The sequence below is a fragment of the Artibeus jamaicensis genome, unplaced genomic scaffold, assembly GCF_021234435.1.
Source record: "Artibeus jamaicensis isolate MK-2021 breed Jamaican fruit bat unplaced genomic scaffold, CSHL_Jam_final scaffold_833, whole genome shotgun sequence".
Taxonomy (NCBI): domain Eukaryota; kingdom Metazoa; phylum Chordata; class Mammalia; order Chiroptera; family Phyllostomidae; genus Artibeus; species Artibeus jamaicensis.
The window spans coordinates 15,285,138-15,429,316 of record NW_026522056.1 but is presented as its reverse complement, the minus strand read 5'-3'; the positions used below and the strand labels follow the sequence as shown (position 1 = coordinate 15,429,316).

At 46.7% G+C, this 144,179-nt stretch overlaps 2 protein-coding genes across 3 annotated transcripts; both read right to left on the bottom strand.

The window, feature by feature from the left end:
• Positions 1–12,346: 12,346 nt before the first annotated feature.
• LOC119036908 (low-density lipoprotein receptor-related protein 4-like) lies at positions 12,347–21,242 on the bottom strand. Its single transcript, XM_053660083.1, has 6 exons — positions 20,831–21,242; positions 19,894–20,019; positions 18,323–18,547; positions 13,855–14,166; positions 12,967–13,107; positions 12,347–12,444 (listed from the first exon to the last, which is right to left on the bottom strand). The coding sequence occupies exons 1-6, from the start codon at positions 21,063–21,065 to the stop codon at positions 12,347–12,349; spliced, it is 1,137 nt and encodes a 378-aa protein (XP_053516058.1). The 5' UTR covers positions 21,066–21,242.
• Positions 21,243–61,804: 40,562 nt separating this feature from the next.
• MFHAS1 (multifunctional ROCO family signaling regulator 1) lies at positions 61,805–129,257 on the bottom strand. 2 transcript variants are annotated; one of them, XR_005080079.2, is made up of 4 exons: positions 125,678–129,257; positions 74,370–74,496; positions 68,877–68,987; positions 61,805–64,521 (listed from the first exon to the last, which is right to left on the bottom strand). XR_005080079.2 is itself a non-coding variant. In XM_037128809.2 (3 exons), the coding sequence occupies exons 1-3, from the start codon at positions 128,670–128,672 to the stop codon at positions 64,488–64,490; spliced, it is 3,156 nt and encodes a 1,051-aa protein (XP_036984704.2). In that variant the 5' UTR covers positions 128,673–129,257; the 3' UTR covers positions 61,805–64,487. The 2 variants fall into 2 exon arrangements, 1 of the variants encoding a protein (XP_036984704.2); XM_037128809.2 differs by lacking the exon at positions 68,877–68,987.
• Between the last annotated feature and the right edge of the window lie 14,922 nt (positions 129,258–144,179).

Sequence of the window (144,179 nt, the reverse complement as noted above, 5' to 3'; positions counted from 1 at the left end):
AAGCTATGTTGAGTCATTCATATATGTCCAGATATCTAAAGATAGGAAATTAGGATATATGAAACTTCAACCAGCCCATACAACTGATGGATAATAAATTTAAACATTGTTCTAGAACATTTCAAAAAAGGGCTTATTTGCAACAAGAGTCATTATAGGATCTTAAAATAGATGGCAAGTGTCTTCTGACATATCTAATAAATAAGAATCTCTGGGGTAGAATCTGACAACTCGTCTTTGAAATTCTGATGTGGCCAAGCCCAATAGGTCAATGGACCAGAATTTGAAAATATAAAGAGACAGGTTTATTTTAAACACATATGCTATACATTTTACTTTTTTAAAGCAAATCTAGGTTCTAGCCAGAAACAATATACTAGAGCAGCAATTTTCTACCACTGTGCCATGGCACACTGGTGCACCACAAGAACTTCTAAAACATGCAACACCTGACTATTTCATCAGGGGCACTGGCTTCTGTTCTCTTTGACTGTTAATTTTTTAAAAAATTATGACAATCAAAATAACCACAGCCATCTGGTGTGAATGAATCAAATTATACTTTTTTGTCAGACTGGCAAAAATATATTTTTTATGTGTCACAAAGTGTTAGTAATTGGTTTCTGTGCCATAACATGAAAAAGGTTGAAAATCACTGTACTAGATAGAGCACTGTGGTTTAGGACAATCTCTGAATATACTAGAAATACTCTGCAGGTTGAAAATGTTCCATAATTACCTAGTATTGTCATACTGTATTTAGTCAGCTGAAGCAGGTACTGCCTTCCTTCCACAGGTAAGGTGTTACAGCTCCTAGCTACTATTAACTGTCAGAGTAGTTGTACAACCTACTTTCAATTTCTGGTCCAGTTCTCTCTCTACTATGTCAGGTGTCCTCTGAAGCAGGGAGCCTTATATGAATGCCAGAAATCTCAGGCAGAAATGGACTACACAAAAAATAACCCAAGAAGTTAAAGCTCCCCCAGGTCACAGAATCACTGTTACACACACATGTTAGATTAGGAAAGTTGTTTAGTGATTCTTCCCATAGAAAGACACTGCCAAAGACCAGGGCTAAGCAGTAGCAGACTCTCTTTAGATACCCAGGAGCAAAGTCAGATCGCAAAGACAATCAGATATAGAATGGAGACCTACCGTCATCGACTGTTGTCCAGAACAGCATGCCTTGGCCATAAGCAAAGAGATTAAGGCCCTGGATTCCTCTGCGGTCTACTCTGTATCTGGAGCCGTCTTGTTGAATACTTTCTATGAGTCCTCTCCCTAGAGAGAGAGTGTCGGTTTACTTCACTTCGACCAAACAGCTGTGCTGGGCCCTGCCGCCCCTCCAGGAGGAGACGGTCTGCCCTACGTTCCCTGAAGGCCAGATCTTCTTCATTCACTCTCCCCTAACGATGCTGCACAAAGACTTGCCCGTGTGTATTTTAAGTTCTCCATGTTACACCTTCACAAAGGGGCTATTGCACAACTATGGGCTGATACATGCAACTCAGGATGGAGAATGATTTTATTTATTTGGAATGTGGTACAGAAAATATAAACTCCAACCTAAAAGCTATTTGAAATTACGGCTGAAGAGCAGAAAGCTGAATGTTTCTACTTCACTCTGGCCAAGGTCCCTCAGACTCACATTCAGGGTGTAGGTAATAATTACCAGTATCAGCCCAGTATACTCGAGCTCCTGAATCGGAAAAGGTCAGACCCACAGGGACCTGGGATTTCTGCCACAGCACCTTCCTCCTGCTGCCATCCATGAAGGCACAGTCGATGCTGGAGCCATGCCCACCATCACCCTGGGGACGCAGATCCACAAAACACATGACCACAGTAGGTGGGTGGACCGCAACACAGGTTGGGCGGTACAGGTCTTCGCCGAACACGACAGTGGAATACCGGCCTTCAGACGAAACCACGTTGATATGAGGATTCTCACTGTCGATCCAATATATGTTTCCACTCAACCAGTCCACGGCAAGGTCGATGACTGTCCCCGCCACAGACAGCATTCTCCTCCAAGAGAGCTTCCCAGATTCTTTGAGCCTCAGGAGCCTGATATCACCACTATCCAGCTCTGAAAGGTAGAGGGCCTTTTCCTGGACAACATAGTCCACTGAGGCCAGCTGGGTCGCACTGGTGAAGGGAAGTGTCCTGTGTTCTGGTGCAGTTGCTTGTCCCAGTAAAGCTTCTAGGTTTTTCAGATAAATCTACAGAAAAAAAGTTAGGTGGATGGTACCAGTTGAGTATAGTCTAATTCATTACCTTGATTTTGCATGAATGGTAAGATACTTAAGTTCAGGTTTTTATATGTTTTATCTTCTAAAAGCAGATAGCAGTTATTTCTCTCCTTTCCTGGAGCTTGAAGCACTTTAAATTTCTTGAATTCAGGTGTTTTGAAGATGTACCCTGCTGTGAAGGGCCCTCCCCTTTAAATGAACTTGTACTATTAACATCTTAAGGAAGCTAGTTTCTCCTCCAGCACAAAATTTGTTTTGTTTTTTTGTAAAATGCCAAGTCTTCTAGATGTTAGAAGTTAGGGGTGACGTGCTTGTCACTGCCTTTTGTCCCCCTGTGATTTAAGAAAAGTTCCCTCACAAAATGTACTTGCCCCCCACCCCCAGGCTAGAACGGACTCAAGATCTGGAAATCTTCTGCATAATTATCTCCATGCTTGGACAACTTAACAGAGTTGTCTAAACTGAACTAAACTGATTTCACTATGTTCGGATGTACTGAGCATTTCCTAACGGAATTTAAGTAGAAGTCATCCTTATTTCATAGCTACTTTATTTTGGACATGATAGCTCCTGGCACACAGTGAACACTAAAATTGAAGCTGTATTTGAAGAACACGCAAGGGAAAAAACCTCTACTAGGAATAACTGCCCATGAAGATCTCAGGTTCCTCAGCCTGAGAGAGAACACAGCCACACACAGACACACGAGGAAGGCAATAGGCAGTACCTGCGTGATAACCGTGGGCAACACAAGGAACAGAAACGCGGACTCCTTAACTGGGACACAGTTGACACTGTCATCTGCAAGCAGGAGTCCAACTGGGCAACGGCAGCTTCCCTTGGATCGTGGGCTCAGAAGGCACAAATGAGAACACCCAGTGTCCAGACAAGGGTTAGAGGACCTGGGCTGCAGGACTTCGTGCATCACCTGGAAGAAATATGAATCACGGAATCCTTAGAGACAGCTGATGAATACGTCACTTGAGTTTGCACTCCGGGCAGACTCACACATGTCCCTCTATCGGGGAGAATTAGGAGATATTTTGAAGAGTACGTTATAGACCTTGAGTCCATAAGGCTGTTCAAAACGCTTGATGAGGACGGCCCTGTTCTTGCCTGTCAGCTTCTGCATACGCTGCACTGTTCTCGTCTTTGTTTCAGACCAGAAGACTTCGTCTTCCAACACAGCAACGGAAAAAGGGCTCTTGATTTGTGTTAGCTGCAACATCTAAAATGAAGAAGGTGGCATCAGGACAACTGTCATGGCATAAACAACAAAATATTTAAAAATAAAATAAAACAAAATGGTGAAGGTGAGGTTTCTGGGATAAGCCTAACATCAAAACAGCACTTACACTAACACCAGTACCATCTAGATTGGCAGAGCCAATGCAGTGAAATTTGTCGTCAGACCAGAATATCTTCCAACTCAGCTGATCCAGAACTATGCTAGTTGGCCGGCCGAGTCCTTGGTTGATGAGCACTTTTCTGTTGCTTCCATCCATTCCAGCTTGTTCTATGCAGGACTCTCCTCCAATTTTTTCAGACCAGTACATTAACCTATGTGGACACAAGTCTACATTGGGATAAAGCATTATCTCACAGAAAATAACATCTATTCATCCTTTAAGACAGTGATTTGCAGCCCAATTAATTTTTCTTCAAATTAAAATGTAAAAAATGTAAAGTTGGTTTATTCCCTAAGCATAATTATGAGGAGGTAAGAGGCTTTCTTGATATTTTATACTGATTGTTTAGTCATCATTTGGGAGTAAAATACCACAAAAGTTGTGTACAAAGGCTAGAAATACATTCATGCCTAAGCCACAGAAAATATTCAGGGAACCTGACAATCGCTTCTGGGCTGGAAAGGATGCAGTTCCATGGGCAGTCACGTGCCTCAGACTTTGTTCTTGGCCACCAGCAGGAAATGTATCACACACACTGTCGATTTCCTGAGGGCCATGTTAACAGGCTCCTGGTTGAAGGTATTAAAAGGTGAGAAAAATAGAGGAAGGATAGCCAATCTGGTATCCCGAGTTTTATCTTTCTTTAAATTCTGAGTTTTGAATCCTGAGTTTTGCTCTTTTTTATTTTTTTCATTTGAGATTTACGTGGCCACCCCATTGAGGGCTTGTGGCCCTGCCGTGTGGCAAATGTCAACTCCAGGTTCCTGGGGGAAAGGGCTGTAGATGAAGAACCTGGGTTTAACTCCAAGACACAATTATTCTACCCACCCACCCCCAAGCACATTATTGTAAATTAAATACTATCCCTTGTTCCGTTCTTTTCCCTCCTGCAATTTGAAAGCCACAAAAATTCTCCATTCAGGGGTATTTTGTTTATTTTTTAAAAATAAACAAAAGAAAGTATAGGTGGGCCACCAAGTGAGTTACTTATACCTCACTTCAATGAAACAAATGACTCTTTCCAAAAGCTTTCAAAATGACTGTGGGTGGGTAACTTATATCACCATAAAATATAAAGTCAAGTCATATAAGGTTTCTCTTCACTTGTTCAATGTTAAGTGAATACAACCAAAGAAGGGCTGAGAAGGAATAACAAACTTCAAAGACCTGACCAGACCCTGTTAGTCCTGGACTCACCCATTTAGGGGGTCTAACGCCAAAGACCGTGGTTGATTCAAGCTGTCATTCAGGACCACTGTATACTCAGGTTTTCCTCTCCAAACAGCAGTCAGCTGAATTGCCATAATCTGGCCAGCTGTCCCATCTGTCCAGTAGAGATTCCTCCCAATCCAGTCGACCGCTATACAGTCTGACTTTATTCCTGAAGAGAGGAAACCATTTAACCTGTGCACTTAGGTTAAATTATAGCTCTTACTGGCTTTCAGCTCAGACTACGCAGCAAGCTAGGATGCCACGTCGATTCATTTTCAAACTGCTGTATGCATTTCCATCAAAGCAGTCTCTTTCAAATGCTCCAAGGTGCTATTTGTGGAGGAAGATGGCCATCGCTCCTATGGCCACTGGCTAACAGTTTGGCTAACTCCTGTGTCTACTGAGATGACCATGTATCAATATCTTTCCATTCCAACCAACCAGCAAGCCTGGATCCCTTTTAGTTAAGGAGATGCAGTTAAACCAATGTTTAGCATGTTAACGGCCAGTCATTTTCTTTTTCATGCCATGTGTATTGGTAAAGGCAAGGGACCTACCTTTTACTACAGTCCCTGTCTTCTTGGTGTCCATGCTCAGCCACTGAACACTTTCTGCACCGAGATCTGTCCAGAAGACTTTCTGATCCAGCAAGTCATAGTCAATGGAGAAAATAGTCAAGTTCTTGTCTGTAGTTGCCAGAACATCTTCTTTCAAGCTCCTCAATCCATAGAGGAGCAGGTTATACTGAATTGCCACGAGCAGGACTGGTTCAGTCCCTGTTGGATAAGAACTGCTTTCAGTACAGCCTTCGGGAGTTTATAAACAGTGAGTTTGAATCAGAGGACAAAGGAGTCCCTGCCTCCACGTGGCCAGGGCTGTGATGCCAGCCCTCTGGAAGCGAAGCCGCTCTTCCCTCGTGTGATGGTTAAGCTAATACCCACATCTGAGGATCCTTAGACTGAAGGCATAATCGGCTTAAATTGAAAATCACATTTCTAACTAAATATTTGGGGGGTGAGTGGGCAGGACAGAAGTGCTAGTTAGGACTCCAGACACTTTTCTAGCTCCAGGGAAGGCTGACCCATGGGTACAAAGGCCAGAGTTATGGTTTTGTTATAATACCACTTTATTAGTAGACCATTTCAAACTCAAATTCGGTCTGAAATATGAAGTATAAAAAGAGTGCTTTGGGATTCTGCTAATCTTGCTCTAAAGACAGACAAAGCAGACAGGAGCATGTAAGACCCGAGAAAGAGAGGTTTGCATTGGCATTCCTGGCCGAGTTAGCACCTTGGAGCTCGTGACCCAGCTTAGGAGACACTCCCAGCTCCAGTTAACCTGCTGCTTTACAGGTGTGGCCGTCGGGCTCCAGCAGGTAGCCAGGGTGACAGGTACAGTGGTAGGAGCCCTCGGTGTTGATGCAGTTCTGGCTGCAAGGCCGAGCCCCCGGCCCCTGGCACTCATCCACGTCCCAGCAGACTCGGCCACTGCCCCTCAGCTCAAAGCCTCGCTCGCAGGCACACATCTGAAAGAGGTTGGCGGAAACATTAATACTTTCTGAGGACAGTGCATCATTGATTTTTCTAAAAAGGCCTAGACCTGGCTATAGAAAGCATATGGCAATACACTTAATTTCAGCAACTCAAATGGTTCTTGGAATCAACTTCATTTTGAATACAGTCACCCTATTCTTCCTAGCAACCCCGCCACACACCTCACATCCTTGCCGCCGCCCTGGGCCTGAGTTGACAAAGGTGTCTGAGCTCAGCACAGGACACGTGGAACCCCAACACAATCAGTAAGTGAAGAGACACACAGACTTAACAGACCCGGCTGTCTGCCGATAGAGATGTGACCACAGTCAGACACGAGAACAGTTTTCTTCTACTCGCCCATCAGAATCAAGGTCACTATTATGTTCAGCCAACTGGGCTAGAGCATAGGCCGGTCTTAAAGTTAGGCCAGGTCACATTACATGTAACTCACATGGAAAGGACTTCCACCTGGGTAGGTATTCAATTTCCTGAGTTGCAACATGAAGGGAAGGTTATTTGGCTTTTGGGACAACCACAAAAAATTCTTGCTGAGCCCTAAGTGTGACCCAGAGCTCATGGCTGGGCTGGGAAGGACTCTGGTGGTTGATTTTCTGAAGGCTGGCTGATCAGGTTCCAGAAAGCATGAGACAGGAAAGGGACACGACAGGACTCTGGCATAGTACAGGCAGAGGGACATGGGTGCCTGGGTCAGGGCAGCTCTGCCACGTGCGGGTTAGAGCTCGAGGAGCAGCCAGTGGCAGCCTGCACGAGGAGGCCGCCCCCTGCAATGGGCCGGGTTGACAGCTGCTAGACACACTAGTAACAGACACACTCACAGGGCCTTGCGGGGACTGGTGGCAGGTGTGGGAACACCGTGCTTGGCTGCATGCTGACCACGAGCACTGTCCACCCTCGTCGGAGCCGTCGGCACAGTCCTCCTTCCCGTCACACACCAGGCTGAGGTTGAGGCAGGCAGAGGAGTGGCACTGGAACTCAGAGCTCTGGCACTTCTCGGGGGGGCCTGGAGAGGGTGACTTTGTACCTTTATAGGTACACAACCCCACAACCCCCCTGCCGGCACACCCAGGCTCCCCTTGTGTTCAAGATGCCTCCATTCTGGTGAAGAACAGGTTTCAGGTCGTGCAGTGTTTGTTGCTGAGCTGCTTTCTCACACCAAGCAGAAGCAAGTGGCAGGAGCCCCTTGAAGTCGTTTGCCTCCCCCACTCAGAGAAAGCTCCCCCAAACTTACACCCAGCCTCGTCGCTGCCGTCCCTGCAGTCCTGCTGCCCGTCACAGCGCCACGAGTCAGGCACGCACTGGTCCGCACGGGCACAGGGCCACTGGCTAGAGCCGCACTGAAGCCCCTGAGGGTCACAGTTCTGGGGAGACAATGGGCAACTCAATGACACCTGCATTCAGCACCCAGGAAGGGTTTTCGGAGGAAGACGCCTGTGTTTAGGTGACAATCCCCAAGACCCTTCTGCAGCAAGGCCGGGCACATCCTAGAAACTCAGAAGGGACAGGAATTATGAGAAATTCTTCTTGTAGCTGGAGTTTAGGCCAGGGGTTCTAGGTGATAGAAATACGAATGGGAAAAGGGAAGAAATGTCTTATTTTGTCAAATTAGAAAGTTAATTTAAGAGGCGTAAGCAGAAGGATCCGCTCTAGAAGCTCCTCTCTAGAATCCTTCCCACCTTGTCTAACACACACCCAGCACATTAATAGTGATTTTGCACCTAATCTGATTTGGAAACTCAGGTCTTGCGCAGGACGGACAAGAGGAAAGGAGGGAACATCATGCACCTGCGACAGCCCAGGCCCACTCTCAACCCTTCAGACACTACGAGGCACATCTTATGCCCATTTTACTAATGAGGAAATGGAACACGAGGGAGTAAGTACTTTCTTAAGGTCAAGTGCAAATAGCAGGATTCCAGTCCAAGCTGCCTTGCATACAATGTGGGGACATCGTTGTACTCCATGGTGACAGGCAAGCAGAGCTTCAAAGCACATCTCTGAGTGGGACATCTAAGTCATAGCTTAAGTCATGTTGAGGCCTAACACTTGCAAGTCTCCTACAATAAATAACCTCTTGGAAATCTGACTTTCACAGAGGGTGTTGGCACTTTGATACAGCTATGAGTGGCTTACCACCTGGTGATTATGGACGACCTTTCTGTGCTTGTGTTTTCCAAGTGTTCTACAGGGAAGCATGTGTTACTGTTGTGATTAGAAATCGACTCTCTTTTTCCGAAAGAACAGTGACTACCTTCTCATCGCTTCCATCTTTGCAGTCTAAGTCGTGGTCGCATATCCACTCAGCCAGCACACATTCTCCACTTCTCGGGCACTTCACCTCCCCCGGCGGGCACCGCAGGGGCCAGGCAACAGGACAGCCTTCCTCATCTGAGCGGTCCTGGCAGTCTCGGTTCCCATCACAACGCAGAGAATGTGATATGCATTGACCGTTGTCACATCTAAATTCCGACATACTGCATTTTTCACGGGCTGAAAAGTAAAGCTTTAGTTAAGAGGCTTTATTTATCAGCCAGATGTAGAAGTGATTGGGTGGCAAATAAAGTGGTTCAAAGGCTCCCTGGTCTTCCCTGGTATCTTGGGAACTAAGCCCCTGCAGGTGTTAGGGCAGAGAGGTGGTCCGAGTAGAGTGTTAGGTCAGACATTGCCTATGAAACTAGCCCAGAAAATCCTTCTGTCCTGGAGAATGAGGGCAGAGGGACAGGGGTGGAAGAACCCTGGGATATGACGGAAAGCAGGGTTCTCCTTTGGGACCTTAATGTCATCTGTGAAAAAAAGAAATTCCCCACAATAGCCAACACGCTCTGTAATTTCTTAGACTCAGAAATTTCTTAGACTCAATTTCTATAGACAGAAGTTGTTTGGTTTGGCTCAAGAAAAAGGGTGAGATCCTGGGCAAAACTATAAATATATATTGAAGAGTAAATTATACCTCGGGTACCTCCCTACTTCCTTCCTGAGTCTGTGTCCTCCTGATGTCCCCACAAGCCCCGGGCAGGCATGTCGTCTGGCTAACCAGCCACCTCTGCATCTAAACATACCATGGTGCCTTCCCACTCTCCACATTCTCTCCTCTACCCATATCCCATAACATGATTAAGGTCTTTGAAACGTCTCATTGGGAAAGAATAAAAATAAAGACTGTATATCCCATAAGAAATGAAGGGAAAGCAATGACACCTACAAATGGGACGGCCCATCTCACGAGAAGATGCAGGACCATGGTGAAAACCACTGGGGAGAGTGACTTTCTCTCACTGAGAAATAATACTTTATTTTGGTAGTAGCCTGGTTTTCCACTAACGGAAACCTCCTGGTCACGCAAGGAGGGAAGTTATAGCACGATCTTCAAGGTCCCTGCCACTCAGAAACTTGCATCTTCGTCTGCTAACTATGTAGCAGCTACAATCAATCTTTATTATATGGATTCAGTGTTTGTGTGTTTATCTTCTTGCTTAAATGTATTTGTGACCCCAAAAGTTGATACTGCTACAATCTCATGCTCATTTGCCAAGATACACAAAACAGGAAAAAAATGGAGTTGCCTCACACGTGTGTTCCCAGTCGAGGTTGAAGAAGGCAATGCTCTGCCTTCTGCTGTCACTTCTCAGACTGTGCCTATGTGTCCCCTTTGCAGTCTCTGTAGGGCCACGCTTTTCACATTGTTGTACTTCTTTGTGATTTTGCTCCTTAAAATGCCCCCCAGGTGAAGTGCTGAAGCACAGCCTAGGGTTCCTAAGTGCAAGAAGTCTATGATGGGCCTTATGGAGAAGCTACGTGTGTTAGAGCGGCTCTCCAGGCATGAGATGCAGTGCCGGTGGCTGTGACTTCAATGTTAATGAGACAATGATATATGTTAAGTTGTCTTTAAACAGAAGCATTTAAAATAATGTTGTATATTGATTGGTTCGAAACATGTGCCCAGAGACTTGCAGACACCTCACCCTGTATTTTTTCTAGGAGCAATGATTCCATAATCACTAATTCAGTGTTTATGGCAACTTCATAGGACTTCACTACCAGGAATCAGGAGAATCAACGGACGTAGCTTAAAGCACTCTAAGGAAATTTCACTGCACTTACCACATCCTTGTTCATCTTTTTTGTCAGAACAGTCCAGCTTGCCATCACATAGCCAGCTCTTAGGGATGCAGCGGGTCTTGTTGTCACAGCGCAGAGAACAGTCCTCAGTGGGCTTCCAGCAGTCCCACTCGTCCGACCCATCCAAGCACTGCTGAGCCCCGTCGCAGTGGTATTTCACCTCGATGCACTTGCTTCCATCCAGACACTGGAAGACCCCTGAAGCGGGAAGGGCCAAACACTAGCACCGAACACTCCCACTAAAGCTTCACAATTGAATGAACTCACCCTCTTTCTGGAGTTTGGGGTGTCCAGAGACTGCATCTTACTTGAGCTCTATTTCGCAACTGACCCATAGCAAGCTTTCATATAGCGTTCTGGCCAATGAAGTTAGCAAGCCAGCCCAGGCTGTTTAAATATGGCCTCCCATTTGTTGGGTTCTTTCAGTGACTTGTTAGAATACTACCAAGTGGTCCGTCTGGGTCACTCTGTGGCTCAGCCCAGGTGAAGGCAAATATTGGAGCATTTAAGCAAATGTGAGGAAGCAAAGAAGAAAGAAAGGCTCACAGAATCAGTATTCAGACAGACAGTTATCTACGGTGACTTACCTCGGGAAAGCAAGCATGAGTATGATAAGCACTCTAGCAATTCAAACCACACTTTTGCTCAGGGTACCTGGCACAAAAGCTGAGAAGAAGAGTTGGTGACAGACCTGGTCTGTTGCAGAAACGGGGACAGTTCTCTTCATCAGAGCCATCCTGACAGTCACGCGCCCCGTCACAGAGGTTCTCTCGAGAAATGCATCCTTTCCCGTCCCGACAGGGGACGGAGGATCTGGTGCAAAGCAGAGGGCGCAGTGGAGGAAGAGGAGGAGGGGCGATCGTGGCTGTTCCTTCAGTCTCAGGATCTAGAACAAGCAGTTGCTTCAGCAAGTCAGTCCATCAGCTGGGGGACTACAGCTCCCTCTCAGAGGAAGAGAAAGCGAAACTGACCCAAAGCCTAGATCTTTCTTTGCATTAAGTGTGGTACGTTCGCCCATCATCTATTGGCTTTGAATTTGGCAAATTGTTTTTTCCTTTTAGATCTGTTAACCTTATTTTTTCACCTTATTAATCTTATTTTTTCACCACCTAATGCTATATCCTGGGAATAAAAAATAAAGTAAGTTCTAAAGATAGAGACTCGCTCTCTTTGGTTCCCTGCTATAGGCTATGGTCCAGGACAGGGACCGGTATAACGTGAGCACTGACTTGTGGAGATGTGTAAGTTATGCTATGAAAAACAACCAGTTAATACTCTCTAGCAACTATCGTAGCAACCTAACAGATTTGTTAGTAGAATAACCAAAATTGGGTTTGTTACCAAGAAGTTGCCTGTTTACTGACACACTTTACCACCTGAGAAATATGTTCCTATGCCTAATGTTTCTTAACCTTTGATATCAGGTTAAACCAACCAGTGAATCCAAAAGTAAGACCATTTAGCCCTGGCTGGTGGGGCTCACTGGGTTGAGAGCCAGCCTGTGAGCCAAAAGGTCGCTGGTTCAATTCCCTGTCAGGACACATGCTGGGTTGCAGTGCAGGGCCCCCAGGTTGGGGGGTGTGAGAGAGGCAGCCAATAGAGGCTTCTATTGTACATTGATGTTTTTATCCCGCTCTTTCTCCCTTCCTTCTCCACTCCCCCCCCAAATAAAATCTTTTTCTTTCTCTTTTTTAAAGTAAGACACTTTAGACAGAAGAGGGATATGAGAGACCACTATGGGTTGGGTACATTAAAGAGAAAGGCTTCCGTCCCTCTTCACGTCCACTCTTCCTTCAGACTTCTAGCTGCTTCTGCTGACAAAGACCCCTGACTCCTGTGATAGGATTTCTTTTTCTGCCTCAAGGTCCAAGATCAGACTTTTGCGCTCTATGCCAAAGGCTTACATGGGGGAAAAATGTAAACCGGCCTTAGGCAGGTCCACCTGAATGACAAGGTGCAGCCTCTACAGAAAGCGAGAACTGCTGATCTCGGTCTCCTCAGCCCCAGAGCAGCTTCGCCTCGGGTCCTCCCCGAGATGTTACTGCTACGGAGAAAGGGGGTTCCTTAGTGAGATCAGTTTGGGAAACTGCTTTAGAGCAAATTCAGTGGATCTCCTCACTGCCAGACTGAGAGCTGTAATGTGCTAATGTGCAAGGCGATTGTCAGAAGGGACACAGCGTGCTGACCTCTCCTGAAGAGTGGCTCCAGGGCCTTTGTCACCTAGCAGTTTTGAAAACCAGGTTCGCGTCTTAATCTCCGGGAGTGTGGACAAGTTAAGGAAAAGGCCTGCTGAACTGTGGGTTTGGACAACAGCCACACAAGCATTAAGATGCCTAGGATGTCATCCTATCAAAACACACCGAGAAGAGCCAGGTAAGGTGGATCTCAGGGAATAAACTTCACAAAAAAACACTCACTCACCTGGGACTTCCTGGCTCTCAGCCAGAATGACCACTTTTCTCACGTGTGGCTCTTTGGACACCGAGAAGGACTCCAGCGTCTTCCTGTTCCAGAGCACAAGAGCTGCTCCACTCGTTGTCACCAGGTAGGGCTCATGGGCAGCTATTACGCCATCACTCCAGGTCTTGTTCAGAACATACGTTCTGTTTTTTAGGAGACTTAGACTTTGCAGCCCTGAGGAAGAGGCAAGCTCTTGCAAGTCGACACAGAACAAATAACCAGTGACAGTGGGGTACGATTTGTTTGAGGTACAGTGACCCCAAGTTGAAAATAAGCACAGATTCTCCCTATTAAGCTTTGTAGGTTTAGCTTTATAGTTAAAGATAGTCCAATAAAGTGTGGAAAGCTCTAGGAAAGGGACAGGCCGAGGTCTGCCATGTGGGCACATCAGATGTGACCTTATCGTCCTCCGTGTTTGCCCTAAAGCACCTGGTCATCGGCACGGAGCTGCTAGGCCTCAGGGCTGGTTTTTCAGTGAGGAGACTATCAAGTCGGGTTGCACCGTATAACTTGTACCTGTTACCAAGTTATAACCGAAGCACCTGTATTTCACTTGCAATGGGAGTTTGGTTTCATTATTTCTTCTATAGAGGCAGAAGCAAACTTTGAAAACTGCAAAAAGTTATTAAGTATATTACTTCTGGTGTTTTATCTTTTAAATAATAAATCTAGACATATACATAAGAACTGAGTTTGTTGTAAGTGACTCGTGTCCAGCCTTGAACTGTGAAAAACAGAATTTCAGCTTATATCTACCTAGCTCTAAGAACAACCAGCATCGTTATACTATAAGCAAGACTCTCACCATCCCCTCAAGCTCCTTCCATCTACTGGCTGCGTGGTGCTCACCTAGCCCTTTGGTGGTCCAGAGGATGCTGGATGAGCCGAGGTCTAAGGCCATGTGGGTGTCTGCTGTCCAGGTGCCTCTCCAGACTTCCCGTCTGTTTTTGCCATCAAGGGTCATACTTTGCAAGTGTTTCCCACTTTCCACCCAGTAGAGCACCCTCTTTGGCCAATTGAGAAGAAGATGAAGTATAATGCTGCTCGCTCTGTAGAGTGTATGTGTGTCTGGGCCAGTAATTCTAGTTCTCTGAATAACGCTTCGGTCACAGGCCACCCAGAACAAGTTCCCAGTTGCTATGTCCACGTTTGCTGAGCAGACTGTAAGGAGGAAAGTAAGTCCCATTAGAAAGGGCAAGCAAATGCGCTTTCTTAAGTTTTGGGTTAAGGGTAGAAGGAAGATCACTGGGGGATGTAAAGATCAGTCTCTAACAAAGACCAGGCCACACACCTTGTTTGCATGATTACTTCCCATTATGCCTTACTCTGGTACGAGCTCTGTGTCTGTCGTAGGAGCTCATGTAGTCCATATAACCAGCTGACAAGGTCAGACACTCACTGCATTTTATAAATTACACGTGTAAGTGGCAAGGCTTGCATCTGAATGCAGATCTGCAACTTCCGATTCACAGCCCTTCTTTGTTAGTCAATTGCAGGACAAGGGACCAGGACCGGCACTGCTATAGGAAAGCAGACACGGAGCTAAAGGGACACCACAGCAGTGGCATGAGAGGTTGTCAGCAGAATGGATGGACGGTGAGGAGACCTACAATTAGAAGGCACCAATAAGACAGGGACCAGGTACAGAAACGCTATGAAGTGTGGCTTTTTAGATGTGAATGAATAACAGGCGCTAACCTACAAAGCACTGCCCCTACTCCCATCCTGCCCAATGCAGCTAACTGTACAATTGGGTCTAAGCGAGACATCACCTACTATGGGGTGCAGGAGAGCGTGAAGGTTAGGACCAGGAGTAAGCTAGCAAGTTAAAATGCCTGTTTGAGACACCTCCTAAGTAAGGTGTCAGTTAGTTCCTGTGCCCCACTTTCCACTAATGTATTAATATGATAGAAACAGTGCTTCTCTCACAATGCTATTATGAGGGTTACAGTGAATGCATACAAAAAGCTTAGAATAATGTCCATTGTTTTGAAAGCAGTGAGCTGGGCTGGCTTGTACAAGCTCATAGCAGCCAACTAGTAAATTCAGCAATTCAGTAAGCTTGTCGTTCAATGCAACCATTATTAAAAAGTAAATTCTATCAAATTACATCACATTTGAAATAAAACTAAAATACCTAAACCACTGCTTAATTATTTTCTTACACCCAACTATTACCTATGCCCTTGGTTTTTGACCTTGACTGCATCTGTGCGGTGGAAACATTCCATGAAGGCCTGCTGCATACCTCCTCCCATCGCCACGTTTAGGGACGTTCCCTTCGTCGTGTGCAGCCTGGCATCGTGGGAGTTTCTACAGCACAGAACTTGGCAAAAGCTACAAGCCTAAAACATTTCCTCTCTGGCCTCTTACAGAAAGAGGTTGACAACTCCTGGTCTAGACTTAAGATGACAGAGAAATGTTACTATTTCAGATTAAATGTATATGTGCCGTTACATTTTAAATACCACAAAAAACAAGGAAATATGTTTTTCTAGTGTCTGAAAACGATTGTCCAGCTCTGCAATAAGTCACTTGTCCTTGATGAACTAACTCCAACTAGTCTCCATTGTCTCACTTTCATCTCACTCATTCATAGAAACACAAGTGTCAAACATTCACGTTAAGGCCACATCCATTCAGTAATGGCATCAGAAGTCCAGCATTTATCCATCGTTGGGTTTTGTTAAATCTTGACAGAATTGCAACTGCAGATTGGGCTAAGATCCAAGGGTTCAGAATAAGAAAGTGATTTGTGAAAATTAGTTGGCTGTATAGAAATTATGATAGAGAATGTCGTATATCTCATCATTTGTCAAGTGTACTACACACCCTTTGTAACGGTTAGCTTATTATAAACGTATGTGGGCATGCGTATGCACACTCCTCCCCCCAGAGAGCCAGTCGTTGAGTATATCCCAGCACACACTCAGTACGATATTAAGAATTCAAATGTGAACCACCGGGGAGGTGGACAGGCAGACAGGGCATGGCAGCGGGCGGTGGGTGACAGACTCGAGAAGCTGGTACACACGGGGTGCACTGCGCTGTAAATTCTTCCTACCTCCCGGGTCTCAGAGCGGGAGCAGGTCTTTATTACCCCTCGTGTTTTCATGGGGAGGGATTTGCCTAGAATTGTGCTTCTGAATTCTCCCCATAATCCTCATGTCACTATTGTCAAGGAAAGACATGACCCTAAGGGGGCACATTAGTAAGAACAGACTGGCCACACTCAGTTTGGCTTTTCTTTGTTGGGCGTTGGCATCTGCAGAGAACATGTGCTCTGTCTGGAGTTAGACTTAACCTTGGTTATACTCAGGTTCAAGGTCAGAAACCCAGGGTCAGGGTCACAGAATATGGCCTTTGAGCAGTTCTACATGGGTTCTTACAGACATGCACTCTTGTCTAAGACAGAATTTTGAAGCCCTCCCAATTTCATCTGTATTCTCCAGCCTCGTTTTCTATACGAGGACAAGATTAACACACCGAGAGAAAGCACCGTGGATGCACTTGCTGTGAGGATAAGCTGAAAGCTGGTGCTCTGTCGTTGACAGGAGGCCCTGAGCTCTGGACACAAGCCACGACAGCCGGGGATGAGCTGACTAACACCTCGACAAAGGCCTGCCTGGCAAAGTCAAGTGGTTCAGCCACCATGCAGGAAAAACACCCCTGCGTGTCTCCCTTACTCTCCCACAGTACTTCTGACATCACGCGTGTGGGGTCATGCCTCGGCGCCACACAATTCTGACACTCCACCGGGGGTCCCACATTCCATTCAGTTCTGACAGCATCTACCTGGAGGCAGCATCAGGTCTGACAGGTTGAGAGCTCAGTCCCATAAGACTGCCCCCACTTCAGAGGCCAGTGACAAGTCCCAGCTTGTCACCTGCACTCTGACCGACTGTCTGTAAATCACAGTTCCCACAACCCCCTCCTCGGGCTCAGTAATTTGATACACTGGCTCAGAGAACTCAGGAAAACACTTATTCACATTTGCTAGTTTATTATATGGAGACGTGTGAACAGCTTGATGAAGGGATGCACAGGTGAACCCCTGATGTCTCAGCTCAGAAACTTCTGTCCCCGTGGAGTTGGTGTCTGCCACCCTCCCAGCAGGGGCTCTTTGAACCTCAATTTGTATGGAGGCCTCATCACATTTGCATGACTGATTGTTAACTCCATTTCTAGCCCTTCTCCCTCTCTGGAGGATGGGGAGTGGGGCTGAAAGTTTCAAGCTTCTAAATATGGCTCAGGTGTGTGGCGACCAGTCCTCACCCAGGAGCCACCAAGAACTGCTCGTGGTAACAAAAGATCTCATCACCCAAGGAATTTCGGAGCTCTGTGTCAGATGTGCCAGGGGCTCAAGAAATTAGCAAAGGTCTTAGAAGCTCTGTTCCGGGAACCGGGGGCAGAGACATACACATACATAAATGATTCCCCAGCCGCCCGCCACAGGGAGTGAGCATTCAACACTAGAGGAAGCTCAAACGAAACCGTCAGCCTCTTACAGTTCCTTGGTATGATCGTTGTAACACAGCTGGGGGAAGGCAGCATTTTGATTAAGTAGAAGTCATTCACGATCAGGGGTTTCCTAACAGCCATCAGCTGTGTGACGGGCCACTGCCCATTCCCGTTTCTCCGGAAAGTTCTCCGGGTCCGGTCCCGGAGCTCCTAGGTGCAGGCGCTGGGCTGCCCGCAGGACTCTGGGCAGGGCCGGCTGCTCCGTGGTACCTCGGGCACCGTGCAGTGCTCCTTCCAGTGAAGCACGTCCTCCGCACTCGGGGCACACGGGGCACACCCAGCCAGAGATCAAATCCCTCACCCGCGAGTCCGGGTCTCAGTTTCAATAAAGGAGGTGTTTACATTTAGCCTGAGAACAGGGAGCGACGGGGTGGAGTGTGGTATTTAGGAGTGTGGGAAGGGAGAGAAAGTATATATTACCATAGTAAGAAAATATCTTGTGAGTCCTCTGAAATCTGCATTGCAAATTACTTCTAAATCAGTGTAAGAAAATCTGCAATGCAAAATTGAAGTATTTAAGGTCCATATCAATCCTATTCAGACTTAAGGCCAGAAAATAAATTTTTTTAAACCTTATTATTGACCCCAGGACTTCCCAAATTATGGTAGCCTTTTTACAGTCTGAGCACCTCTCATAAGAACGAGGGTAAATCAGAGACAGAATATTTCGATTAGTTAAAAACCACTGTTTGGCATTAAGTTTGATTCAGATCAGGAACAGGTAGGAGTTTTTGGCCTTTTTAAAATTTTGGTGCCGGAAAATAAAGGACAAATGCAGAACAGCCACCCGCCTTACCTGTCCGCTCTGTCCAAATCTCCTGCTTCTCTCCCGAGTAGCCGGTGGAGCAGAACAGATGCCCCTCAGCAGTGGTCCAGTAGACCAGGTTTCTCTTCCAGTCAACATCCAGAAAATAGATGTTCCTAAGATGCTCTTGAACTAGGGTTCTCTCTATCGCAGTTCCCATAAAACCAACTTTCAACAAGTAGAGACGTTTGCCAGAAGAAAACACTAGTTTTAAGTCTACCAGGGAAAAGGAGAGATTTTCTGTCGATCGTTCATTAGATAAGCCCCAATCTCCCGTCTTCAGTGACACTCCCTCTTTAGCTGAGGCACCCCTGAAAAGGGACCTTAATCACGTTCCCTCTGGAACCACACACACAGCAAGAATGCCCTTGCTTCCTCAGAGAAGGACTCATTTGGGCAAGAGAAGCTCAGCTTTCCCAAGGCACTGAGTCCTCTGAATTTCTGCTGTGAGGTGAACACAGAAACCCAAGCGTTACAACTGGGGGGCTGCTCCGCTTGATCGGGGGACACCATCGAGTCCCTGCTCATAGCATATAAGTCTCAGTACAAAGAACTGCAAACTCTATTGCCCACTGAAAGAAAAGTTACTTGAGTGGTGAACTGCATACACAATGTTCAAGCTACAGTCTAAGCCGAAGTCTCAGGTTTGGCACACCAGCTTGTCACAACATGGTTGCATCTCAGGGCTCCCCGTGAACTGTGCTGTTTAAAGGTAGAGCACGAGTGCATTTATGTCATTTCAGGTCATTTGGATAGAGAGGTTCAATGACTGTGTAGCCTTGAATACTGCAAAGACGGAGCAGCCACATGAAGGACTGTGTTCACAATATTGAAGTGGACACTCTGTTTTCAAACATAAATCAGAACACACCACAGTCAAGACTGTAGAGGGTTTCTTTCTTCTTCCAACTTAGTTGTTGTTTTTCATGCAAAACTGAGCAGTGGAAGCAATTTTTTTCCTGTTATAAAACTAATCAAACCCCAAAAGCTATTGATGGATAAATGAATAAACACAATACAGAATGTATGTGTATATATAACGGAATATAATTCAGCCTTAAAAAGAAAGAAAATTCATGTTACAGTGTAGATGAGCCTCAAAGACATTATGTTAAGTGAAATAAGCCAATCACAAAAGGAAAAATACCGTATGGCTCCACTTACCCCAAGTACTCAGAGCTGCCAATTCAGAAACAGAAACTAAGATGCTGGTGGCCAGGGAGGGGTTAGAGAAGGACAAATGGAAGTTATGGTATAGTGGGTGTAGAGTTTCAGTTTGGGGAGATGAAAAATTCTGGAAGTAGATGGTGAGGTGGCTACATGAAAATGTGATTGTACTTGGTGTCGGTGAACTGTCCACTTCAAATGGTTACAATTTTATGTTATGTATATGTTAGTCCCTCCCTGCAAAAAACCTAACTGAGGTCTTTTGATAGCAAACATTATCAAAATCAGTTGTCAATATAAACGTGCTTGAGCCAAAAACGGAAGCCATGTCATTTCCAGGACCACCACAGAGCATTGCCTGCGAGAGCCAGGCCCGTCTCACCCGGCGGACTTACCGCTGCATGTGCCAGAAGGTAGAAGGGACATGCCCTCTGGACAAACACACTTGTAGCCCTTGGGATGGACAGGGGACAGGAGACATAAGTGGCTACAAGAACCTGGAACACAGGCCGAGTATCTGCCTATTTTAAGACAGAAACAGATTAGATTCAATTTCAGATGCATTTATCCACACTAGTTCAAAGATGAATAATACTCAGGTGGAGGTTAGCCATTTTAACGACAGGAGGAATCCCAATATACTCGTTACCTTCTAGGTGAGGCAAGCTGACCTTCGAACACTCACGGTCTCCTGTCTCTCGTATAGTCAATAGTCAGCTTAGGCCAACAGAGGTTCAACAAACAACATCTTCTCTCTCAGAGTTAAGGCAAAATGACTTGCCTTATAGGAAGTCATTTTAGTTTGCTTAGAGGAAGACTCCCTTAGATGTGAACGGTGGTCTGGGATCCCCACTTTGGTAAGTTTCTTGGACCCAAATGAGAAACATTCTCCAGGTAGAGCCTGACATATAATTTCAGATTAACAAAGAGTTTTAACTCCTAGTCAACGAATCTTTGACATCCTTCTATAAGCAGAATGCTGGGCTTCGTCCATTTTCTGCTATTGGTTGTCATTGCCAGCGAATAAGCTATTCTAGCCCTTCTGTGAACAGCTTATGACCCTGTTCTGTGTACTTCAGACATTAAAAGCCTGGCACAGCACTAGGCAAGCCCAGGGTACCGGTCTGGGATGAGTTTCTCAGTCGATGTTTTTGTTCAATCCTTCTTCCTGAGGAGTCCTGTGTGAGTCTGGAATCATACCCAGAACATTGCCCCTGCCTCAAAAGAGCAAGTTCCAATGACAGACCATGATAGAAACTTAGGTACTTTCTATTTACTATTTAGGAGACATGCTGATTTATAAGCATTTCAAAAGCGAGCCCTTGGACTTACCCTTAGGCTGCTGGGCTTTGTGGAGCACCGAGAAAGCAGATACAGAAGCATTTAGCAGCACTGTTCTCTCCTTTGGGGTACGAGGTGAAGTATGAAAGAGCTGTGTGTTATTTGCCCAGAAAAAAGAGTTCTCAAATACAGCTAGTCCTGCTGGACCGTCATCCTCCGAGAAGATCTCAGGGAAGGTGTGCCTCCCGCTGCCATCCACGTTAACTGTCTCTATGGACTGAAGCATTGGAGAGTCTCGTGAGAGCAGGGAAGCATTAGCTGATGCTATTAGTGTACCTCAGTTTCTTGGACACTGATTAAATACCATGTTGAATATCACATGATATTCAACATGTTGGAGATGGACTCATCTGGGGGATTCATGGTGGCGAATGCCAAAGCCAGTGTATGGAACTGCTTCTTGTACAAATGTATGTTGTACAAGAAGCTACTATAACTTACTATTTGTATCCAGACATTGTACTACATCCCTTCCTGATAGTTTCCAACTGCCCTCTGAGGTCAGATCCTCTCTCTTTTCAGAGAGGGTAATGAAGAACCGTAAGTAGGCAAAATCACAGCCAGCAGTAATAGGCTTAAAAACATGACTCCCAGGCCCGTGCTTTAGCCACTGTGTCCTTCAGTGAAATGCTTCCAAAAGTACAATAACACGAACTATATTTAGAACTAGAAATACAAGTACAAGGCACTGAAGTACCTGAGTAACTGCATGCTTTCAAGAAGTGGTCTGCCATATTAAGAGGTTTGGTGTCCTAGGCACAACGTAGAACCTGACCTATACCACCAGGAAACTTCAGTGCTGCGTTTCACTGTAGGGCGTTTAAGACAACCCCACTATGACTCCCAGCCTATGTTGATCTAGTCTAGATCTGCACAAAAATCCTGGTCAATTATAACTTGCTCTTCTTTCTCACTTTTCACAGCCAGAAGATGCTTCACAGAGCTGACACGAGCCTTAAGAGAATTTTGTACTTACCTGTAGTCATTTCAAGCCCCAGCTAAAAGGGTTTACCTTTGCTTCCAGACCTCTCTATTGTACCTCTTTATATTTACTGATCCAGTACAGCCTGCCGGTCACGTGGTCAAGTGTCAGTCCCACAGGCTCCTCCAGGTTTACAAGCACCTTCCTATCGGAGCCATCCATCCCTGCAGTTTCGATGGTCCTCATGCCTCTCTGACCTCCATTTACCCAGTACAAGTACCTGGGAAAAGCCAAAGCGCAAGGCATTAGAGAACCCCGCAGGTGTGCATACGCTGTTCTGAGCAGCCAGGCCCCCTCAGCCGTCTCCTACAGGCCTCACGTCGCTGCCCTGCTAGGAATGCTAAAGATTTCTGCTCTTACACTTTGAAAAGTTTGGCTCCATATGTTCAATTTAGACTTCAAAACTGAGAATTATTTTTAGAGCAACTGAGACCTAGGTTGAAAAGGTTGAAGTGTTCTCTTATCAACTTAAATATCTAAGGTAAGCAATGATTTTGGATTCACTCCAAAAGAAACACTACTTACTTCTTCTCAGGAAACACGATGAGTTGCTCTGGCATGAGATCTTTTTCCAAGATCCTGACGTAGCCTCTGCCATCACTTAAACCAGCACAGATGACCCTTGCAAAGCTGCTGGCCCAGTACAACTGTCCCGTGTACCAGTCCAAAGAGACACTGTTCACTGTTTTAAGTTCTGGGGACACAGGAGACAGTGTTATGTTCCTGCACTCTTCTGTACCCATCTCAGCTTGAAAAATGAGACTCGGACAGGACTTTTCTACAGCTTCTGATTTCAAGCTATTCAGTGAGGCACAGAGGACACACAGGGAGTGACTGCAGGTTCTTCTCCTGCGCACCAGGCAGTAGGGAGAGAGAAGGACCTTAGCAGAAGCATAATCAAGGAACCCAAGAGAATGCGATTTCAGCTTGGGTTCTGTAATACTTATTACAGAAATCTTAGGTGAATTGTCACAAACTCTACCTCTTCATTGCTATCACAGGACTTCCACACGCCCAGGACTATGCTAAACACTTCTTCACATGCACTGTCTCGTTTAACCCCCACGCTGACACAGTGAGGCAAGTGCTATTGGCCTCATCTTATGAAGGTGGTTCACAGGGGTTAACAACTTACTCAGAGTCACAGACCAAGTGAATAGGGCTGAACCTAACCTTGGCCTGAGCCCATGTTCCAAAACTTCATTTAATTCTACAAAGCTCTTGTAGAGCATACAAACTACAAAGTCTTATCTTAAATTGGGATTTTAGGTACTGTCATGATTCATGATAAGTGAAACAGAGGAATGTATCCAGATGAATACATACATTTCTTACCCTATGTTTAAGTAGCTTTAAGAAATTAAGGCTCTTAACATCAAGAAATATACCTGGATAGAGAGGAACAAAGTTTGGTTTTCCAGGGACAAACACATTTAAGACTTCATCTACCCAAAAGTACATGCTTCGCTCAAGGTCATAGGCAACAGAAGTAGGCCTTGACTTTATAGGTATCAGAGTCTCATAGATGCCTGTTTTTTGATCTAGGACACCAACTTCTCGATCTGCTGCTATCAAAATTCTAATAGCACCATCTGCAGTAGAAGGAGAAGAGAAAAGGACATATTACCTTGACACTCTCTTTCATACCGTTCTCTTTAGCCAAAGATGCCCCATTTCCCAGGCCAACATCCACTTATCCCTGAGGTCTGGACTAAGGCGTATCCAGAGGAGGTCTCGTTGACCACTATATGTCTCAGCCCCTCCTCTGAACTCCAGCACACTAAAACAGACCTGTGGAACTTCCGCCTTATTTGATTTCAGATTTAGCCCTCTTCCACCCCTAGACAGAGGTCCACTCTAAGCTTTATACATAGCAGCCAAAGTAATTAAGGGTCCCATTGTTAAAGAAGCACAGGCCAAGGTAAGAGTGCACTGATTGGATTTTCGGAATGCCTAGGCGTACAGTAGATATAACAACTAAGTCATTTGAAAGATACTTAATAGCAATGGACACGCAGATTGGCCAAGGCATGTTATCATAGCCGCTTTCTTATGGGAAGCATAAAGTCATTTCTATCACTAGACCTTGAAGTGAACCATCTGTATCACTTTTACCTATAATTACTGCTAAGAATGGCGCAGAAGATAAGCTTTGCTTTGGGGACTGGAACTCACCTACAACTCGACAGTCGGTGCCATTGGAGAGCCAGTAACCTTGAGTACACCCACAGGAGTAAGAGCCTGGCGTATTATGACACAGCTGGTCACAGGGACTGTACGCCATAGAGCACTCATCTACATCTAGCGACAGAGAGCCAAAGGTCAGAGAAAGCCCCGAAACCCACTGGAGGATTCCTGTTCCTGTGGGCCATGTGTCAGAAGCTCACTGGGTATTCACCACGTGGAATCTCTGCCGTGTGCTGGAATAGGCAGCGCCTGCCTCCACAGAATCCCCATGCACGTGAAGATAGTTCAGCAGAAACCACAATACGGGGACCCGAGTGCAGAATGCTGATCTGTGTTACCCCGGCAACATTCTTGGGGATGTGTCACTTGTCAGGACAGCCAGAACCGAATTCAGAATGTCAAGTGTTAGGGCCTACTGTGCCATGGGACATCTGCATGATGATGAAAAAGGCTTACACCTCACAGGTGTAACTGGCAGGATTTAAATGAGGTGCTGCTACTTCCTCAAAGCCAGATGGCAGGAACCCTTAGCATATGAGTCATGGAACTAGAAGAGTGTTTTTCTTTTTTTTTTAAGCAGGAAGGAATAGAGTTCCCTGAAGGCATTGCCAGGAAAATGTTTTTCCTCCAAATCCACAGCAACCTAAAGTAAAAGTACGCCTTTCCTAGCCCAGAAGGAGAATAATCCAAACATGACTACAAGTCAAGCTCAGTGGCTGACCAATGACTACAACAAGCTGTAACCCAAGAGGGATGCTACAGGAGCCTGGGTGTGTGTGAAAAACCCAGACCCCCCCCCAAGGTCATGACTTGTCAGATCACTGACTCCATACCTCTAATGAAGAATTAATAATTTAGTTATGTTATCTAAAATGGGCTCATTGGAATTCCTGATGAATTCTTAATGTAAGAGTAATTGTTTAATGCAATGCTGATCCTATCTAATCAACTTGGGCTGCTCCTCTTATATTCTTTCTACCCAAGGGGCTAGGATTGCAGGTGGAACCCATGAAGAGAGAGGGAGCTACTGAACAGGGGTCAGGGTGATGGGATTTAAAAAGAAAAGGGATTTAACAAAGGAAAAATCTTACTCTTTAGGACAAAGCATCAAGACAATTAATGGCTACCCTCCTAATCACATTTTAGCCTAAAATACTGTCCTATATTTTGGGGGACAACTGCTATGAAGTAACCACTATAACCTTTTCAGATTATTACTGAGTTGTGAAGATAACATGACATTTATTTTATTCACTCTGGCATCATAATTCCATTCGAAAGGGGCAAAAATGACCCATGAAGGACTGACTAACTCAGATCAGCTGGAAGGAATAAGAAAGTATAAACACTAAATGGCTCTCACTTCGGAATCAGTCCTGACACAGAACCCAGGTGTGGCCGTGAACTGACAAGTATATTTACTCCATGCCAAAAACCCTTCAGCCCCACAAAAGGAGCATGCTAAATTTAATGTTTTCTCGTTAGTCAACTCCTGTAATTCCCCCCAAAAGAGGATAATAACAAGCATCAGCAAGGATAGAAAACTTGAGACCCCCTCATGCATTGCTGGCAGAAATGTCCCACGGCACAGTCACTGTGGGAAACGGTATGGCAGTCCCTCAGAAAGTTCGACTGAACACAGAATTTACCATATAACCCAGCAGTTCCTTTCCTGGTTTACCCCCATGAGATGCAAACTCAGATACTTGCATACCAGGGTTCACAGCAGCATCAGCCACAACAGCCAAAAGGTGAAAACAGCCCAGGAGTCCATGAAGATGAATGGGTAACGAAACGTGATGTATTCAAACAATGGGACATTATCTGGCCTTAAAAAGAAAGGAAGTTCTGGTACAGGTTACAACATGAGTGAACTTAAATACATACTAAGTGAAATAAGCAAGACACAATAGGACAAATAATGATTCTACTTATATTAGACAAATATTGATTCTCCTAGAATATAAGCAAATTCATAGAGGCAGGAAGTGGTCTATTGATGTAATCAGGGAATGGAGAAGGGGACCCTGAGGAGTTATTGGTTAATAAGTGCAGAGTTTCTTTTGGGGGTGATGAAAAAGCTCTGGATACTGGAGATGGTCACACAACATTATGAGTGTACAAGATGGCACTGAACTGTACCCTTAAAAATGATTAAAATGGTGAATCTTATGTTATGTGTATTTTATGCAATACAGACTTCATTACCTCCACAGCTCTGACCGTCGGGCTGTAGCTGCCACCCAGCTGTGCAAGAACACTGGACCCCCCAGCGGGTGTCTCTGCATGGCCCCTCACAACCCCCGTTGGCCAGAGAGCAGTGTTTACCTGGTAGAGAGGGGACAGCAGTCAGTACAGGGGAACGCAGCGACGATCAAAGATTTCATAAACCATATTGCGTCATAACCCTCTATACTCGTATGAGGAACAGAGACTAATTAAGAATAACTTCTGACCTTGACCTCTAAGCCAGGAATGTGGAGGTGTTGGGGGAAGACTATAAGAAAGGGAACATTAAGAATCATGAAGCAGGAGCAAGGACTTTCTTTCTAGTCTGACAGTCTGGACAACGTCCAGTGTTGGTAATTGTCCACCCATGGAGGGGCCAGTGACCTCTTCTCTATTTTCTCTAGAGTTTATAGGCAACTGGAACCCTTGACCTTGGGAAGGACAATGATCATTTACTAAGACCAATGAATTGTCTATGCAGGACCAGAAACCTGAAGTTTGTTTCATTGTTTATGTTCCTAGTAAGTCTTTGTTCCTTTGGTAAAAAGCTTCCATCACAGCCTTCAACAGTACTAAAGGGGCTTCATCATTCATGCCTGAGACAAAATCTCGGAGGACCGAGGGATATATGAGAAAAATGACAAAATGACAGAGGGACAGATACCCACTCTCCCGCTGCCCCAACTCGAAGCAGTGGTGATTTTTGCAGTGAGAACCACGTATTTAAAAGCCAGAGCCACTTGCCCAGTAGCCTCCTGACTTGGAAATGGTCTCCCTCAGTCTTTCCTTTGTTAAATCCTTACAGCATCTGCCATTTTGTCTTGGATAAATAATTTGCTTCTCAGTGGCTAAGTCTTTGTTCTTTATTCCAGAATTTTAGGAGCAACATACTTTGAGGTGTTTAGCTAGTCTTTTCCCCTAACGCTACACCATGAGAATAACTCCCAAAGTTTTACAGCTCAGGTGCCATTTGGTCACACGCAGGAGACCGAAGCCAACGGAGGAGCTTGTAAAATGTTAGGGACCCGTCACTGAAGGGTAGTTGCGTGTGTAGGAGTCCCAGGGTTCTCTCACAGAGTGGACCCCCGATGATAACTGAGGCTCCGAGTCTTTTAACCTCGCTCTCCCTTCTGCCTTGTCAAGCCAAGCCATTGGCTTCTCACCACAGGTACTGGGCTCATCGGTTCCATCTGCACAGTCCGCTTCCCCATCACACATCAGGGATTCCTGGATGCACTTTCCTTCGTCACATCTCACCGTGCCTTCTGGACAGGGAGCTGTGCGGGAAGGAAGCACTCGTGCTCACTCTTGTTTAAGTATGTGGGGAGTAGAAACAGAGAAATCTTAGCATGGGTGAGGGCACTACTTCTACAACCCTAAGCAGGTCTAGGTAGGAAAGAAAGTTTTATTTTTTTAAGCAAAGTTTATAGGAAATTGGGACTTAAGACTTAATAGCAAGGATGGTAAGAGCTCTAGACACTGATTGAAATGGTATCAAAACTGGTTGAACTAGTATTAAATAGATCTAATTAAAATCAGTCAACACTGGCCCTAAGACACATATATATTCTCTTATACTTTATTATAGAAATGTTAGAATCCGAACATAGTTGATATTGCAGAATTAACTCTAGAAAAGAAAGACTGGATGGGAGTGAGGTTCACCAAGAAGTTGGAGATTCCTCCATATTATGGATGTGGATGGTGGGAAGATGTACGACACTCGCCAAGTTCTTCAGGGGATTTTGTCTTTAATGAGGGATTCTCCCCTTCCACAATCTACCACACAGGATGGGAGGCATCTGTTAGGGGGCTCTGGGCACTGGCCATGACTGAGCCGTGGAAACATAGCAGGCACCACTCCAAGTGGCCATTGCAGGGTTACTATCCAAGCACTGCTTTATGTTTCCATGGGTAACTAGCTCTTGGCAATTGCTAGGAAACACCCTGTTTTTAGACATAGGTTGTTAGTCTCAGACATGGGAATTAAATAGCAACTTGCAGAAAGCAGCCCCCATGGAACAACTTTTCTTTTTTTTCCTTTTTTTTCTTTCTTGTTGTTCTATTACTGTTGCCCCAGTTCCCTCCCATCCCACTACTGCTCTCCCCTGCTCCATCCACACCCCCCCTCCCACAGTCAATCCCCATCCTGTTGTTCATGTCCATGGGTCATGTATACCTGTCTGTTGATTACACCCTTCCCCTTCTTTCCTCCCTTGTCTCCCTCCTCCCTCCCCTCTGGTTGCCATTAGTCTGGTCCTTGTTTCCATGCCTCTGGTTCTATTTTTGCTCATTGGTTTGATTTTTTCATTAAGTTCCTCTTATAGGTGAGATCATATGGTATGTGTCTTTCACTGCCTGGAGACCTTCACTTTGAATGAACAGGGGAGGGCGCGACTCACCGCAGAGGTCCTCGTCTGAGGAGTCACCACAGTCGTTGATGCCGTCGCACTTCGAGCTCTCCATGACACACATCTTGTTCTTGCACCGCCACTGCCCGGCGGGGCAATGGTGCTGGGGACAGTGTGCATGGTCCAGCCCATCCTCACAGTCCCCGCAGCTGTCACAGGGTTCCCAAGCATCGCAGCACTCGGAACTTCCTGGACACTGGACCTTTTTGACTGGACACGCTGTCGCTATCTCTAAGAGACAGGGGCTGGCTCAGTGAGACAAGAATGACATACTACATCCTTGCTTATTTGGGGGTTTATGGGTCACTCAAGGAGTTTGTCTACAGGAAGTCAGGCATTGGAACCAATGGTAGTCATTGGAAATACAGACCCAACTTTGTATACTGAAGTTTCGCCCCAAAGAAGTTAGAAAAAGAAGTCAATAAAACTAATAATCTTTTTTCATTTTAGGTAATTAAAAATAATGCACAAGTGGGTAAAAAAGTCACCTGTAACACCAGAGATAGTCGAACATCTGTGTTTCACACATACGACGGAAGGCTATTTAGTGACTCGCGTGTTTCGCCTAATGTGGTGGATACTAATCAATGGTCATAAAAAAGGAGAGTGTGACTAAAGATGAGCGTTGTACGTACCACAGTCAACCTCATCGGAGCCATCTGGGCAGTCGCCAGCACCGTCACAGAGCCAGCTAAGAGGAACGCACTTCCCGTCATCACACTGCCAGGCTCCCGGATGTCCCTGACACGCCTCCTCTGTTCGAGGACAGGCAGAAAGGAAGAAGTGCTCGTGAGGACACCAGCAGCTTTCCAATGTGGGCTTCATCTTGGCTACTTTCACCAGCTATGGAGGAATGAATTCCCGATTCGCCACAGGAGTCGACCCCGAACCGGCCTCTCTTTTCGTGTTTCCCCTGACGATACCACAGCACCCTTATCGTACCAAGGGACCGTCACCCTGCAGGTCAGTAAAGCTCATCCTGCCCCTCATTCCCTCAGAACCCTGTTGTGCAGCAAGACCTTCGGTGACCATGGAGGCGTTTTATAGCTGTGCCGTTCAACGTGGTGCCCGCTGGTCACACGTGGCTACTGAGCACTTGAAATGTGGCCAGGGTGACACAAGAGCCACATTTATATCATTTCATTTAGTTAAAGAAATTTAAAGCATCACATGAGGCTAGGGACCACTTTTAATAGGTTGATTTCTTTGACCCCTTTGATGTTCGGGATGATATTAGGATCTAAGACAATGTGGGAACTGTCAGTGTTTGGTTTAATTAGACCTTCAAATAGTTCCACCAAAGTATGCCTACTGGCCAAAGCTGGGATATAAATATAAATACATAGCATAAATATTAACTTGGGGAACTGGGGTGAGGTGTATGGGGAGCACAGCACAAGGCATTTCTTTAAGTAGGAACTTTTATTCTAACCTGAACTACTACTCATTTCAATATCAAAGGTTCTGTGTTAAATTTGTTACAGTAAATGACCCCCAGGAACACGTACATGGGGCACAGCAAAGGATCGTAACCCTCACCGAGCACTTTGGGGGTGTCCTCCTCTAACGAGGGGTTTTCTCCCTCCACGTTCACGGCACAGGCTGTGAGGCACCCGGCAGAAGGCTGCCCTTGTACCCCGGTGTGCACGTGCCCCTTCTGGGGCTCTCAGCACTTCCGGCACAGAAGTACTTCAGCCTTATTTCAGCAAGACATTTACCAAGTGACCCATGATGCTGCAGATTTCTTTGTAGGCATTTTGCAAAGTTGCTTTTTAGTGGTATAGAATGTCTAAGCATGTGAAAGTTGAACTAGTTCACTGTACATGACAGCAACTGTGTGCACAGGGACGGGCAAGGGTTTCCCATGAAGGAATGTCTGTGATATCCAGTGTGAGGAGCTGCCACAGACGTGTGAGCCTGAATTTAAGGTAAGGGGGCAGATTTTTGCTGGATTTTCCATCCCAACCAGCCTTCTAAATGTTTCTTTAACAGTGGTACCAACACATAAAGAGACAGTCCTGGCCTCACCTGCTGAATGCCAGCAACAACCCAGAACACCCACTATTTCTGCATTTCCTCAAGAGGCTAAAACCTCAAGAACTGACAGTGTCCCTGTCGGCCAAGTGCGTGGCAGTCAGGGTCAGACGTGGACGAGTCCCCGATGCGGTAGAGGAAGTGCTCACCACACTGCTCGTCGGTCCCATCCGGGCACTCTCGCTCCCCGTTGCAGAGCCAGGCCACCGGGATGCATCTGTCGCCACACACGGCTTGCCTCGTCCGGTTACACTGGGTTTCGTCTGCAGGGGGCGACCAAGAGCAGAGCGGTGAGAGCTCCTGGCTCGCTTGGGTACGTACAGCAAAGCACCTGTTCAGGATGCGTTGCAGTTGAAGGTCGTTTGGGAGGACCGTCCTTCAGCTAATACCCAGGGGAACAATAAGAAGGCTCAGCACCCTAAAACCCACGTGAGCCAGACAGTGTGGATCCTTGGGAACCGTGCTTTCTGGTGCTTTGATGTTGTCCCTGAGAACCGCCATTTGCCTCCATTTTCCTGTTAGAATGGGCAGGCTTACACTTCTGTTTGAAGAGACATACTTCTTCCAGCTCTCGTTCAGTCTTAAAGACTCCAAATATGAACAGTTGCAATTTTAGAGGTCTGAGTTCGAAGTACTTGACTCTAGCTTACGTTTAGACATGTGTAGATGAATCTTGAAGTGAGATTAGAGTTTTGGGTCCTACATACCATCTTTATAAGAATGTCTCTAATAGCCTCGTTACAGAATTTGTAAGTTTTCAGGTATCTGCATGGGATTGATTTACACTATCAGTTTTATTCAAGTTGTGAACTTATGTTTATCAACCTTGAATGATTAAAGGTATAAAAAAACTAGGCCTGTTATGGAATATGACCCTCTAAGGGAAGCCCCAGGAAAGCCTGACTATACATAATTTACTCCACTGTCCTTACTTTCAAAGAGGAAAAACAATCCTTGGCTCCTAGAAAACACAGGCCAGAGGCCCGCACTAGTAGAAGTCGCTGCAAGCCACAGGGAAGAGATGGCTGTCCTACTCCCAGGGCTAATTCGTGCGTATGGAATGGAAAGTTGTTTGCAAAGGCGTGTGGTGGAAATCGACAATGGGAGTCTATTATGTAGATATACTCTCTTGGGTAACAAGCCTGTATCCCTGTAAGATAGTGGTCTAAGTGTAATTACTCCACGTTTAACTTTTTAAGAAAGATTTTATTTATTCAATTCTAGAGAGAGGGGAAAGGAGGGAGAAAGATAGGAAGAAAAAACATGGATGTGTGAGAGAAATGTCAATAAGTTGCCTCTTGTATGTGCTCCAACTGGGGACCTGGCCCACAACCCAGGCATGTACCCTGACTGGGAATCAAACTGGAGAACTTTCAGTTCACAGGCAGGCATTTAAGACAGTGACTCACAGCAGTCAGGGCTCAATTTTTAACCTTTTAAAGGCTTATAAAAACATTCTAAATAAAATATTCAGGAAGTATTAGTTATTCATGGACAGGTAATAACTTTGCCATCTGCTCACATACCACCCAGGCAGTCTCGCTTAACATGACTAAAACCATTAAACTGAGAGCTGATGATCTTACCAACCACTAACATGGGGGCGCCGGCCCAGTTGCCAGGCCCCCCAGGTTGGGGGTCTGCTCAGACCACTTACGAACAGCATGGCCTTGGGTAAGTGCCTTCCTCTCTCTGGACCACGGTTTTCTTGTCTATAAAATGAGGCTGGTAAATGAATAATCCTAAAAGGAAGGCTCAGGGATTAAACGAGCACAAAGCCACCTGGCACAGTGTCCGCCACATAAATGCTCGCAAACCATTAACTGTGTTGCTTCCTTTTCCAGAAGATCCTTCCACGAGGATTGCAATCATCCCTCAAAGACTCACTCTGCAGGGAGCCACACCTCAAACAATATTTTGCCCTGGTGATTCTCAGTCCAGAGACCAAATGTGCATGTATATACATACATATATATATATATATTCTATACATTATCTGCAGGTGGATCTCAAATGCTACATCCGAATTTGTATATAAAGTTGCCTGTTTTGGGGAACTGTGGGTGTCGCAGCCATCCGGGGACTCCGGTTCGGGGCACTCCTCTGCTTTGGGTTCTGCCTAAACCTGGTAGGGATCAAGCGCCATGGGTGGGACGCGCCTTCCTAACCGCACTTTCCCCCACGGTCTTCCGGAGTGAGGCCCGCTTCCCGAGGTCCCCCGCCTCCAAGGGGCTCAGTGTGCTGCCTGGGAAACGCCAAGCGGCGAACCCATTGGAGACCAGGGGTAGGAAGCGAACCCCACTGGGCTTGGACATTGGGGACACGAAGAGCCCACGAGGGACGGTGCGCCCCCCACTCAGGTGCGGCGTGAGCGCCCTTGCCCACCCCTTGAGCACCGGAGGGGAGGGACGGAACTCCAGCACCCCAGCCTCCCGTCCGCGGGGCAGGCCTGCGAAGGAATCGACAGCTGAGAGACCGGCCGCGCGACTCACCTGGCGGCCACTCCGAAGGCCAGCCTCGCGCCCCCAGGTGAAAGGTCACAGCGGAGGGGGCGGGGGCACACACACAGCGAGGGTCCCCCAAGCTCTCCTTTGCCCCCGCCCCTGCCGCCCCCCGCAGCCCGCACCCCCTGCGCCCTGCAGAGAGGGGTGCGGCGCCTCCCCAGGGCGCCCCGGCGCGCAAGGTCTCCACTTACCTGCCCTGGAGCCCTCGAGGCCGCCCAGCACGGCCAGCAAGGGCGGCAGGAACAGAAGGAGCGCCCGGCGACCCATGGCCGGGGAGAGGACCGGACACCGGGGACCCTGCGCTGGGTGCCGGTGCCTCCGGGCAGGAGCCGAGCTCGCTGGAGGAAATCCCAGTCGGGGAGGAGCCCACGGGCACCGAGGCGGGCTTTATTACCGCTCCCGCTCCCGCCGCTCATTGGGGACCGCTGGGTGGGGGTGGCGGGCTGTCGGCGCCGCAGCTCCCGGGGGAGCGTCGCCCGGGAAGGAGCGGGGGCTGCAGGGACAGCGCTGTGCCTCCCGTCGGTCCCTCCCGGGCTCGGGATGATGAGGAGGGGCAGGGACGCCGGGCCCCTCCTGCAAGGGGACAGCAGACTCCCAGGTAATTCAGGGGCTGGCCCTTACCACAGTTAAGGGCAAGGTAGGGGTGGTCAGCAACCCTTACCTGAAGGCTTCTCAAACTTGTATGTGCCCCGGAATCACCCAGAAACCTTCATGCGCAGGCTGCGATCTGGGGCGGGGTCTGAGCACCTGACAACTTCCGAGGTGATGCCTTGGGTGCTGGTCCTCAGGCCTCACTGTGAAAAGCAAGGGCTCGGTTGCTCCCAAGCCCAGGGCATCCCTGTGTGTGCCTGCAGGTCGCCGGGGACCTCTGCCTCCAGCCCTCCCAGCAACCTAGGCAGAATTCGGCCTTCCAGATCCTGGGTCTGTAGGGACAGCTCCCGGACATCAGTCATCTTTGCTTGGTGATCAGCGAACTGTAACCACAATGGACAATGTTACCGAAGCCCTGAAAACACCTTCCCCCTTTCGGTCTGAATCATGGCCAGGTCTGGGCTGCTTGAATGAACAACTGGACCTGCAGGTGCCCGGAATCTGACTGGCCCAAACCGGAGTCAAACAAAACCCCTGTGGGGCTGCGGACTTCCAGGACCTGAAGAATGCAGAGGTCGTGTTATCCAAATGCTGCCATTTAGGGATGAGAGGATGGACCAAAACGAGCCTGTGACACATTTGCACAGGCGCAGTCCCCCCACCCCCACGCCCTGGCTTAGCTGAGCTGTGACATGCCTTCTGTCCCACATGCCAGGAGAAGGAAGTGTCAGATTCTTGGAGAGAACATGATGGAGTTAGAATTCAGAATGTAAATCTGGCAAGGAACATTTATAGTGTTTGGGAGTGAGCGGCAGCAATAGAACACCGGGGCAAACAGACACAGAGACATGAATTGCGAAGTGCCTTCTGAGACTGTATTTGCGACACAAGACTCCAACGGCTTCCTTTGAAACCATGCCTCCTCTCCGTGTTCGCCGCGGGCCCGTCTCACCACCCTGCGAAGGCAGCAGAAGGCCATATGTTCCGAAGCTGCCTCCAAATCCCGTCTGCTCTGTGCAAGCCAGAGAAGCCCTTATGCTTTTCACAACGCTCTCCTGGGAGAGCATATTGATTTCTGCTGAAATGATGTTGCTTCGGAACCATAATATTTCAGCTCTTCCGTGGTGTTCGCTGACACAAATCGAGCAATTTGCTGTTATAGGAACATAGACTAGTTTTCTTCAGGGGGAGGCACCGAAGTTAGTGGTACGTACCTGGGTCTGGGCTATGAGAGACCTGGGTTCAAATCTCAGCCCGGGGAGATTTTGTATAGACATACGGATGGCAGCTTTCTACTGTCACACACGGTTGACATCACTTTGCACGTGTCAGCTGGGACTCATCAGTTCGTATGTTAGATGTCTAGCCACAATGTCGCATCCTGGAACTAATACAATATCACACATCGGCTGCAACTGAAAACAAATTTTCTTCAACTGTCAGTGTCAGTTCTCAATGATTCACACCACCCGGAGAATCTACAGACACGAGTTACATAAACAATAACTAGTTTAAATAATGTTCTACCTTACTCTTTCTTAGTGACATGTGCTGTTCGTCCCTCCCCACATTTGACATGTCGTCTTTTAAATCGACTTTGTCGGCCTGTTGATAAGCAGGGTTCCCCCCCGAGAGTTCACATTCTAATTCCCGGAACCTGTGACGGTGTCCTTACAGGGCAAAAGGCACTTCGTGGGCACGAGTAAATTCAGAACCTTCTCCTGGGGACAGTCTGCTGGGTCGTCGAAGTGGACTGAATGCGACCACAGCATCCTTATGAAGGAAACTGGAAGGCAAGGGTCGGCGAAGAAACTGTCGTGATGGAAGCAGAGGTCGGAGTGACGCAGTTGCTGGCTGGAGGTCAAGAGCTGAAGACCGTGGGAGGCTTTTAGAAGCTGGGAAAAGCAGAGAAACAAATTCTCCCCTGCAGCCAGCCCCCAGAAGGGATAGAGGCTCCCAGACACCTGGATTTGGCCCCGCACTGCCTCTTTCAGACGTCTGATCTCCAGAACTGTCAGGGGATGAGTCTGCGTGATGAGTCTGTATTGTTTCAAGCCACTGCTTTGGTCCCTGTGCCAGCAGCAGCAGGGCACTACACAGACCCCCGTGACCTTCCTCGTGACCTTCTCCAAGGTTACTGTGCCTTCCTCTGTTCATCATGCCTGTCAGCAGCGGAAGGATCGTGGACATGTGTGGGTTTAGGGGACTGTCAAGAGGGAAAAAATCTGTTCGGAGTGCTTGTCCTGGTCCCCACACCTAACAGAGTCTCGTCCTCCTTACAAGGCCCGGCCCGTCTCGCCCCCTCCCTGGAGCCTCCTCCACAGGCCTTACCTGCGCTCCACATGCCGGCACTGAGACTTGACCTTGGAATCTGGGTGTAACAGAAATGGGTCTGCTCATTTCTTACCTGAGACTTCGTGAATGTGGCAAGTGTCATTTACCTCACATACCTCCTGTGTATTTCCTACATTCTCTTAGTCAGATGTCCTCATGCAGGTCCTTTAATGACAAGTGTAAAAATTCACTTCCTTTAATTCACTCAACAAGTCGTGGAACACGGGCTGTGTTCTAAGCACCGTTCCAGGCCCCGAGGAAACATCAGAGAACAAGACAGTCAATACCATGTACCTTCAGGGAGCTCACCTTCTAGTCACGGTAGTTGGGGAGAGTGTGGGGGAGACAGACGGTCAACGAAATAAGCTAGTACATCTCATACTTTGTAATAAAGTGTAACTAACTCTCATGAATCACTGGCTCACATGGAGGAAAATAAGACAGAAAAGAGAAACGTGGAGTGCTGGCGAGGGCAGGGGAAGAGTTACAGTTTCAGAGCGCTGTCATGAGTGAAGGTTTAAAGCAAAGAGAAAAACTCTGACCATAGTGGAATGACGGGGTTCGGAAACACCCACCCACCATAAACTGCCGGAAAGTTGCACGAAATGTGAGAAAGAACAAGTCAGTTCACAGGGAGAAGGGATCCAATGAGATGAGCCCTGTGATTGGCCAGACCTTCTGCCTGAAGGCAGTTTGCAGACTGGGGCCCACACAAAGGAGTGGGGGTGGGGGGAGAGAGAAAGAGAGAGGAAGAGAGAACAAAGTTCTGCTCCTATTGGAGTCACGAGTGGGGTCCTAGGATTTCTTGGGTGCTGCCTTTCTCGGTGACTTGAACACGTAAGAGTGGGAACTAAAGTGTGGGAAGGGAAAAGCAGGCATTGTGCAGGTCGGCCCGAGCTTTCTGAAGTGAGGACCTTCACGGGTGGGGCAGCCTAGCCCTTTATTTAGCCGTGTAGCTGGCAATGTGTCGTGTTTTTTTATTTTCTGTGTTAATGTCTTTGAAGTGGGTGTCTCAGCAACCAAAAGTTTCATGTCAGGCACTTACAATGAAAAAAAACGTTAATTATCAGGAATTTACAGTACAACCAAGCTTGCGTTCCTGAGATAAATGCATTCCACTTGGTCATAAACATAAATTTGTGCTAAAGAAACAGTGCGGCTAATGAAGTGCACAACTGACTCTCGCGAACATGACAGTGTAGGCAGCACAGTCCGTGCATCGGACAGCAATGAATTCCATGTGCGGGCAGAGGCTCAAAACTGTGCAGTTCAGGATAATATAGGCTGATAAACGATGGGGTAAATTGCTAGTAAGCTTTATGCCAGTGACAGAGACTAAAATTGTTTTTGGGTGTGATATGTATTTTATTTGCTAACTCTGTAACTCTGCTAAATTCCGCGTGTTTAAGCATCGTGAGTCTCCGTGAGTGAGCGGATTCACCAGCACCTGTTCTCTGTCGGGCGGAAGAGCAGAGGGCTGTGTGGGCGCCGTGTGCATTCTCTTCAGTGAGAGCTGAAGGGAATCGGTGCTGGATGGTGATGTGCCAAAAGATATACGCCGGGAAAGACTTCACAGAAGACATAAAATTTCAGCAGCAATTGGAAAGAAAAACGTTACAGAAGATCGTTTGCATAGCAAGTCAAGTCTGCGTTTCATTTTCCTCATGGTTGCTCTGACCACGTGGCAACCTAATCTGTTCCGAAGGACCCCTCTGTGTGGGTGGGAATTGCAGAGAGCCCCTTTCCTGGCCTCCCTTGCTGGTGTCCACCGGGGCCCCCTACTGCACAGACTGCTAATCGCATCTGGTGTGACAGGACACATTTTGAAAACTGCTGGGCTTGTCCCAGCCTAAGTGACATCCCACTTCATCACCAGTGACAGTAGCCATGTGTCTTGGGGAATCTCCACTTCATGGATTCATTTGTTTTTGCTCCTTGCTCAAATTTGTGTCACTTATGATTTCAGTTTAAAATATTTCACTTTCTATTTCTCCAGAGCCATTAAAATGAGTCATCCTAACTCCTTTTGGTGTGTTTCTCCAAAGAGTGTGTCCCAGGACCCAATCTGAGATTCGGAGTGAAAGATCTTGAAGTTGTAGAGCGGAAAAAACAATCTGACCCTTATTGGTGTTTCACGGTTAGTCTTTACTTTTAACAGAGCAGGGCAAAGGTCAGCATGAAATCATTACCAGCAGGGGTCACAGAAGGAGCCGATGGAGAAAGACACAGCCCAATGTCTGGGGACAGTGTCTGTCTCCGTGTGTTCTGTTTATTACCACTTGTTTAATCAGATGTTCACCTGTGATCCCACTTTCCACCTGCTTCCTCTCTCTTCCAGCGCCCCCTTCCGCTCTGCCCGCTGCCCACCGCCCCCAGCACCAGCCCCCGGGCCTCACACACCCGCCTCAGCAGTTGGAGCTCAGAACCAAAATGTTCCTGAGCCATGCGCTTCCCTGCAGCTGCCCTCTGATGTTGGACAAGTTGTCTCTTATTCCCTCACACCTAGTTAAGGATACCTCTTTGTTTACTCGGCAGTATTCTCTCTCTGCTTCTTTTAACCAAATGCTGCAAGATCGTGCCTAAGAAAAAGACAGAACTGTTTAATCTCACTAGACTTTTGAAAGCATGCTGGATAACTTATTTGCCAGATTTTTCCTTCCTTCATTCCCACTATCCTGCCCCCTTTCTTTTCTCCTTCTCTTTAATTTCTTTCTTTTGTGGTGGCCATTTTTGTTGTCTTGATTTGGTTCAGGTTTAGGTTTTTCCTGCTAATATTTGGGCATCTGTGTGCATTTATTTATAAAACAATAACAAAAATCACTACCCTGAGCAGCGAGAGCTCAGCAGTGAAGGAGAAGAATAAAGCAGAGTCTAGAAATGAGGAGACGTGGGTTGTTTTTCTTGCCTTCCTACTTATTAGCTCTATGACATTTATTAAGCTTTTTAATAAGCTTTTTTATTAAGTTCTCTTGACTTCACATATAAAACCAGAAGGTAGAAATGTGTCTTCTTTCAGATCTTTCAGGGAGAATTGAAAACAAATCCTGAACACTTTTAGCAGTTTTGCTTATTTTAGCAGCAGCGTAGACAGAGTAAATCTGAAATGATTTTGGATGTAGCAAAGCACTGAGCAAATAACTGAACAGGCTGATATGTTCTCAGCCACGGTCTCGCTGCGGAAGAAGGAACACGCAAATATGACTTTCGCTGTCAAGTCTGGGACAGTTTGAGCACCAACATCATTAGCTGAATTACAGTGCAGTACATTATGCTGAAGTGCAAACCACTGCAAACAGGGCTGAATGAGCCAACAGATTAATGATAGCTAGATAGATGGATGACAGATAGATATGGATGACCAGGGAGGGCTCTTGCTTACGAGAAAATGCCAAGAGCTGGGAAACTGCTATTCTGCAAACATCGTTAAGTAATGACTGGATCAGGGAAGAATCATCAATGGCTGATGTTGTACATCTGGGGGGAGGATAAGGAGCAGGACCATTGCTTGACAGGAAGGTGTGTCACTACGGACGCTTCTTAGCCGAAAGGGAGAAGAACAAAACCATCATCACACGGTGGAGAGCCCGACGGCGGCCTGGGCAGGGGATCGAAGTCAGCATCACCATCAGCTGCACACAGACATCACCTGAGGGCAGGGACAGTCTCCGGGGGCAGCAGGCTCAGTGGACAGCAATGAGCTGAGATGCAAGAGCTGAATCTGATCACAGCGGACTCGTCAGAAAACAGGAAATAAACAACGTTCTATTTTTTAAATGTCAGGGGCACTCTACTGCTCAAAAGATGTTAATGTCATAAAATACCAAGAAAGGCTGTGAGCATTCCAGACTAAAACAGGCTAAAGAAACGTGACTGTATGTGATACCCACCCCCAGACCACATCCTCCACAGGGGAGGGGTGGAGGATGCTGTAAAAGACAGTGAGTCAAGGACAAAACCCTGACAATGGACATCCATTACCTTGAAACGTTATAACAACATCCACTTGTTAAACATAACTATGCTGTGGATGTGTAAGAGAGCACCATTCTTCTTAGGAAACATAAAGTGTTTAGGGATCAGTAACTATAAGGGTATGTATGCAATTTATCTTCAAATTACATCTGTGTGTATGGGTGTATATAGAGAGAAAACAAATGATAGAAGGAATCGGGGTGAAATGTTAACAATATGTAAATCTGAGCAAAGGGCATTACAAATGTTCTGTGTACTATTTTTGTCTTTCTATTTGTCAAATTGTTTCCAGAATTTTTTTAAAGTCATGACTACAAATACTAATTTTATGAAGAAAATATAGGTATTAGGGATGGAAAATGAGTCAGTAAGAAAGCAAACACATCCCTAAGTCTCAGGGTGGCGGGAAGGAGGGTCAATGGTATTGCATGTTCAGCGAGTTAAGTGCTGTATGATCTTTACTAACACTGATTTCTAACTTTAAACATGAGTCAAAATATAAGAGCAATATAGTCCACTGGGTATGGCTTGAGAGGAAGGCAGGCAGGGAGAAGAAGTTTTAAACTCACCTGCTGATTAATTGGGAGCAACTGGGAAAGGGAAAAGGCATGCACACCAGCTGCTACAATAAACAGCAAACAGAAAGTAAGAGGGCAGGAAATCAGACCTAGCAGGAGAAACGTGACCCAGCGGCTCTCAGCCTCACATCGTGAGTTCTCTCAGATGGCGAGCTGCGTGCTCTCTACAAGACACGTATTTTTAAAATTTTCACGGCAAGTTTAAAAATGAAGGGACAGGTGAAATACATCAGGCCTGTGCAAACTGAATACTATCCGAGGAAATGAAAGGCAGAAGCCATGGTTTTGACGTCATCTCTAGGAGAGCCACGGGGTTCACAGGGAGGAGGAAGCCCTCCACAACTCCCGCTTCTGTTCCTCTCTAAGGAGCTGCCCTGTTTCCTTGGCAACACAGTCAAAAGGGGAGAATCTGTTCCAGAATAAATAACATTAATGACCGATGATGGCTGTCATAGGCTATAATTTCAAAGCTCTCTCTCATTAAGTGTTGATTAATAATAACGTCCTAATACCGAGAGAGACATTCTATTTTTGTATGTGTGTGTACGTAAAGAAACATGACTACATGATTCTTTTGAGTTTGTACTTGTGATGTCAGATGTCTTCGTGCTGGGGAAGAGGCAGGATGGTTTCGAATGGTGTGTGGAGCCCACTACCATCGTGGGTGCTGAAGTCTTCCAGGTCTCTCTGCAAGTCGCTGAAACCGAGGAGGAGACCCTAGCACCTGGTTCTGGAAGGATTGGCGGTTCTGCAGGAGGACGCGTGGGCGGGCTTTTCCTTCATTCCTGGGCTTCTGCTGCCACCTACAGTCTGGGTCTGGGAACAGCACTCTCCCACACCCCGGTTCCCTCCCTCGTTCACACCTGCACGGCAATGCAGGGCAGAGGCTGCGTGGACACTGGCGCCCCGAGGCTCGGCGGGATGCGTCATAGCTTAACACCGTTGGTCTGACGTCAGCTGCCGCCTTCACCAGATCTGTCTGATGTCTCCCTCAAACTGCAAAGAACGTATCAGTGATGATGCAGACTTTTCTTTTCATTGCTCCTTGTTTCAGAGTTGACATTTCCTTCTTTTTCCATCCACATTATATATAACTTCAGCTGTGTTCGTGTGATTGCGTCACATACACCGTTGAGGGACTTTTCCAGGCATTTTTCCTCCGTCTTCCCTTTGTTTGGCCTCACGCTGTCTATCTGCTCCTCCACGTCCTTGACAATAGCTCTACCTAATTACAAATGTTACGTTTTGCACCCCATGTTCTTATAATCACATGTGGATATGTACCTACATATGTAAACATCTTGGGGAGAAAAGCTTCTTTATGCGTGTGCCTATAGAAGTTTCAGGCTGCTGTTCGTTTCTACCTTCTGCATATTCAGCATCCACAGACTATTGGCTGGAAGGGCCCAGACCTGACCTGCTTTGACCCCTGCCCCTGGGCACGAGCTTGATAAAGCCTCTGGTGAGAGTTCTCTCCTCCTAAATACCGTCCTGAACGAAGACTTGGGGGCCGCCCCAGGCGGTCTAAAAAAAATGGTGTCTTGTCTGCTAGAACAGGTACAAAGATCTGTTCTTGTATCTACTTATCTCTCTCACTCCTTTTTAAACTCATTTTACAGAATAAATATTTATTGCATCCTCTGTTCTTAAACTCCTTAAAACTTATCTGAGAAAACAAAACCCGTCCTCAAGCAGAAAGTAATGTTAATTCCTCGGGGATTCAAGTGGTGGCCGCAGCCCAGGCTCTGAAGTCTCACCCCTCACTTTCCGATGCTGGCTCCACACTGGCCGGCTGTGTGGCTCTGGGCCAGCCGCCTCACCTCTCTGAGCCTCTGAGTCTACGTGACGGACTCTTTGTCCTAAGACGTGAGATAATATATGCAAGGCACTTAGCAAACGCCAGCCCCCTCCTCCCTGTCCCTCCCTCCTCTCCCTCTCCGCCGGAGTCTGGGCCGTTTCTGGTCTGCTGGCTCCCCGCCCACCCCCACTCACTCATCCTTCACGCATCCGCCCACCCCCGTAAGTCTCTTGCACATTGAATCCTAACTTGGTGTCTACCTCTCTCAGGCCCCCAACGGACAATAAGGGGACCAGAAAGGACATAGATGGCTCCAGGGAAACAGATGTCACTGGCCAGCCCGGGGGGGGGGGGGGCAGGAGTCCTGCAGACCCAGGCCGCCTTCAGAGCAGCTGTGGGTGGGGGCTCTGTACCATCCACGCAAGTCGACGGTCAGGCCGCAGAGCAGTCAAAGAGGCTGGGCCACCTGGGGCCTTTAGTGGGGGGCCCACTGGGGGGCTTGTGCCCCGGGAAGGGGGCGGGGTGAAGGAGTTGAGAAAGTTCCCTCTGCCGGCTTTATCTTCCACTGCGCCGTGCAAAACACTGTCTTCTATCAAGTGAATTCTAAGTTTTAGCAAGTGTTCCAGGAAGGATATGTCATCACCCATATGACAGAAGGCTGATCCCAGACACACGAGAGTGTGATTGCCGCACAGATACCCAGCGTAAAAACATAATCTGTAATGCAAAAAGCCCGTGAGGTCTAACTGGGGAGAGGAGCCCGATGCGTTCACCGCTCTGGGCCTTAGCGCGAGGGCGCGGAGCCGACAGGCCGGGAGGCCAGGCGCACACAGTGCGCTGCGCCGGGCCCCACGCACCCACGCTTCTCGGGGTTTCCGAAGTGGAGGCGGAGCTTCACACTCTCGTTTCACCCTCTCATTTCAATACCTGGGGCCGTTGGGCTAATTCTACTCGGCCAATTCTTGGCATCCCGTCACCAGAAAGGAGTTATGAACAAATTTGTCTTTCTTGTCCTATGAGCCTTTCCATTTCATCGGCTGTAAATAACTGCAGTTGACAGTTTATACCAAGGAGGATTTGCGCAGTTGTTGTAAGATGGGCGCTTTATTGATTTTTCTGCCCTGCACCTCATGACTAAAAGGCAGGCGCTCGGAGTATAAACCTGAAAGGCGCGGGAGCTCCCAGCTGCCTGGTGCGAGGCTGCAGCGTCGGGGACTTCCCGCGACGCGCCCACGCCCTGCGATGGCGAGGGGATGCCGGGCCGCGGCGCAGACAGGCTCAGGCTGGTATCTTAGGAAGTCTTGGGAAACCCTCAGAACAGCCGCCTGCTTCTTTAGAGAAGATTATCAAGATCCCCGCAACGGGTAGAATGAGGTGCCAGATCGAAAAATAAAAGGAAGTGAAAAATCCTCATATTAAACCGTGAAACACCTCACCCCGCCCCTTCCTCTGCCGGCTGTGTCCGTCTGCGGGCAGACTCACCTGCGCCCTCTGGCAGGAGACCGGAGACGAGCATCCTTGTCTGCGGGGCATTAACATCTAGGGGTCGCCAGTAAAGCAGCGAGGTCCCTTGTCAATCAAACTACAGTAAAGCCTGCCAGACACCAGCCTCCTGAGACATACGACTTACAATCAGTCGGCTCAGATATAGGCCTCGCTCCTAAGTGCCAGGCATGACTGGCCAGGTATTCGAGAAGCTCTAACTTAAAAGGAGAACAAAAGTAACCAAAATGAACACATGGTGCCGAAAATTCAGAAGAAACAGAGACTGTGCAGGGAGCAGAAGGAAAAGCGATGAACGTGCTGGAGAGATAAGCAAATATGGCTTCGCTGAAACAAGAACACGGTCTGTTAAAAAGAGAAAAAGCAAGGAGAACTTTAGAAATTAAAAGTCTGCCAGGCAATGTTTTTTATAAAAGTTAAAAATTTTTTCTCAGATTTTTTCCAAGACAACAGGAAGTGATAGATAAATAAATTTGAGGACCAAGGTACCAGGTGCAACAGCAAAATAGTGGTGGGGGGAGGGAGGGAGGAAAGAAGGAAGGAAAGACAAGGAAGGAAGGAAAGGACAAAAAGAAAGATTGTACAAAGAAAATTATCAACAACAGACAGAAGGAACTCCCCCAGACTAAAGACACAGTTCTCCAGATTCTGGGCCCACTGAGCCCCTATGTCAATAAAGACTCACAACACAACACATCCCCGTAAACTTCAGAACTGGGGATAAAAAGAAAAGCTAAATATTTCCAGAAGAACCAGGATAGGTCACTTAAAAAAAAAAAAAACAGAACAAAACAGGAATCCAAATGGTGTTAGACTTCTTAACCTCAGACCCTGGAAACAGGAAAACAATAGAACAACACCATTAAATTTCTGAATTAAGGTGACCTTTCACCTGAAATCAAGACCCAGCCAAACAATCAGTCAAGTGTAAGGCCAAGGGCAGTGCTGTGCCGCCTCGGGCTCCTACCAGTGAAAGCAGCAGAGAGGCCACACCTGCCCTGCCCCTCTCACTGGGCCCTTGTTACGGGGAAATGGAGCACAGCCCCCCCCACCCCCCGCCGCCGCCCTCCGCCCCCGCAGACCACGACTCCCTTACAAATCTCACAGACTCAGGGACGCTGTCTCAGCGTGACCCATTTCCAGACCCCCGGAGTCACCTGGGCCACTGCCTTCCACGTGGCAGATATCAATACATGGTTTTTGAATAAGTAAATAAGGTTTACAGAAAGACTTTCCAAATGTTGAGGTGTGGGGCACTTTATATATAATAATAATAATTTAGAACATGTGTATATTACATTAGAGAAAAGTAAAGTATAGCATAGCCAAGAAATAGAAACTTGTGTATTCATGAGACTAAGTGGCTACTTGTTCGGACATCAATATTCTGATTAACGTTTAGAAGCCAAACGTGGAACTCCTCCCCACTAGTCAGGAGTTGGGGTAGGGATCTCCGTGGAGGACAAAAACCTTGCTAACTTCTTAATCGAGTGCCCCTTGGCCCAATGCCTGGGAATTTATTCTCATGTGCCTTGGTACCACATGAGTTAAATTACCCACTGGAAGCCTAATTAGTGGCTGAAAATTCTAGTGGTTAAAGAATAATCCCCACCTGAGAAGAGCTCTTTAACTTGAGCGCAAACAGCTGCAGCGAATGTAGCTATTTCTAGCTGCAACCACTAGATGGCGGAGCAGACCGCAAAATTCTCAGCAGTAGCCAGCAAACCCCTTCCTTGGCTGTTCATTTCGAAGAGAAGTTTGGTAACTCCAGAAATTTGTCTGGAGGAGAGAGTTCAAAGTCTGACGCCACTGAGAGAGTAACCCGATACCTTAATCTCCCCCTTCTCTCAACTTTACACAAACACGTACTTTCGGGAAACGTATTATCTGAGAGAACTGGCTCTTGAGAGCCAATTGTTGTCTTTTCAGGAATTAAAACAAATTTTTAAAATTAGAATCAGATTATATAAATATATAATGACTCCTATTACATCTAAACCAAAGATAATAAATACTTGAAACTCATTTTATTACGTTTCATTATTCCCTGTGCTCTTGCGGTCACTTGTACTTCCTCTGTAGCCACACAATTCAAATCCTGCATCGTGGGTGCTACTGCCCATCACCCCCCATCTCCACATCCAGGGGCCTCCAGCTGAAAACCTGAAACTGGCCACTTTGAACCTGGCCATGGAAATTGGTAAATGCTACAAATCAGCTCTTTGAGGGCTGGTTGTTAAACGTTTATCAGATACCGGTGGGTGAGGAGAAGGGAAGCCACCCATAAATGGTGCTGGGGAGCAGGGGAAAGCAGTTTGGCCTGACAAGTTGCCTCCAATAGTAATTCAGACACAGCAGAAAGCCGATGCCAGAGCTCACAGGAGGCGAACACCAGGCCCGCGGGCCAAATCCGACCTTCCACCTTGTTTTAACCCTCCTGGCACCTTGTTTCCACCTTGTTTTAACCCTCCTGGCACCTTGTTTCCACCTGGCAGCAGTGTCTAGCTCTCACTTAACCCCTGAGGAGTAGTTATGCTTCTACAGTCCTAAAATTACATTCAGCCCTTTGAGGCGAGGCTGATGTGGCCCCCAGTGACAGTCAGTTTAATGCCCCCGCCGTAGCTGAAACATTTCCTCCGTGGTCAGAAAGAGGCTTTGGGTCTGTGCTGTGTCATTTCTGTGCTGTGGACCTTGGGCCACTGACTCTTGGTGCCTGTCTCTCTGTGAAAAGGATGTAGAAAGTACCACTTCATACAAGTCACCTTAAAAAGGGTTGGTTCTTAGGACCGTGAAAGCGATGGAAGTAACTCTGATGCAGACAGCACAAGCCTGCTTGGGCTCTAAGGTCTGAAAGCCACTCACCAATCAATCATGTTATATTTTTACATTTATGTCATTTCACATCATAATGTCAGTTTATTTTCTGGAATAAGATGAAGGGCAACACCAGATTTCAATACAGAATAATAAACGCTTGGTATCCTACTTTCTCTTTTTAATCGTTGGAAAGTACATTTAAAGTCTCCAAGGTTTCTGTTCTAAACGTTTTTGTCCTGCTTTCTTAAATATTTTGTAAACACCAGAAAATTGGTTGGGCTGGCCCAAAGAGTGTGCCATTTAGTACGAGTTTATTTTGCGCTGACTGGGTCACACAGAAAGGCAGCTCAGAAACTGGGTTACTAGACAGTTTTTGTCTCGTTCCTCTAAATGAGGGCTCAAGAATTCTTCTCCACAGTCGAGTGTGGCAGGCTTTGGGAGTAAATTCAGGGACTTCTCGCTCCCAGGGACCAAAGGGAATGAGAAGAATCTAGACTAAAGAAAACAAACACAAACCACGCACTCGGTTTTGTGCCAGGATGAGCCGGATCGGTGAATCAGGGTCACCAGCGACACAAAATTGGGGACATCCGCGGCCCGCAGTTGAGAAACCCCTTTGGAGCGCGTTGGAGCGCAGCTGAGAGCCCGCCCTGCTAACACTTCTGGTCTGGGGCCCGAGGGAAACTCAGAGACCCACGGAGGTCACGGCCGGGGACCGGAGTCTGCGAGGGGCCTCGGTTCGAGGCTGTCAAACCCGGGGCACATGCCAATCCTCAGAGCCCCGAGGGCGGGGCTTTCTATTCGCATGGCCCCTCCCACCTTTCTGATCCACTCTTTTTTTTATTAGCTTGTGAGACTGGTACTCACTGGCTCTATTACTGATGCCTGACACTGTGAGAAGTGCTGTTTCAAATTTTATCTTCAAGAACTATAACTGCATAGAAAAGAATACTTTTCCAAGGCACCCAAGAAGGCCCATGAATCTGCAGCGAATAATAGTTGCTTTAAAAATAATCGGTGACACTTGGACAATGCAGACAGACCCCCTCGGATTCATCGGCTGGAACGCTTACGCCCCTGGAAAACGACAGAGTTCCCCAGCCAGGGTTTGCTCATCGCCGGGTTTAGACTCCCATCTGTCCTGTGACGTCCTCCTCGCCCCGGGGAAACGAGTCCCACCCGAGGCCAGCGGGACTACAGCTGTCCTGCGGTCGCCGTCCCACTCGGGCCTATTCCGGCGGCGCCGCAGCTGCGGGTCCCGCCCCGAGGGTGGGACCCTGCCCAGGGAGCAGCGACAAGGCCCTGGCAGCTGGCCCTGGCTCTTAAGGTTTTAAATATACATGTATAATAAAAATAAATACGTGCTCATGCATGTGTGGAATATAAGAGCATAAAGATTGATTTTATTTTTAAGTTTTCCTCCCAGCCTGATAGAGATGTGATTGACGTTTAGCAACGTAGCGATTTGGTACAAGTGTCTGTTGTGCGATGTTCGCCAAACCGGGTTAGTTAACGTCCCCTTTGCCTCACACACATCCCTTCGCGGTGGTGGTGGTGGTGTTGAGAGCATCTACTGTCTCTTGTCCTGGCTACTTTCAAGGCCACAGCATCCGTTGGTCAGGGTCGCCCTGCTGCGCATCAGACCCCGGGAACTCAGACGCCTTCCATCTGAAATCCGTGCCTTTTCCACGAGCACCTTCCCACTCCCCGGCCCCCAGCCCCGGCAACCCTGCTCTCCTCTGTTTTCATGAGTTTCTTGTTTTAGATGCCACATCCCAGCGAGGACACTTTCTCTGGCTTATTTCCCCGTCTTATTTCACGTTGCTCTTTTAGATAATTAAGCAGAACAGTTCCAGCTTCGGATGCAGTCCACCCTCAGCTGTGGACTGGAGTCAGGCTGAACACCCTTGGCAGGTGCTCTGGAGAAGGGGGGCAGTGTCCGCAGGAGCCCACAACTTCTGACCTTAACTTTGACCAGTGACCAGCTGCTGAGAGTCCTGTCCAACAACATGCTCTGGTGTAAATGAGGCTGTTTACCCTTTGTGATTAAAATTGTCCTGTAGGGAGATCACGTGAATACTACGTAAATGTTCAATTAATTGTCCAATTTTTACCTATTATTTTAATCATCCTTGATGATGTTTACCTGAATTGATTATTATTATAATAATTCCAACCTGGTGATTTTCTAGTTCCATCATTCCTTGTGTATTAGTTTGCATTCTACTGTTTGGAAGTGTTTTGCCTCTTTTCCATCTATTTACTTACTTAGGTTGCTATTGATAACCATGGATTCTTGTTTTAGTTTGTTATAAGCTATTGGTCTCTCTCTCTCTCTCTCTCTCTTTTTTTTTATTCTCAAGTTGCCCCAGAATTGGTCAGTGGGAGCCCCACCAGTCTGGACCCCTATGTCTTTGGGGTGTGTCTTTAGCCTTTGAGCTCACCCTTACTCGTTTGCAAAGCAAGCTGCTCCAGCCCCTGAAATCAGCCAATTCTCCAAGGAACTCTATCTGTTTTTAGTAGAGGGCGATACTTAAAAACCCAGTTCACTGCTTCTGGGATATTATTGCTTTTAGTCACTCTCAGCAAACAGCTAGGAAGATATGTTTGTGTCCTGAGACTCACATTGATTTCCACATCTATATAGAAACCATGTGTTTATACTCACACTTCAAATTCCAATACAACTCCTTTTGCATATTTGGAATTCTCTTCTCTGATAGTTAAAAATATGAATCTTATCATTTACTCCATTTGAGAGTATCCATAAGGCAGTTTCAGAATTGCTCATGCATACCACTGTGGAAAAAACAAACTTAATAACTGCCATAATTGCCTATAGTTTTTGTTTGTAGCCTGAGGGTATAACCAAATTACTGTGTTCAGAAATTACATGATTGGGTCCCTATGCTTCCTGTCTCTGTGGTTGTTGTTTATTTAAACAGCGTTAGGATTATTTGCTTCTTTTCATTTATATTTGCAGTTTTTATGCCACATCCTCATTGATTCTACTTATTAATGCTCTTATTTATTCTTTGAGTATGTGAAACATAAACATGGTCTTAAAAGTCACTGCTTTTTTCCTTTAACAGTCAGTATATCTTAGAAATCACTCCACATAAGTTTATGCTAAGGCCTTCATTCTTTTTCATAGCTGCATAGTAGTCCATCATGTGGGTGTACCATCATTAATTCAGCCTCTCTCCTATTATAGACATTCAGGTTATCTCCAATATTTTAAAATTATAAGCAAGACTGCAATGAATACACTTGGATATAGGTATTTTTGTTTTTCTGGAGTTGTGTCTTCAGGGTAAATTCTTATAAGTGGAATTGCTGGGTCAAATGGTGGTTTTATACATAGAGAGGTAGCTAGTGTTTACTGGCAAAATCCCCTCCGAAGGTGTTTCACCTGTTCTGTCCCACCCAGCAAGGTGTGAGGATGCCTGCTTCCCACGAGTTCTCTAACAGAATGTGTTGCCACACTTCTTGATTTTCACCAGTTAGATAGGTGAGAAATGACAACTCAGTGAAGTCATAATTCTGCGTTTCCCTAATTTTGAGTGGGGTTGAATATTTTTCACATTTAGCCTTTTTAAGACTTTTTAATAAACTGTTTATTTGGACCTTTTCATCTCTTTTTGATCTAGTTTTTGATCTTTCTTCCCTTAATTTTTAAAAAGTTTTTATAGACTAGGTACGTTATCCCTTTATCTGTAATAAATGTTGCAAATATTTTCTCCCAGTTTGTCAGGTATAGTTTGATTTTGTTCTTTTTTTTGGCAAAGATTTTGTTATCTTTATCAACCTGTCTCTTTTTTTTTTTGCTTCTGTATGTTGAGTCTTAAAACAACCTTTCTTGTATGTTACATGTTACAATACATGTTACAATAGAATTTACCTCACCTTTCTTTTAGTACATAAATGATTTTATTTTTACAAAATTCAAATAAAATGAACTTTTGTCCCATTTTCTAAAAGCAACATTATATATGAAGGCTTCCCTGTATTAATAAAAATTCTTTAAAATATAGTTTTAAAATACTGCCTTTTCTTTGAGTGGATTGACTCTAATTTACAGGAATCCATATGAATAGCCTCTGATGTTTTGCTAATGTAAATAATGCTATAATGACACCTATACGCACAAATTTTTGAACAAATCTCTGACAGTTTCCTTAGAATACACGTCTAGAAGGTAGCAGGCATTTTCCTGCCTGTGACAGACAGAAGAATAAGGAAGTAAGCAATGCCACCCCTGACCAGGGAGCACCACTCAGACACACGGCAACATGGGTAAACCTCACAATAATTATGTTGGGTGAAAAAATAGAGACCCCCCCCCAAAAAAGAGAGAGAATATACTGTATGATTTAATTTACATAAAATTCTAAAAATAGAAATCAATCTATAGTAACGGAGAGCACAGCAGCGGTTACTTGGAGGGGGTGTGGGAAGATGAGTAGCTTACGAAGGGACACGAGAAAGCTTTGGGGGTCGTCCTCTTGATTGCGATGATGGCTTCATGGGTGTGCACATGTGTCAAACCTACCAAACTGTGTACTTCACATATGTGTAGCTCACTGGATGCCAATGATACCCCAATAAAACTGTAAGAACACAGTCAGAAGGTCAAGAGGACCTGGAGGAAAACAAAACCCAGGTGGATCCTTCATACCTGTTGCATTGCCCACCAGGCCAGCTGGACCACCTCACACTGTACGTAGTCCAGGTGCAGAGCCGGTTTTCCATGGTCATTGCTAGTTTGGTTTGCACAACCCTAAGACTGTTCTAACGTGCACTGTATGGACGATGCAGGCTGACGTTTTTGGTAGGTGTCCTTGCCACTTACATTTCTTCTTGTGTAAAGTATCCTCGTTCATTGACCATTTTGCTCAATTTAATTAACTTTTAAGATTTCTTTTTGTAGTAGGTCATCTCTTCATTTTTATATGTTGCAAATATTTCTTTAAATTTGACTTTCACTTTCTTATTTTGTCTGTAGTATTTTTAGATGGACAGAACATTTAAAAGATGCATATCATAAAATGTGGTGATCTCCTTTATGGCCCTTGTTAGAAAATCCAACCCAGTTCTGAAATCAAGTAAATATTCACTCTGTTTTCTTAGTGCTGGTTTAATTTCAATTTTTTACATTGAGTCTCCTTATTCCCCTCTGGAATTTATTTAAGTGTATGCTAAGAAAAAATCATCTAACTCCCCCCTCCACAAGTGGTAGAACATATTTCCATTTTGGTGATATTTCAAAAGAATAAATAGGCATTAAAAATAAGGCTTCCCATTTACGATGTCCTGGTTTTCCTATCTGTAAGCTAGGTATAAGGATTACCATCTCGTCACTGCATCAGACATAGAAAACATTAGCCCACGACCTACCAGGCTATTAGTCCTCACAGGCAAGCTGAGCATTTTAACAAAACCCTGATGCCCTGAATTCAGGTACCAACAAGGGCTTAAATCAACTGTATCTGCAATCCAACTGGAGTCAAACGAAGTTCTCTGGGGACAGTGTTCTCACTGGTGGCATTCTCCATGTTATTCCTGAGCATCTTGTTCTTCTCTTTTCCAGGCCCTGGATGGACCTCTCATCAAACACAGAGGAAGATAAATCTAGTCAGCTGCAAGACAAGGAGAGCACAAGAAGGAAGTGGGTCATAAAGTTCACCAGGTTAAAAAAGAAATCCACACAGACTTCCACCAAGATGGAGGCGTAGGTGGAAGCACTATACCTTCTCACACAACCAGGTTTAAAAACAACAAAGTTTTAGCAACAAAAACGCAGCCAAACCACATAAAATTGAACTACATGGAAGTCTGACAACAACGAACCCTTCAGCCAAACTGGTAAGAGGGGCAGAGCCAGCAGCAGAGTGAGGTCGGGCAGGAAAGATCCACCAGACTGACCATGGACTGACCTGGGCACACAACCCAGGTGCTCCGGCAGCGGTAGGCAGATCCCAGGTGTGGAGTAGGGGGCAGACCCACTGAGGGCACAAGGTGGTGGACTCACTGAGGGCTAACCAGGGTCACACAGTCGAGTACAGATAAACTGGTGAAGGAGTGAAGCAGTGAGACAGACCGTGCAGGCCCCAGTGGTGGAAAGTGGCAGAGGGGACCGCCATTGTCCCTCTCTGACCCCACCCCCACATACAGCATCACAAACCAGCGACCTGGGTGGCCCTGCCCTGGTAAACACCTCCTCATATGTAACAGGCACGAACAGATCAAAACATGGCTCAAGAACAACTCAGAGCCCCAGAGTCAATAAATCTAAGTGATGAAGAAATAGCCAAACTTTCAGATGCACAGTTCAAAACACTGGTGATCAGGATGCTCACAGAACTGGTTGATTATAGTCACAAATTAGAGGAACATATAAAGGCTAAACTAATTGAAATGAATGGAAATGCACAGGAAACCAATAGTAATGGAAAGGAAACTGGGACTCAAATCAAAGGAGTGGACCAGAAAGAGGAAAAAAATGACCAAACAGAAAGGGATGAAGAAACGAGAATTCAAAAAAATGAAGAGAGGCTTAGGAACCTCCAGGACATCTTTAAACATTCCAACATCTGAATTATAGGGGTACCAGAAGGGGAAGAGGAACAGCCACAAGTGGAACACTTATTTGAACAAATAATAAAGGAGAATTTTCCCAATCTGGCAAGGGAAATAGACTTCCAGGAAATCAAGGAAGCTCAGAGAGTCCCAAAGAAGTTGGACCCAAGAAGGAACACACCAGGGCACATCATAATTACATTAGCCAAGATTAAAATGAAAGAGAGAATTCTAGAAGCAGCAAGAGATAAGGGGACAGTCACCTACAAAGGAGTTCCCATCAGACTGTCAGTGGATTTCTCAAAAGAGACCTTACAGGCAAGAATGGGCTGGAAAGAAGTATTCCAAGTCATGAAAACCAAAGACCTACAACCAAGATTGCTCTATCCAGCAAAGCTTTCATTTAGAATAGAAGGACAGATAAAGTGCTTCTCAGATAAGATCAAATTCAAGGAGTTCATCATCACCAAGCCCTTATTATATGAAATGTTAAAGGGACTTACTTACCTAAGAAAAAAAAGATAAAAAAGATGGACAGTGGAAGGACAGCAAACTCACAGTTACTAAGAACCACACCTAAAACAAAAACAAACTAAGAGGGCAGCTAGATCAGGAGTGGAACCACAGAAATGAAGATCACATGGAGGGTTAGCAACAGGGGAGTAGGAGAAGGACAAGGGGGGAGAAGGTACAGAAAATAAGTAGCATAGATGGTAGGTATAAAATAGATAGGGGGGAGGGCAAGAATAGTATGGGAAATATAGAATCTAAAGAACTTGAGACATGTGGTCATAAACTAAAGGGGGAAATGGTGGGGGAGAGGGTGTGCAGGGTGGAGGGGAATGAAGGGGGAAATAGAACTGTAATGACATAATTAATAAAATATATATTTTTAAAAATCCACAAATGATTTTGTCTGCATGAATTTGACTCAGTTTCCCCTTCTGCCTGCTATTCTATTTATTCCTTAAATACACACATTTGTTTTTTAAAAAATGATGTAGTGATATACTGACCTTTACAGATTTATTAAATATTGCAGCTATAACCCCTAGCACCTAATATGCAAAATTTCAAGTTTATGTAAAATATAAATTAAAAAGTAAGTATACTACAGCAAAATTATCTACCCTATCTCTTTTCAAAGAGTTAGTTCTCCTGATACATTTAAACTCTGTCCCGGTCGACCAAATGCCATGTTCAAGGATGCAGATAATGATGTTCATGTCATTGTTTGGCTTTTAGTCTATACACAGTTGAACTTCTCCCCAGGGAACACTGTGATCATCTTTTTGACCTTCATCCAGAGAGCATGTGGTCCATGGCCTTATGCCTTAATAATATAGGAGCCCTTTATGACATTTTATGATCACAGGCTTGGAAAACCACTGGTTACACTGGGCCCTCATAAAATAGTCACAAACAGGGTCACTGCCCCTGTCACAAAGGCGCTACTCCCCATGACCAGCTTTATTGGCATGTCCAGCCCTGTGGCTACTGGTCCTCTTCCTCCTCCCACGCCCACACTTGGAAGGCTCCTCGGGGGCTGCTGATTGTGCTGATATTGTCAAATTTGCAATCGTCACAGCAGTGAATTCTGTGGCTTGGTTTTCTCATTTGCGGTGTGTTTGCAGAGAGAAATGACTGGGGGTAATAAGCAGGGGGACAAAGCCATCTCAAGTGAGAGAGGGGGGAATTATCTAAGGGACACTCGGTTTTCTTGTAATGACATTGTAATTTCAAAGTAAAGCTTACTGTAGGTAATTTGAAAAGCAGAGTGTGGTATGAAGGAGGAGGAAAAAGAGGTCACCCATCCTCTAAATCTAAAAAGTAGCCTCTGTTAGTATTTTGGATATTTATGGTATTAAGAACCAAACTAAAAACACGTTTAAATGAAGATTAAATATCTTACTGCTAATCTTGAAAAATCGCAGCCACAGGTCTGCATGGAGCAAGCAGATCCCACATCTGGGTGCTGTCTTTTCAGCCAAGTATTCATGCAGGAAACTTGCATTTGTCCTCCTACATAGAACATTTTTTTTCACGTGGAAGTTTTTACAGGGAGGCTGGGAACTTTGCGTTTGAGGATGCTGACCTGCCCTCTCATGGGGAGGGGCCTGCCCTCGGGCCGCCTCGCAGAGAGCTGTGTGATAGGGTCTGAGCCTCGGTCCTTGAGTGCGGGCTTCCCTGCCCTAGGCCTGCTCTCTGCAGAGCAGGGGCCAGGTGGCAGGAGGTGGGGTGGGGGGCTTCAGGGACGCTCTCATTCTGTGCGTGTGTCCTCACATGTGTTGAAAATACATTAGCTATAAACCTTGCAACTTTGTTTTTTACCTACAATTGTAACAAAGATTCCTGTATAGCATTACGAACCATTCTTCAGGAGCATTGTTTTAATGATGTTTCCTATCACAGGCTTATACTTTATGATTTTCTGATTGTCGCCTTATATTTTTATGAGGAACATCCTATCCCTGACCATAACTCAGTGACACTGGAATAGATGCCTGAGAGTGGGGTGAAATTTGGACACGCTGGCAGCTTATCGTGGCCATTCCTCGCTGGTCCCACCCTGGTGCCTCGGTGTCAGCACACGAGTGTGAAGGAGGCAAAAATTGGAGGGCGTGTTATCTGGGAAAGTTCTAGTGCAGGTGGCACAAGACGTCAAAAATAAGATGGTTCACTGACACGATCCCTTTTAATGTCCTGATCAATAAACCCAATTCCATCTGGGTTCCATCTGGAGAGTTCGGTCTCAGAGACGCCTCCCAGGCCGTGTTTAAAAACATGGGCTCCAAGAGCAGCACCCTAGGGAGTCAGCATCCGTCAGACCCTTGCACAGAAGATGCATCATCACCCAACCTGTCCACTTGAGAACTTGAACATTTAGTTCTTTTCCCTTGCCTTTAAAAAGAACACTGTGATGAAATCCTTGAAGGCCAGTGGTCCCACGAATCGGCTCATTAATTATCTGCAGGCCTTTTCGGCAAAGGAGACCACCCCTAGCGGTTCTTCCCAATTCATGTGTGAATAAGAGGAACGAGTGCCCCGTCCCTGGCCCAATCTCCTGTTACTGCATGACAGACAAGGTTAGTCCCAAGGAGAACCAGGTCAGAACATGAGTGTGGACCAGTACAATTAGAAAAACGACCCTAATGTTGACAGGTCAGCTCCAGTAATTTTGTAGATGTGGGACAATGGCCTCGCGAACTGACGTATATTCTATCACACTGCGGAAGGGACCTTGAGCCACCGCTGGGTACACAGAGGAGCAGTCTGTGGCCTAATGAAGTCCAGGGGCCTGGGCAAGATCCCATGGCTGGTCAGTGGCTACCTGAGTCTCTACCCAGGTCATCTGTTGGCAAGCTCAGCACTCTTGCAACTACTGCAGTAGCTGGGTCTCCAGCCCCTGTGCATGGAGACTTGGTAAGGTCAATGGCACTTGGCAGAACTGGTGGAGCGGGAGGCCTGGATGTGGGAGAAGACATCACTTTTAATTTATTATGTTGCTACCACCTGCATCTAAGTAGTGGTATTTTCTGGTGCAGCCCAGACAGGGAAGGTTATCTACTTGTCTTCATTCGCATCTCTCAAGAGGAAATAAAATTCATTTAAGAACTCATTTTTGCAGCCCCTTATTTATAGCAAGCCCCTTATGCATGGAGGAACCACTCCAAATCCAGATTCTTTCCCGATGAGATGCAAACCAGTCTGCAGTGAAACATGTAACCAGGGAACTGTAATTTCCTGACCTCAACATCATTAAACCTCATCAAACCACCCCATTAGCTGGTTTTCATGTAATTGTATAAACACAGTTTTGCCACTTCAAAGCACTTGGAAGTATTTCATTTTGCCTTCTTCCTAGCTGGACAACCTGGACCACATGCCAAGGCTGAAAAAACAACTAGCTTGTCCATCAACTAGTGATGTTTTGTAAGAAGGCAGCTGGACCAAAGCCTTTAGATATATGTCATCATTTCTATTTTACGCTAGGAGACAGGGTGATAATGGAAAACTCGTGCCCTTGGGCTGGAGTGTGGGAGCTGGGAATAAGGGAAAGGGGTGAGTGTCCTCATTTCTCCCTTTCTGGTTCCTCAGAGGGTGAATGCAGCTGAGCTTAACCAATATGCATTAAAGAGATGCCTCGTGGAAGGTATGCCAGAATGGCGAAGTGCACACTTGTACAGGAAAGAGAGAAATTTTGCTTGAGGGGGCCTACAAAGAGGAACATACTTAGCAGGTAAAGAGAATTCTGTGGAAAGGAACCACTCTGCACAGAGTGAGGGCCACACAGACAGTGCAAGTGCAGGGCATGGGCTGGGGGTGAGTAATTTCCCATGTGAGAGACGTGGTCTCCGGCCACGTCTGCCATATCTAGTACTGCACCTCCAGAGCTTAATGATTGAGGGAAGGAATTCCTAGGAAAGAGGCACTGCTTCAACGGGGTATTTTTGGTGCAAATGCAGGGATCCCTTCAGGTTCCCTCAAGCGATGGGGGGGTGGCTCAGGGGAGCTGAGTCATTTTAGGAAAGTATTTTTGGACTGAAACAATGGAGGCAACTCTAGCGACCTATTTCCCAACCCACTCACAGTGGGGTGGTCTCCAGGGTACTTTTTTGCACTGCCGAGTCCTCTGCTCCTCGCCAGCTTCCTCGGCTTTACCCAGGTTCCTGTCCATCTGAACTTTGGCCTGGAAGTGGCCCTAAGGACCACTCTGACCCCTCTCTGGGCATCACCACACTCTTCCTACTTCTGCTGTTGGCCTTTGCCATGTCTGTTCCTAGGAGCGGGAAGCTTGCTGCCGGGACAACTGTTGCACACCAGGCCACCCAGTGCCCACGCCTACTCTAGCCAGCGGTGCGGCACTGGCAGAGGGGCACGAGAGCTGGAGCGAGGGTGTTGCCCTTAGACTTGGGTGGGGGTGCACTCACAGTCTCAAGTACCCCTGTTCAGGGAGCAGACTTCAGTTAGATTTATGCCAAATGACCAAGGAATTGACCTGCATGCCAGAGGCACATTGTGACAGGCTTTTATTGGGGCTGCTGGTGCTACATCCTTTCATGTCCTCAGAGTCCCCCATGACATTGGCCAGCAGCCGAACACCTCATTGCCCCCAAATAGTCTTCTTTATTTTAGTTTTGTAATGAACAACTTGAGTCTTTTCACTTGAAAGACTCATCACTTCTTTCTCAGTTTGGCCGCATCACTCTGCCTTTGTTCTCTGAACAAAGAACAGAAGCTGTGCGCTCAGCTTCATAACGGCAGATGGGCCTCATCCAATCAGTTGAAGGCATGAACAGAACGAAAGGCTGACCTCTCCCCCATAGGAGAGAATTCACCTGTGAAACAGCCTTCAAACCGGGACATCAGCTCTGCAGATTCTGGACTTGCCAGCTTCCCCAGTCAATGAGCCAATTCCTACAACTCTCTCTCCAGTGCATGCTATTGGTTCTGTTTCTCTGCAGAGCCCAGCCCAACACACTCCCCTAAGAGAAACCCTGCGCCCACTAGCAGTCATTCCCAACCCTTCCCCTCCAGCCTCAGCAAGCGCTCTGTATTTGCTTACTCCGGAAATTTCATAGAAATGGAGCCATACACTGTGTGGTCTTCAGTGACTGGCTTCTTTTACCAAGAATAGTGGTTTTAAGACTTCTCCAAGTGATAGCAAGTATCACTACTTTATTTCTTTTTATTGCCAGATAACATTCCACTGTACGAACATACTGATATTTTAGTTCTCCATTCATGGTACATGCACATTTGGTGTGTTACCACTTTTTGGCCACTGTGCTGCTATAAATCTTCATTGACAAGTTGTTGAGATAAAATAATAAAGTTGTTGCCTTTATTTCTCTCGGATATGGGCTTGGAGCACAGGAGTAGAACGTTTAACATTTTGAAGAAGCAGCAAACTGTTTGCCAAAACATCTTTACCGTTTTAGCAGCAACATACAAGAGCTCCAATTTCTTTGCGTCCTTGTCAACACTTGCATTGTCCCTCTTTGCTTGTGATAGCAGCCATCCCAGTGAGTGCAAAGTGGCATTTCCCTGGAGATTTAATTGGCATTTCCCTCATATTTTCTAATCACCTTTTGTCTTCTTCTTTGACCCACGGGTGATTGAGTACTGTGGTGTTGAATCTTTACATTTTCGTGCATGTCCTAAACTCCCTGTTCTTCCTGATGGAATGCTCTTTTTTGTAATGAAGTGTCCCACTGTATCACGTCACATTATGATCGTGATGTCTACTTTGTGTAGGATTAGCACAGCCACTCCAGCTCCATTACAGTGGTTTTTGCCTGGCATGTCCCTGTCCAACCTGAGACTTTCCATCTCTGTGTTTTTAGGTTAAAATCTGCCTCCTTTAGGGAGCATTTTGAATCCAATCACATAGTCCCAGTCTTTTGGTTTTGTTTAACCCATTTACATTTTTTAAAACATTTTATTTATTTATTTTTAGAGAGAGGGGAAGGGTGGGAGAAAGAGAAGAGAAACATCTAGTATCTGCCTCCTACAGAAAGCCTCTTTTTTAATCCAGTCACACGGTCTCTTTTGATTGAGTTGTTTTACTCATTCACAGTTGATGTTATTAATGACCTGGTTATTGCAAACCCTGTGGGGTGCACTTTGGGAGTGCTGGTCTCAGACGACGTCCATAGACTACTCCTGGGAAAGAGGTCTCCCCACACTCAGACACACGTGGAAATGCTGTATCCCACCCCCCTTTGGACACTCACAAGTTATATCAGCATCTAAAAGGTGCTGAGGCCCGCAACAATGCTTACAAGCTTTATTTAGTGCAGCATTTCTCAGGCTTACTTGATCTTAGAACCCGTTTACAGAAGAATGAGGACTGGTATCTCAGGAGGCATAGATACTTCATGGAGCAGTTGGGGAATCAGTGCTCAGTGTTTAGAATGAAGTCCATGTGATTCAAAAATCTTCCCTGTATATCAAGATGAAGATCCTTTCTTTACTTGTACTTAAATATTCAAATAGGATTTCTGTTACCAGGTGAATTTTCTCATGCCCTCACATCAGATGATGTCAAAGGGTCATCCGTTTTCTAACACCTCTTCCAGGTCCTGTCCCTGCTCAGGGCACAGCGGCAGTGGCAGCAGCAGGTTCTAGCTGGGGGGTGTCGCTCTTGGCTCCTGGGACCAGGAGGTGACACAGGCAGGCACAGGCAAAAGCAACCCTGGACCTCTGGATTCAGCACCTGAGCGACCACCTGGGTACTCAAGCAAACCTGGAGTCCACTTCACAAAGCTCATGATTAAGTAGGAGAAACAGATTTGGGAGGGAGCAAATCAAGAACTTCTAATTGTCACTGCAGACACTTGGCGCCATATTTAGAGAACACCACAGGTTCCTGGTAAAGGAGAGCCAAGCCCGGGAAGAGATTCGGGGCTGAGCACTGGGCCCCACTCACCTGGACCTGCGGGTAAGCGGAGCGCCTCCTCTGCCTGCCACCTCACACTGTACATAGTTCAGGTGCAGAGCCGGTTTTCCATGGTCATTGCTACTTTGGTCTGCACAATCCTAAGACTGTTCTAACGTGCACTGTATGGATGATGCAGGCTGACGTTTTTGGTAGGTGTCCTTGCGACTTACATTTCTTCTTGTGTAAAGTATCCTTGTTCATTGACCATTTTTGCTCCATTTAATTAACTTTTAAGATTTCTTTTTGTAGTATGTCATCTCTTCATTTTTATATGTTGCAAATATTTCTTTAAATTTGACTTTTACTTTCCTATTTTGTCTGTGGTATTTTTAGATGGACAGAACGTTTAAAGGTGGCCTATGAGGTGGCACAGGTACATTTGGATTCAGGGCTCCCAGTGGCTGTACCTACCTTCTAAGGGGTCTCATGGTGAAGCCTCCTGGCCGAAGGGGCCCCTTCTTCCCTGTGCACCCCCATGCCCCAGCACCCCAGGGTGGGACTTTTCTGCTCTTTGTCCCTCCCTAAAGGTGTGGCTTCAGCAGGAAGCAGCCACTTCCTTTCTTTATCTTCTCAACCATCCTTCTCAAGCACACAGAGAATAGACCTCTGACCCTGGTACAGGCAGGTCAGTTCTCTCCGCCTCCCCGGGGTCATTACAAGGAGGATTTCTGCTAAGAGCCCAGAGAAAGGGAGTTTGTGAGCTTAACACACATTCGTAACTTTGATTTAGGAGTAATGCAGATCACTGAAAAAAAAGATCCATTTAAGAGATCAGAGCCGATATTCAGGAGTTGAAGCTCCAGCCTGGAAAGAGAGGGCAGAGTGTCAAACAGTTTTCCTCCTTCTGACTCAAACCCCAAGCAGCTGCTACCACCCACCTCCCACGGCTCACAAGTGCTTTGGCTAAACACATAAAAGGGTTGTTCCTTAACTGATAAAACTAAAACTAAAAGAAAGAAAGACAAAAAGAAACCCAGAAATAACTAAATTCTGGAACTGTAATCACTTAAACATTTATGTTTTTATTGAAGTTTTGATATTTTTTTAAAATTTCTGCCCAGTTATAACAATTAAATAGGAAGCTGCGATTACAATTCACAAACTGTGGCATGAAAAAGAACACACACCCCATCCCATCGGGGACGACACCAAACCCTTTTCACTTTATTCATTCAAAAGAGTCCACCGCACAAGTGTCAAATGTGAGCACTGTCCTTTTTTCATGGAAGGGGGAAAAACATTTATTCTGGCAGCATTCTCGTAATTCCAGGAAGTGGTTCTGATACCACAGGTTGCAGGAATAGAAACCATAACAAACTAGGAGGGCATTTTTTTTTTTTTTGCAGGCCAGGGACTGGTAAGATTGTAAGATTCCCCTTGTGCTTAGTGAACCGCCTGTCCGCCTCGCTGCCTGGGTCTTCCCGGGTGCGGAAAGAGGGCGGACGCTCCTGCCCAGACAGGGAAATTCCTGTGGAGCAGAGTGTTTTCTTATCTTCAACCCTCCCTGCAACCTGAAGCAAGGTCTCACGCTTTTCCAGAGCTGCTTTCGGTCACATGACCCTTTATTGCGATGACTTAACCACACGGGACACCGAGATTCCTCCTCACTCTGCCTGTCTAGGGTTCCGATGATAGCTCGTCACTTGTTGAAAAACGGCCGACACTAAGAACGTGGGCACTTACGATCATGACACCAGCACACACTGTGCAGGGTGCGTCACCCCCAGGACACTCATCTTTTCATTGAATAGGGTCTCTTGGAGAGAGCTAGCTCAGAGTCACACACATAAGCGTCTTTTCCAAAGACAGGTCGAAATCAGTTTATTTGACAGTTTAGGACCTGTCTCTGGCCAATGAAAAAATTCCATGCCCAACGATGCAATGGTCTGTAAAGCGATGAAATGCTACCATTTGGTTCACACTTACACACCTGCACTCTCACAAGCGCACACTAGAACTGTGACAAAAGGCCTAGTCCGATCAATTCTGTGACCACCGCTCCTAAGACAATGAAACTGCAAATCAGAGGTGTTGTCTTCAAGTATTTAAAAATGGAGAAATAATCTGATTCCCCTTGCTTTTCTGATCCTAAGACCTTGTACTTGTTGAACCGGAGGTTCTGGAGTTAGGAAAGTTACCTCCCGGGCACAAAATATTCTCCAAAAATTGCTTTGTGATGTTGTGCGGTGCAGCCGCTCACGTGCTTGTTACTTCTTGTAAAAAATCTTTTGAGGCTTCGTATGCCGTGGCACTCCAAGAGGCAATACTTTATAAAAGAACACTGCCAGCCGACTGGCTTCTCCTGTCTTACTCTGGTGAGAACCGGCCTCAGGCATTTTCAGCCACCGCGCAGAGGAGGCGGGGAGACAGTCCTTCACGTTCCTGCAGCCCACGCCGAGTGGCCCCCTTAGGGTTCCAAGACAAAGCAGTACTTTTGGTTTGCTTTTTGAGTTTTGCTTCGTGGAGAATTTAAAACAAGACTTTTACTAGTTCTTGGCAGTAGACTGACCAATCAGAGGTCCTATGTTTATAAATAACCAGTGGGGGACTGTGCTCTCCAATTAGGCTGTTTACCATCTTAAGGTCTGACAGCCCGATGTGGAGGGCTTTCCTTCCAGGTGCTCCGCTACATCTCACACTCTGTTTCTGGGGGCAGGGAAAAAGGAAGTACTCATTATCAGAGTTCTCTGCATGTTTCCGAATTGACTCCTGATTATTTGAAGCTATTGAAAGACTCAGGTTTTCCATGGGCTTGGCGACCCCCTTTGCTTTCCTCTGCTGAAGAATCTTTACACCAGCCCTCGATCTGAGAATCACTGAGGGACCAGGCACAGGCAGCAGGGAAGCCTGGAGCAAGGAACGCTCTGCTCAGAGACAGGAAGAGAAAAGGAAAAACCCCCGACCTTGCCCAACCTGCCCAGCGGTTTACAGGCAGGGTCCTTTCGTTCACAGAAGGAGAGGAGGCACTGCCTGAGGGGCACCTTGAAGATTCTTGCATGTGATTGGCAACCTCTAGGAACCAACACTTAACCCATAGGCAGAGATAAATCCTTTTTTTTAACCTGAAAAGGATTAAAAAATAAAGAATGAACAAACAGGTCTTATGCTAAAGTAAGAAATCAGCCCCATCTTGGCACAGTTCTCATGCGGAATATTGCACCCAGTGTTAACTAATGCTAGAAGCTTCAAACTGTATAAATTTAAATGTATTTGCATATTATAAAAATAAAGATAAACATATACATATTTTACACTTGTTACGGAACAGCAATGAATGGTCGGTCGATCCCTCTTTCACATTTAACAGAACTGAAATCTGCGTGCTCCGGACACTGCCACCTGTACTGGAACTATGGCTTATATGTGCACAGAAAACAAAATCCCTGAGAAGCCATTCGACTTTTTTTTTTTCCTTTTCTTCAAGTAGCGCTCTCCTTGGAGGATCACAGTTCTGAGGTTCGGGTTGTAAAACATTTGCTCCATGTTCTCTCCCTTCCTCCCCCCCGCCCCTCGTGACCTCGTCTGCAGGCCAGGTGCATTCCTTTTTCTGAGAGCACCTGGACACTGTGTGTTTTCAAGTTCATGGAACACACTCGGGCGCATGGCAGGTGTACCAGGAAGGAAAGGTGGTCCAGGTGAGTTCTGATGCTCTCTTTTCTCCACGGAAATTCCACAGCCAGAAAGGTCACTGGTGTCTGTGCTTTTCGCCAACATTCTTCCTGTGTGGGGAGGGGAGAGAAAAGCCCAGGAATGACCATAGGTAATGATTCTCACTTATAAGAACTGGGGGAGATATTCTGCATCTATTTTTTGCACATATTTTTCATTTCTATTTCTATAACTCCTTCTAAAATGGAAATGTCAGGCAACTAACATTCCTATAAAGGAAAGAGTCCTTCCACCGGGACCTGTCAAGCATTTCTGCTTGTGACATGAGGTTCAGACACACAGATGACACCAACTAGCCATAAGCACTCATTCCACTGTGATCTTACAGCATAACTAGATTTCTCATCGAGAGCCCCAAGGTCAAACACAGAGCTACGGCCCCTCCAGAGATGCAGGCAGACACCCAGGGACATGCCCTAGATTAGCCTCCGGGGGTGGGAACAGACGCTGAAAAGGATGGCTGGGTGTCTCTCTGGACCAAATGGCATGATTTCGCTCCCAGCGTTATGAGCAAGGCTGTCAAACTCAACCCTGGAGTTGAACGAATAAAAATGAAGAGCCTGCTGAGTCTTTGGCTAATTAAATGAAGTGACATTCAATTCAGACAAAATGATTCCAGGAACAAATGGCAAGTGTCCCCATCCCTTATTTCAGCTTTCCTATAACGAGAAGCAAAGCAACACCGTAAGAACTGTTTTAGCAACATTGAGTAAAACATACCAAGACACAAAGGCGTTACGATCTGCTTGCCTCACTCTCTGCCCTCCATCTCTCCTAAGGCTACTTGATTTTGGGGGAACTGATCATTTAGCATCGACCTAAGACATCTCTCCAGCCAATAGAAGAATGTGCCGAACATAACATTAATAACAATAGCACCGAATATACGCACCTCCCACTTACTAATGACTTACTACATGGAATAGCGCCATTCACCGTCCTGCATTATTTCCCAAGTCATCGGCTCCTCAGTCCCACCAGGCAAGTGCCACCTTCCTCTGCATTTTACCAAGAAGCAAACCAAGGTTCCAAGACGTGAAGTGAGCTCCCGGAGGGTGCACACCAGAAAGCGGCAGAGCCAGGCCTGCAATGGGGGTGGTCTGATTCCAAACCCTGTCGACAGGCAGGAATATTCTGGGCCCCAAGGACAGCGCCCCGCTTCTATGGCACTCAGCTAGGAGGACTCTTTGAAGACCTGTTAATATAGTAACTTCACAGTGGAGAAAGGTTTGAAGCCTGCCTCAAATTCAAGTAATAATATAATCCAAGTCACTGTGAAGAGGATGGCAGTGTGAAAACACATGGAGCAGCCAACCAGGTACCTTTGGTGGTGGGAGATGTGGGCTCGTGTGAGAGACGCGCTATGTAAATGCTTTTCTCACTGACTCTAGGAACCTTCTGAAACGTAGACAGCTTGTCTGGCTGTCTGCTCCCCTGAGCCCCACACAAGGCTGAGAAACACAGGACACCCCGATCCAGGGTACTTACAGGGAATATTCAGTGTTGAAGGGGGTAAAAGGAAAACCATTTTGAACATTCTTCCACATTAACACCACTTTTTACGTTTGGGCTCTTAGAGAAGAAAGATCCATCGAATCACCCCCTCTCACTGGGTCCCCATGTCAACACTTGTCCTCATCCATCAGACAAGATTCGCTCAAGTTCCTCAACCTTTCCCCAGTTCTGGCTGGTAGCATTCTTGTTCTCTCTCCTCTGTGCCTACAAGAGTTCAGTGACGCCCCTATCATAGCAGGTATCATGTTTTTGTTGTAATCACTCACAGGGTTGTCTGGCTCCATCTTCTGCCCTCACTCTCCCCAAGGAGGCTATTTGACCCCTGAGGGCAGGGTCTACTCAAGTTATTTCCGCATCCTCAACACCTGGCATGATGCCCAGGAGAGGGCAAATACTCAGCAAAGATCTGCCGAATGAATGATTAATAAGATGTCATGAAACAGTCATAGGTAAAAAACAGCCAAACTACTACGAGCTCATTAGTATAATGGAAATGTATATATAGGAAGTATTGAAGAGATGTGAAGAGTGACCAATTACAGTTAGAAGGGCTAGGGATGGCTTTTCAGAAGGTAGCACACGACCTTGGCCTTAGAAATATGGGCCTTCACTGGGTAGGCAAGAAGTGGTGGCAGCCAGCTGCGGACTGAGACCCAGCCAGGGGTGCAGTATGGCCGACCCCGCACACAGTAAGGGAATGTTGCGTGCATCAGCAAGGTGGCTGGGGTCTGATTGTGAGTCATGCCCACGATTTTGAACTTGAGACTAAACTCACTAGGACACCATTCAAGACTTAAATAGGGAGAAAAGGGATAGGGTCTGAGTTGAAAGATAATATTGGTTTGAAGGACAAAAAGAGTAGAGAACAGGAGGCCAGTTGAGAGCCAACCACAGGAATCGGCAGAGAGGTGGGAAGAGAGAACTCTGGAAACAGGTTCCTAGCTTTACAGATGGGGGCAAAGCACAGGCTGAGGAAGAGCTGGCGGGGGGGCGGGGGGGGACAGTAGTTCACACCTGTGAAGCCTACACGTCATCCTAGGGGGCTGCCGGGTAGGAAGCTGGAAAGACAGGCTTGGAGATGAAGGCAGAGGGCAGCGTGGGGGTCCTAGACCCAGATCCTCTCAGGCTACTGCTGAGCATGCGTTTCTGGGATGCAGCAGCAGAATTATCCAAGGTATTCCGAAGCTTAGGCTAACCCTGAAGCCATACCTTGATGTTTGACCGGTCCTTTTATTTCCTGCATTCTGAAGCTTTGGCACTGGGCCCTGCTGTCCCGGGAGGGTCTGCCCTCCCAGTGTTGGCCGGTTCCCAGAGAGAGTCAACACCTCCAGCGTGATCGCGCCTCTCAAATATTGTACCAACCAGTCCGGAGCCCACGCCCCAGCCACTTCCTTTATCAGCTCTCACACACCTGCCCTAATCACCCCAAGCGCCTGGTACCAGCAACCAGGGACGGTCCCTATGCCCCAGAGCCCGTAGCCCACTGAAACTATCCAGACTGGCTGGTCCTAAGCCTGATCCCCTGCCTTGTCCCTGCCTTCCCACAGAAACCACAGTGCAAGCTCTTGGCCACAGTTCCTCCCTCCTTCATGACGGGCCCGGTGTTCCCCATTAGCCCGCCCCACCCCCTACCCCCAACCATGGCACATTGGTCCTTTAAGGACACCTGAGTAATAAACTAGCTTTCAGCAACAGCCACTCCCGATCTGTCCGCCTTACTGTACCTCCAGCGTTCTAGTAATGTGCTGTGTGGGGAAGCAAACATGAAAGGAACCTGCTGCACAGACAGCACCGACCTGGGAGCCACGGCGTGGACCTCAGGCCCGGCTGTACGCTCAGGATCTGGGGCTGCAGGCACACGGCTCGGTCTGGGGCTCAGTGCTCCCTACCCTGGGACGTGTGGGGCTGCTGGGAGGAGCAAGTGAGTCGGGGGCCCCGCCTGAGTTTATCCAGGCACACAGTAGCCACGTGTGACTATAACATGACAGAAATGCTACCAGCTCCTCTTAGCTCATGAAGGCTGAGCTGGGAGCGGGTGTTCTCTGAGTGACAGCAGGTGGCCTTACCCACAGCCCTTCACGGGCTCTACGTGGACCCCTGCACGGTCGTGGGGGGCACGTACTTCAACACCCTCCCCTTCCTATCTATCACTCACATGCACCTTCCTTGGGCAGGCACCTCGGTAACAAGCTAAACACTGCTAGTAGTCAGACGGTGGCTTTTACTCAAGTGTCTCTATTTGCATTTTGAAATTTTGTTCTTCGTGATGACCTTTGTATGTTGTCTGCAGTGTACACCATTACACTGTTAATAATTCTGAGTAGAAATGACAGAGCCTGAATTTACTGAGCGCTGTCTACTCAGTGTAAGGAATGATGCTACGTGCTCTCCCTGCGAGAGTCTGTCTGATGGCCAACAGTGACCCCACGAGACCTGCACCTGGCAGGTGTCTACCCCACAGCGTAACAAGTCGGGAAGACCCCAGCTCGGGAAGTTAACTCCAGAGCCCATCGAAAGGCCTGGAGAAAATAAACACAGACTCCACTTTTGGAATGCTGTTTGCTGTGCTAATCAACTTGAGCTTTTCCTGCTGTTATCGTACTCTTGCATAATATCTGAGTAATTTTTCAGATGACTGCTTTTTTCCCACAGAGAGCTGATTACTGATACATGCAATATCATAGTAACTTGGGCAAAAGAATCAAGCGGTTCCCTTATCCTTAGTTCCCAAATGCATCTTGATTCTGGATAAGTAAAAGATTTGTCGTCTGTCCTGCTCTGTGGGATCTTTTCATCCCAAACCCTACCCCGCCCCCTTTTCCTAAACTCTCTCAGTCTGTAGGGAGCCCTTGTCTGTTTAAGAAACCCTCTCTGCTTCCCGGAGACTTACCCTGAAAAACTGGTGCTCCTAGAGTCACAGATCGGGCACAGTAAAAATGACGGCATAGGGGAAAGTAGCACTATCTTTTCCACTTAATTTTCCAAGAAAGTATGGAGATACCTAAGCAGAGAGGGAACAAAGTCCAGCATCAGTGTGGCTGATGGGGGACTGGACGATCAAAGAGACCCTCCTCCTCCTCCTCCTCCTCCTTCTCCTCCTCGCCTGTGAAAGCTGCAAGGCCACCAGCTGCCTCACTTTCTGCAAAGGACAAGCCAGTCAATGCAAATCAACAGGCTGCTCACCCCGCAGGGGGCAGCCTTCCCCGCCCTCCACGTTTCCAACATTCTGTGGTCAGCGGAAAAGCCTCCACTGTGATAAAGCCACAGTTCCCTCACTCTGTTGTTTTAAAATTTTCTTTTATCAAGTTCATGTTAATCTGAGTGCGTTTCAACATACTTTGCCTGTGTATTTGGCAAGATAAAGGCAACCAAGTCTTCATCCTACTTTTTATAAAAGGCTATTTCAATAGTATCCATATGTCACAACAATATAACTGCCAACATTCCTATGCAAAGTGACTGCTACATATCTGAGAATATGTAGAACTTGTCCTTTGGGGGACCCGGCCTGAGGGAGAATACCACTGCTTACACACAAGAACCCCAGGTGAAAAGGCAGTTTTGAAACTCGGGGTCTCAGCTTAGCCTTTTGTTATTAGCAGCACTTTCTGGGAAAGGAGAAAGCTTAGCCCGACAACGTTCAACCCAGTCCCCCCTTTTTTCCTAATTCTGTAACACACGACCTGCCAAAATCAGAACTAAGTTCCTCTTTCAGCCCCACTGCTCCACGTAAGATGGAGCCCAGACAAACGTGTACCAACAGCACGAGAGAAATGGCACCTGTCAGGAAATGAAAGTGACACAGTCCCCTTTCCTGAGCATTTGACGATCAAGCCATCGGGCAGCCACCTGGAAGACCGGGGGTGGCACTCCAGTGCGCTTCCAGGTAAAGCATTTTCATATGCTCTCCTGTTGCGTTCTGCCTTCTAAATGAGAATCAGCAGACACCTTGGTATCTAGCAGTTTTTCAGAATATATACTTCAGTTGGCAGGAGGCTGGCTTGTTCTACACCTCTCTGGAAGTGAGAGAGAGAAACATTCTACAGGGCACTAAAAACGAGACGCGTAAGCTGCCCTTTAACCGAAGCTGCCACCTTCCTTCTGAGTTGGAATTTTAAGTGGCTTGACCCACAGACCAACAGGAGGGAGGCAGGAATTCACACATAAACATTTTTCAACAAAACTTTAAAATCATCCTTCTGCTTTCTCCTCACTTTTCCCACTGAAAGCGTACGTTTGCCCCTTACGACTTTTAATGTCCAAGGCTCAGTGTCCCTCCCTCTAAAGGCTGGGGACCGGTGAGGCTGCCATTTGGGAGTCCTGAAGGACAAACACGGGGGGGGGGGATGGACGTGTTCATTCACCGGCTGGTAGAAATCCTTCCACGATGTACACATGTGTTAAATCACTGTGGCGTACACTTTAAATATCTTACAATGTTGCCTGTCAATTATTTACCTGATAAAAAAACCCCTCGGTGGTTGCTCAGGGTTAAGGGAGGGGGAATTAACACAGGAGCACAGAGGACTTTCAGGGCAATGAAAATCTTGTGGAAGACACTGTAATGTATGTGACATATGTCACTACATGGGTGTCCAACCTCTGGGAATGGACACCATGAAGAGGGAACGTGAACCACGGACTCTGGTGGTGGTGTGTCAGCACAGGTCCATCAGCTGTGACAAACGTCCCGCTCTGGTGGGGGTGTTGACAGTGGAGGAGGCTGTGCATGAGCAGAAACAAAGGGTATACGGGAGCTCCCTGGACCTTCCGCTCCATTTTGCTGTGAACTTGAACTACCCTAAAACCAAAGCCCATGTTTGAAACTGCTCTCCCTCCAAGCAGTTCTAACGCCCCTCTATTGTCCAGGAAAGAGGGGGCGGCCCGTGGGGGGTGCGAGTCACTTCATTGCCTTTAGACTAAACCGGGCCAGGATTAACAGTGTTCATAGGAATTTCTTTAAAACCACAACCCTTTTAATACCAGCACAACAGGCAGCAAAACCATTCCTGAAAGTGCTGCTGCAAGTGGGCATTGAGTGCAGGGAGCAAGTGACTACAAATGATGGGCGTTTCTCTCTGGAGTGATGAAAACGTTCTAAAATTAGATTGTGTCGACAACTGCAAATATATTAATAACCATGGAGTGGGCCAGTGTCTAACTCAATAGAGCGTTTAAGAACGTATCAAGGTCTGCCTGAGTGGCTCACTGGGTTGGAGCATCATCCCATACACCAAAAGGTTGCAGGTTCGAGCCCTGGTCCAGATGCGTACAAGCCCAGCCCAGGCATGTACAGGAGGCAATCGATCAATGCCTCTTTCTTCCTCCTTCTCTCTCTTTCTCCCTCTCCCCTCAAATCAATAAACATATCCTCGGGTGAGGATTTTTTTTAAAAAAAGCATTGGAGTCTATATCCTTAAGGAAGTCAACATTTTCTAGAGCAACCCAGCAAATCTGCTGCTAAATTTTCATCTCGTCTCCAGTGCAAATATCCTCGAGAGTCAGCCCAGGATGGCCAGAGTATGGAGATCACTTACAGCTCTATCTGATAACCAGCCAAGGGGACGAGAAGCCACTCAGCACCTAGGTTTCTCCCTAGAGGGTAAGGTGCCAGAGGGGAGACACTTCCTTTCATTCAGGAGATGTAACCTCTCCCCAGGGGAACGTCTATACAGACCCCAACCACCAGCCACTGAGACAAGTCATGAGAGTAAATCACATTCTCTAAAAAGTCACTACTTACTCTCTATTCTCTGTCACTGTTGACTGAGGAATAAGACACCTAGAACACTTTTTAAATGAACAATAGAGATGCTTAGAGTCCATAAGGAATATACGATTAAATAACAGCACCGTTACTGTGTTCATACTCAAAGGCAGGCACCTGAATGGCAAGCCTCTAACTTGGCCTACGGGGGAGAGTGAAAAACTGGTCAAAGAAGAGCTTGGAATGTTGTTTAAAAACCACCCTAAGACCTAGATCAACGACCTGAGAGCAGGGTGACTAATCTATGCACCCAGGACAGTTCTGGCTGATGCCTGTCGTCCTGGCATAAATAATAATTATGAACAGCTGGCCTGTCCCTCGCAGTCCTCCCCTGATTCGAACAACAAAGTATACGTTCAGCTCTCAAGGTGAACTGCAGGTAGGATGGGTTGTGCTGATCCTGGCTGTGGGATCGGCTTGGCTGGACGCTGCCAACTGGCTGTTGACCAGAGAAGCTCTACAAGGCCCACTGGCCAGGCAGCCCGCCCTTAGAGCCACCCACCTGCATGTTATGGGATGACATTAGCCAACGATCACTCTACAGTGACCTGCTCAAATTAACGTGGCTGGAGTCACAAGGCCGGGGCAATGGCTCCAGTCTCCCACTCTCTCGCGCCTGCCGGGACTTTGAGTCTAACTCTCAGGCTCAGACGTGTGGAGGTAAGACCACCTCCTGGAACAGTTTTGCTCATCAGTCTCCTAAATCTCCTGCTTCCAATATACTGTCATCTACTTGTAAGTTAGACCTCCCCTGGGTTTCCTTTATTTAGATTTGAGACCTGCACCCTAAACCTGCCATTCGTTGTATGACATTGTTTTTAAATCCATTTCAAAATAAAGCCATTCACACAGCCAGGTCGAAAGCAGTTGAGTCCTGAAGGCATTCCCTCCAGCGCTAGAGGTCCCAGGCCAGGTGGCCCTGATGACTCGGGACTTAAAGGCTTGTTCATTTAGGTAGAATAACATGTGTGTGTGTGTGAGGGGCTGACAGCATGTTTTCAGGCTGAGGTAAGGTGCCGGTGTCCTTGTGTGGCATTGCCACAAGGAGCCCATGGGGACACACCGATAACGCTGTGGCCCAGGGCCAAGCCACTGTGACTTCTGTGCAAGTGGATATGGTAAGCTCTAACCCTGTCTTGCCCAGTACATGCCACGTGTCTACGGCCAAACAGGTTAACGTCTCTCCTGTCTCAGGAAAGTCTACACCAGATGCAAAGTGTATTGAACGACTGTTTCTCCCCATTGCACACGCTGCTGTTCCCATAATGCCTCCTTGTTTTCACCCTGATGTATCTGGAAGAAAGAGACCAATTCAAAAAACAGCACCATTTCTGTCACTTGATATACTCAGGACAGCGCGTTTTCTGGTTGACATGAAGTTACTATGTAATCCTGCTTAGTATTTAAGAAGCACTTCAACACGTGACAATGTCTTTGGGTTGCCTTAGTGAGGAATTCTGCTATCTACATTCGCATTAGCTAAAATAGCGTTCTGGACATAATCGCATGAGATAAGAGTTTCCTTTGGGTGTCCATTGATATTTCCCAGAAAAGAGAGATTAGGGGTGTTTTGTCTAATGAGTCACCCAGTTTGGAGAAAAGGGACAGCAGTCTGCCATGGCAGTTGCTGAGGAAGGCCTCCCCCCACCCCCGCTCTGCAGAGAGCAGGCCGCGGCAGGGGCGCCAGCACTGTGGGCACAGGAGAGGCTGGGATGCTGCTATGCACAGCTCTCTGCGAGGCAGCCCGAGGGCAGGCCCCTCCCCATGAGAGGGCAGGTCAGCATCCTCAAACGCAAACTTCCCAGCCTCCCTGTAAAAACTTCCACGTGAAAAAAAATGTTCTATGTAGGAGGACAAACCCAAGTTTCCTGCATGAATACTTGGCTGAAAAGACAGCACCCAGATGTGAGATCTGCTTGCTCCGAGCAGACCTGTGGCTGCGATTTTTCAAGATTAGCAGTAAGGTATTTCATTTCAGTTTAAGTATGGTTTTAGTTTGGTTCGTAATAGTACAAAAAGAAACACCAGGAAGAGTTTTATCTATAATACTAAGCGAACGAAGTGTCCCAAAGTTTGTTCACACACCAACATCCTTGGTCATTTGGGGGAAGATGAGAGCAAACAGCATGGCCTCTGATTACCAAGGACCGAAACAGAATCAAAGACCCAGAGAAAAAATAATCCACCACAGATTTTCTGTGAGCTTGTTTTATTTACTGGACCCTCACTGTTCCTTGAAGTGGGGACCCACTTACTTCTGCAATGACCAAATTAAGACTATCCATAAAAAAATGCTCTTTTTTGGGGTTGTGTATGTCTGCCAATATACTAAGTGATGTATGGCATATAAATGGTATCTCAATAAAGCTGTTAAAAGTGCTTTGGCTTTTTTTCAGCAAAAGTTTTTAAAAATCACAAATAAGAAAAAAAAATAAAAGCTCCTTGTTTGCTAACACAAGCCATGGCAGTGTCTTCATCCAGATAAGTAGGTCCACCCCAGGTGGGGTGGGGGTGCTTTTCAAGGTCTGCTGAGATGTACTGTAACTCGGCTTTTTGTTATCACAGCTACTGAGGCAGGATCGGGAGTGAGGGACAGGCGCCACGGTGGGAACTCACTTGGAACAGGGGCTGATCACAGTCGGTGTAGGTGGGTAAACCAAGGCAACATTCACTCGCTCACTGCCGTTCTTGGGGCAAATGATCTCTGCCACTCCCTCCGGTCTGGGCTGACTCAGCAGCTCCCCTGCAGGAGGAGAGAGAAAAATGCATTAAGGAGATTTGCCTTCACAGTGGGACAAGATGACAGAGAAATACAGAGCTGGGGTTGAAGGAAGCAAGGGGAGGACAGGTAGTGAGGAAGCGCAGGGGCCACAGATGACGGGCCCAGAAACGAATGTGCAACCGGAACCGCAGCCTCGGCTTGGCTCCCACGCACACTGCGGCCACGCTCATCGGCATTACCATGGGAGCATCCTGGGGGCGTGGCAGGAAGCCCCCAGTTCCGGACAAAGACAACACCTGCCAATATTCTCCTCACCTTGCTTTTCACAGACTGACTCCGGACACCTTTATCTATATGTCAGGCAAGCGGAACCAGGGTCCCCTGGGTCCCAGGGTCCTGAGGAACACGGGCTGCCAAGGAGGTGCTCCTGATGAGGACTGGGCAGGTGGGACACAGGCCTTTCCACAGAGCCCTGCAGGCAGGACCTGGAGACGCAGCCACTAAGGTGTTACCCAGATAAATACCCACCTTCAGTGCAGCAAGAGGATTTCCTGGGGAGGTCTGTGTGCGGATTTGAAAAGACCAAACAATCCGATCCCATTGCCATGCGGTCTAGTAAAAACAGTTAACTAGCATAATGGGTTAACTACCAAAATGCTGCAAGGAAATCTGTGTGCCCTGCATGACCCAGATAGAATGTCTCTCCAACTAGATTGTTAAATCCCTAGGAGCAGCAATGACTTCCATTCTTCGTGTGTGTCCGCCCCCTTGCCCAGTGGCCCTTCCTCTGTGACCACGGCCAGCATGGTGCTCTCGCTCGAACAGAGCGCAGTAGCTTCTGGTTGATGCCAGTGCCCATTATTGCCTAAATTGGCCTCCTTAAGCACAGGAAGTGAATAAAGCAAACCAAGGACACACAATGCGTGCCTACAGGAGGGAGGCGCCACTGAAATCAAAGCCAAGTCCACGGTGGCCATCACTTGTACCGCCGATTAAAAACTCTAGGGGCCCAAAAGTTTATGCCAACATGTGGTGACACAGAAATACTCTGCCTCAAAACCCTGTGTCTCTGAACATCTCCCCTTCAGCTGAACACACACTGATGGACATTCTTTCACACCAGCACCGAACCAAGCAAGAGCTTGAAAGGTACGTCTCTTCTCATCTCGACAATGTCCCTGTGGGGTTCACCCCCACTTTACAGACACGAAGCTCAGGCACAGGCAGGCTATGTGGCCAGCGAGCGGCAGACCTGGTATGTGACCTTGGGGACCCATCTCACGGGTGTTCACCCTTCACTACCACCCTCTAATTCCTCCCCAAAGTGGGGGCTGCTGCTTGTTTATATCAGAGCACATCTTTCTTAGAAGAACAATCTAACAACACTATTTTTAAATAACGAACTCAGCATTGACATGTCTTTTATGAAAGACACTGATTTCCCAACTTGAACATTTTTTACACAGCTTTGCATAATAGGAATCAAATGTAATTTGAGTTCCTTCACCAAACTACTGCAAACACCAAAACTTGCTGCAAAATTTAATTTACCATGACTAGCTCATATCACAGGCATCTGAACTATATCAGAAGTATACTCCAATACCAGTTAAGATCCCGAAATGTAGAAATGCAAGTTAAAAATGTAAACAGTAAGTGTTATCTAAGTGGGAAAAAAAAGCCACAGTAACAGCAATGTTAGAGCTGGACTGGAACTTGGAAGTCATCCAGTCCAAACAGCACTTTACGAGTCAGAAGCTCTCTGGGTTAAACAGATTTGCTCCGAGGCCCAGAGAGAGCGGTGCGTCTTTACATCAGCCAACCCGCCATGAGCCACAGAGCTCGGCTTGCCACAGGAAGGTGCTCTGGGTGCCCCGGGCCTCTTAATAGCCCTGGTCCTGGACCGCCCTCCCCTGATGCCTCCCCGGATATTTTCAATTTGTACTTTCTGTCCCACGAGTGCCCACGTGGCCTGAACAGAGCCCGGCTGGACCTCTCTGGTTTCTCCCGAACTTTGTGTGCTGCCTGAGTGCCCAGGGTATATATGCAGATGTCAAGCCTGACCCCAAGCACCTTCCCGGGCACCAGCTGGCTCAGCAGGCTTCCTCGCTGGGCATGTTGTAGGTGCTGGCGAGCCAGATGCCAGAGAATTTAGAATAAGTTACAGTGGACTATTAGGCATTGGTTATTCATTTCTGTTACACCAGCAGCCTTACTGTCCCTCCCCGCACTGCCCAGGCCCCCAGCCAGTATCACGCAGTACCAGGCAGCTGGCTTGGTCTGGGTCCTATACCTCGGAGCATGGCCAGCCACCGAGACAGAGAACACTCGTCAAAGGCCCCAAGAAGTTTCATGTACGTGAGTAATTCACTTGACACTATGGAAAACTGAGCAGAACAGTTCACAATCTCTGGTACAACTGTGCACTCCAAAGGACTACAGCATGGTGACAGTAATCTGGGGATTTAAGAAACATGCCCAACCGCTCAATTAAGAAAATAACAGAAACGGCTTTTTCCTTTCCACACAAAACCTATCTTATCATGAATACAAAGCGTGGTTCATAGCACATAAAATAGAAGCTCATCGCCTCAAATTTCTTTACCAAAAATTTGATTTTAAACTACAGTACAGCTATGCACTGAGTATCTGCATAGGGAGCCCTTTCTGCGTGTGAGGCATTATTGAAGATGAGGGATACAGGAGTCCAGGGCAAGGTCTCAGACGTGCAGGGCCTCAGCCCTGGAAAGTCGGGTAAGGGGAAAAAAGCCCCCCAGTCCTGCACCATGGGTGCCCCCCAGGAACATTATATGAGATGCTAGAAAGGTGATGAGAAGGATGGGCTGGTACGAACTTGCAGGATTGGAAAAGACCTTGAAGAGTGAGGAATATTGACTCAGAAGACCCAGTAACACTCAGATCAGAACGGAAAATAATACGTGTGCTTTGCCCTAGGACCGTGATGTCACACAGACCAACCTGAAAAACACCAATTAACCTCAGAAGAAAAAAATAATCACAATAGTAGCTCATACTTATTGAACATTTATTACGTGTTTTTACCATTTACCATAAATGTATTATCTCAGTCCTCATCACAACCCTCTGAAGCAAGTGGAACATCATCCTCATTATAAACAGGAGAAGAGTGATATTCTGAGGGGTCACGTGTTCATTGGTGACGGTCACAAGGAGGGAGTGGCAGTGCCAGAATCTGAACCCAGGACCATGTGACTCCATTCTTATTCTCCGATGAGTCACTGTCCTGTACCTGGGAGAGTGTGATGACACATTAGATAACACGTGGAGATCTCAACATTGTATACAGCATCTAGTAAACTCTCCACACTATTATTATAGTGATCAGGTTTTATAAAAGCATACTGTTCCAAATATATAAAGAACTCCCATGAATATGTGATCAGCACCCAGATTCTTAATGGCAAAGCAATACACAAGGATTGCGCCATAAATTAAGTGCAAAACACCACCCCACCAGAAATTTTAAAACTTCACATGAAAAAAATTAGAGCTATTTACATGTGTCAGCAATAGCAAATAAAAAGGATAAATGCCTAAGTTACATTTACCAAAGAGAGACAGAGAGAAAGGAAGGAACGGCCATGTGACCTGGTATCGTTCCATTTTCAGGAACTTGCTCCGAGAAGTAGGCCTGGCTTTCTGACAACAATCATACAATGACGACTCAGAGCAACACTGTTTCTAAAACAGTGAAAACTTGGTAACCCTCCCAGATGTAACAATGGGGAAATGATTAAACTATGGCACATTAATCAGATGGAATGCTCTGTCATCATTAAAAATCGTAAGACTGACACTTCAATGTGCAAATGTAAACTTGGAAGCACATTCCAATCAGAAACATAAATGGACAGAGCAACACAAATGAATTTCGAGTGAAATGGGTCATTCCAGATGAGGAGGTCCTGAGACAGTCCGTTCACTTGTATGTTTGAGTGAATAATTAAGAAAGGCTGAAGTGTGCCAGTTTTAACTGCTGGCGCTTCCCCCTCTGCCGGAGATTTTCTGTTCGTGCGCAGCTACGATGTGATCCATCTTCCTGATGATGCGGGAATGTGGTCCGGGGAACAGACCACCGCATTAACTGAAGCTGTGTTAAGTCCCTACACGCTTTCCTGTGCCCGTTAAACTTAACAGAAAACTATTCTTAATTACTCTTGCTCAAGATTTCCAGCATAAAAAATGCTGGCAAACCCATCAAACTGTCCGGCCCCAACCTGTGAAAGAACTCCAAGTTTTACTATGATTTTTTTAAAAAAGCAACCAAAGATAAGTAGAACAAGTTCAACTTTCTCTGCTTATCATCAGAACTCTCAAATATTAGGCACACGTGAAAGTACTAAAGATTTTTTACACCGATGACCCAAACCACAATATTAAAAGCCCCAAAACTTTCTTCCCAGTGCAAAAAAACCCCACTTCCTACTCCAAAGATAATGATCTAGGTTATGACCACCCCTCCAAACAGCAACAGTAGTCTTGAAATTAAACCAGGTATATAGGTTCTATTACATAAGGTAGTAGGGTATCCAGGTGTTTTAAAGGCTTCTTTCAGCTCTAATATTCTAAAACTCATGCCCCTCCAGCCCTGGAGTGCAGTGCTGTCTGTTAATCGAGTGTGATTCTGGATGTGGCTCAGATGAGACGCCAAAAGCACACATCCCAGGCCTCCTCGGGGCGAGGGCCGCGTCCCGTGGATCAGGGGCAGGAAGGTCCCTGCAAGCCCAGCAGGTTTTCTGAGACAGGAAGCACAGCAGAACTCCTTGGTCACCTTTACACAGAACAGGAAAGCAGGGTTGAGATAAAAGGACGCTTTGTCTTCAGACAAAATGAAGTCCAGAAAGTCTGTACACACACAGCAGAAGGAAACATCTAAAAACGTGCCACTGCGTCCACTGAAGCGCACGAGCAAAGGAAGCAGGAACGATGTAATGACGTGAGACCTGATACAAGGAGACCTCTGGCTGCTGTGCAGAGAGGCAAGCTGAGGGCAGGGACGACACCCTTAGGAGGCTCACGCAGGAGCGCAGGCAGGAGAGGGTGGGGACCCGATCCGGAGAGGAGCCAGGGAGAGGGGGAGACTCATATGTTTTATGGACAGTCAGCAGGACTTGCCGATGAACTGGATGTGGGGGTCAGAGGCAGAGAAGGTCAAGGATGACTCCACACCTTTGGTTTGAGACACTGGCAGACGGTGGCACTATTCTCAAGACTGAAAGAAAAGGTGGTTTGTGGGAGACGTGGACACTGACTAGTAGACAGACACGGGAACAGATAATCACGTGTGCTATTCTGACTTCCCAGGAGAAGGTTAAAGCTGGAGGTTTTAGAGATTTGGGAGGGATCGGCCAGTTAGGGGACATTTAAAGGCCTAAGAGTAGATGGCATTGCCTAGAAAAGTGAGTAGACAAACAAGAGAAAGGAACCTCAGACAAAGCCCTGGGGGGTGCTGAAAATTCAGAGGCTGGGAAGAGGAACAGAGACCAGCCAGGAACTGCCAGGGGACAGAAGGAAAAGAAGAATGTGGCTTCACAAAAGGAAGAAAAAAGTAACCGGCTATACCAAATTCTGCTGAGCGGACAAGCAAACTAACAACAGAAAAGGGAGCCCGGGCCAGGAGGTCCCTGGAGCCTTTGGTGGAAGCAGCCTCAGTGGGGGGGGGGGGGGGTGAAGGTGTAACTGAAGAGTCCCTGCCTCAGTGAGGAGTGGGAAGTGGATGGAGACCACGACCAGAGACGCTGTGAATGGGCAGGGAGACAGAGGTGCGGGCGAATGAGCAAAGGGAAGGAGGAGGGAAAGATCCTGAGACTCAGGATTCAAAGGAGAAGAGGGACCCTGGCGGGAGATGACCGGACCGCCCACTCCTTTTCTGTGATGGGCTTTATGAGAAGAAAGCCATCTGCACAGTAGGCGACTCCGTTTTTAAAAATAGTGACAGTGAAATAACGACTGCTTGCTACTTAAATCAGGTTTTTACCAAAAATGGAAAAGCAAACGGAAACCCTTTAATCACACTAATCAAGTGGATGCACCTGCTGGTCCTCCAGAACCGGCAGGACGCAGTGGACTCTGGGCACAGTCGGCCTTAGTTCCTCTCCTGACCAGGTTTGTTGGCCGCACGGGTCAGTCAGGGTCTCACCATGAGACAGAAGGCACAGAGGGAGGCCTCATACAAACAATTAGAGACTTTTTCACAGGAATTTATTAGCAAGAGGAAAGAGCACTCTAAAGAACACCCTAAGGCTGAGGGGGACTACCTAAGGAAGAAAACCTTGGATGTGGGCCCCCTCTCCCCAGACCCGGTTGGACAAGGCATGGCACAGCCCCCTGGATGGCGGAGAGGTTGGCTGGGTGGCCCCAGGCCAGACTAGTCCACAGTCAGCTGACAGAGCTGGCAGGCACCTGTCCTCTGGGGAACGACAAAGTTCTCGGAAAGCTGGGTGGCCAACCCACAGATCCAACAGGAATCTTCCAGCTGGGCCACTGGGAAGTCAGCTGTCGGGCTCATAGGTGTGGTCCAGACCTCAGCCACATACACTCTAGGGAGTTCTGGGATTCGGGGAGTGGTCCCCCAAACTGCAGGATGCTGCATTCTCTCTGTGAGCAGAGTTTGCTGTTGGCTCAATTAGTTCCTCTTGGAAATGAGTCAAACTGATAGGACCTCTTCACTAGCCACATCCTACGGGATGAATTCCAAAGGCAGCTGCAAACACGTGCACCATCAGAAACCGTGAGCCTCTTCTGGAACTGCTCTTTAAGTTTCAACACACAGCCCTGCAGTTCTTGCAAAGGTCAAAATTCCGCGAGTTCTAGACAATTTACCAGTGTCCGGCCATTGGCAGAATTCTCCAGTCCAGTTTTGAATCTGAGTGCTGGGACATCTTTTTAAAAAACACTCAGAAATGCTCTTGTGTGCCATGATCTTTGGGGACAACTTGTAAAGTCTTATCAGTAAGACACTATAATCTATAAGCCAAACAAGCAGGCCAATGGGGTTCTTAAAGATATCCTTGAACGAGGGGCAGAACTCAGTATCTATCTTCTGTGAGTTCGCGTGGCCTGGTCATCAGCTACACAAAACAAACTAAACTGAAACACTTCGCTTCAACTTCTTCCCAACATCCTCCCAAACGGTGGTAGTGGTGACAGGCACGGGCAGAAGGAAAAATGCAGATCACACCCTCAACGACTTCTATGACTTACGATGATCCCCACCTGTGACGTCCTCGGACTCTCCTGATGGATAACGTAACTGAAGCCACACACAGGCCCCAGATGGGCACAAACGACAGCTTAAATTTTTCCTCTTACAGCATCTGCAGTGAAGAAGCTGAACTTTCCCTCGTTCAGCCCAGTTCCGGACAGAGACAACCGTCCTAATAGCAACATCTGCTTGTCATTACATACAGCTTTCTCGTTGTTGCTGGTCTGAGGGACAGGAGATGACCAGATGCCTCGGGTATGCTAAGCCAAGAAGAGTGGTGTCTGGTCCATGGGGCCCCTCCCCGATCAACAACCACTCAGGTCTCTTCTGGATCAAAACAGTTGCGACCTCGGGCACAGCACCTCTTCCACAGCATCCGACTAATGTTCAACCCAGGAAAAGAAATCCGTCTGAGCTCAGTCACGTCCTTCTTATGAGAAGCTGACATGCCGCTTTCCTATGTCTTTTTGTTTTTATTTGCACACGTCCAATTTTCTTCCCGACTGCTACCTCGTGCTGGGCTATTTGAAATTCCCTCTCCGACAGCCCCTCCCTCTCATTCCAACACCTGCAGCGGAACAAAAGCCTCCCCCAAGCTGTTCTGCCTAGACCCTCTCCACCTGCTGAAAAAGCCTCAGATCTCTGTATCTTTTGAGTTCCCCAGAAAAGTTTCCTTCCCCAAATCACAGCACTGGGATGAAGAGAAACTTAGGGAAGATTCCACTCTGACAAATGAGTATCCCTGGGACCGGAATAAACATCTGGCACAGCAGGGGAACCTGGCTCGTGTGGCATTTATTAGTATGTAGGAGAAATTTCTCCAGGGAAGTCACAGGGAGCTAAGGCGCCTTACCAGGAAGGGCTTTGCTTTTGGTTCTAAAAAAGGGAACAATAGCAAAATAAAAGGTTTTGGGATATCAAAGTTCTTCCTACTTCCTGTTCTCGGCATCTTCATCAGCTTCACATTAGACCGGATAATATACAAAATGCAATAATCCCCAAACAAGAGACCCTGTCTTTAGATTCTCTATGAGGTTTTTCTAGAAGGGCTAAAAATGACCCACCCTGTGTCCTAGAAATGTAAAACCATGAAGGCACCACTTGAAGCTTAAATGAGGTGGTTTTATGACAAGAAAGCCTTTGTATCAATGGCAAACACACTTTCAAAACCCACTGGCCAAGAGAGGTGGGAAGGGTTAGCCCTAAAAGGTACAGACAGATTCATGCAAGTAAATCAAGAGTGGGTCACATGGTGGGAGGGGAACGCTTCCTTCCAAGGCTGAGTCAGAGACAATATCTAAGGCCTCCTACAACGCTCTTCTCTTAGTGACGACTATGAAGGAATGAAGTGAATGAATCATTCACACACATACAGGGTGGGCCGAAAGTAGGCTGACAGTTGTTCGTACGAAAAACTATACAATAATGAACACAAGAGTGAACTCGGTGTTTCACAACTGTCAACCTACTTTTGCCCCACCCGGTCCACATATCTCACCGGAGGCCAGACCAGGAGTTAACGGCTGGGCTGTAGTGGTCCTGCACATAGGCACGACCCTCAGAAAGTGCATGGAGGTCCTCTACCACCCCCACCCCGCCGACCCCTGAAAGGTCAGGCATCATCTCACCCCAGTCCCGGCCGACTCAGGGCAGAGGGACAGACGGCCCTGCCTCTTCCTGCCACCCCTTCGCTCCTCTCGCCTCCCCTCAGATGTGTGTGCCTGCCACTTGGATCCATTTTCACTGCTAAGGGTTTATATAAATACAAATCCACCCAAGAAAGGAAAAATATTTCCCTTTTTCCTGCTCTGGATAAAGTTCCAGCAGACTTGGCCAAGGATTAGACATGCTTCACAGATCAAAGTGTGTTTGGGAGAGGGGGCGGGAGGGAGATCAGAGCCCAGGCCCAGCCTGGCCTTCCCTTTCTCGAAATGCAGGTCAGGATTAGGAAAAGCCCAGCGGCCGGAACGCCGTGCTTTCCGAAGGCCACTCTTTATTTGGATGGCCTGTCACCTACTTTTTACTGGAAGGGGTTCCAGGCCCTGAGACATTCATGCACACGGCATAAAAGCATCCAGACGAAAACTGTCTCCCTCCAACATTAGTTTTCTTTTCAACTGAAAATGGGAGGAACTTTTGTGACCTCAACTGAAATTCGAAACACTACCCGAGAGGCCTTATCAAAATCTGCCTGATTCTGAAATACCCAGGGAGCCACTGGAAGTCCTCAGAAATGATCAGAAACCGTTTATTTTTTTTCTGGTCTCCTACCAGGGAAGATGGCAAGATTTTCTGCAAAGTCATTTTCTCTGAGGAAGGGAAGGAGGAGGAAGAGAGGTAAATATCAGGCTGGGCAGAGGCAGATCAGAAGGGCCAGGCCGATGAGAGAAAATCTACAGAAGTGAGATCTGGACAGGACAGCATAGCCTCAAGGCTGGTGGGAATCTCGCGATGGTTCGGCTTCCCATTTTGCACGTGAACAACATCTCCCACATGTACAGCCCAGCAGCACAGGGGATGTGGTCCAGCTGGGTCCTCTCCCAACAGGAGGTTTTCTTCATCGACTCCCCCACCCAAGCTTCATTCCCAGAAGGTCCGGCCAGGACTGGAGGCCACTTTCAACAAGCAAAAAGCATCTGCAATGACCTGGAAAGCAGTAAATTGCATGGACAATCAACACTGAGCTCTCCTCAGCCTCTCCAGCCTCTTAAAGGTTGTAATTATGCACAAGAAAGAGTTCTTTGTATGTCCATTGTACCCCACCTGCAAGCCGGTGCGGCTTGGCTTCCAGACCAGAGCCTACACCTGGACAGACAAGGAGAAGGAAGGGCACAGTCACAGCAGCAACACAGCCCGTTACCAAGTATGCGATGGCCAAATAAGACCGGGTCGAAGGCAGGAGCAGTGCCAGAGGGGCCGCTTCTGGGGGCAGCTCAGCACACAGTGAAACCACCACCTCACGAGGCCACTGGCCTCGCCAAGGCCTCAGTTTACCTCCAGTCCTGAACTCTTGCCTGAGTATTAGACTGCGATCAAACACATCCACTAAACATCGCCACCTGGATGTTGATGTGGTTTGGTCCAAGTCAAACTCTTCGCGCCCGCTGGTCCTGCCCCCCAAAGTCAGTCCTTTCCCAGGATTCCCCGTACCTGAAAATGTCCGCTCCATCCTTCCAGTACCTTTGGACAAAAAACGCAGGCTCAGACTTCCCTCCGCCCTTCGCCCACATGCACACCAAATGCCTCAGCACATCCCATTACTCTGCCTTCGAACCCACACAGCACGTGACCCTTCACCAGCTCCCAAGTGCACACGCCATCCGTCCACCGGGCGTACATTGGTGGACGGTGTGTCTCTTCTAGAATGTGAACTCCATGAGCCCGGGGGTGTCTCTTGTTCACGGTTGTATCCCAAGCATCCGGGGCAGAGCCTGGCACACAGCAGGCCTTGGACAGACAGGGAATAATGGAACCGACCATTTCATGTCGAAACAGCCTAAGTGCCCGTTGGTAGATGAGTGGGTTAAAAAAACTGTGGTATGTTTACACAGTGGAATACAGTACGGCAGAAAGAAAGAACTCCTACCTTTTGCTATAGCGTGGATGGAACTAGAAACTATTGTGCTTAGTGAAATAAACCAGTTGGTGAAAGACAAATATGATATGACCTCACTTAGAAGAGGAATCTAATGAACAAAGTAAACTAATGAGCAAAATAGAACCAAAGACATGGAAACATCGAATAGACTGACAGCTGCCAGAGGGGAGGGGGCAGAGGGATAACGGTGGTAAGAAGGGAAAGGGATCAGTCAAAAAACATGTATGAATGACCCACGGACATGGACAATGGTGTGGGGGTGGGCTGTGGAGAGGCAGTAGGGGGAAGAGGGTAAAGGGGAAAAAATGGGACAACTGTAATAGAATAACAATAACAAAAACATTTTTTAAAAAATCGCCCTGGCTGGTGTGGCTCAGTGGATTGAGTGCCAGCCTGCAAACCAAAGGGTGACTGGTTCCATTCCCAGTCAGGGCTCGTGCCTGGGTTGCGGGCCAGGTTCCCAGTAGTGGGTACGTGAGAGGCAACCACACATTGATGTTTCCCTCCCTCTCTAAAAAATTAAAAATAAATTTAAAAAGAAAAAAATAAACAACCCACTAAAGAAAACTAGGCAAAGGTTTGAACAGATACTTCACCAAAGAAAAGACACCAATGACCAATAAGCACAGGAAGAGATACTCAACTTCATGCAGTATTGGGGAAGCACAGACAAACCCGCCACAAGACACCGCTCACACCTATGAGGACAGGAAACTGGAAGAGGCTGCCGGCACCCAATGTCAGAGTGTGTGGAGGGACTGGGACTCTCACACTGCTGGTGGCGCTTCTTAAAAAGTTGAAGTATACACCTACTGTGTGACACAGCTCTTTACTCCTGGATATTTACCCCAAGGAAAAGAAAGCATGAATACATCCTAAGACTTACACATGAATGTTCACAGCAGCTTCATATGAAGTGGCCAGAAACGAACAGGAACCTGAATGTCCATTGAGGTTGGCCGATAACGAATCGTGGTGCAGGGTGCAATGAACTACTGCTCAGCAACAAAAGGATGGACTATGGGTGAGTAGATCACAGTGCATCTGAAGATCCCTGTGCTGAGTGAATACAGCCAGACTGAAAAAGTGTCCATATGTACAACCCCATTACATGAAACTCTAGAAAATGCAAGGTAATCTACAGTGACAGAAGGCAGAATCAGTGGTTGCCTGGGGCAGAAGTTGGGGACAGAAAGGGACAGGGAGAGGAAAGAATAGGAGTGAGCGAGAGAAAACTGCTGAGGGAGATGGATGGTTCATTATCTTGATTGTGGTGACAGTGTTATGGGTACATAGAGATGTCTAAGCTTACTGAATTGTATACCTTCCAATTGTGCATTTCACTGTAGGCCATTGTATCTCGACTATGTCTCAACTCAAACCAGACAGAGCCTTACAGTTAACCAAGAACCTAAACCATCACTAAGAAACATCAGCTGGCGTCACGGCATGAGCACCCTTCCCAAGCAAACCAGAGGCCTGACGGACCTCAGGGAGGACAAATGCCATTACCATATCCAGTGAGTTGCAGGCTACAAACCTGGGAATCTCATAGGTCGAACCACAAAAGGCAGAACTACCACAGAACTACCACAGTTGTTTGCTCAGATACTTGTTTCAACTTATGATTATTTCACTTGTGCCTCACTGTGATATTCATAAAAGGAAAAATATATATTCTATTAGATGAAATTCAAGCTGAGGCTATACTCAATTGTGTAGAAAGTTGCAATATTAACAATACCAGATACTACCTAGTACCTAATAGTAATTGGTAGGCGGTGCTACCTGCTAACAGCTATTGGATTAGTAGGTCAGAGTGGGTACAGAAAAGTGGTGGCTATAAAAGCGGTGGCTATAAAAGTGGTGGCTATAAAAGTGGTGGTGCAACAACACGGAACTGTCCCAGTGACCGCCGCTGAAGGGCGTCCGTGTCAGACCTGACACGGACGGTGGGCGGGTCCAGGTACACGTACTCCCACCAGCTCCGATCAGCCAGAGACATGCCAGCATGGCTTCCTCCTCCTCCTCCCCCTCCTGCTCTCCCACTTCAGGAAATCACGCTCTGCCTATTGCAAGGTTGGCAGTGAGACTCGTAGTTCATCCAACCCCATCTCACCGAACATTCGGGTAAAGACAAGGGCACACACAAGGGCACTGGTCCCTTCGGTCTGGGAGCAAAAAGTAACCTAGTGACCAGCTGACAAGATTAGCTCAAAAGGGCACCATCTTCTCTCCGTCTAGCCTGGGAACAACACCACTTTTTGATAAAACAAACAGAAAAATGAAAAACGACCATAATGATCCCTATCATCTATGAAAAAATTTATCCTGGCTTTTACGGGAAAAAAAATCTCTTTATGCCTTGAGCTGAAAAACGACATCGAATTATATCCACGCTCTTTCTTTGAACCTCATGTGTATCAGGAGTTATTATTAGTTTAATAAAGCCACTTGAAACCAAAATAAAGGCAGCTGCCAACCAACATAGTTCTAACTTTTAAAAGTAGTAAGTGGCCCATTCCTCACACAGAGATGCCTGTCACTCCTAGGCAAGCCCCTGTCACCCTTTGTCCTGTGTTTTTGGTCCCAGCCACCAGCCTCACTGTAGCCGTGCCCCATGTAGTACAGCTAGTTACTCCCTGGTATTTACCAAGAGAATGTGGGTGCTCTCGCTGCTCCTGTTTTCCTCACCACTGAGGCCCTGGCCCTGTGGACCAAGCGCACCGAGAATTATGGCCACTGTCCTCTGTCAGAGCGTCATGGGTTATACGGGCCCCTGTGGTTCAGCCCAGAAGCAAACCTCAGAGCATCGCTGCTCCGGAGCTGTCTTCTCCCTTACAAGTCGACCAAAAAGAACTTTTGGAACACAGCCCTTTGTAGGTTAAGAACAAGCCTTATAATCCAACAGCAAACCTTTTCTTTAAACCCCGCAAATGTATTAAAGGGGACTTCTGAGGCACAAGCAATGTCAGCGTGTTGGGTCAACTATACGCCTAGTTCACTGCCCCGTGAAGCCCCAGGTTTTCTGCAATGCAAGAGCCACGGAGATTTCGAATTGAGGGAGAGGGAAAGAGAGAGAATGAATCAGAGTACAAGTTCTTTGAAAAGTCTGAAATCTGATTTTCCTCTCAGCATATCCACTATGTGACCTAGGGAAAGTTCCTCAGCCCCTCTGACTCCTGCTTGTCCTCTTTGAACTGTGGCTAAGTGTGTCTACACACGCACACACGCACACACACTTCTCAGGAGTGCTACAGGAAGTCAGTGATGACCTAAGCTGACCTAAGCTTAAGCCTGGTGCATAGTAGCATCTCACTAAATGTTTATTTCTTCTTCAGAAAGTTTTCATCTGAAACAGAACAACCAAGGTCCAGAGAAAAGTGACTATCAGAAGAGCAACAGGAAGGCCCTGATGTCCCTAACACCTTCTGAAAGTCCCCGTCATCCAAAGTAGCACTTCTTTCAAAAACATTGGTCCTTTCATTTACTTCGAAGGAAGTGCGCATTTTACCTCCCCTCTGGAGAGAAACTTGATGATTTCACTTCAAGCTATTTGTCCTATGGATATACCACACATCTCAAAGGATACAGTCACATGTATTTACTTCAGGACTGTATCTAAAGCAAAAGACCAAAAAACAACTCAGGTGCTCATCCACAGGAAGCTGGTTAAATAAAACCAGCTTATGCAACAGACTACTACAGAACTGACTAAAGAAATAATCAGACAGCTCTATGTATCACTATGACCAGTATAGAGTTTCAATCTTAAAAAAAGATACGAAACCGCGTTTCTGTCGTGTTACCATTTTTGGAGGGCTCTCTCTTCCCCATTGATACATACAAATATATATTTGTAAAAACATACAGCGTCTCTGCGATGACCCCACAAATCTGGCTGAACTGGCCGTGGAAGGGCAAGCGGACAGCTGTGAGTGGAGAAAAGACTTCCTTCTCCCCCCAGAGTGTTTTGTGCAGTCTGAATTCTGCAGCCTTGACACAGACCACCCCTTAAACAGAAAACAAACTAATCTATTCCAGTGTGAATTTCTATCTTTCCTGTTTTTCCTCCCTAAAATCGCTTTCTTGTTTTTTAAATCTTACATTACCTTTATTTATTCTTAATTGTAAAAGTCAGCATATGCACAGTTGGAGAAGTAAATTAATATAAAATGTGTAAAGCAGAGGTATAATCACTTCCACCCTTGGCAAGGATGCCGGGCGGAGCTGGCGGGTGTCCCTCCCTGCCTTCCTGCTGCTCAGACACTGAGGAAGCTCGTGCCCCAGGGAGGTTTTCCCTGCTTTCTCTGCTACCGGCCGACTCCTGCCGCAGACAGAAGTGCACAGTCTGTTCTTTCATCAGTGTGTCATCTGACAGCCATCTCAGAGTGAGAACTACCTTTCTTCCCAATCCCTTCACTCCTCGAATCTCAGCCTCTTTCTCTTCCCTGCGCCTCCTCTGCCCCCACACACAGACACAAACAATTTTATATACGTGGACTCACACCACATGTTAATTTTTTTAAATTTATTTATTTATCTTTAGAGGGGAAGAGAAGGAGAAAGGGAGAGAAACATCAATGTATGGTTGACCTTTGCGCATCCCCCGCAGGGAACCAGCCTGCAACCCAGGCATGTGCCCTGACTGGGAATCGAACTGCGATTGTCTGGTTCGCAGGCCCGAGCTCAATCCATTGAGCTACACCCGCCAAGACATGTTACTTTTTGAATAGGGCCCTTTCATCTGTTTGGCTTTTACTACCAACACCGCCATTTCTAAACGGCCTCGCGTCCCCTGGGAGGGGGAGTCTGGTGCCCACACCCCACCTGACCTGCTGGTCCTCTGCTGGGCCTGCTTCCTCCTCCGGGGGCGGCTGAGGGCCAGGGTCGCCCAGGGGCAAACTGTGGCCAGCTTGCCCATCAGGGAAACTGGGCTTGGGCCACATGGGAATTGGGGTTCCAAACTCACAGCCAGGAGCCCTTTGCATCATGGAATGAAAGCATCTAAAAGGAGAAGCCACGGAAGCTTTTCATAAACCAAAATCACACATCTGATTAAGAAAAAAATAGCACAAGCAACAGAGAAGAGTTCCTCGGCACTCAAAGCCTTCTAGTCTCGGCAACCCGCCCGACCCCTCTTTCTCAAAAAGCCAACGGGGACCAGAGTGCAACTGCGGACGGTACCTGGGTTCACAGACCTCCCTGCTGGCCACTCACTAGGGTCCAAGGCCACTCCCTGCCTGGCCTTGGCTGTCACTGGGAGCAGCTGCCGCGGAGCCAGAATGAACTGCCAGGGGATTAGCGGCTTCTGGGCAGAGTTTAGCTCCCTTCTTTGCAGGGAGGCCCCTGTATCAGGAGGTCAAAGGAGGGGGACCGGTGAGGAAATGAGAGCTCGCTGGCTTCTAAGCCCATTTCCACCCTGCATTTCTCGGTTCTTAGTTTTCATCACAGCAAATTTCACGGAACGCAAAAAGTACTTAAAATCTTTGTTTGCAAGCAAGATGGTGCAGAAATGATGACCTCCCTCCCGAACAGACTTCCCGTTCTTATGTCCGAACAGAGTCTACAGGGACGGGCACCCGGGTTATGAAAGATACAGGTCAGTCACCACTACGTAATCAAAGCTCGATTGATGCCGGAGCTTCATACTTTCTTTAAAAGGGGCGGAGGGGATATTTCAATACCAGCTAGCGAGGTTTCAGTGTGTAAACCTTACTTTAGTGTTTCTAAAGGACTTGACCTACGTCTAAGAAATCCTCTCAGACCCCCATGCGTGGGAAGCTGTTAACAGCTACCATGCAGGGCTTCAAACAAAGTTTTCGTAAGTCCTACTGATCTCAAGCCTAAACTGCTAGCTCAGGTGCCTTAATAGTCACTTCCACACATGTGCCAAAGACAGGTGGGCCTCCCAGCACCAGAGCGCCTGAGCTTGTCAGGAACACTTGATGCATCTCCTGAAAGCCCAGCGCTGGGACAACGGTGCAGTGCCCACTCCAGGGGCTGGCTCCCCGCGCCACCACCTCCAGGCAGCGGGACCCTGGCTGATGGCCCGAAGTGGGCGAGGCCCGAGCTCCCACATCCCCGAGGTCGTTGTAAGGACTGAACAAGACCCCATACAAGGGCATTTCGCACAAGACCGGCCGCCTCTCCCAGCACTCCTAGAGCCCCTGCACCCCTGCTCCCCACGAGACAGGACGGGCCACCTGGGCGTGGACAGCCTATTCCAAAATGTGGCAGGAACACGCCACGTGGTGAGAAAAGGTGAAGTAGGTGGACCAGCAGGCTGCCTGAGGAATTGGAAATGGGGTGAGAGACAGAATTAGCGTGTGGGAGTGGCCGAAGAGGAGAGGCTGGTCTGAAGGGATGATGAAAAATAGAGCAAGTCATCAGGGAGACACAGAAATGGCACTGAGAGGTGACCACACCTGAGGTGGAAGGACAGAAGAGGGGAGGGAGAGCAACTGGGAGATGGGGGACTGAGGTAGGTACCGGGGACAGAGAGAGAGGACCAGGACCAGGTCAGAAGGGTGGACCTGAGGGTCAGGGGGGAGGGACAAAGAGAAGGACAGACCAGACAGGAGGGGAGGCCCCCTGAGACAGGAGATCTGGGGCGGGAGATGCAGAGAGACCCTGGGAGAGCGGGGCAGAGTGACACAGACCAGTCCCAAGTTCCAGTTCATGTGAGGAAAACCTGCACTTTGCTTCCTTCCCTTGGACTCCGGGGACTACCCCACTCTTGACATAACCCTGCTTTTCCCCCTTTAAGTCTCTGACTAGACCATAATCATTAATAAATGGCTTTTTATTAAGCACGTCCACTTCTTCCATTAACTATAAATTATTATTTGCAATTGATTATTTTAATAATAATAATAAATTATTATTAAAAGCAACTCTTAAAACCTTGGCTTTAACAGTAACAGCGGATTTCTCCGTACCCAGGGAAACACGCTGCGGAGGCTGGGTGAGCATGTTTGCAGGGCGGGGAAGGGCGAGGAGCAGGTGTGAGTCTGGGTCCAAGTTCAGGGCCGCACCAGCTCCCTGCAAGGTCCAGATGAAGCACGACTTCCCTGGGGCTCAGCCCTTCAGCTGCAAAAGGAAGAAGCTGAACTGGTTTATCTCCAAGGTCTGTTCAGCTCAAAATAGTCTGTTCCGGCTTAACAGACTGTGAAAATGTATTTTCTACTGAATTTTCTAAGCTTCTCAAGTTAAACTCTTTGCAAATTTAGCATGATATAGAGCAATCTCTTAAATAGGCCACACAAATATGTTCTGGGCTATTCTCGGCCACCCTTCCGCCATTTCCCTGACTCCCCACCCAGACCTTGGAGCCAAGGGCTGCATCCCCACGGCACCCAGGCGAGGGTCACCCGACCCACTTCCTCTAGAGACGTTTGTTTTAAGTAAGGCACAAAAACTGTACTGTTGTACGTAAACTTAGATTTTGACAATTTTAACAGCGTGTAATACTTTAAATGTCTTAATTGAACCCTACATAACCATTACCACTAATAAAACACAGGGCACTTACAAAGCAAAGCTCCCTAACGAAGCTCATCAAACCAAATAGGTAACATCTCCTTAAGGATATTTGTCACAAGCACCAACGGCAGCTGCACGAAGATACTTCTTTTTGTCGTTTCGTGGGAACGAACTCACCACAGACAAAACACTCACTCACGCCCCTCGAGCACCAATGCGGGGGCAGTGGAAGCTCGCAAGGACCTTGTCAGGTAGCCAAGCTGAGAACCTTTATTGAGAAAAGGCGCAAAGGGTTTTCCGTAGCTCAGTCCAGGCTGCACGGACTGAACAGAAATAAGAGGCCCCTGGTCCCCCGTTTATTGCGGCTCCACCACGTCTCCCTGCCCCTGATGACTCCATATCACCTTGTATCCTCCCTGTGAGCAGGACAAAAGCCTTGATCTTGCTCCTCCGGCCCTAGACACGCCACCCCTGCCACTGCTCCACAGTACTGGGAAACATGCCATCCTACCGTGGCAACCCTATGTAAGATCTCCTGCGTTTGAAGAGAGAGGGGTGTGTGTTCTGTGTCAGTACTGGAAATGGAACCCCTCCTTCATCTCAGCAAGGCGTGCAGTTAAAAATAATCAAAGCCTAATTGTAGGATGAAAGAGGGAAATGAAGAGCGAAGCCGTGTGAAAGACGGGTGTAAGCAGGTACTTCTGTTTCAATGACTGATGCAAGGAGCAGGACAGATGGACGTCAGTTTAAACGGGCTGCCTGGGGAGAAGTACTGCCCACCCTCCCCACCTTCTGAGACTGTAATCTCGGAGATCAAGTTTGAGATACTAGCGCTTCCTCGGTACACAGTAAAGCATTCAACTTCAAAGTGACTTGGGAGGCCTGTGTCATTCCTACCACAAGCCCATCTCCTACACCTGCTAACCAGCATGGTCTCTACCAGCAGCACCGCAGCCCCTGGGACTCGCCCCAGACCCCCTGCAGCCGCAGCCATTGGAATAAGATGCCCAGGGGACTCCCGTGCACAGACCTGATTGGGGAGCAATGACATAATTCTGGTAACCACTTGCTTTTCACAAGGAAATCCCCCGATGCTGCCTCGTATGTACTCCCAACTCACGTTCTAGGACATAGGGACACTCAGGACATTCCCTGTTATCTCTCAACTCTCTCTGGCATTTTGGAAATTCTGATTTACAAATTAGGATGGTCTTAAACAATATAAAAACAAGAAAGCAGGCACATGGTTTGCCTGTAGGAACATGAGAGAGAAAGGGGGTATGTGTGAGCAAGAGAAATAAAAGGAACGAAAGGTGGGTAGGTGCAGATAGATGGGACAAGGCAGAGAAGGGGAAGAGGAGAGAGAAGGGAGGGTAGAGGTGTGGTCATTCCCCAGCCCTTGAACTTGAAGACTTCACCTAGTGCCCCTTCCCCGTAAACACTAGCAAAGTCATTCATATTTCATAGCCTGAAATGAAAGACTAGCATTCCTCTTGAATTTAGCTTGTACGCTAAGGTCAATGCTAATGAACCAAAACCAGAAGGGAATTCTCCCATTTTTTTAAATCATTATCTGAGGCAGAATTAAATTAAACAGCAGAAATCTATTTTATAGATGATTGCAGGATCAACTTACTACAAAAACCTGCTCTTCTCCGGAGTCTGCCTGCATGGATGGCATGCTGAAAGACATGGAGGCACAGATGCTAAGCATCCGGAAAGTGTGAGCACGGACAGGAAAGGAAGCCCGGAGTCAGAGAGGCCTGGGCTGCGGGGCCAGTGCCTGCTCACCAGCAGGGCAACCTTGGGCTCGGATCTCCCATCAGTCTCGGCTTTGTCATTCAAAGAAACGGAGAAGTCAGACCTGACCATTTCCAAAGGTCTCTCTATCTCAGCCCTAATAACCACATGACTCTAAGTCATATACTCCTTGTCCCAATATTACTACATCTCCTAACAATGGGGGAAATAACCCACAGATGTTTTTGCCAGAGGCAGGCTTCAAATGCGTTATTTGTTCAGTTTGGGAAACAGTACAGCCCTCTTTAAAACAGGACTCTATTCACCATGAACCAGATTTCTTTACAAAAATACAAATAAAACATGCACGGGCACGTACATCCCTCCTGTCACTGATTGAAATTAGCATGCCTCTTGCACCGGCTTCCAACTCAAAAGACCGAAAACGACACAACAAGGCGGCTTCCACCCACCTTCTCTATTATCACCCAGGAGGCTGGTGCAAGGTCAGATCTCAGCCTCGGTGCCCGCTGCACAGACAACCCCACGCGGTGCCCGTCGCTCTCCGCGCCCCGACTAGATTTCCTGGGCCACGGGGCTGCCACCCATCTCTCCAACATGTGCCTGTTTCTCTCTCGGTGCCCGGCACACAAAGGCTCTCCACAAACACCGCTCCACACGCACATTTAAGTTCCAACTGGTCACCTAGGAAGGCCCAGATACTGTCGGCATAACAAAGCACCTGTTGGGCAGAATTAAGAATAACAACCACCCCAAAAAATAAAGATGAAAAGAGAAAAAAAGAATTTCTTTGACTTGGAATAAGAGGAGGACTATAAGGACATCCAACAGAGACGTAGCTATAATCTCCCTCCGTATCGTGAATGAGGATACATTCGTTTTCCCTTAAAGCCAGGGACAGAGGTTTAAGCTGGCTGCTTTCATCCATATGCCGAGAAAATGACCTGGTGTTTGTTGTTGTTTTTTAACATTGTTTCAACTGCCTTTTCTTCTCAGGCGCAATCAGGTGAACAAATAAAGCTTTCTAGGCTAGTTTGTATGGAAGTCAGAAACAGCTCCATTAAAAAACACAGAGAGAATAGAAAAGCTTCGTTTACAGTGACTACCAATACTGGCACGACTACAGCTGATCTAGGACACATCCGAAAGCCATGTTCCTTTGTGGCAACATCAGCCTCACCACACGGCACGCCAGGTGGCCACGTCCAAACCCAGGTGCACACGCAGCCCGAGCCAGACACAGGAACTGGAGATCGTCCAAGACACCCGTGAGGCTGTCGGGGGAAAAGGTTCTCCATTAGAAACGGAGAGTTTAATTAAACTGCCTGGTGAAAGAGCGTCCTGCTGGGGCCCGCATCATAGTCCTGGGGTGGAGGGCGTCGCCTAACTATCCTTTTCTGGGCTTTGCCATGTGTTTTTCTTTCCACCCCTTCATGTGTCCATACCTACAGTTAGTTTCACCCGGAGATTTATTAATATAAGCACACTGATCCCTTCCTTTTGGCAAAGCATTGGGAAGACTAAATGAGACAATAAGAGTTTTTAAGAACTACCATAATAATTAAAAAAAACTAGACTGGTCCTACACTCAACTTTTGCTTTTCCCCTCAAAGTCCCCTCTCTCTGTCTCTCCCAGCTCAACAGACGGCAAGTCCATCATTTAGTGGCTCAGGCCAAAGACCTTGCGTCTTCCTTTACTTCTTTCTCTCCAATTCCAGAGCCAACCTGTCAACCCATGCTTTAGCTCTGTCTTCCGAACAGGTGTAGAATATGAGCACATCTTACCCACTCCGCTGCTAGTACAGTCAGTCTCGGGGCCGTGGGTCTACTCCTGGACTCCACGCCTGGACTCCACGCCTGGACTGCGGCACCTGCTCCCCTCCCCTCCCTGCTTTCTCCCTCGCCTACCCACCACACACCCTCCACGGCCTTTTAAAAATATTGAGAATTGCCCTGGCTGATGTAGCTCAGTGGATTGAGCGTGGGCTCTAAACCAAAGGGTCACCAGTTCGATTCCAAGTCAGGACACATGCCTGGGTTGTGGGCCAGGTCCCCAGTGGGGACATGACAGAGGCAACCACACACTGATGTTTCTCTCCCTCTCTTTCTCCTTCTCTTCCCCTCTCTCTAAAAATGAATAAATAAAATCTTTAAAAATAATAAAACAAAATATTTAACATTTTCTTAGCTCAGAAATCCCCACTGGCTTTCCAACTCTCAGAGGCTTGGTGAGAGTACAGGCAACTCTTAATTTTCTTCCTGATTTTGTTTTGTTATAAATGTATTACACTGTCCCTAGAAGAAAGAGCCACGGGCTCTTCCAATGAACTCCTTAGAAATGTCATGAGAGAAAAAGATTCTTGGGAGTAGATAATTTGCTTAAATTGTAGAGATAACACGTGGGCTAGAATAGGAATTCATTATCGATAAGACAGGTAGTGATTATACACTAAGAAATAAAAACAACCTATATTTAAAATTGCCGGGTATTAACCACCTGAATGAAGACTCCTTATCCCACAGGTATTGTACAGCCAATTTTGCAGTCAATTCCTTGCACATTCTAGACCTTCAGAAAACGTGCATTGACTAAACTTCTGTCCTCATAAATGGTAAAGAGGATATTTGCATTCTCAACCACTTCAAATAGCAGGTGTCAAGAGTCAAGTGAGGGCATATCCTGCTTGGTATAATAAGCATACTAAGGACAGCAATACTCGGTGTAGCCAGAGTAGCCGAATAACCTCGACTTCCCAGCACGTTCATGCATAAGAAAAAAGCTTGCAGACATTGAGGGGGTGGATATCGGGCATGGCACACACAGGTACATACAGAAGCCCATTCAGAGATCCCTTCCTACTTGGGGATATTCTCCCCCATCACGACGAAAGGTGAGAAGAGACAAAGGAAGCCCAGACACGGGTCTAAGTGGGCTGCCCAGAAATGCACCTGGGGGGCACTGTCGGCCACGCTGCCGGATGCCTTTGCCTGTCCGTGTCCCGGAGCTGGACGCAGGCAGAGGGTGTCCCACACGACACCGAAAGGCTGGAAACGGCCACTCGTGTCCTGCTGAACTCTTATCTTTAATCATTTCCAGCACGTTTATCACAACAGCACCCCTCCTCTGCTTCAAAGAAAGGATTATGACCCCAATTTACACACAGCCAAACCCGTTAGCCATTCTGAGGCAGTGACTCTGCTTTTCATTTCACGAAGAGCCGGTCGGGCTTGAAAATGAAAGAGAAGCACCCGTTCTCCTTCCCTTCACCATCTCAAGCAGAGGAACAACAGTGAAAGCCATTAATGTAAAGAGACACAAATATAACAGCAAATGGAACTCAAAATGTCCTCATTAAATCTGTGGAATTGAAATATTAAAATATTCATGAGATGAAAGAAGCCCTCTGACTAATAACAGAGCTGGATAATCATTTTGAAACAACAGTAAAATATTTAACAGAGAACTGAGGAAGCTTTTTTGTCCTTAGACCAGGTTTTTTTTTTTTTTAAGCAGACAAATGAAAAAACACAGACTGAGGTAGCAAGCCACCAGCCCACAGGCTACGTTCAGTATTTAACTTAGAAACAAACACACACAGCACTACTTTTATCAAATATATAACAGTGTCAGCTTCCACCCAGAGAAGTCGTTTTGGAAAAAAGTGCTTAAATCAAACCATCATTTTCTTGATGTGTGTGAGTGGTGGAGGGAGATTTACTTCTGGTTTCAAGTCACTGTCATCCTGACTTTCCCCTTTAAGTGCTGACTGATTTCACCACTTCCCCCAGGCACCACAGTGGAGGTGCGGCTGGAAAGACCCCAAAAGCCAGCAGCGTGGTGGCACTTCTCTCTGCACCCACCCACATGTGAATGCGTGTGTACATTCTGTCAGTACTAGTGATGACTACAATGGCATAGTGGTACAGTAAGCTAATGTATACTAGTAGATTTGGTTGTACTGATTGCTAAATAGTAGCATTATATATTTTGTCTATGTCAGGAAGAAGAACGTGGCTTTACTATAAAGACCCATATCCAGTCCCACATTTACACTTTCCCGGTGCCCTCAGAATTCAGCCCAAGTCTGGCACCGGAAGGGGCTCCCAGGAGCTGCAAACGCAGGGGTAGGGAAGCTGTGCTTTTCTATAAAAAGACTTTTCCTTTCCATAAACTGCAAACAGGTAGGTGTGGAGAAGCCTCACTTTCTAGCAAGAGCAGCTGTTATCCCTGCTCTCTTTCTCTCAAAGCCTGGTGCAGCTCAAAGTCCCCGCTGCCTGCCATGACCCACCCAAGGAGAATCGCCTTTTGGGAAAAAGTACTTCCCTTAAACACTCTGAGGCACAAAGCAGCAGATTTCTGAAGGAGCAGTGGACTTTCTCAGGACGGCAGAAACTTTTAGAAAAACAAAGCAAATTAGGTCTTAACCTACTAACAACAGAGTTTGAAATCCTCACCTTGAGAAACCCTGATAGCTAAAAAACTATGCCTGCGCTAATGAAGATAATTTTATATGAACCATCTATGCCTGAATAGGTTTCAGGCAACAAAAACTAAAAATCAGTTGTAAACTCTTAAATCTAGTGGCAATTACCAGCTATTAAACTTGTTAGCACTTACAAACTATTAATTTTTGGTTACACCTGTTCGTAAAGGTTCATAGTCACTTAAAGTTTTCTTTCATTTCCTGAAATGCAAACAGTTTAACACGGGTGTGACAATACTCACTAATAATTTCCCACTTTTTATAAAGGGCTAACAGCAACAGTAACTCTACCCTGGAAATGCTTCTCACATTAGGGAGGTAGATTGCGGTGCTAATGTTTTCCTAATGTATATGTCCAGATGGCAGCCGAGGTTTTGAATTGAAAGACACTCTACAGATCACTTAATTCAACCCCTCCCTTTAAAGATCAGGAGACAGGGCCAGAGAGTTTATTAGCAGAAATATCAAAAGACCCTGGAGTCCGAGGCCATCACACTCCACACCCATCTACTCAAGCCTGTACCAGTCAGGCAATTCCAACAGAAACTCTTTCTCGTCCGCCTCCAACTTGCCATTCCCTCTTCCAGAGGGTTCCATACACATCCCAACAGCCCCGTCAAGGCTGGCACCGCCCTTGGAACCGGTCACCTACAGCCGATCAGTTCTGCCTTAGAGAGAACTGCCCCTTCTTCATAATACAGGAGTCTTCCTTAAATTATGTATATATGTTTTCCTCCAGGGAATTTTAGCAGAAAATTCCAGAGCTAGATGCATTACTGAAAATGAGAAGTACAAAGTCTACTGTCCTATTTTTATGAAGCTTGGGTTGTTTTCATAAAACTCTTCCAAAAGGAGTCTGCACCTTTCACCTGTGCTAGGATTTAGACCTTTGTGTCTGATTCTCGGGAACTAGATTGTGTCATCCGAACCCAAATGTTGATATTTGGTTTTCTTCCAGTGCTTCATATTGGCATGGTTTCTGCCACTTAAATGAGTAGGACACAGGCCAGTGAGGAGGACACTGAGTCTCACGGGGACTTGTGACGTCAGCCAACAGCTGCTCCGCGGGTGCGAGAACAGGTGCTGGGAAACCTCCTGAGAGTGAGGTCTGGAGGCTCCGGAACAGCCTCTGCAAACTGCCCATCTGGGCTTTGCCATGGAAACAAGACACCTGAGCTGCTGGGCAGTGCAGCCAAATCCACTGCGTCACGTGGTACTGCAGAACGCGGTTTTACTGTGCTCTTAAAGGCCCAGAAAACAGAAAGTTTACAGTACTTATCTACTGTTGCAAAACAGATGGGAACAAAACTGTTCTCTAATATTACGCCCCTTCCCCTTGCCTTACTTTTCCCTTCCCATGCACGAAGGAACACTTTAACCAAAGCATGCACTTCAAATAAAAATGAATACAGGAAATTAATCTGAAGAAACCCTAGCAGTGATGTTAAGTTAACATAAATGGAAAATAGGAAGTTTTGATGCCTTCCATACAGCAAAGGTTTTCTGGCCTGCGAGACTTCAGGACTCTACATGGCTTCCTTTCTCAGTAAGTCTTCAGTGATGCCAAATAGTTTCTTTTATATTTTGTTTCATTTGTTTATTTTTATATGCATTTAAAAAATTATATTTTATTAATTATACTATTACAATTCTCCCAATTTTTCCCCTGTGCCCCCCTCCACCCAGCCCCCCTCACTCCCTCAGGCAATCCCCCCACCTTTGTTTATGTCCATGTGTCATGAGTGTAAATTCTTAGGCTACTTCAATTCCTATGCTGTACTTTACACCCTCAGGGCTATTCTGTAACTACCTATTTGTACTTCTTAATCCCTTCATCTCTTCACCCCTTCCCCCCACTCCCCACTCCCATTTGCAACCATCAAAATGCTCTCTGTAGCCATGATTCTGTCTCTGTTCTTTTTTTTCACTTAGTTTTTTAGATTCAGTTGTTGATAGATATATATTTTTTTGCCATTTTATTGTTCGTAGTTTTGATCTTTTTCCTAAATAAGTCCCTTTAACATTTCATATAATAATGGTTTGGTGATGATGTACTACTTTAGTTTTTTTCTTGACTGGGACGTTCTTTATCTGCCTTTCAATTCTAAATGATAGCTTTGCTGGGTAGAGCAATCTTGGCTGTAGGTCCCTGCTTTTAATAACTTTGAATATTTCTTCCCAATCCCTTCTAGCCTGCAAAGTTTCTTTTGAGAAATCAGCTGACAGTCTTATGGAAACTCCCCTGTAGGTAACTAATTTTTTTCTCTTGCTGCTTTTAAGCTTCTCTCTTTACCTTAAACTTTGGCATTTTAATTATGATGTGTATTGGAATGGGCCTCTTTGCATTCATCATGTTTGGGACTTTCTGGGCTTTCTGGACTTGCATGTCTATTTAGGAAGGTTTTCTTTCTTTCTTTCTTTAAAATAAACTTTCAATTTCTTGCTCTTTCTCTTCTCCTGCTGGCACTCCTATGATGCAAATGTTGGAATGCTTAAAGTTGTCCCAGAAGCTGCTTAAACTATCCTCATTTTGGGTGATTTTTTTTCTTCTTTTTGTTCTGATTGGTTGTTTTTTACTTCCTTATGTTCCAAATCATTGACTTGATTCTTGGCTTCATCCACTCTACTGTTGTTTCCCTGTGAATTGTTCTTTATTGCAATTAGTGAATCCTTTGTTTCTGACTGTATCTTTTTTATGTGCTCTTGAGGTCCTCACTAAGCTCCTTGAGTATCCTTATAACCAGTGTTTTGAACTCTTCATCTGATTGATTGCTTATCTCCATTTCGTTCTGTTCTTTTTCTGGAGTTTTCATCTGTTCTTTCATTTGGGCCACGTTTCTTTGTCTCCTCATTTTGGCTACCTCTCTGTGTTTGTTTCTATGTATTAGGTAGAGCTGCTATGACTCAGTGTCTTGGTAGCATGGCCTAATGCAGTAGGTGTCCTATAGGGTCCAGTGGTACAGCCCTTTGTGCGGACTGAGTTCACCCTCCCCCTGTAGTTGAGCCTCGATCACTGTTGGCAGGTCAGTGGGAGAGATTTATCCAGGCCAGTCAGCTGCAAAGACTGGCTGTGACCACTGACCACCAACCTCCACCCTCTGTGGAGGATCAGCTGTGCAGGGGCAGGGTGGTGGTGCTCCAACAAGGTCTCTAGCTGTCCACTGAGTGCAGTGGTTTCCTGAGTGGTGCAGGCCCAGGTCAGCCCCCACCTGTGTTTTGCCCAGGGCCACCCTGCCTGGGCTCTAAAGCAACCTGAGATGGCTGCTACTTGTGCTGAACTTGGAGCCAAGTCCAAGTGAAGCCAAGCTGCGAATCTAGGCTGGCTGCTGCCAAGGCTGGGCCTGGGGCCACTTAGTAAGAGGAATGAGGGCTGGGGGCTCACTGAGCAGCATATAGTTCCTCTGGGCACAGTTGAAACTTATGTGTGAATTGCAGGTCACCAAGAGCATCCCTACAAACACTGGAAGCTCCTCCAAAACCCCTGCAGAGCCCAGTTTCAGAGGTGCAGGGAGCAGCCGGGGTGGGGGGGCATCAGCTTCGTCTTGAGGAGAGCCAGCACCAGTGCCAGCACTATGCGAACTACCCCCCACCGGTCACCCTCTCCTCCTGGGAGCTGAGGTTCAGAACTGCCTGGCACCTTACACCTGTCATGAGCACGACCCCTTAAAACATACCACACAAGGTTTTATATCTGGCATCTGCTGGTTGCAAAGGCTTCAAAAACAATGGAAAAGTTTTGTTTCTTGTAAGTCCTGTGTTCTCCCTCTGCTAAGGCTGGGATTCCAACCCCCGTGGCCACTTGCCACCAATGCTCTTAATCACCACACATCGATTGGGTCCTGAAGTCTAGAGAACACGCTTTCTATTTTTGTTTATTAGGGAACGGGCAACAGAGCGCCCAACCCACCGTGCAAAGCTCCAATGTGACTGACATCAGAACAAAATCTGTTCACTGGTTTCTTACACTAGGCCCTTGTTTTTAGTCCTAATGAGACAAATTACATTCCGGAAAAGGGCATGGGTCCTCATTTCCCAAAACTTACTTTGTGGATGGGAAGATGACCTAAAAACACCCTGCACCGCAAAGGAGGGGAGGTCCTGAGACCACTCTCTGCAGCAGCGACTGCCTGCCTCAGCCTTTGGACCGGCATCCAGCCCCTGACCTCACCGCTACTGCTCCACTTTCTCCTGCTGTCAATATGGGTGTAGTACCACCCACTCGTGCTTATTCAGTTAGACTGTATAGATGCGCTGACCCGTGCACACACACCCACACACCCCATAAAAAACCAGAGACTTAAATACCCCATGCTGCCCTAGCTTGCTCCGAAGGTCTCTCCTTCTAACTCAGCAGACGACAGACCCCTGTCCTGCTTGCCCCTGCCCACCTTTTGGGAAGGGCAGGGAGCACTGGAGGGCTGTACACAGAGAATCGGAAACCAGAGTTCCATATCCCCAGACGACTCTGCTATCAGGTCACGTGTACGATGTCCCAAGATGGCTGGTCACTGCCGGATGAGGAGCGTCCGGTCCGGGGAGGGCAGACGCACTAGCAAACCCACGGATGGGGTTCTCGCTGCGTATTTCTATTTATTGTCCAGGCTACCCAGTCATTGTGGGTGGAATGGTCCGTCTTCACTGACACTGTTGGTGAAGGAGGTAATTACTCCTATTTACAATTCCCATCCCACATTCCATGGAAGAAACCAAGCCCAGTGAACACCTTCGTTTGCTTTAGTTGTGATTAAGTTATACAATTACACCATACGGTTCCCCCAAATAAGTTTCTAAGTAATGAAGTTTATATAGGGTTACCCGATTTAGCAAATATTGCAAAGATACAGAATGACTGATTAAACCTGAATATTGCATGAGATGTGTATATATTTACATTAAAAAGTTACTTGTGCCCTGGCTGGTATAGCTCAGTGGATTGAGCGCAGGCCTGTGACCCAGAGGATCACGGTTTGACTCCCAGTCAGGGCACACGCCTGGGTTGCAGGCCAGTTCCCAGCAAGAGACACACCAGAGGCAACCATACATTGATGTTTCTCTCCCTCTCTCCTTCCCTTCCCCACTAAAAATAAATAAAATATATTTTTTAAAGTTACTTGTTGCTTACCTTTTGTAAAATTCAAATTTTACAACATACGTATATACGGAACAAATTTAGAATAAAACCTAGTTGACGTTTATCTTAAGTTCAGATGTAACTGAGCACCGTCTATTTTACCTTGCAATCCTGCCACCGCAGCAGGACCTGGGAGCACAGAGTAACATGTGGCGTCTGACTCCTCTGTCTGGTGGGACCCAGACCCCAACAAGAACAGCATGGGCTCCGATGGAGGCTTAGAGGCACTTAGCAAGTGCTTTCAGGGACACAGGCAAGGGAGCCATCGAATCCAAATTCAGCATCCAAGTCCCTATTCTCAGAAAAGGAACATTATGGAATTTCTTACTCGAGAACTCTCTATATCCTACAGATTCTATAATCCCGATTCATGCATTCACAAAGTGTTCTACGTGCTCTTCCCTGGCAGGACATCACTCTCTTTGGGAGTAATGCCCACCACAAAAGCATTTTCTGAAACTTGGAGGGCTCTCTTCTTACCCCACAGCTGTGTTGTGTTGGTGACCCCACATGAGAACAAAGAGCTACAGGGTTTGCATGCAACAGGTCAGGGTCATCTAGGAAGGGTCACCTGGGTAAGAAAACTGAACCATACTAACGCTGAGCATCTTCACGTGTAACTGGGACAACTGTGAAGACCACTCATTACGCTTTCTGCCATTACGTCCATCTCAATCAACTGACTGCAGTCATCTGAAGGGAGTCAGACAATGCCAGCCACAGAGCAGCTCTGCAAAGACAGGTCAGACAATACACGGAGTTGTGTACACTGCCCCGTGGTCCTCCTCACTGGCGCGCCCTGAGAGCCAGCATGGCTGGAGGGCTGGTCTGCTCCGGAGCCAACGTAGAGGAAGTCCTCACCGTTTCTGCTGTGATGACGGATTCCCCGCATACTACTCACAGCATGAACGAACAGTTCTGAAAGTAAGATTGTTGGGCCCTTATTTGGAAAACTAACTTTCCTTTTATATCTGGTCCTCTTTTTTTGAGCCAGCAGCTAAGGGAGAGATGGGCAAGGCACACAGTTGACTGGTCAGGCGAGGTCCGGCAAGGACAGGGCCGGAGCGACCTGCCCCGGGCTCACATTATTCTCCCTTCGTGGTGCTCGGCCAGGCGTGATGTGCGGGGCTGGCGCAGGAACAGCTCTCGCCTGAAAATCACCCGAACCATCTCGTGAAGAGCGACCTCATTTCCCCAGGATTTCAAGATCACGGGAGAGAAAACAAAAGGGAGGCAGGGAAAAAAGGAAGCAAGGAAGCTAAGGAATAGGTGGTAGGGACCCATTCATTCTCTGCTAGGATTGCCAGAGACCACAGAAAAGAGGGCATGACCACTGCCAAGTGCATTCAGTAAGGCTTTGGGGCCCACAGTGAGAAACCTAGGATATATTTCATATCAAAGACAATAACTCAAAAACTTAAAATTGGATAATTAACTGCATATTACTTTACTTCTAAGGTCTCAGTGTGTCCATATTAAAAATACTAACACTTTCAGGGTCTGGCTGGTGTGGATCACTGGTTTGAGCACTGGCCTGAGAACCAAAGGGTCACTGGTTTGATTCCCAGTCAGAGCACATGCAGGCCAGGTCCCCATCTGGGGGGATGTAAGAGGCAACCATACACTGATGTTTCCCTCCCTTCCCCTCTCTCTAAAAATAAATAAATAAAATATTTAAACAGAAAATACTAACACTTTCAAAACTAAAATTGGCCTTCCATTCCTCTCCTATTTAAGTTTGCACCCTCAGCACTGAGCACCATCAGGGCACACAGCAGACACCCCCGTGATGTCTGGCCAACTGACGAGTTAGTGGATGGTGTCCGTGAACTTTCGACCCCATGAGCCTCATTCCCTACCATGGGCACTCATTGGTTTACTACTGCACATGAGAAACTTTGCAGCGTGTGGTTTTGTTTACACATTTTCCTAAGAGCCAAAGTGATTGTCTAGGTGATACAAAGAAATAAACATACTCAAATCCTCATCTTTCACAGCCCAACATTAAAACTTACTCAAAACAAGACACTTTTACAAGTCAGAAGAGTCGAAACACGTCCACAATATACCACCACCACCAACAACAAGGTTAACCTGGTTATAATTTTGTTCTGAGGGCAGTGCAGAGGAAAATATTTTGAAAGCACTGGCAAACTCTTTTTAAAAAATTGTAAAAGGCCCAAAACTAAAAATTGACTCCGTTAAACAAAGCATTAACAAACACACACACACAGAAAAAAACCCTGTTTCAATTCAAGGTGATAAATGTTTAGACAGAAAGTTCATAAAAGATTAACAAGTAACTTACAGACATAGCCCCACTGTTTAACTATTGAACAGTCAATCCAATACAGGACGGGTTTACTTCTAGTCTAATATCTCTATTACGTCTCTGACTTTACGGTGAGATTTTCCAAACCAAAATATGCCAACGATTTGTGCCTTGAAATAAATAGGTGAACTTTCTGTGTGTAGACACTTTCCTCCTCTTTCTATCCACCCACAAATGCTCCGGCCATCTCAGCCACATTGAAGAGTATACATGAGTAACATATACGTAAAAACACACATGTGTGTAGAGTAGCCCCCCACCCCCACCCACGGTTTCGCTTTCCATACTTTCAATCACCCACAGTCAATCATGGTCCAAAAATACTAAATGGAAAATTCTAGACATGAGTAATTTGTCAGTTTTAAATTGCACACCCTTCTGAGGGGTATGCCCCACAGTACCCCACGTGGGACATGAATCAGCCCTCTGTCCCGAGTATCCACACAGTGTACACTCCCCACCTAATGGCTACTCAACCGTGGTCTCCGTGGGGGCAGACCTTGTGTCCCAGGCACCCCCACTTTACTTAGCAATGGCCCCAAAGCGCAACAGTGGTGATGCTGACAATTCAGACGTGCCACAGAGAAGCTGTTAAGGGCTTCCTTTAAGTCAGGGGTGCCCCACCTTTTGGCACGTCAGGGCCACACTGGAAGAAGAAGCATTGTCTTGGGCCACACATTAAACACACCAACACTGATGAAAACCGATGAGCAAGAAAAGGTCCGTGCGTAATTTTCAACATCCACCACCACAGGCGAGCAAAATATCCTCACGTAATAACCCTACTGATGCAGCGGCCCTTTCGATAATCTTTTAAAATCATCAAGCAGGTCCCAAGTTTGTGATCACTGACATAGAAGATGTACATATCTGAGTAATCAAACTTCGTAATCTATGACGTTCTGTTGGGCGGCAGCCACAGCCACCCAGGACCACACGTGGCCCAGGGGCCAGGGTTGGACACCCCCACTGAAGTGAAAGAGTGAGGGTAGCATGTAAAATAAGACATTTTAAGAGAGGGGGTCCGCACTCACTTAAGTTTTATTTCAGTATATGTTGTAATTCTTCCATTCTATTATCAGTTGTTGTTAATCTCTTATGGTGCCTAATAGGCTAATGGTAATAAAAAAAATTATCAATTACTATACTTTTTTAGCTAACAGATTAAAAGCCCAGGGAATTGATGTTGGCCCCAGAAGGAAGAAGACCGTTTGTAACTTCCTGCACTCATGGCAGGCCTTTCTCACCACTATTAAATGGAACCCTAGTTCCTCCGAGACCCAGTTGGTTGGGAGGGGTCTCTCTCCCTCCTGAACTCCTGTGGCACCGTGTCTAGATCCACTGACAATGCACGGTGGCTGCACAGGAGCCCCATCACACTTTCCGGACCATGGACCTTGAGGACAGGCTCTGAGGGAGATTCCTGCTGAACCTCCCTTGGCACCCACGTCTGGCTGGAGGATGTCAGTAAATTCCTGCCAAACGAAGATAGGACTCAGCAAATAAACACCCTCATGCCTTCCCATGCATTGACTCTAAACGTTTTCTCATCTCTCTATATTGCTTGAGCACCGCGTGGTATCTTTTAGTTAATAATACTGACAAACTAAGTTAAACAAGTTTTCTGGCAAAGATTCCTTCTGTCCAGCTAGTATGAGCTAAAACCACATGAACCCCTGAGAAAGAGCACCCCAACATTTTCCAGCTGACTGTAGACGGGAACTCTGATGTGAGAAGCAGTTCTCAGCAGACTTGGACTGTCAAACAAAGGGAGCCCAGGCCTTGGATTCCCCTCAGTCCCAACTGCTGGGATCCTGACTGCTGATCATCTCACAAATGATCCTCTTAGGGAAGATGAAACAGCTTGCCAGCCCACAGCACAGTCCGTGGGAAGCCCTTCCTAATTAATCCAGATGGGCCAGGCGTGACATCTGCCCAGAAGGCGCGTCCCTCATAAAGCAGGTAGCTGTGATCACTACAGAAATAAGCAATGTTATAAATGACTAAAATAAAGTGATGTCACAAGTGGCTTCCGCAGAGAGTCATCATCACTTCACGTATGAGATTTAAACAGTACCTTTGACCTCCTACTCAGACCCTAAAGGAATCATTGAGGGAGGGGGAAAGGGGACAAAAAAGACACACTAATTCTCCGCTGCATCCCATGTTTTTAAATATCTCTAGTGGCAGCTAGAGTCCAGAGAAAATTAATGGGAGCAAACATCGTGAGCCTGTTCTTAATCACTTATTCCAATCTATTTTGTTTTATCGGGATTAGGTTAAAAAGTAGCTAAGGCTCAAATTGTTACTGTACAGATGGTATAAATACCTCCTTGGGTGTAGCGGAGAGGTGGAAGGGGGCAAGAAGAGAACTGCTTTAGAGCTGCTGGGGGCCAGGAGAAGGTGTGCCCACCTCATGCCAGGTCATTAGCCCAGCCCGCAGCTGGTGACACCCCAGGGGCTGCTCCTCCCACTAACCCCCATCCTGCCCACCCCCCATGGCAGACCAATCTGATAATGAATAAACAAAGCGCAAACAAAAGCCACTAACAGAATAGGATGGCAAAGAAGGACCGTCCTACACCAAACAGATTTCTTTAATGGATTTGCTTTGACCTCTGCTTTTACAAGCACCAGCACTGAAAATAAGCTAGAACAAAAGAGGACTCGATAAGCACAGCCATAAAGCACTCCAGGGTGCACGGCATGCATAATTCAGGAGGCAAGCAAGCCGCCATCAGCATCATGCACCTCTCAATATTTTAAAGTGGTGAAAGGTTACCAGATATTTATAAAGTCTCTTATTTCTTCTGCACGACCCTTCCGAATTTAAGAATGGGGGGATTTTATCATTCTGCAAACAACACTACTTACAAACGGGAGGCCATAAATCTGTTAGAATGCACTTGGAGTCCATCACAGGAGGGCGGCTAAGCAACCCTAACAAACCAATTAAGTCAGCAGGCAGTATATAGGTCAGCCCTGTTGAAATGAATCTTATCAAACCACTTCTCTTTCTGTTTTAAAAACAAAAGCCCCAGATTTCTTCCCACTGTGGTTAAAATCCATCCCACCCCATCCACGCATAGACAAGACTCTGAGGCCAGGAGAGGTTCCTTGGCATGTCCTTGACCTCACAGCCCAGCAGAGGGGCCGGGAGTGCCCCTCCTCAGCATCAGGCAGTGCCTCCTCCATCCCCCAGACCCGCCCCGAGCCTGGGTCACAGACTATGCAGATTATCTCACAGGGGCCCAACTACATCACGCCCTCCCAGCCCATCTTCCACGCTGCCGCCCTCAGTGACCTTACAACATGGAAATTGGACTTTTCCCCACTTAATCCTTCAATATTTCCTTCTCACCCAAGGAAAAAAAAATCAAATCAAATAAGAATATTTTAGCTTTATATAGAGCTGCCAAAAGGTCTGTTCTGGTGGGGGAAAAATGTTACCTGACAAGGTAGATAGGCTAAAAAATATTTACATGGAATGTACACTTACGAGGAAAATGGCTGATTCCCAGTGATTAGTCAGACCCTCTTCCCCGACCCCTCCTCCATCGCAGGTCGGTGGCCCTGGTGGTTTGCAGAAAGCCTGCTTAGCATCTGCTCGGCTTTGCTGGAGGCCTGCTCCTCTCCATCCAACCCCACCCACCCCACCCGCTCCAGAAGGCTCCTTCCTCGGGCCTGGCCTGGCCCCTGAAGATCTTTTTATCTCAGCGTTTATCACCCAGCCCAGTACGTGCAGGCAGCTGCTTGCTCCCTGCCCTAGACTGCAGCTTCCAGGGCCAGGGCCTATTCACCCCGACTCTCTCCGTGACCTGCTCCGGGCCTCCTCATTTCCAGTTAATGTCTACCCAGAGTTAAACACGTGCCTTTCACATACACTATTCTGTTTTTTATTCAACCGACCACCCCATTTTGACAGGTGAAATGCTATCATCTTCCTGAGAGGTATTATATACAGAGTGCAGGCTCTGGGGGAGGACGGCCCTCGCCCTGCCAGGAACCGTGAGCCCCGGGTCCAGTCACTCAGCCCTCCTGTGTGCCCCAGTGTTCCTCCCCTGTGGACGGCATCGTGGTGTTCAGAGCTACCATTTATCAAGCATATGGTAAGAACCACTCTGGACATGCGGCATCCATTCACTCATTTAACCCTCACAACATCAAAGGGGGCTTTGACAGCAGGAGCACGTGCTCAGGAACTGCCAGGATTCCTTCTCTTCTGTTCACAGATGAAGAAAGCAAGACCGAGGCTTCTCTGCTCCCTATTCCACTGCATTTAAGAGATCAAAGATGCAAGGCCTCTTTCTCTGAGGATCATTAAGCATCATGCAAGAAAGCGGCATGGCAGTATTCATCTGTAGCTGTCTAGAGGACATCTGTCCTCTGTCCCCCCCCACAGAAAACTATGTACACTCCTTGGGGTGCAGATCTGTCCTATCACAGAAACAAGCTGTGTTCCAGGAGGAGGAAGTGGGAAGCTATTCATATGGTAAGTAGTGCACACACCCAGATTCCAAGCACTTTATCAATTTATATGTGTAATTCCTGTCATTTGGGCACTTGTGTCCTCAGAAGGCCAGACTGTGCGTCTGTGCACGGCTCTGAACAAAGCCACCAACTCAAAGCCAGATTCTTTGAAGGCAAGTACTGGTCTACAACTAAAGACACAGGATTCCTTCCTAACAAAGAACAAGGCACGCTGTTTTCATTCCCGATTCTCCTCCCTGGTTTTGGGGGGCGGCTCCGACTTTAATGGAAATCCCCCCCATGAGTTAGAGTTAGCGTGCCCTGAGTCACAAATGGCATGATAAATCAGGAAATTTATGAACTGTGAAAAGGAACAGCGGGTGTATTCCTGCCTTCCTGGGAACACCTGAGGCCAGCTGCATAGCCCTTGCTCACTTCCTGGAAGCTGTACCTGTGTTTTTGGCTCAGTGACAGAATTTTAACAGCCGTGGTAAGAAACCAGATGCATTCCTCTCTGCTACTCAGGTAAGCTTTTCCTGCCACCCCCTGTTGCACACAGGGAGGCAGAAACAGTTCTCAAGAAGTGGCCAAGTGGTTCCTACAGCCCCAGGGAGCTCTGGCTGGCTGCAGTGAAGCCTGGCCCAAGGGCCTCAAATGCAAATTCCTGAAAGGACCACACAGAAACAAGTGAATGCCCCTCTGCCTGCACGGAGAAAAGAAGACGGAAATACCGCAGCAACCAGAAAGGATGCACTTCGCATCAGAGGGACCCGAGGGTGTGCAGGGGTGTATTTCTCAGGGAGAGGAAAAGGCATACAGTCACAGAAGCTTAATACAAGAGAAAATTCAAAAGAAAACACCTGCCCCAACTTAGAGGGCCGGCCACCTGGGAGTGAGCGGTGTCTGCAAGCGGATAGATGCCTCCTGCAGGGGCTCCGAACCCCAGGTTTTGTAACTGTACTTTGGGCACAGAATGACCCCCTCTCAGCAGACCACTGCGCTATTTTGGACATCACGGTGTTCTGGAAAACTCCCATTTCCCTCTCATTCTTCCCCATGCAATTCATGAGCAACAAGCCCCCTGATCAAAGGCACCACAGCTTCCCCATGCAGAAGTGTGGCCAGGGTGAACCAAGGGACGTCCAGCAAATACTTGTTTTTAATAACATGTTTGGAAGTGTGGCTTGCTCTCTCCTCCTTCCCGCCTGTCTTGATTTGGACGTGTTGTATGAGACGCAAGCTTCTGAAGGCAAACACTTCCACGAGCCCTGGGAAACATCTCTTTCTCCGAGAACCTCTTGGGTGAAATTGCTCACTTTAAACAACATAGGCCATTAAGTATCTTTTAAACACAAAAGCCACTCTAACAGGATTTAATCGTTTACTTTTTAACAGGCCAAACACAATTAAGCGTGCTGGGTTAGACCCACTCTTTACTCATTACACTCACAGAAGAGCAAACGGTGCAGATAATCCCTTAAATTTTGAGCCCCTACTGGTACCAGGATGCATCCAAGGCACATTTCCTGAGCCCAGCTCCCCAAGCTGCAGTGTGGGGCTCTGAAGGCTGGTCATAGGGCAGAAATAAAAACTGCCCCATGGGCCCAGGCGGGTTTTCCTTTACCAGACAGCTGGGGTAGAAAGGCAGAGAGGTAAGGTTTTGACTCAGTGAAACACAGCTCATTACCACTTGTTTTTCCTTAATTTCTCACATCGACACAACATTCATTATTCTATGCTCCTGTCTTATTTTAACCAGTGGTGTATTTATTGGTACACATGTAAGATTTGTAATTATCCCTATGTCTAAACATTACATCACATTATAATGGATGAATTAAGCTGTGAAGTGCATAATTATGCTCAAAAGGATGGTATTCAATACGCATCACAAGAGCCAATTACAAACGATTACTCTTATTTTAAATCACAAAGTTAAGCCTTTATAATTCCCAAGCCCCTGGTTAAGCCCCACTATTCTGACTCAGACATGTGTCTTTTTTCTAATTGCATCTCATCAGTGTTCTGAGCACAGAGAGGGATTGCCAACCCCAAAGAAAAGAAGACTGAGTATTTCTCCAAATTCTATGAGGCAGAGAACTTAGCTTAATGTCTGCAAAAGAATCTAGAAAGAATCAAAAGTCTGTTACTATAGAACTAACTAAGCAGTCCATCCATTGGTAAAATGCTGTAATGTGTATGTGTGTGTGTGTGTATATAATTACATACAGTTGTAATTGTTCATGCAGAAGCATCTTCAAAGTGCATCTTAAGTGACCAACAGCAAGACAGAACAATGACCACACATGATCTCTTCCTGGCTAAAATACATGCAAATGTGTTTTCTTTTTCTTAAAAGAAATTCACAAGAAATACGTTACAGAGAAGACAACCTGGGGAGGGGACAATGAAAGATAAGCTTTTGCTTCTGAATGGATATTATTTTTTTATTGCCAGTCCAGTTTACATGGGTAGAGAGATTATGGCACACCGTGCGATTCCTTTTGCTACATCTTTGGATTTAGAAAGATAATAATAATATTTTATTTACTCACAAAGGAAACCATTAATAAATTGTACTGATGAAATCTAAAACTTTAAAACATGTTTTTAAACATCAAGAAGGCAAATAAGCTGGAAAATATCTTAAATATGATAGACAAAAGGTTATCATCTTCAATGTATAACATGTGAACATAAACTGAACTCTGTGATTAGAGGAAATCACTGTGATTTTAAAAAGTGCCACTAAGATGATCGTGTCAAAAGACATGATCACACAGCTCACAAAAGAAGTGACAGTGAGGCAACATTCATAGAGGAAAACATTCACATTCACTAATTAAAATCCGAGCCATCTGTGAGATGCTGTTTTCCATTCATTGTGGGTGCATATTTTAAAGATTTTATTTATTTATTTTTAGAGAGGGGAAAGGAGGGAGAAAGAGAGAGAGAGAAACATCAGTATGTGGTTGCCTCTTGTGCGACCCCCAGCGGGGATCTCGCCCACAACCCAGGCATGTGCCCTCACTGGGAATCAAACTGGTGACCCTCTGGTTCATAGGCCTGTGCTCAATCCACTGAGCCACACCAGCCAGGGCTGTTAGTGGCCTATCTTTTAAGCTGGTACCCAACGCTGAGGAATGCAGTGAAATCAATCCTGTATGCCTTGCAGGTGGGCTTGTCATGAACGGCAACACCACCATGGACTGGACCTTACACAAGCTTTACCTTTGACTCAGTGACTCTGCTCCTGGGATTACTGTCCAAATAGGAAAGAGCTTTTATGGAGAAATACAGTCATCACAGCATCACTCATAACAACAAAAACTTGCAACAACCTAAGGGTCCAATGGTTGAATAAGCAAAGGTAAAAATCCCTTGATGCACTATTTTTTAAGCACGTATAATTACTGTGTAGTTACTAATAACATGAAACCACATTCATGAAGCTTAGGTTTAAAAAACAATATTTAACTTATTTAAACATTATTATTATTATAATTATATATTTTACTAAACCTAATCTTAAGGGTAAAAAATTGGAAAGAAATAAAGCTATATGTATAATCATGTTAGATACCAGGTACAAGTGTTTTTTTTCCTTATTCTTTTTCCTTTGCCCTCCAAATTTGTTTTAATGACCAAGGAAAAAGCATTTTAATGATATTTTAAATAGAAATCACACTGTACTATTCTGCTATGAAGAATCCTGATTTTTATCCATAAGTTTACCAGATTTTCAAATAGAGGGACAAAAGTAGGTTTACTGTTGTTTGGAAAATAATACAGTAATTAATAAATAACAAGAATTAACCCTGTGTTTCACATACTCACAACTGTAAACCTACTTATGCCCCACCTTGTATATGTTTAAACCTGAGCTTTCTGGAATAGCTGTAGGAACCGCAGCAGCTAAACGTCTCTTGGGCACCTGCCATGTGTCAAGCATTGTTCTAAGCCATTTGCGTGCGTTAACACCGTCTTCGTGACTTCCACCCAAGCTAGAAACTCTTGGGGTGCCCAAAGTCACGCAGCTAACAAGTGGTGGGACATGGATTTGAACCCAGAGGTCTCCCTCAAGAGCTTTTGCAACTAACCACCATAGGATGATGTTTCCATTTCGAAATGCAACACAAAATTCCAAAAGCTTCAAGTCAACATATAAAGTCAATATAAACAAAATATAAAGTAAAAATGTAAAGTATTTTACACTTCCTAGAGCTGCAATTACAATGTAATTAAGTATATTAATTGATAAACTTGAGGCAAGGGATACAAGAAAACACTCTCATACTGTGGTGAGTAGGGTCCAAGCTAATGAAATACATAAAAGATGGTGTTTCCACCAGTGCAAAATTAATTTAAAAAAACAAACAGTAATTTTAGTCAGTCTGCGGTATCACAAAAAAAATGCATGGGGTAAAGACAGTGAAACTCAGTCTACAATTAAATGCTAATTGTCTTGCAGCCAAATTCGCCTTAATTGCAGGATCAGTTATGGTTAAAGTGTAAAGGAAGGAAAATCGAGGTTCTGGGGAACATTCCCAGGGATTACAGAGGCATGCAGCCACCTGGCTGTTAGAATAACCAACACCCCTCTTCTCCCCGGATTCAGGCGCGGAGGAAGCTTCCAGCGGCACGCATGGACACGGAGCTCCAAGGCAGGTGCGCCCGCAGCCCGCCAATAACTTGAGTGTGAGTCTGAGCAAACCCTTACGTTCTTCCAGCTGTAATTCTCTTCTGTGGTCTCAAGAGAGCCCTGCCTGATGGGAGAGCACCAGGCCAGGACACTGCTTCCAAAACTGGTGTAGGCGCCGGCAGTGGTCACTGGCAAACTTTTACAGTCCATACACGTGACTTAAAGAAAGAAGCCTCTTCCTTATTACAATTGCTAAATGCTAAAATGCTTTCATGCACACGTGCCCACTCCCAGACAGAGCATGCTGAACTACCTGTAACCCTGTTCCCCCCACCTTTTAAAATGCCATTCTAATTTGAAACGTCTTTGGCACTCATCTGCTGAGTGGCCCTTTCAGAAACCCCTCTAAGACTCTACCTCTCCCCTGCACCTGACCATGACCTTCACTGACCTCCACATGGGCAGTTCCCATGCATTACCAGACCCAACATGCCCAGCAGGGACCACAACGCCCAGCACTTAGTGATACGGAACAGTGATAATTTCCTTAGTGATACATCTAGGAAAATGGGTGGCAGTGGTGGGGGGTTGTGTACATTGGAAAGAAGTAACAGGGTAGCACAGTGGGTAGAAGCAGAGGGTGTCCCAAGATGCCAAGATGCTCTGATTCTGGGGAATCCACTTTCTAACCCTCAATTCTCCACCTGAAAATGAGGACTATGCTAATCCCTAGCGCCTAGGTTTCTTGTGAGGATTGAGTGAGGTCGCCCATGAGAAGCACTTAGCGCTGTCTCTAGATCATGATGAGAACTCAGCAGTTACCGACGCTCGCTCCGACGCTCGCTCCGACGCTCATATTTTTCCCCAACCCTCGACTCTCAGCAAGACCGGTGTGATGATTAATGCACTAATAACCCTTCTGGCAGGAAAAATGGGAGTCTTACTAAAACAATAATGAAGTTGATAAGTCAAACGACAGTACCTAGGAGGAATGACCTTCTTCTGATTTTATCTCTTCCTCCTCCATTCCTTCCCTTTGTAACTCCCTCTCTTCAAAAAAAGAGAAAGGGAGGGAGGGAGGTTTGTTCTTCTACCCCAAATTTCACTAGCACAGTGTACTAACGTGATGTTAATTTATGGGCTTCATTTTAGCAGTGGGGAGGATCTAAGAAAATTAACCCTTTGATGCCCTCAACATGTAACACTCTAAGAAGGGAAAGGCACCTCAGCGACATGTCCGTCATCAAAGAAGTCTCTAAGTAGCAGTCACACAGTTTCATGATGACAGTGTCCAATTTAATTTGTATGGTCTTCAGAGTCAGCGCTCGCTCAGTCCTGAGGTTCGGGAATCACCGATGACCTCAACCTCTGCCCTCCAAACAAACACAAATCCATAAACAACTCTGAGAAGTAAATGCAAAGCCCCCTGAAAGAGGAGACATCCTTTCCATCAACATGCTGATTCGTTTTGGAAGTTTATAGACATCCTGAGAGGCAATGCATTCTCCTATTTTAGCATCCTGCCTTTTAAAGATCTGCCTGAGATTTCTCGCAAAGAAACAATCCAAACTGCAAATCGATTGAAAAGCATAACCCGGGCATGAGTTTCCGCCTAACTCACCTACGCCAAGCAAATTCAAAGCTGTGGCCAGGTTTTCTCAGTGTGATCGTGGGTTGTCTTTTTTCCCCCAGAGATTCAAAGCTTTTTCCCCCCAGAAATTACTCTAACATGCAAATGAATTTCTCTGTATATGGTCAGATTTCATATAGACAAGAATCAGCAGTTACATCAACCAAAGTCCCTACTCAGCTCCCCATGGCCAAGGCTGTGTGTTTTGTTTCATTCTTCTAAAACCCCCAGCTCAGAACAGACCTCTGTACACAGCAGGTGTTCGGAGGGAGAGATGACAGACTCCAGCTAACAAGTGTATGGCACACTGTGGTCTAATTTGGTACTGACCTCGTTTTGAATCAGTGCAACCTCCAGCCCCTCATCTCTCATGTCTGCCTGTGGCTTCACCAATCACTCGACAGCTGCACTCAACACTCAGGTGCAGAAAAGCACCCCGCAGGTGGCAGTGAATGCGCAGTCCTCGTGGGTGCTTCTCTCCTGTGGGCTCTGTAGGTGTCACACCACCATTAAAACCACGCGGGCCACAGAACAGACCAGAGGCTCCTCGCCCTACCTTCTGCCCTCTCACCGGCACTAAGGAAGAGGACTTCCCTTGCAGCCAGGTAAAAAGATGGTCAACGATGGGGCATCTCCAGGCCTAGTCTAAAAAGCCCTTCTCCCCTTAAGCCTTGCCCAACAGAGCCCTCCAACCTGCAGCCCGTGCGGCCGCATGTGGCCCGGATGGCTATGCATATGGACCACGTGCCCAACACAAAACTGTAAATTTACTTAAAACCTTCTTTTGTTAGTGTTAGTGCATTTAATGGCTGGTCCAAGGCAACTCTTCTTTTTCCAGTGTGGTCCAGAGACACCAGAAGTTTGGACACCCCTGCTTAGAAAGTTGTCACAAAAACTTTGCAGAAGAATTCCCAGTCAATTCGCCCCAGGCAGGAAGCCACCCACCTGGTTGGTTCCTAGCCACACAGGGGCTTGATTTAAAGGTGTGGTTGTACAGCCCCGTGAATGTACTAAAAGCCATGGAACTGTTTCCTTTGAAAAAGGTTGAGCTGACAGTATGTGAATCTCTATAAAAGGAGGAAGAAGAGGAAGAAGCAGCAGGAGCAGGAGCCCTTCCTCAGTAAGGCGCCCGTCCAGGAGCAGAAAGGCACACACAGACCAAACAGCAGTCTTGACCCAACAAGCCCAGTTTTCCCCTCCTTCTGGCCCTTCTCTCCAGTGTTCTTGGGCACAGGTTTGCAAAAGCAAAGGAAGCGGCTGGAACAAACAGCCTGGGTACCTGGGGCTGACTGTTACTTCCCGAGGCACAGCCTCCAGGCTGCCCATGCCCCGGGAGCCCACCCGCTCCCACCGCACCCCAGGCCTCTGACCTACTCCAATCGCTCACTCCAACTTCCCTTCTGCTTTTGTAGTCCTTGCCTTCTGTGAATCTACAGCTAAAGAAAAAAATGGTGATGGCATTTTTGGGTGGCATACGGCGGGGGAAGGGTTGTTTTGTTTTTACTAATTTACTCTTTAAGAAACAAAGCTAAGAAATTATGTTGAGGGAGGAAAATGAGGAACTGTTTTCAAGCATTCAGTGCCCAACATAAAAAGGAACGAAAAGTTTTCCCCTTGCCCCCTCCACAAATGAGTGGGCCCGTGTCTGGGGCTTGTCCTCCACAGAGCACGGCCCACAGGGAACCACCTCCGGTTCAGTCCAGGCAGCGACTCTGCCCGGGTCTTCCATGAGGTCGACCCAGCAACCTCCACCCGGTAAAGAGTTTCTAGAAAGCAATGGCACGTGGGAGAAGGGAAAACAGCTGGCACAGACCACGGAAAACACCTTTCCTGCACCATTGCCATCATACCTTCATCCTCTCCCCCATCTGCAGTTTCCCTCATTGAGAGGTCAATGTCAAGGACGAAGTGGGGTCAGGAAGAATGAGCCGACAGTCTGATGGGAACTCCTTTGTAGGTGACAGTCCCCTCATCTCTTGCTGCTTCTAGGATTCTCTCCTTTATTATAGGCAAGAAGGGGCTGGAAAGAAGTATTCCAAGTCATGAAGTCCAAAGACCTACATCCAAGATTGCTCTATCCAGCAAAGCTTTCATTTAGAATGGAAGGCCAGATAAAGTGCTTCTCAGATAAGGCCAAATTGAAGGAGTTCCTCATCACCAAGCCCTTATTATATGAAATGTTTAAGGGACTTACTAAGATAAGAAAGTAAGATATCCTCTTACTTTTTCTCCTAAGAAAAAGAAGATAAAAAAAGATGAACAGTGAAAGGACAGCAAACTCACAGTTATCAACCACCACACCTAAAACAAAAGCAAATTAAGAGGACAGCTAGATCAGGAGTGAACCATAGAAATGAAGATCACAGAGAGGATTAGCAACAGGGGAGTAGGAAAAGGAGAAGGGGGGAGAAGGTTCAGAAAATAAGTAGCATAGACAGTAGATAGAAAATAGGGAGAGGGTAAGAATAGTATGGGAAATACAGAATCTAAAGAACTTGAGGCACATGTTCATGAACTAAAGGGGGGAATGGTGGGGGAGGGGTGCACAGGGTGGAGGGGAACAGGGGGGGACAGAACAAATGTAATGACATAATCAATTAAAAATACAAAAAAAAAAGAATGAGCTACGGAACAGCAGGATTTGGGGAGGGGAGCACAAAGTATCTCCGTATTGGGGGCACTGAAGGCTTGAAAACATTTCATTTCCCTTTGTCCTCCTTGAGAGTCATCCCTGCCCACTTGTGCACCCACCGCCCAATTTCTGGAAGGGTTAGGAGTTGGATACAGAGGGCAGGACTATATGTACCAGAAAAATCATGTGGGAAAATTATATATGCCTACCTTAAAGTACACACTTTAAGACAAAGATCATAAACAATGCAAAAGGCACTTTGCCAAGGAACCAATTAAGAAACAGCAGAATGTCCTGAGTTCTTTAAAAAAAATAACCACTCCACTTGGAGCCCCTTCCTACCCACGGTGCCCTGCACCAGCCCCTGTCCGGGGGGCGTGAGTCCTGCCACCCCATCCGGCACAGATTCAGACAAGACGGCGTGCACCTGCAAAGCGGCAGCGCCACACCCCGCACGGCAGGGGACTCCTTCCCTCCCGTGCATGCCATCACGCGTGCTCCGTGGCTGCCTGGGATGCCTGTGGACCACTGCGGGGTCACAGACCAGAGGAGCCACAGGACTGGGGAACGCAGACCAAAATGGGGCCTCCTCACCCCTCACTCCTGGATGAAGTGGAGGAAGGCGGCCCCCAAAGCAAAGCGATCCTAACTGCCACCTGGCAGCTGAATGAGGGCGAATGGAGCCCTGGCTGGGCCTGCCCCGAGCAGACCCCACCGGAGTGCTTTCCACAGAGCCTAGAAACATGGAGCCACGCTCCTCTCCACCGCGGGCACGGGAGGACCAAGGATGCGGGAGGCACCGGAGGGCAAGAGACGAGCATGGCACCTGCCTCTTGGTAGTAAAATAAAAACTAGGTAAATAAAAATAAAGCACACTAACGGAGAAATGCTCAGGTCCTTAATCCTAACAGGTCCCCACAGAGAGAAGGAAGTCAGTGGGTGGATGGAGACAGCAATGGTCGCTGCAACGCCAGCCTCCACCCCCCACCCCCCACGTGATGGAGCAGACGGCCCTCACGTCCTTACAAACCCAAGGGGAGCAAACCGTTTTTCTCAACACATTCTCTCACCTAAATCCCTGCAACAACCCTGTGAAGTACACACTGTAAGTGTTTCAGGTGTTAAAATGAAGTCAGTGGGTAAGAACCAAAAGAGTGGGGTGAGGTTTACTGGGAAGTAAGACAGAGCCGGCAGCAAAGTAGGATGTAAAACCTCTGTTACCAAAAACTGCCTCCTCCAGGCAGCCCCGGCGACCTGCCCAGGGATGCACCTGCCATTCTACTCTGCAGTGTAAACAACAGGCACCTACTACTTAACATAATTTATTCTCCAAAGGCCTTTCTCAGCTTTGAATTCTATCGCACACAGTACTTCCTTCCCCTACTACATGACTAAGCTTTTGATTTTTACAGGAAACAAAGCCCAGGAGAGTTCAAAGAGGATTGTTCACAAAACTAAAAGCCAAGAGGCATCAATATTAATAAAACTAACCTAAAAAGATATTTAATAACTTCTGTGAAATTAAAAACAAGGACCAATTCCATCCAAACAACCAGTCCACGCTCGGTAACTCTAAAACTGAGCTACGATCAGGCAGGAATTTTGCTTTGTTCCTGTGGTCAAAACGAAGGGCCTATTCCAGAGAAAGAGCAGTAACACGGTGACAATGGGAGCACTTGGGCATTTGGGGGAAGGGCAGAAGGAATTTGGGGCACAGACAAAGCAAGGCCATCGCTACAGCAGCACCTGAGAATTTGACAGAACATGTGAATAACAAAGAAGAAAGACATTTCTCACAGAAGCCCAGTCCTTCGGCCAACATCTGGGAACCTTGAAGAAGCCACAAAGCCTCAGGCGTGTCTCTCGCTCAGAGGAAGCAAGTGAACGACCTAATCAAAGACAAACCCTGTCATACACTGACACCAGCAGAATAAGGCACAATGTGCCCAGTGCCTCAGAGGGGGACATAGTGTGCAAGACACCTTGGGCAAAAGATGTCGAGTTCATTAGCGAATGGAAGAAACCATCTACGGACCACATACCAATTCTGTGTCTAATGCTTTGGGATGCTTCCCAGTTATTCTTAAAAAGAACCTTTAACAGCCCTGGCTGGGTGGCTCAGTTGGCTGCAGCACCATCCTGTACACCAAAAGGTTGATTCCCAGTCAGGATACATACTTGGCTTGTGTTGCAGGTTTGATCCTGAGTCAAAGCACATGAGAGGCAACCAATCAATGTTTCTCTCTCACGTTGATGTTTCCTCTCTCTCCCTCAACCTTCCTTTCTCTCCCCCCAAAATCAATTAAAAAACCAAATAACATTAATCATTTGGAGAGTAGGATAATCAGTGGAAAAACTAGGCAGAACCCAAGTTCAACTCTCCAAGACGCACTCTCCCAATTTCAAAGCACACGGCATTCATTCAAATGCTCCGGTGGACGAGCAAAGTACTACAAACTCACTCTGGCAGGGGAGCCTCCACAGCTTACTCAGTAACCCACACGTCCAACCTCACGAGCACTGGGCTTTCTGGTTGCGAAGCTAATCTGGTGGGAATGAACAGAAGCATAAATAAATACCGCACCAAAAGAAACATACTCCAGAACACCCAAACAAGGCAGGTGGAGGGACACCTGGCTGTTGGGTGCCAGCAGTATGGTCAGTTCGGGCAGAAAGCCGGGGAAGTCTCACGACACCTGACCTCTAGGCTCATTACAGGCCTTGTCCGAGTTTCCAAACACATCTCCCGTCACTAAACCCATTTGTCTGGGATGAAACAAATTGACAATCTCTCTGACAACATAATCAGATCTTTTTTTTTTTTAACAAGAACTTTTAAAAACAAGTGGTCATCAACTGAGGATTTTCTAAAACATGGCATTTCTATCATTAATCAAAATCCAAAAGGAACATTCTAGCACCATACCACACTAGTGCGGCCCAGGCGAGGCTCGATGTCCTGTTGGCTGCCACAGGGCCACCACGGACCTCCCACCAAATAGGGTTTAAAGGTATGAGTTCCACTCTGCATTTCTTCTGCACAAAAATCAAGGGAGGCACTAATTTGCTTTTTACGCTCCATGTCCCAAAAGTGAAAGAGAATTTAAATTCCAGTTTTTCATATTGTATCAAAATTGTTAGTTAACAGGGAACTTGACACTTTAATAAAACAGAACTAAGTATCCAATTTTTGACGTTTCTAAAAAGTAACTTGTCTTCATAACTTCTTAAAAAGTTACCAATAGATCAAAGGTTTCTGCCAACTTAAAATATCCAGGGTCCAGCAGAAGTAACACCTGCTTGAGTGTGGTTGGTAGGGTAATAATATAAGTGTAATAATTTATAGTTTCAATTTGAACATGTCACCTAAAATGTCACATGGTGTGCTTGAGTGTGATATTGTTACATTGCAGAATTACATGCTTATGACTTTGTAATAAAAGATTTTGTAATAAAAAGGGGGCATTGTTTGTGCCAGACTATGTATTTTAATAATGTAGGGACTAGATGAACATATTTAAAGTGTATGCCCTAATTAATTGAATGCCCAAAATTCCTACATCACTTTCTAATTTTTTTAAAGATTTTATTTATTTATTTATTTTTAGAGGGGAAGGAGAGAGGGAGAGAAACATCAATGTATGGTTGCCTTTCGTGCATCCCTTGCTGGGAACTGGCCTGCAGGGAACTGGTCTGCAACCCACGCACGTGCCCTGACTGGGAATCGAACCACTATCCTTTGATTCGCAGGCCCGTGCTCTATCCACTGAGCTACACCAGCCAGGGGGACTTTCTAATTTTTTAATTTTTTTTAGCCGTTCCCAAGTCTTTCAGAAATGTGCAAATACTAGCAAATGATGGCTATCACTGAAAAATACGAACAAGGAAAATGCAGTCTTTTTCCCTTGTATCAATGTGATGAAGGTACTATTCACATATCTTTTTTCTACAGCTTTTGTGCTCTCTGCTACTTTTAGAATAAAATCCTAAACAAAGCAAGAAGATAACTTCTTTCTCTGACCACAAATAAAACAGAACTGTACAGTGTCTCTGTTATCGAAACACTTGATGCTTTATTCCTACTCAATATATAAGATAATTTCAGCATTGTCAACCATGTATGCGTTTGTTACGTTGAAAATAAGTCATCTCTTCCTTGGATGGAACCTGGACTGCAACCCAGGTGCGTTAACAGGGGAACCTCTGAGAGGCAAATACGCCCAATGAGAACCAGAGAATGGACTTGTTTGTGGAATGTATGACTATTTAAAAAAAATAAACAGCTGAGGTTAGGGAAAAATAATTCCAACCTCATTGTTTACTCTTCGAAGTTCTTGGCATTTCTCTGCACAGATCTTTACTTGTTTAATAACCCATGTTTTCCTCTTTGTTGTTAATAACATCAGCTTCATTAATGTTCCATCTGGATTAAGAATTGCCTTTAGGTAGCTCCTTCAATCAGCCACTCTGTGAATACGCAACTCTCAACCCCTTCATTCAATATAGTAACACAATAAAGAAGTGTCTGCTTTCGTGAAGGAAATACAATGGCAAATATAAAACGAACTGAAGCGCCTACCAAGTCCCAGCCTGTGACAAGGCCCCAGACCATCGTACAGAATGGACAGTCCAGTTGACTGGTAACTGAATACGGTGGCCTTTTTCAAGCCGAAGAATTAAACTCGGCCTAGATCTAGGGCAGCGGGAAGATGTTACCTTCGGAAATATGGGTGTCTGATTCCTTGCTGATACTGGGAGGAGCTGCATTCAGACTGGGACAAAGATCGCAGTGGTGCCCCGTCTTCCCTTTCTTTACCCCCACCTGCGGGTGGGGGACTGAGGGGGGACACTGGCAATGATAGCATCATCAGGCTTGTCCTCAGGACACTCGGAATGCTGTTCACTGAGCCAACTCCACAAATATGAGTTGTATGGAGAATTGCTCTGATGAATACCTTTCCACGTGGGACAGAGACACAGAACGGGGACTCAGGATTCCAGTGAACCAGGCTCAAAAGTCCCAGACAATGAGTCCTGGAGCTCACTAGCACCAAAACAACAAACCTTAAGACATCTGTGAGGCACCAAATTGCCTGGAAATACCCGAGGAAAGTCCCCTCAGAGATCTTGCTCATCACTCGTGCCCAAGAGTGTGGTGAGTAAAACAGTGATCCCAGAGCTTAGTCATGAGTGAGACGTGAAAGTTCTGTCTTTACTAATCCATCACTAACACCAGCAGCACTGTCTTCACTAATCCCAACCCGGTTACGAAACATTCTTCTCTGAAGTTTCTTAAGAAAAGTGAGCAAGAAGTTTTACTTTATGATATTATGAATTTAAACCAACAAACAAAAAAAGTACAACAGGCATGTCAAACTCAAAGCATCTCAAGCACTTTGAGATGGGTCTAATAAGCATTGTAGCCCAGGCTCAGCAAGAGACTAACATCACACACCACCTTCTGTTCAACTACCTGAAATTTCCTCCCACCAAAGATGGGCTAAATTGGGGGGGGAGGGGGCACAAGATCTGAATGTTTTGACTAGAACTCACTCTGGAAGACTGAATCTTCCTGTAGGAGAGTATGAGACGGGGCCTGTATTTCATATTGCTTGTGTGCTTACTGCCTTTGCTTGTTCCCAAACACCCGCTGTATTTTTACCTGGAGATGCCTTCCTGGGAAGCCAGTGAGGTTAAGCAAATGATCTTACAAATGAGAAACAAAAATCTTTTTTAAACAGGTGCCTCTCCAATCGCAGCACGGAAGAGCCAGCTCCTGCTCTGCACTTACCTGGGAAAGCGTGCGGATTGGGCGACCCTCTCTTAAGGCACTTAGAACAGAGGATGTGCACAGTGTAGTGCAGTCCAGGCCATTCTTGAAGGAGGACATTCAGTTCCTCCACCAAGGGGGTTATGGCTTGCCATGCCGTCCATATATTTGGTAATGATGCGTGGCTGGCGATGGACAGAGTATCTGGCTGCAGCACCCCCTTGGCAGGTCTGTAACTCACCACCACAGGGACCTTCCCTCTGTAGGCAAAGATCTGAAGTTTCCCGTCGGACCTGTGCACCACATGGCTGTTGATCTGGACGCTGTAGCGTGCAAACAACCCAGGTGGAAAGGTAAAGGGAAAACTGTATTCGATCTGCAATTGCTCAGCCACAAAAGACTGCCCCGCCAGGTTGGTCCCATTAATCCAGGCCTCTGCGTGGGGCACCTCGTTCTGCACGTAGCACGGGAACTTGTACCAGGCTGTGGACCCGTTCAAAGGCTTGCCCTTGGGTTTATTGAGGCAGTAGCAGAGTCCCATCTTCTCCAGCAGCTCCAGCAACAGCTGCAAGTCCTGCTGGGCCTGGACATGAGGCTTAAGCAGCAACCGAATGACATGGGCTGGCAAGAGCCCATGAAGCAGAAAGCCCTCCACGTAATGATGGAGCTGAGTGGCCCGCAGCAGGTCCTGGCTGGGTGTGGGCAGCGCCATCGGGAGGGAGTTCTCGCCCTCGCCCTCGCCCTCTCCGTTGGTCCCTAGGAGCAGCTTATGCAGCAACAAGGAAGGATCCCTCTGGAAAAAGACATTGAGGATGTCGATGAGGCGGGTGAGGTTGTGGAAGACGTGTTCCTTGAGGGCCGGGCTGTCCTCAAAGTAGAGTAGCTTGCCGCTCTCGTGCAGGTAGGACAGGGCGCTCTGCAGCCGGTCCTCCGTCAGCCCCGCCTGCAGGCCCAGGCGAGCCGAGTCCCACCAGCTGAGCCACAGCCGTTGGGCCTGAGGTGGCTGGAAATGCAGCTCCTCCAGCACCTGCCAGGACCGAGGCAGCACTCTGTGTAAGTTGGGGAAGATGTCCCGGTGCTCGGCTACCGACAGCAGCTTATCCCGCAGGCGTCGTAATTGGCGAGGGTCCCTGCAGCTCACAGGCAACACAGGGGAGAGGATCTGCAGCCTGTGGTTGAGCAGGTACTGGAAGTGGGCCTTGCGCCGCCGAAGGTTCTTGTCTGAAACACCATAGTAGGCTGCGTGGGGGCTGGCCGAGCGCAGCTCGAAGTCTCGGGCCAGAGCCTCGTCCACCACCTGGGCCAGACGGCTCAGCCCCTCAGCATCGTGCTTCTCCTGCAGGGCAATCTGGCGGTGGATGTCCAGACACTTCTCCTCCAGCTCACGCTCGCCACACAGGTCTGCATGCGTGCCCACAATGCACACCACCGCATGAGGCACCCGGGCCCCGACCCGGTGCAAGAAGGAGCCCACTGTGGTAGGAAATCGCAGGGGCTCATAGGTGGCCAAGTTCACAACCAACACATAAAGGGCCCCTGGAGAGAGGAAGAAGGGCTGGATCACCTCGTAACTTTCATCTCCAGCTAAGTCATACACGATGAACCGCAGGCCCCGGGAAGCATCAGCTGTCCAGCTGGTCACCTCTATGCCCTTGCTCACAGGAGGAGGTGAAGGTGGGTAGCTCTCGTCCTTGTCCCCTCCTTCACTTCCCTCCACCCTGTCCTCAGTGAGGCAGTGCCGGAGCAAGGTCTTCCCTGCGGCTTTGTGGCCCATCAGGAGCAGCTTGAGGCGGGGCTGCACTGCTGGCTGGGAATGGGCCAGCTCCTTCTGGTAGGCTGCGATATAGGGGATCCCCTTCATACAGACCTCGTAGGGGGGCTGGATCAGTGGGTTGTCCTTGATCTTCCACAGGCCCACCCGGGAGAGCTGGCCGAAGTTGTCGGGCAGCACGGCAATCTGGTTCCCCTGCAGCACCAGCTCCTCCAAGCCACTCAGCTCTACAATGGAGTCCGGCAGGTATCGGATCCGGTTGTTATCCAGCCACAGAGTGAGCAGCCGGCCCAGGCCTGAGATCAGGGAGGGCACTGCGGTGAGCTGGTTGCGACTAAGGTAGAGCTCCTCCAGACCAGCCAGGGGCAACAGAGCGGCAGGGAACTCCTCAAAGAGGTTGGAGGAGAGGTTGAGCATTTTGAGCCGCTGCAGACGGCTGAACTGGGCGGGCAGAGCCTGCAGCCCGTTGTTGTCCAGCATGAGGCTCTCCAGGCTGGCCAGCTCACAGAAGCCGTCGGGCAGGGTGCCAAGCTCGGCCCCACTCAGCCAGAGGATCTTCAGGGCACGCAGGGCACTGATATCCTCAGGTAGGCCCCGCAGCCGGTTGCTGGACACGTCCAGTTCCTCCAGCGCCGCCAACTGCAGCAGCTGGCCAGGAAAAGCAGTAAGCTGGTTGTGGTCCACGTCGAGAGTGCGCAGGCGACAGAGGCAGGAGAGAGAGTCGGGCAGGTGCGCCAGCCGGTTAAAGCTGACATCCAGCTCCTCCAGGGGGGCCAGAGCGCCCAGTTGGTCAGGCAGGGCGGGCAGCTGGTTGTGGCTGAGGTTGAGTTTGCGCAGCTCGCGCAAGCTGCTCACCACCTCGGCGCCCAGGGAGGTCAGCCGGTTGTGGCTCAAGTCCAGCTCCGTGAGGTGGTGGCCCAGCTCGGCCACCGCCGGGGGCAGCCGGGCAAAGCGGTTCCTACGCAGGACCAGGACGCGCAGGCTGCCCAGCGCCGACCCCAGCCCGTCCGGCACCTCCTCCAGGCCGTTGTTCCCCAGATTCAGCACCTCGATGTCTCCGATGTTAGCCGGCAGCACGAGCTGGGGGGCGTCAGGGCAGTCGATCTGGTCGGCCGCGTGCCCTGGGCAGCCCCCGGCCGCGCTGAGGGTGAGCTGGCGCAGGTTGCCCCGCAGCTTCCTGGCACGCAGGGCGGCGTCCCGCCAAAGCCTCACCGTCTTCAGGTTCCCACCGTCCTTCCCAGCCATGGCGGGGCCCCGGGCCGACACCCTCGCGCGGGCGCGGGAGCCCACGGCTACATGCCGCGCTGCGCCCAGGCGCGGGCCCGTCTCCCCGTCCCTCTCGCTCCTCCCTCCCCAGCACAGCTCGGCGACCGGCGGCTGTGGGTCCTAGCGCAGCCGGCGGCCGGGCGCCCGCAGCTGGGGAGCGGCGGCGACGCGAGCAGCTCCGGGGGGCGCCGAGTCCGCGGCGCGGGGGGTGGCGGCGGCGGCCGGCGGGGGGTGCCGATCGCATTCTCCTTCCTCCCGGGCCATGGGCGCGCCCGGACCGCACGGCTGCCGCCCGCCGAGCCGCGGAGGGTGCCTGCTGCTCCGCCTCCCGCTCCGCCCGCCTCGCGGCGCCTCCGTGCGGACTCGGGCCCGCTACCCCTGCAGCCCGGGCTCCGCGGCCCGCGGCGGCGTGGCCTCCGCCAGCTCCCGGAGGAGGGCGGCGCTCGGCGCGGCGGCCGGCATGTTGCGCGCCCCGGGCCGGGGTGCAGTCGGGAGGAGGGGGCGGCGGCGCCTCCTTGTCTCTGCGTCCGGGGGCCCGGGAGGGAGCGCGAGCGCCGCGTCCCCGGCTCTGGCAGGTCGCGATCTGGAAGCTGCAGCGCCGCCCGGCGGAGCGGCCCCCACGTGACCAGCGGAGGCCCCGCGTGTCGCCGGCGCCGCCCCGGGGGCGGACGCCGGGTGCCGGACTTGGGGCGACTCGCCGGGTGCGGGCCCGGGCGGTAGACGGCGATCGGCGGGAGGCGCGCGGGGAGTGGGCCCCAGGCCCCGGGGCTCTTGGGTTGGGCTCCTCTTTGTTGACCCTGCGCCTCTGGGGATTTCTTTTCTTTCCTGGGGTGCCAGCTTCGCTGTCTTCCCTTAATCCTTCTGCACCCCCTTCCCCTTCCTCTCACCCTACGTCCACTCCGCAGTGGAGCTGACAGAATTCGGGGGCCTGGGTTTCATTGTAGGAGCTAATAACTACACAAAAGGAGAAATGCAGGCAACCATTCATTCATTTGATAAATATTTATTGAGGCCCTATTCTGTGCCAGACCAGCTGAGACACGGTCTCGGCGCCCCCGGGGAAGGCTCTGAGCAGGCCTAATTAGGGGTGGAAGAGGGGTGGGTACAGTGTTCGATCCTCACTGCAACTCCGTGAAATATCGTCTCCCCAAACTGTGCAGGATTTGTTATGCTGTGGGCTCCAGAAAATGGCAGTTGTTTGAGGCAAAATTCACAGTCCGGTGCTCACTTTACAAGGTTGCTATTTTCCTCCTTGAGGTCACATCTACGCTAAGTAAATAATTTCTTCAGAATTTACCAGAGCCTTAAAACATATGTAATCTCCAGTTATCACCTCCATCACTGCCTGCAGATTACCTAATAGTGAAGCAGATACTTTCCAGAGATACAAAACTGTGTTAATTGCTTAAATCCACCACTTAACACATATGTGGCTAGCCCTCACACAGGACCCGTATCCTGCACAGTTATTTTGTAGTAATAGTTTGTCTCTGAAAAGAGAGCAACTGAACATGTGAGCTGGAAATCTACCCAGTGATGGTCATCAAGCCCGGCTCTACCTCCTTTAGCCGGAGCATGCGCCCTCCCGCAGGTGGGTCCTAGGGACCAAAGGTGTGTCTGACACCGAGAAGAGCTGAGCTGTGTTCACCGGAAGGACTTAGTGGGAGATCAAATTACCCTAGGGGGCTCGCTGGCCTTCCATCACAAGAAAAATCCTAGGTCATCTGTGCTGGCCCTTTTTGTTTCAGAGGAGGAAACAGGCCCAATACATTAAGCAACTTCCTAGCCAGGTAAAGAGTAGAGTCAGGTATGCCGATTCCCCATGTGGAGTTATTCCCCTGAACGCATCTCCTTTATCGTCAGACCCCAAACCTCCACCCTTCAGGTCCTTCTAACTCAAGTCCGAACCCAGCCTGTGGAAGAAGGCTGGAGAAGGCATCGGCTTCCTACCTTAAATGGCTGAATCGAAGTCCCAAAGTGGTTTGGATTAGATCTAAATAACCTGGACTAAACTGTTTCCCTGTGGAAGCCATCAGAAAATTACACTTCCATTTGAAATGTCTGGAAATTGCACTCTTCCTTTGCCAGGAGATAATGGGTAGTTTGCTTTATCTGATGAAGAGAGCTGGCTAGGACCACACAAAATCCTCTCTGAAGCGCCAAAGCCTGGTATGCATGAGTTTGCTCAGCAGAAACACTTTTTAAGCCCCTTGGCTTGCTGTGTGCTGTTGCAGCCAATATTGTGGGAAGTCTTGTTGTAACAAAGTGTTGTCCCAAGTTCTCTGAAAGTCAGATCAGGAGAATGCAATCATAAAATTAAAAATAAATCTCCAGGAGAACAAAATGTGTCCAGCATGGCTCTTCAACCCAGACAAGAAGGATCCTGTCCTGGGCACCCAACCCGGGCCTCCTCTTGCCTCACCCCACCCCTTGTGTTAAGGTTTCTGATGGGCCAGGGCACAATAAACAAGTCCCCTCGGCCTTGTAGAATATGCTTGATATTAAGGACACTGAAATCCCTGTACAAACAGCTTCAAGCCTGCTTGTGGAAGGTGGGGCAGTCTTTCATAGCCATTCAGGAGTGAAGTGCGCATTCCAGGCCTCTGGGGTGTGGGTGGAGTTTGACTGTCCCTCTGTGCCCACGGGCTCCTTACTGTTCTAGCTGGAGCCCAGTTAGGGTGAGAGGGGCCTGGGTGAACCACATTCATTAGCCTGAGGTAGCACATTTAAACATTTAAGCACACAGTGTATGGGCCTTCATTTGTAGCCTGGCACTGCGAATGTAGGGGTGGCCCTGCACCTGCCAGGGGTTCTGTAAAAACATACACATGTGTGCACATGCACACACACACAAATCATCTCAGTTTAGAGAAGAGGGACTCTGATTATTTGACATTTTCTTGCCTTGGATATTTATTCAATGCTATGGACCTAATCTGTACTCTTTCCCAAATCTTTCCATTTATCCTGCTTTTCTGACTCTGAGACCATTTTCATTTTAGTAACATCCCACACACACTGGCTTTCGCCTAAAGTGTAGACCCTCTGCTAGGGCACAAGTCTTCTAGGGGAGCGGGAGAACACATGTGAAGAGGTTGGGTCTTGAGCTAGGTCTTTAAAGATGTAGCGAGCTAGAGGGGAGGCTCCTGGGCATTCCGGGCAGGAGTCTTCCATTTAAATATCTGTCAGTAACAGCCTAGTGGCGGGGGTACTCAGCTCTCACCCCTTGGTAGACTAGCAACAAGCTCCAAGGACGCTTTCAGCCCTGATTGCTGTTCCTCCACTCTCCTCCATCCTGATGGATGCTTTTTCTTGACCTTGCTAACTCTTTAGCTTCCGTCTCATTGCCTTACTTCCTTTCTCTGCCAAATATGTTACATAAGTGGTCTGGGGCCAGTCTGGTTTGTCTCCATGGGTCCCCTCCTTGGGCCCAGTGATCTGGCTTCCACCCCCACTGTGCCAGTCCACTGCTCTCCAGAAGAAAGTCCACTCATCCTTTTTCCTTCCTTGACCTCCCATCATTGAAAATGTTAAGCAGCTTCCCTTGGAAACTTTCTCACCTCCGTGATTCTAAGCAGGCCACATCCTTTTTGGCTTGACTTTGTTGAAAATAAAAGTGGAGGAAATCAAGGGGAAGGAAGGTACAGCTTTTAAAAAGGTTTCAGGCTTGTTCCAAAGAAAAGGATTAGAAATAAAGCCTGAGTTGACATAGGACAGTTTGATGGCAGGGGATCTTCAAGGTCAGGTCGTCTAAACTCTTGACATTAGGAACGGCTGAGGTGTCTAAGAATAATCACCAGTAATAATAGCTAACATGTATTAAAGGTGTCCTATGCACTCAGGCATTGTACTATATGCTTTTCATCTCCACGACAGCCTTGAAGAGCAGTTTCCATTATTGTCCGCGTTTTAAAGATGGAGAAAAGTGAAGACAGAGCTACTGAGTGGCAGAATCCAGACTCAAAACAAGGCAGAGTCCAGAGCTCGTGTTTTAATCACTGTGCTATTTGTTGGGGGTGGGTGGGGGTGGAGGGGAATGGGTCTAAGTTCAGGGTCAGCTGACTGTGTATGTGAAGCTGTAGAGAGGTGGTACCAGCTGGAGAGCCAGGATGATGGCGCCTTCAGCAGCAAGTGAACTTTGCTCTTGAAATAGACATTGAAGAATGTCATATCGGACAACCCAAAGCTCTAAATAAATAGTATCTCCAAACTACAAGAACCGAGTTTAACATCTGTTATTAAATGTTACAGCAGGAAACAGCATTTCTCTGCCGTCTGTAGATAAATTGTGCTTGATTTGTTTCTTCGCGTGCTTGTTTTAAAGAGAAAAGATTAAATACAAGTGTCCATAAAAAATCTGTATTTCCATTAGAGGGCATTTCAGATCCTGTCTTTTGAGAAGAACATTTAAAAAAAGAGCAGATGAAAGACTAAAATATCTGGCTAAGATTAGGTACAAATAATACATCTTTTGTGTAGGGGGTGGGGAGGGAAAGCTTTCCCCATCCTTCCTCCCTGAAGTTGAATACATCTGCCTTGAACTCACAGTCTGATCTGAATGAGAGCCAGCCCCTATCCGCGTTGGCTATGAAGCCTGAGAGTGGTCACTTAACTAACAACAGGGAGTATAAAAAATGTGTTTGGGATGCTGCCCACCCCACCCCCCCAGAGCAGAGGCAAAATTGTACCAATATGTCTGTTGTGTTTTTTTTTTTCTTTCTCTTGCTGCACGGAAAACAAATTTATCTTGGAACAGGCAGCGTTGAATTTCACATTGGATCTCTTTGTGTTTCCAGGTCAAGTGGGAGTGCACATGCTCCCCACTGAGGAAAATAAACTGCAATGTATTTTCAGCATCTGTTAGAAGTACTTTCAGCTGAAGCTACACAGGATCCGGCCTATGTCTCTGATTGGCTGCAGTGTCACCTAGAATTCCAGAACTTGCCCCCCCCCACACACGCACACCTTACCCCTGACCAATCACCACCCTAATCCTGGTGCAAACATTTTTTCCCCCTGAGAAAAAGAAGGAAAATCATTGCAGTGAAAGAGAAATGAGAAACATCTGGGAAATAGTTATGACAAACGGAGCTAACTATAGCACACTGGGCATTCCGAGATGACGCAAGTTCAGAAGGAGGGACTAGAGAGGATGGAGCAGAGAGGGTGCCCTCCCTCCCGCTTTGCGCCTAATGCTGGAGACAAGCCATGGACAGGGAGCCGCCACCCCGTGGTGTGTCTCTGTGAAAGGCAGAGCAGGCACTGAGCCGCAGTGCTGTGGTTCAGGTGGTCCTGCCCTCCAAGGGTGGTGTGTGCCATTTAAACTGCGCTATGCTGGCCGTGGAGTTTCGGTCTCTTGTCTGAGATGCTGTGTTTGCTCATGAGATTTGGGGACGGTCGCATAAATGATTTAAGACCTTCCTTATGTCTGCATGGTCTTGAAAAATATATCCCATTTTTCTAAAACAAATTTAGGTGACCGTGGGCTTTTTTAAAAAGTTTTTAATTTTTATTGTATTTTTTCCATTACCATTTAACCCCCAACACCTCCTACCCCCAGCAACCACCATACCCTGGTCCCTGTCCATGAGTCCTTTTTCCTTTTTGCTAGATCCCTCCGACCGCTAACCGCTCCCCCATAATGATCAGCTTGCTGAGTCCCCCTCTGTTTTGCTTGTTAGTTCAGTTTGTTCATTAGATACCACATTTGAGTGAAATCATATGGTATTTGTCTTCCTCTGACTGGCTTATTTCACTTAGCAAAATGCTCTCCAGGTCTATCCATGCTGTTGCAATGGGTAAAATTTTCTTTTTCACAACCGAGTAGTATTCTAGTGTGTACATCTCCCATAGTTGTTTCATCCACTCATCTACTGATAGACGCTTGGGCTGCTTCCATAGCTTGGCGATTGTAAATAAAACTGCAATGAACATAGGGGTGCTTCTTTTCTTTCAAATTAGTGTTTTTTGGTTTTTTGGATAAATTCCCAGAAGTGGGATCACTGGGTCAAAAAGTAGTAACTATGAGCTTTTAAATAAGTGGTCCAGGGTTACTGTATCTTTTCTAAAATAAAAACAAAACCTTGAATAATTTCTAAAACAAAAAAAGTCTTTGCTGACATCATGTAACACTTATCACAAAGCACAGCATAGCATCAAAAAAAATGTGAATTCCTCCCAAGGAAGTATAATTTTGATTATTGTTCTTATAATAAAGCCATACATTTATTAAAAGACAGGAAAGCCCAAGTGACCGTTTATGTTCTTCCTGATATTTATTACTCTTGTGCCAAAAAAGAAAAGTTTCTGTTAGTTTTTCTGTAGAATAGAACAATAAAACCTGATTCCCTACCTCACTCCATCCTATAGTGAGACAGCTTGAGATGGTCAGGGGCCATGAGGTGCTCTTATCTAAGGGTCACGGTTGGTCCCGACTTCATTATAAACTCATCTAATGTTTATGAAAGGCCCTGTGTTGGGTGCCTGAATACGAGACTACTTGAGAAAGCTTTTGACTCTGTTCTCATCATCAGTGCTTTATGTAAAAAAAAAAAAAGGCAGTAGTCTGATATTCATGATGACAGTATTCAAAAGCTATGATCCTCTCATAAGCTAGAAAAATTCTATTTCAAAATTCTGACACATGAAAGAAGACATTCTCAGGGCGAACTTACTAGCTGTCCAGAGGAAACAGCTAGCAGGCTCCTCGGCTTGCTCCTTTGTCCCCCCACTACAGCGGCTCTTCAGGTGTTAAAAACAATTTGAGGAAGCCCTTCCCTTCCCTTCCTCTGTAAGGTACCACTGTTCCATGGGTGTGGTTGTTCTTGAATTCAATTACATTAGCACTTAATTTACATGTTTAAAACGAAAAATATCATGTTTATATATTAGGAGTGTGGGTGTTGTTCCAGGACAGGATATCAAATTTATTACTCTTTTCCTTTCTTTTGGCCCTTTAAATACATTTAGAAAAAAAACAAGTTTAACATGATGTACAAATTAAATGAAAATATGTCCCAAAGTAAACTGGAAAAATTATGAGTCTTCCACTTGGAATTTAGGTTTGTAGGAGAGGAAAAATGATTTTCTCTTTACCCTTCTGAATTCTTGGCTAAGACCTCTGTAATGAAAGACAGATCAGCAACAGAAAAACAAAGAGAAGTTTATTAATGCATATAACTCCTATACCCAGGGAAAAGTGACTAATTCCCCAAGGTGACTTAGAAGTCAGGTTAAATATCCTCTCTCTAGAGGCAGGGTGGAGAGCACGAGGGCCTCTTGCAGGAGAGTGAATGATCTTTGAGCAGATGAATGGGTCCTGATAAGAATACCTGGGCACTGGGACAGTGGCAGTTTGTGACAAGGTGTGTCTGGGTGTGGCATCAATTTCTAGTCCTTCTCCTGACATGACTCAGTCCTCCCTGGCTGATGACACTCCTGGGGAGGGGACCTGTGACAATGGTGTTTCTTTTGCTGAATCTTCAGGCAGATAAGGAGAGTTGAGAGAAAGTGTCTTCCTGCATTTGCTGTTTTTTAAGTGCCTGTAGTTCAAAGCAATCAACATGCCGAAGCAGCATATTTTGAAGAGGCCGGTCTTGAACTCCTACAGTCATGACGTGGGTAGCATTCTGCTGCTCTCAGGTCCTGTGTCGTGTCTGCCACGGTCATCTACCCCTACTGCTTGTCGTCATTATGTCAAAGGCTTCGCCTCTGCAAACCAGCTGAATTTCACTGGGCCTAAACCCTCAGGAGTTTTTTTCCCCTTAAATTTCAGTATTTTCTTTCTTTTTTAAAAAATTAATTTATTTTTTATTGATTATGCCATTATAGTTGTTCTATTCCCCCCCCTTCATTCCCCTCCACCCTACCCCCCTGTCCCCACCATTACCCCCCCCTTTAGTTTATGACCATGTGTCGCAAATTCTTTAGATTCTATATTTCCCATACTATTCTTGCCCCCCCATCTATTTTCTACCTACTGTCTATGCTACTTATTTTCTGTACCTTCTCCCCCCTTCTCCTCCTCCCACCCCCCTGTTGCTAACCCTCCTTGAGATCTTCATTTCTATTTTTCCACTCCTGATCTAGCTGTCCTCTTAATTTGCTTTTGTTTAGGTGTGGTTGTTGATAACTGTGAGTTTGCTGTCCTTTCACTGTTCATGTTTTTTTAACTTCTTTTTCTTAGGTAAGTCCCTTTAACATTTCATATAATGAGGGCTTGGTGATGATGAACTCCTTGAATTTGATCTTATCTGAGAAGCACTTTATCTGTCCTTCCATTCTAAATGAAAGTTTTGCTGGATAGAGCAATCTTGGTTGTAGGTCTTTGGATTTTATGACTTGGAATACCTCTTTCCAGCCCCTTCTTGCCTGTAAGGTCTCTTTTGAGAAACCCGCTGACAGTCTGATGGGATCAGTATTTCCTTTCTTGCAGATGATATTCTTCAAATGTATAGTTTTAGGTTATTTTTAAATTTTCTGATCTATAGTACTAAATCTGTGATAGAAGTTATAGGGCATGATTCGTAAAAATACAATGATTATGATGCCTGATTTGTTTGTATCCGTACAAATTCACAACAGCCTCTTTAACTGCCTCCTGTCCTCTGCCACAGTGGGCTCCGGACAGCCATTTGCACAATGGGACCCCACATTCTTAACTCTCAGTTCATTAGACCAATGCGGGCACTTAATGAAACTGGGCCAAAGTTCCTATCTTCAAATTTTAGATTTGGGATGATAGGGAAAGAATAATTGCACTCTAACCTTCTGAGTTCTTGGCTGGCTAAGATTCCTGTAAGAAAAGATAGATTCACAAGAGAAAAACAAAGAGAGGTTTATTAACACCCATACCTCCAGTATACCTGAGAGATAACCAGGGAAAAATGAATGATTATAACTCTGACTTACATAGCAATTTCAGCTGACAAGCTAAGAAATGGGTAGGGGAGGTCAGTCATGCGGCACTGGAGGGAGTGTTATGTACATTTAAGTTACTACTTTCTCCATTGATAAGAGTCTGAAACTCTCTCCAGGGATTAAATTTTGTCTTTCCTGGTAGAGAAGGCAGTAAAGACACCTTTGAAAATTTGTGTCCTGCTTTTAGGCAAATAAGGGGAAAGCAGGGTGTTTTTCTTATATCTGCTTCCCCTTAATTGCCCTTAGGCTCAGAATAATCCTTATGCCAGAGAGGCATATTCCGTTACACTTCAGGACTGAGACTAAGAACGTCAGTCTTTCTACAGGCTTCATAGGTTAAATTCAAAACCGAGAGCAGCTATCTCCAGATTATCACAGGAACTTGGGAGCAGAGAAAGCCCAGTTCACGGAGGGGGGACGGGGGAGGGCAGGTATGAAATGATAGCAGATATGAGAGTCGGAGCATGGTTCTTGGGTTTCCAACAACATTTTGGTTTCTTGCCTGGTATTCTTGAGTCTTAGCTACATTCCCTGCCCCGAAGATTTATAATAAATCCTCTGCTTTTGCTAGAGCACTCTTGAATTGGTTTCTCTTCTTTGAAATTAAAGAAAAAATCTTAGCATAGAAATTTTATCTGGAAGTGAGTTCGCAAGGACCTTCAAAGAAACTGGGTATGTCAAAGCAGATGGGGCGAGAAGTGGGTGGTCCTGGAAACAAAGGAGAGTATGTTAAAGTACGTTCAGTTTTGCAGCCTTTCACGGGAGTGCAATGAGGTCAAGGAAGAGAGGCTTCAGGCCGAGACTGCCTAGCCAAAAGCAGATAGAGAAGCAGAGTTAGAATGCAGTTATGTACCAGAAGCCTTTCTGATTATAGCCAGCCACCTAAGTATGTTCAAAGTCAGTCTAAAAGGCATCTAAAAAGACACAAACAAATATAACCAGAATCTGTATTACAACCATTTTGAAACTCAAATTGTTGTATTCAGTCTCAGCATTTAGAACGGGACCATCTGGCAGTCACTGATGGTCCTGAAACCAGAGGTGTTCGGCTCCAGAACTTCAGCCTTAACACCCAGAGCCCTCCCTAAGTGCCCCCTCCGCTGACCCCACCAGACGAGGGTGCTGAGGCCTGCCCCACTGTGAAGCCGATCAGCTCACATGGCACAAGCAGCATTTCATGATATATTAGGGGCGAAAGTGCCATCAGAAGTGAAAGAAAATTACAAGGGAAATATTTTCAATACATACAACATAGGGTGTATACTTCCAAGGAATTCCTACAAATCAGTGTGCAAATGATAAGTACCACAATAAAAAAAAAAAGCAAGGAAAACAATTTACAATAGAAGAAATACAGATAGACAACAAATACATAAAAATAGTCTAATCTCAAGAGAAATCAAAGTAATGCACATTAAAACAGGATACTACATTAGCCCATCACACTGGCATAGATTTTCTCATATAACTACCAAATTTTATTTTTTCCATTTATATTCAGATATAATTGACATATATCTCTATGTAAGTTTAACGTGTCCAGCATAATGGTTTGGCTTCATAAATTGTGAATCACTGCAAAAAGTTTAGTTGGCATCTGTAACCTAACGTAGTTACAATAAAAAGAAAAAGAAAAAAATTTTCAACGTACAGTGTCAACAGGAGAAGGGAGAGGGTACTCCCAGGTATTAAGCAGGGATGTGTTGGCACACCTCTGTGTAGGGCATTTAATGATAAGCAACAAAATCCTAAACAAACTAGCTACTCCCGGGGGACGGTGCTAACGAAATAGAGACCCACACAGAAGGGTATCTGGGGCGGACAACTGAAAACACCCTGGATTCCTAGGAGCAGAGTGATGGTCCGTAAATGCTGGTGTGCACGTATCATAGAATCTGTAACTGTTAGAAATCGTTTTCCAAGAAAATCTAATAACTTAAAAAAAAACACCTATGCGGGCCTACAAACCAAACAACCACAGTTCGATTCCCAGTCAGGGCACATGCCTGGGTTGCAGACCAATTCCCAGCAAGGGATGCACGAGAGGCAACAACACATTGATGTTTCCCTCCTTTTCTCCTTCCCTTCACCTCTAAACATAAATAAAATCTTTAAAAAAAGAGTGTCATTAAAAAAAACCACCTATGTTGTAACATTTGTTGAAAACATTAAGATACAGTTTTTTCATATGATACCTGACCTTCTTCTACTCTAAATAGATACATACATAAGGATGTGTATATATGTGTATGTGTTTAAATGTATATTCATAGAAAAAAACCTGAAAAATATATGCCTCAAATTGTCAGTGGTTGTCACCTTTCTTTGCTGGAATTACAATTTTCCCCCTGTTTTCCAGATTTTCTATGGTAAGTTTTATCTTTATCATTAGAATACATTATATTTCAAAAGAAATTCATGTATAAAAGTACATATATTTTGTTCAAACTATCACAAAAGGCACTTACTGTATTTAATGCTATATTTCTGTATTGTAATTGTCGATTTGTTTGGGAGTAAATATGCCCATGAGAAAATCCCTGTCTTTCCTGGAATATCAATCCAAGCTTCCTCTTGGCCTCAACACAACCTTTCTCCAAGGTAAGTGCACGGGACTCATGTGATTGAGGACTTTTACATTCACTCCCACGATGCTGAGATTATAGTTGCCCAGCATTACAATGTAGAACATTTCCAGAGCTCTCACTTCAGGCTGCAATAGTACTTGAACCAGATGAACTTCTGAAAATGCTGCCCCTGCTGAACTTGTCTTGCTGGAGAGAGCTTTCTGCCCCATCCTCCTTTTTTAACACCAGATTTCTCTAACCCCTCCTCACTATTCCGCTGAGCTCCTCTCAGAAAAGTAGGCAAATGCATAAATGCATCAGGGTCAACAGCAGGTAAGGAGGCCCAGAGTCCCAAAGGAGAACTCCCGAAGAAAGAATTGGGGCTATGACCTATATCATGCTCCAGTTTGCCTTTACCTGGCGTTTGCATGGAGGACGGTGATCTGTTCCCATTAACACAGATACGCTACCAGAACATATCACGTGTGAGAATTTAAGGCATTGTGAGACACTGGGTAAGGAGATGCATTTAGGCCAAGAGAGCCTCTCACATTAATGATCTCACTTAGGTGAGCTCTTCTTTAGAAGTTTCGTAAAGTGATAGTAAAAATCATTTTGCAGCTAGAGTGAACTCTCTCCCTTCCCGCACTCTGTGGCTATGGGTGTGTTACATAGCCACCACGATTCTCAATTCCATCAACCATAAAAGGAAGGAGTTGAATTACATGTGATGTCTAATTTGAAATCTACAACAGGCTTCAGAAAGTCCATGAACATGTGAAATTATATGCAAAATTACCTATATGCGTTATTTTTTCTAGAAGGAAGATCCTAGCTTTCACCTGGTTCTTAAACTATGAATTCAAAGAAATTATGGCCTCCTGAAATATATAATCTTTAAATATCATTCAACATTAATATTCTGATTTATGCATATTTTGGACAGTGTTTTTACCTTATTAAAGGACTTTATAAGGTTAGGTTTACTCAGACTTCAAATTGGTAGAACCAGACTCCCATTGGTAAGGCCAGAGAAATGAATATTATTATTTCCTTTCTCATTTACAAGGAGTTTTGCAGAGGGTTGCATATGTATGCATGCACAAAATGCAGAAAACAGTAAAGTAGTTAACCATCTGGTATACTTCATGGCAGTGATGGAAATTATGCCATTATGTGAAATTAGAGACGATGTACTAGTTTAGTTGATCTAATTAAAATATTTAAAAGTTAATGTATGTTGAGAATGATTGTACACGATATTACCATCATATGATCCTGATTCTGACTTTATATTTTTAAAGAGTAGGTAGAAAAGAAGGTGGGAAAAGTCATAGAACTATAATTTCAAGACTCCAACCCCATCAATATCCTATTAACTACAATAAATTCCAATTCTTCAGATTTTTATTTCCTGCTTGATGTCAATAATCAAATTGTCTGTTCACATCAATCCTTCTGAAATTTGCTCACTCTTTCCAGAGACTGCACTGAAGTGATGTGATAATGACACACAGCTTCTTGTTCCCCCGCAAGCTGACTTTGGGTGCTTCGGGGAATTCTGTCTGGGAACCGGCCCCAGCAGCGTCTTTGCCAGGGGCACTGAAGCAGCGTGCCAGGGCGCTGTCCTCTTCCTGACCCATCAATCTGGGCACCCAGAGCCAGCCTCGCTGGTTCTGGGCCCTCGGCAATGACGTCCTGCCCTGAGACACACTATCTCTACTAACAAAAACACAGCTTGGCCCTGTAACTGTGAAGAGCGGTTTGTTTTTATTTTTAAAGTGGTTAGCTTTGAATTAGTAGAGCTCCTATAAAGGTCTTACAAAGGGCTCAAATCCTGTCATTTGATTCTTACATTTCTCATCTCTTTGGGTTTTGAAAAATATCATTACCATGTGTTTTAGGTGCAGCTTTGCCTCCAAAGAATTAAGTGGATTTTTGAATAAAGACTGAAATGAAAAAAGGTAAAAAGAATTGTGAAACAACTGGATAAACAAAACATGGTGTATACATAAATGAATTATTGTTCGGCCTTGAGAAGAAACGAAGTGCGGATAGATGCTGCAACGGGGATAAACCTTGAAGACATCGTGCTGTGCAAAGCCAGCCCGTCCCCAAAAGGCAGACACTACAGGAGTCAGCTTCCACCAGGTCCCTGGAGCAGGCACTTCCAGACAGGCCGAAACTCAAGTGCTGGTTTTCATACTTCCTCAGTGCGGAAGCGGGAAGAATTCAGAGTTAACAGGTACGAAGCTTCAGTTTGGGAAGATGAAAAACTTCTCAAGACGCATGATGGTGATGTTGTACAACAATGTGAATATATTAATGCCGCTAAACTGGATGCTTGAAAATGATTAAAATGGTACATTTTATGTTATGTATATTTTACCACAATTTTTGAAAATGAAAATAATGAGATGACAGAGAAATCTGGACACTGACTAGATAAAGAAAGTATCGTTCTTTTTTTTCAAAGACAGTATCTTTTAGAGAGACGTGAAATATTTACAGATAAAATGATGTATTTATTATTTGGGTATAGAGGGAACAATTCTGGCTGTGAGCTGATTGAATGTAGAAAGAGAAAGAATAAAGGAACAAAGCTGTAAACATGTATTGCTGTTAACCTGTTAAATGAAACCAAAATGTAGATTGTAGATTTTTTAAATCAAAATGTATTATCCATTATATTAATATTTATTCTTTTTTGTTCATCTGAAATATTCAATATTTTAAACAGATTTTTCCTATTATTTTGATGACAAACATTTAATGCTTTCTTTGTTCAGTACACTAGTCTGTAACATGCAAACTTCTAGAAGGAATTCGCTGTGTTCTTTGAACAATCTCTCAGCTGAATTAATCTAGTTACTTGTTTGAGGTCAGAAACGAAATAGGAATTATTTCCATTTGAATCCCATTGCAGTGTTGTAATTTTTAGGAGTCATTTTTCTTGCTTTGCAACCTTGCTAGTTTAAAAAAATTTTGTGTACCATAACCATAGAGTCTGCCTAAACACCAACACAAATTTAACACTAATTTTATTTACTTTCCTCATCCAAGCTCAGAGGGAACCTGTGTGTGTGTGGGTGTGTGGGTGTGTGTGTATCCTCTAAATTGTATACTTCTTGAGAACCAAATTTGTGTTTTTCAATCTAGAAAATAATGAGGACCAAAAAATATTTGACTGAGGAAAGAATATCCAGGGCTGCATTTTTGGAATTCCTTTGCTGACCTGTAAGCCAATATCATATAGGTTTCCTCAACTTGGAAAATGAGTCTAGGTACATTACTTTAACTCATATGCACAGATTGACATTAATTAAAATAAAACTCACTCAGTCTTAGTTGTAGAAGCTTTTGTATTATTATTTTGTTAAAGATTTTACTTATTTATTTTTAGACAGAGGGGAAAGGAGGGAGAAAGAGAGGGAGAGAAACGTCAGTGTGTGGTTGGTTGCCTCTCACACACCTCCCCACTGGGGACTTGTGGCCCACAACCCACGCATGTGCCCTGACTGGGAATGGACCTGGCGACCCCTTGGTTCGCAGGCCAGCACCCAACCCACTGAGCCACACCGGCCAGGGCTAGCCTTTGTATTATTCTTGAAACTCCAGAGCACGCTTCACGTTTGCCTCCCTGTTTGGGAATCTCTCTCCTAAGATGTTTGAGGGGACCCTCAGGAACCTCTTTCCCCTACTGTTTCTGCAATCTCCCCTAGTGACCTTCTCTAATCACCCCAACTAAACTGGACTCCCACTCCCACCCTGTTGAACTCCCTATTTCTTCGCCCACCCCATCCACCTCGTCCCCAAGCACTTGTCACTACCTGGGAAATGTTTGTTTGTTTGCATGTTGTCTGTTTCCCACACAAGATTATACTTCATAAGGATAGGGAATTTTCTTTCACCGCTACATAGCCTAGGCCTTGGCACATGGCAGATTGCAACTGAATGTTTGTTGAATCAATGAATAGACAAAGAGTTGAAAATGAACATA

Coding starts and splice junctions, on each gene's coding strand:
- LOC119036908 (XM_053660083.1), bottom strand. CDS start 21,065: ATGCTTCAGTCCATAGAGACAGTTAACGTGGATGGCAGCGGGAGGCAC. Junction 20,020..20,830: donor CAAAGCCCAGCAGCCTAAGG/GTAAGTCCAAGG, acceptor GTCTTAAAATAG/GCAGATACTCGGCCTGTGTT. Junction 14,167..18,322: donor GATTTGGACAGAGCGGACAG/GTAAGGCGGGTG, acceptor TCCTCCTTACAG/TCTGCTCAGCAAACGTGGAC.
- MFHAS1 (XM_037128809.2), bottom strand. CDS start 128,672: ATGGCTGGGAAGGACGGTGGGAACCTGAAGACGGTGAGGCTTTGGCGG. Junction 74,497..125,677: donor CAATCCGCACGCTTTCCCAG/GTAAGTGCAGAG, acceptor CTCCTCCTGCAG/GGGAGCTGCTGAGTCAGCCC. Junction 64,522..74,369: donor GTGATCAGCCCCTGTTCCAA/GTGAGTTCCCAC, acceptor CTCCCCACACAG/GAAGAATGTTGGCGAAAAGC.